At 42.5% G+C, this 144,179-nt stretch overlaps 1 protein-coding gene across 1 annotated transcript; it reads right to left on the bottom strand.

Moving 5' to 3' along the window:
* Window positions 1–46,822: 46,822 nt before the first annotated feature.
* PRTFDC1 (phosphoribosyl transferase domain containing 1) lies at window positions 46,823–143,831 on the bottom strand (the record flags this gene model as incomplete). Its single annotated transcript, XM_079700717.1, has 8 exons — window positions 46,823–46,870; window positions 48,503–48,579; window positions 52,938–52,990; window positions 53,475–53,575; window positions 64,255–64,320; window positions 122,711–122,894; window positions 135,428–135,534; window positions 143,784–143,831. The coding sequence occupies 8 exons, from the start codon at window positions 143,829–143,831 to the stop codon at window positions 46,823–46,825; spliced, it is 684 nt and encodes a 227-aa protein (XP_079556843.1).
* Window positions 143,832–144,179: the final 348 nt, after the last annotated feature.

Here is a 144,179-nt window from a genome sequence, read left to right as displayed (position 1 = left end):
AGGGGCTACAATATGTCTATTGTATGGCTACAAAACTGCTTTGCAAACTGCCTATCCTGTATATATGTTAGATGTTTTGCCTGCTATCACTATGATCATTTTCTGTCTCGTGTGCTAATCTATGGACAACATCTTTCTGTGACCAAGATTCCAACCACATATTTTATCCTGTCGTTCCCAGAAGCAACAGTACAGTATTATACTCAATTTCTCTACCAGAGTCAAGGGTCATGATCCCTTTGGCAGGGAGAGAGTTACTGTCAGGAATATCCTGTTGGATCCAGGACAAACCATTAAAAAGTTGCGTAAGTCTTTGTCAGCTTTGAGTTGTTATCCTGCAGGTGTTTTGCTATGTTGACACAGCTCATGTTTGCCCTGCTTTATTTATTGCTCTTTCTTTTGGAGGAAATCATAGAGAAAACAGGACTCATCCCACGGATGGAAACAGTTTCTCTATTTAGCTGCTGAACTCCTCGGGAAAGAGGGAAGAAATCAGTAAGAGACGCTCGAATGAATAAAAAATATTCACCTTCAAAACACACTAAAAAGAGCAATGAAGGATCCAGATTAGAAGAACCTGTGCCTAGTGGGAAGCAGCTGCATAGCATAGGGAGATCAGCTCCGTGCTTTGTGACCACCTAGAGGGGTGGGATAGGGAAGGTGGGAGGGAGACGCAAGAGGGAGGGAATACGTATACATATAGCTGATTCACTTTGTTGTACAGCAGAAACTAACACAACATTGTAAAGCAATTATACTCCAATAAAGATATTAAAAAAAAAAAAAGGAGAAGCACTTGTTCCAGAGGGACTCTTGAGCACCTGGAAATGCAGAGGAAAAAGTAAAAGCCAATTTGATTAATTTTAATTGAGTAAGTAATGCTTAATCTCCAGTCATGTTCAAGGCTCTGACAGAGATACATAAAGGAAGTAAGATGCAGTTCCTGCCCTCACGTTGTTTATAGCTGAACAGAGACAATGGAGTGAACAAATGATTCTAATATAAAGCAAACCACGAGAAAGTGGCTGTCGCCAACGTGACACCCCCATTCTAGTAGGTCTTTATTAATTATATGAACATATTTCTCAAATTATGTATTTTCTTGAAAATCATGTTAAAATCTTGTTCTCAAATACAGCACTTAATGAGTCCACTGAATAAACTTTCAGAGAATAAGATATGTGTTTGGGAAGAAATAGAGGTTTTAGAAAACCTAAGTAGCTTCTGTCCAGATGTCTGTCCCTGTGCTTCTTGATGGCCACTGGAAAGGCCGAGCATATAGGAAATAGTCTTCTTTCTAATATGAAAGGCATATTTGTGTCCCGTGGAATGAGAGGTATGTGTGGTATGAGAACAGGACCCAAGGTCACTGCAGGGCTCCCAGTTCTAACGCATATTTCCTGACTTAGGTTCCTCTGCATGGATCATGGCTTGTTGGTTATTCACACTCACAACTTCTATTGCATTCGTCCTAGGATGCTTAATTATTCTTGCAACTTTTAATTGTCTCCCCTTTCTTCATAGTTCTCTGTCTCTGTTATGGTGGAGTTTCATTTCAGTCTTGAAACCCTTTCCCTCTCATCTCCGTTTCAGTAGCGTGTTTTACAGACATGGTTCAGCAATTTTTTATTTCTTAAAACTTTTAACTCTTCGATGAAGTAAAGGCTCAGAATTTTTATACAATTCTTATAAACAGATGCATTTTAAGTCTGAAGAGATGTCATATATTTAATGACTTAACGGAGTAGAAATGTAAAGCCTACTTAAAAAATTAAATATTCAGAAACACAAGCTTTATAAACTGTCACTCATCATCTGTTACCCGACAAGATTAATACTTGTCTAATTTTTAAAGCAATGTGTATGTAAGAATAAAATGCACAAATCAAAAGCATACATCTTGACCAAGTTTGATAAATGTATAATAAACCCATGAAACCACCACCCCAGTCAAGACAACAAACATGTCCATCGCTCCAGAAAGTTCTCTCATGTCTCTGCCAGTTAATCCTCAACGCCCGGGGGCAACACTGATCTGAGTCCTATCACCATGGATCCATTTTGCCTGTTCTTTCACTTCCTGTATGAAAAGAGACAGTTTTTACACTTTTGTGACTGTCTTCTTTCCACATTCTGTTTCTTGAGATTGGTCAGTATGGTTGAGTATGAATATACTGCATTATAGGAATATACCACAATCTGTCCATTCAACTGTTGACGGATATTTGGGTTATTTCCAGTTTTCGACTATGACTAATAAACATTTACAACTAATCCAAGTCCACTTTCAAGTAGTTTCCTCACATACCTCCACTGATCGATTCTCTGCTGCATACCTGAGGCGGACCTTCTGCAGATATCCGGATTTCTCTTTTTGTGCAAAACCCTCCCCCTTATTACTCTGTCCTGAATACTCCAGCTCCCACAGTCTCTCTGGACTCTCAGTGCCATCTCCTCAATCCAAGAAGTCACTGGGTTTTGCCTGGTTTTCTCGCTCTGTGCTGACACCTAGAAGCTCCCAAACTCTCTCAAGCTCATAAGCTTAGGCAATCATAGCGCTCCCCTTTCTTACCTTCTGTTTTTCAGGGATCACTGTCCTTCATTGCCTGATATTCAGTGTCTTCAAAGTCATTGTTTCATATATTTTGTGTCGGTTGATTTACTGATTTATTTATCGATTTTTGGTTGTTGCTTGGTTGTTTCAGGTGGGAGAGTAGAACTGAGCTGGAAGCAGAGGTTTGTATTTCATAATTTTATTTTTTTATAAATTTATTTATTTTATTTATTTTTGGCTGTGTTGGGTCTTTGTTGCTGTGCGCGGGTTTTCTCTAGTTGCAGCAAGCTGGGGCTACTCTTTGTTGCGGTGCGCGGGCTTCTCATTGCGGTGGCTTCTCTTGTTGCAGAGCACGGGCTCTAGGCGCATGGGCTTCAGTAGTTGTGGCTCACAGGCTCTAGAGCGCAGGCTCAGTAGTTGTGGTGCACAGGCTTAGTTGCTCTGCGGCATGTGGGATCTTCCCAAACCAGGGCTCGAACCCGTCTCCCTTGCATTGGCAGGTGGATTCTCAACCACTGCACCACCGGGGAAGCCCTTCATAATTTTTGATGCTGTTTCAAATGGATTGTTAAGTATTCTTTTTTTTTTTGCGGTACGTGGGCCTCTCACTGTTGTGGCCTCTCCCGTTGCGGAGCACAGGCTCCGGACGTGCAGGCTCAGCGGCCATGGCTTACGGGCCCAGCCGCTCTGTGGCATGTGGGATCTTCCCGGACCGGGGCACGAACCCGCATCCCCTGCATCAGCAGGCAGACTCTCAACCACTGCACCACCAGGGAAGCCCTGTTAAGTATTCTTTTTCCATTTGCTTGTTTCTAGTACTTAGAAATACAACTGATTTTTTTTTCCATCTTAACCTCCAAACAAGTATGGTTTTAACAAGATCATTGGATCCCTGGACCACTGGATTAGGGAGGAAGAACTCACAGCTGAATGGAGAAATTACTAACAAGGCTACATGGAGGAGGTGGGACTTGAAAGATATGTAGAATATAGCATAGATAAAGGCTTCAGCATGAACCAAGCACAGAAGAAGGCATAACAAGGATTCCAAGTTGTTCAATTTGAATGAAGGATCGACTGTGAGTAGGGGATTTGAGAAAAGGGAAGTCTCTACATGTATGATATATAAACACAAAACTTCTGTGGGAAAGCCTTCTCTGATCCTCCAGATCAGGGGACGTCATTTGAAGTAACCTAATTTCTCATTCATAAAGTGCTGACAATTCGAATTAACTTTTTGTTTGCCCATTCATGCAATGTTTGTCTGCCATACTAGACTGAAAATTCAGTGAGGGCATGAATCAGGCCTGTTTTTCTCATCACTGTATTTCCAGCACTTAACAATGAATATTCATTGAAGGAATGAATAAATGGAACCAGGATAAGAAGTCTGAATTTGATTTCATATGCAATCAGAGCCTTTAAAAGTATGTGCTGTAGGAGAATGATTTGTCCAGTGTTGCGCATTAGGAAGATTTTTCTGGCAGCATGTAGTGAATGAAATAGAGGGAGGCGAGGATGAAGAGAGGCTACGGGAATAGTTTGGACAGGAGGCAAGGGAAGCCTGAGCCATAGAAATTGGAAGGAAACAGATACAAAGGATTCTGTAGAGGGCAAACCAACAAAATATGAAAATTGTGGAGGAGAAGGAAGAGAGAAGTCACATATACCTGACAGTTTGAGAGTGGGGAGTTAGGAGGAAGATGGTGCCATTTATAGAAATAGCAGTCTATTAGGAAGAGCTGGTTTTGGGGAGGGAGCTGTCAATCTTGAGTGTTAATTACCTATGAGCTTTCTAAGTGGCAATTGGAAAGAGTGTGGATCTCGAAACAGAGCTGTGGATTAGGAATGTAGACATGAGAATCGTCCAGCTAAAGGGGATACTTAGCCAGGTGAGATTGGTGAGAGACACAGAGAGAGAGAGGGAGAGGGAAAGGAGAAGGAGAAACCCAAAGACACAATTTCAGGGGTATTAACTTTAGGAGGCAGGAGAAAGTCTACAAAAGACAGGAATGAAGAAACTTTTCTAAAGTAGGGAATAGAACCCATAGAGTGCTACATTATGAAAGGAGAGAGTTTGAGGCTACTTAACTAAATATATAGAAAGCTTGAGTAACACAAAGACAGAAAGGGCCACTGGCTTTGATCATTAGATTACGAACAAACTTCAAGATAATAACACATGTATTCTAAGAATCACTTGGCTCTTACAATAATCCATTAAGGCAAAGGGCAGGGGGCATTATTACCCCCACTGTGTAGATGAAGCAGCAGAATCTCAGAGAGTTCAAGTGGCTTCCTCAAGGCCACACAGACATGAAGCATCAGAACTGGATTTTACCCCAGTGTCATCCTTGATATCGTCCTCTAATACCATACTGCATCCGATTCTTTCTAAGGTTCTTCAGAAAAATGTGTTTGTTCTCAGACCTATACTGTTTTAATTCATCTCATTATTGTCTATTTCCCTAGGAAACTTATAAAAACACTTGGATCCTGCTGATATAAAGATTGATATCAGTAGCTATTGTCAATAACTTAGAAGGAGTAAAGGCTCAGAATCCTTGTTTACCATCAGAGGGTGTCATTTCTTGAAATAACACAGGTAAATAAATATTAGGGGATTTCTTTTTCTGTTACAGCAGCAAACACCAACTAAGGAGAAGGTCAAGTTTTCCTCATCAATTCTATAAGTTTCCTTAGGTTCAAACTTGATTAAGGACTCAGGTATTCACTTACTTCATCTAATTAGTGACTTACAGTTATTATCCGAAAGTCATATAAGAACATCAGTAGCATTTTAAATATCAGTAACACTTTATTATAGTACTATAAGGCCCAGAACAACACGCTTATAGTACCAATGTTATCAAATATTCATCCTGAAAGGCACAGGTGTGTGGTGAGGGGTGGAGAAAAGGCTCAGAGGATTCTGGTTTACTAATGTACTTTTTTTTTAAATACAGATTTGTTATTTATTTATTTATTATTATTGTTATTTGGCTGCGTCAGGTCTTAGTTGTGGCATGCAGGATCTTTATTGTGGTACGCGGGCTTCTCTCTAGTTGTGCTGTGTGTGTTTTCTCTCTCTAGTTGTGGTGCGCGTGTTTTCTCTCTCTAGTTGTGGTGCACATTTTCTCTCTCTAGTTGTGGTGCACAGGCACCAGGACACGTGGGCTCTGTAGCTTGCAGCACGCAGTCTCTCTAGCTGAGGCGCGAGGGCTCAGTAGTTGTAGCTCGCGGGCTTAGTTGCCCCACGGCATGTGGGATCTTACTTCCCTGACTAGGGATCGAACCCACATCCCCTGCATTAGAAGGCGGATTCTTTACCACTGGACCACCAGGGAAGTCCCCTACTTTTTTTCATTTTTTTTTTTTTATCTTAAGAAAGAAGAAAGACATCAGAGAGAGTTAAGCTGATAGGCTTGGTTGCTGTCTTAAATAAGAAGCTAATATGAGATGATAATATGAACAATATGTGCTGTTGTCATCTTCCAAAACTTCTGTAACAAATAAACAAACAAGAAAATAACTGTTGTACCTGTAGAATCTATTGTTAGAATCTGTGAGTAGAATCTTGGGTCTGCTGATTTCTGTGATGGGCATTTATATGCAGGAAGAACTGACCCCATCGCGATCAGTGGTCATTAAAATGCTTCCTATGAGTCCAAAGAGGGTGGTTCATTTAGTTCAGAGAAGAGTTGCAGTTACTGTCCTGAAAGGCTTAACGTCAAGGCCTCACAGAAGGAGGGCAGCCCCTCTGAGCGAGAGAGAGCTCTTTATCATGAGCAAATAAAGGTGTGAGCATGCTCTGAAAGGTATGCGTAGCTGTCTCACTAGTGCCTCAGAACGTAAATCTCACACCGCAGTTTTGGGTAGTTTGATCCTTCTTTGAGAGTCTCCATTTGGTGGGTATGCTGACCCCTCTGACTAGGACTACAATTTCTTTATGAATTGGTATGATTTTTCAGAAGAAAATGAGGGCAATTTTAAGAGCATCTCCATGGATATTCATTTTTCCCTTTTCCAAAAAGTAATGAGACAAGCCTACAGGCTTGGTTCCATTTTGGTCAAATTGCAAATATGTGACATTTTAGGAATCTTGGGCTGTTTTATTCTTCACACCCATTTAACCACAGTTTGGTGACTGGGGTATGATGGAATAAAGCAGTTCTGTAGATTCAGTGCAGTTCTGTTTCTGGGATTCTGTAGCAACTATGGTTTCAGGAGAGAATGGAAAAAATAAACACACTTAGCAACTCAAACTCCAGCTGCTTTAAAACTGGCTTGGACATTCTGGACTCATCACCATGACTTTTTCTTTTTTGTTGCTGTTGTTCTAAATTGTAAACAGACTTGTGTGGATTCTTCTTTTGTATATTTATATTTGGGGAAGGAGCAGACGGGGGCATTCTTCTTTTCTACACTTAAATAAACTTCAGAAATCTAAAAACATAAGGCCCAGATTTCATATTTTTTGAAAACTAAGAGAAAAGACTTGAAAGAAATGTAATTGATGACTATTGGTACCACTTCCTTCCACTTTAAGTGAAACTGGATAACAGCATCCTCCCCCTAAATAATACTCTCTAGCCTAGAGTGTCAAAGAGCTTTAGAAAACATGAATTTAGACTCAGAGACCTCAATTGTACTGACTTGCATTATAAGGAATGCAAGAGAAATGTGATATAGAAGCTTAATTAGTAGAGGTTAACTGAATTACCCAAGTTTATACAGTAGCATACTTGGAGGTTACCCATTCACTGAGTATCCCCTCTGTAGGTCTGGGCAAAGCTCTTGAAATTGAATTCCCATTACTATGGTGCATCCAATAATTTTGTACCTTCTATGATACCCAAAGATATATATCTTTTATATATACACCATGATGGGGCACCCTCACAATATGGTAGAAAGTGTGCTGCCTGGGAATACAGAACCTAATCCCAGCTACACCATTGCCTGAGTTCTGTGACCTCCAGTATGGCATTTTAACAGAACCCTAGACATCACTTTGGAGAAACAGTAAAAATAAAGGGTACAGGGCTTCCCTGGTGGCGCAGTGGTTGGGAGTCCACCTGCCGATGCAGGGGACGTGGGTTCCAGCCCCGGTCCAGGAAAATCCCACATGCCGCAGAGAGGCTGGGCCCGTGAGCCATGGCCCCTGAGCCTGCGTGTCTGGAGCCTGTGCTCCGCAACGGGAGAGGCCACAACGGTGAGAGGCCCGCGTACCACAAAAAAAAAGAAAGAAAGAAAGAAAGAAAAAGGGTACAGTGGATATTTGGGAGGTAACTCACCAAAATTTATTCTTTTCTTCTGCTTAAAGCACTCTGAGGTTTTTGGGGTTTTTTGGGGGGGGGCAGGATCTCTTTGTGAATCTATTGTATATTAGTCATGAAATTATAGTAATTACAGTGGGATTGACCCAGGCATGGGCCTGATTGGCTTAAACCCAGAACGTTCTATCTCTCTCGCCATAGGATTACTGAGAGATAAACATCATTAAATTTGGGTCAGTGAGACATGTCCATACAGAGAGTAAGACTTCTGAGAAGTTACTTCCCTCACGCTTCTAAGTACTCCCCCCACCCAAGTTCTTCTTCCTCTGATGGGAAGGTCTGGAACTCCTAGCTATTGCCACCATGAATGGATCTGACCTTAAGACCAGCTGAGGCACTGGGGGGAGGGGAGGGTAGACATGAGAGATAACAGGAGGAGGAACCCACATGGCTTGAAGAACCCTGAGGAAGTCTTGGATTATCCAACTATGTGAACCAATAAATTCCCCACTCTTTCATTCTTTGGTTAAGTCATTTGGGGCCAGGTTTTCTTCTACCTGCAACCAAAAGCATCCTAATTGCTACAATGGGGTTGAATTAGAATGTAGTCACTAGAACCACACTGGCCAATCGAAATTTCTGTGATGATGAAAATATTCTGTAAAGGCACTGACCAGTATGGTAGCTACATGTGTCTGTTGAGTTGTAGCTGGTGAATGAGAAAAGAAGTTTTTGATCTAATTAGTTAAAATTAAACTTTCAATAGTCACATACAGCTAGTGGCTACTATTTTGGACAGCACATCGCTGGATAGTCTGTAAGAGCTCTGATAGTTCTAACATTGTTTGATTTTATGAGTGTACTCAGTGCACGTAACACCCACGAATAGATCCAAGTGTGACCGAAACAAAAATCTTTTGCCAACACACACAAGACATCTGATTTCCAGTAAGAAGGGAGACATGAGATTTATGTTTTCATTTAAAGCTGCTATGGCAGCTAATTTATGAGCAGATGATAAAAAGATCAATATCCACTACTTCTTTCCACATTAGGCATTTTATAGCTGGGAGGACTTGGACAAAATACATGATATCTCTAACGATATTTTGAGGATTAACTGAGATAATGCATGTAAAGGATTCAGCACAGAATCTTGCCCAGAATAAATTTCAGTCAATGGCGGTTGTGCCTGCTGCCACTACTGTTACTCAAGACAGACACTGATGACCAAATGTCACCACCCCTTAGTATCTAGAAACGCCTCTATCTGACTGAGTAGACCAGTGATAGGTCACTGACATACTGAAGTTGGAAAAGGCTTAGAGAGCAAGTAATCCAATGAGATACAGTTGCAGAGGGTTAAACTAAGTCTCAGTCATCCAAGTGACCAGGAAGGTAGTACAGGAGAGAAATTAAAACCAAGACCTCCTGGTTCAAAATTCAGGGACCTGTGTATTTTCTTTTACTGTACTTTATTTTGCTTCACATTTCCCCAGATTTTTCAAACTTCCTGGCATTTTCTATTCAACTTAGCAAACAAGTTAATACTGGTGACTTATAGAAAATTCCATTTGCATTCTAGGCAGTTTTATAATAAGATAATCTTCTCAAGATCACTTAACCTCATGGTTAACTCTAGCTTCACACTTTTTTTTTTTGTGGTACGCGGGCCTCTCATCGTTGTGGCCTCTCCCGTTGTGGAGCACAGGCTCCGGACGCGCAGGCTCAGCGGCCATGGCTCACGGGCCCAGCCACTCCGCGGCACGTGGGATCTTCCCGGACCGGGGCACGAACCCGTGTACCCTGAATTGGCAGGCGGACTCTCACCTACTGTGCCACCAGGGAAGCCCCTCTAGCTTCACTCTTCAAGAAGTGATGGGAAGGGCTTCCCTGGTGGCACAGTGGTTGAGAATCTGCCTGCTAATGCAGGGGACATGGGTTCAAGCCCTGGTCTGGGAAGATCCCACATGCCGCGGAGCAACTAGGCCCGTGAGCCACAACTGCTGAACCTGCGCGTCTGGAGCCTGCGCTCCACAACAAGAGAGGCTGCGATAGTGAGAGGCCCGCGCACCGCGATGAAGAGTGGCCCCCGCTTGCCACAACTAGAGAAAGCCCTCGCACAGAAATGAAGGCTCAACACAGCCAAAAATGAATAAATAAACAAATGTGGGGTTAAAAAAAAAAACCACTTCTCTAATAAAAACTACAGATGAACAGAAAACCCACAAAACCCTGATTTATAGCACTTGTCCATTCTGTGGTAGCATTTGCATAAAGATGTGTACCATTAAAAAAAAAAAAAAAGAAGTGATGGGACGACTTTGGTTGTCAATGTTATTCAATGTCTGGGGCATAGCTGTTTAAAATATTTCAAAAATTCAACACTGTTTGGATCTCTGTCTCTATTTCCTTTTTTTTTTCTTAGCAGAGAAAAAAAATCTTTTTCTTGAGTTTCTAGTATTGTATTATTATGGTCAAAGGTGGAATCGTGGTATAAATTCCTTACTGGATCACAGATTCTCCTCTTTACTTCCTTCTCTTATTCATGGGCTGCCATTTTATCGCTTGCAAAATGGAGCAAACAAGGCTTAAAAACAAAATCCCTGCTGATTCAACACTGAGTTAGCTCATCTATGGGTCAAGGTGACAGGACAGAGCTCACTGGCAATTTATCACTAAATAAGCGGATACCGTTTGTTCCACACCTCCAAATCAGGAGTTTCAAAGTCATCTCAATTCTCCCCATGGCACGAGAGGGATGAACTGGTTAGAGTTTGAATTTTGCAGCTGCACTACCTCATTAAAAAGTTATTATTAGGGCTTCCCTGGTGGCGCAGTGGTTGGGAGTCCGCCTGCCGATGCAGGGGACGCGGGTTCGTGCCCCGGTCCAGGAAGATCCCACGTGCCGCGGAGTGGCTGGGCCCGTAAGCCATGGCCGCTGAGCCTGCACGTCCGGAGCCTGTACTCCGCAACGGGAGAGGCCACAACGATGAGAGGCCCACGTACCACACACACACAAAAAAAGTTATTATTAGATTGATATTCTTATTAGTGATCAACACATTATGGCGGAAAGTCAGAATGAGAAGGTGAGACCCCATATGAGTTAATTTTGCATTATATTCTTCTACATGGATCTATATCTTTTAAGCTACTGTATGAAATTAACTACAAGTATTTTGAAAGAAATATCTGATTTACAGAGACTTTTTTGTCTTACCATCCATCTCAGGCCATACCAGATGTTCTAAGAGGATCACGTCAACTACCTGAAGAGGGAGAAAGAGTCCTATACTTCCATACTCTTAAAAAATAAATTTTATATATATATATATATATCAGTAGACCATTCTTTCCATGGCTGTAAGAAAGAGAAAAAAGGTGTTCCTAGGGCTGCGACATTTTTTTCCTTTCTCATAAGAACGTTTAGGGGAACAAACATTTTCTCCAAATAAATGTGTGCCTTTTTTGATGCCAAAGAATTGGTTTTCCCAAACATTGTTACATATTAGACTTCTAAGATGACACACACAGACTATATATCTATATATCTATATATAGATATATAGATATATAGATATATCAACTACTTTAGGGTTTAAATTGGCTTTGCGTGGCTAGGGTGGAAACTAATGATGGATTTCAGAATTATTTTTGGGAAATATCACCCAAGCTCCAAAAAGGAGACTACAAATTTTCAGAACAAAATCCACTGGGGAAGCTGGGAACTTGCTATATTTCAATCAGGTTTAAAGTCTGAATAATATTAGCTCTAACATTTTTTTAACAATGTAATTAAATTTATGAGCAACAGCACAAAATAAAATAATAGGTTCTAAAAATATAATAACGAAGGTTATATGAAAAACTTTAAAATGTAAAGCATTAATGCACACGAAAGGCTACCAGGCCTCTTCAGGAAGGCATTTGAACACTGGTAACCAAAAAAATGTCCTACTGGAAAAATAAATGTTATGGTTGATATATACATACAAAAGATGCAATAGGTCAATGTTAATCATATCATCCATTGCATTTTCTTCACTTTGAAAGCACTGAGAGATCCAGTAGTGAGTCATAACTGTTATTTCCAAACTAGATCAATTCTGAAGGAAACCTATTCCTGAGACTAACTGATAAATGTCATTTGTAATGGGAAACATTTGCTTTCTGGCTAGTTAAGTGCATTTAGGTAGACAGTAATGAGTTGCAGCTGAAGGGTGGAGCTCCTCTAAAAGGAAGTATACTTTTTCTTTGCCAAATATAATGAAAAAAGTATGACTTCCAACTGCCCCACTATTGATATTCATTCAAGAAAGATTCTTGCAATATGACTCTTTCACAGGAAAAAAAAAACACTGGAAAATCAGAAGAGTGGATTCTTACAGTTCAATAAACAGTGAGGAGATGTAAGAAGAATAATCCCGATTTATCACCATAGAAACGAAGACACAGATGAAAACAAAAAATAGACACGGCTTCAAGTACAGGAAAATAAGTGTATGATAAATCACATATTAGAATGGGCTAATTTTTGTTTTAGCTGCAAACACATCCAAAGTCTCAGGTGCTCAAGACAATAACGGTTTGGTTTTCACTCTGCTCCACGTCTGGCATGGGTTTGCAAGGGGGGTTTGCTCATCCTTAAAAACACTGACTTGGGGGAACTTTCTAGTTGGTATGCCGCAGGGATCTAGTCTGTTAAACATTTCTCCTGGTGATTTGATTTAGGACACTGACTGAACTCCAATTATGTTTGCAGACAAACGATAGCAGACTGGAAGATGTAGCTAATATGGCCTTAATAGGCTGTAACAATGGGTCCAAGAAAACAAGCTGAGGTTCCAAAGAGTTAAAAGTATAACCCTACACTTGAGTCTAAACGATCTAAACCATATATCCCAAAGAGAGGACATATTAAAAAAATTTTTTTTTCTCGTAGAAGGAGGTATGGTTTAAAAATAGAACGTATGGGAAAGATTTCAGGATTTCAATTTACTATAAGCACGATCCGAGTCACCAGGGTTAAGTGATTGTGAAAATAACCAGGTGAAACTGAATTGAAAAGCAATCACACGAAGAGTCCCTGAAAGCCTTTCTTGAGGCCAGAGTTTACCTGGGGATTTGCATTTACTTCTCAGGACCATATTTTAATCAGGGGGCAATGACAAATGAGAACAGGGTCAATCAGGATGGCGGGGAAGAATCACATCACATGAAGGATAGTTGAAGGATCTAAGGGTGTGGAACCTGAAAATATAAGACTAAAGAAAAGGTGGTCTTCAAGTATCAGAAAGTCTGGTATGAAATCTCATGAAAGAAAGATGACACCTGCTCCCTCTTCTCCCAGAGGGCAGAATCATTCATTCATTCATTCATTCATCATTCAACAAACATGTATTGAGCACCTATTACTTTTTACTAAGCAAGATTTTAGAGGTACAGGGATAAAAGCAACCCAAAAAACACACAGTCTAGTGCAGACGAAGGACAAGTTCCAGCTTTCTGAAACTTGCATTTATGTCTCTCATGGCAGCACTGTTCCTTGGGCTGGCATAGCCCCCTGGCAATGGCAATGTGCTGTCTTCTGTGTGGGACTGGTTTATTGTTCAGACTCATGGTCTGTATGGTGTACCTGACCATGTCACCATCCAGCAAAAATCTTTCAAAAGCTCCCAGTTACCTTTACAATAAAATCTAAAATCCCAAGGGCACCCAAGGCTTGTTTTCAAAATCTCTATTTTCATCAATATCTCCTGCCGCCCCTAACTCCAGCTATTTTACTTTTTTTTTTTTTTTTTTTTTTTGCGGTACGCGGAGCCTCTCACTGTTGTGGCCTCTCCCGTTGCAGAGCACAGGCTCCGGATGCGCAGGCCCAGTGGCCATGGCTCACGGGCCCAACCGCTCCGCAGCATGTGGGATCTTCCCGGACCGGGACACAAACCCGTGTCCCCTGCATTGGCAGGCAGACTCTCAACCACTGCGCCACCAGGGAAGCCCTCCTGCTATTTTAAATTAATTTCAGTTCCCTAAATGTGCCGTGCTTTCTCGCTGCCTTCACAACGCTGTGTGCCCTTCCTCATCGCCAGCCCCCCAGCTGACTTCTATTTTTCCAACATGACAACTCAGTCACTGCCTGCATCGGGAAGCCTCCATGACTCCCACTGGCAGTGTTCCATGACCCTTCCTCTGGGCTCCGTGGCACACAGTACCCCTTTGTTACTTATCCTAGTGAACTGTCCGTTACCTAGAAACTCCCTGAAGACAGGAGTGTCTTCTCTTGGTACCTCAGCACCAGCTGCAGTGGGTGGCACAGAGCTGGTCCTCAGAAATGCCTGTGAAACGTATCAACGAATGAAGCGTTCCGACTGAGTCAACAGATAACTATTCCCTGTAACAACGTTCAATGGACTATAATCTATAAAAATATTGAATCACTATGTTGTACACCTGAATCTAATACTGTACATCAACTATCTTCCCGTTAAAAATAAACAGATCAGTATTCCCAAAGATTGAGCTGTTCATTGACTTTCAACTTTTGAAAATGAATCTAAATAAAGGAAATGTGAGAGAGATCTTTAGAAACTCACTTCTAAGGTGAAGACCACCGTTGACTTCTAGGCAACAGGCATCCTGAATCGGTCAGGTAACAGGAAGCAGTCCCCGAAACTTGCTTCACAGGGACGCAAGGAGAGGATGAGGATGGATTATGGACAGTCATCATCAAAAGGTGATATCCACTTGCTGCTCTGTAAGTGGTGCTGGCGTCGCAGGGGGCATCCAGCATTTCTCTCCCGCGTGAAGGCTGGCACCAGGCAGTCCATGCGTCGGGGCAGTAAAACAATCTCGCATGCAGGGCAGCACGTTGTCCGTGGGCAGTGCCAGCCCAAGGAAACAGGGCTGCCTTTGAGAGACACAAAGAGCCACTGTCCTTGCCTCTTTTTTTTTTCTTCGAAAACTGTAAGAGTCCAAAACTGGCCTTGGAGATAACAAAGGCTCCTCGCAGGCTGAGCAGGAGGCTGTAGTCATTTCACCTGTAGAGTCCCAGCCAAAACGAGCCCACGGGCCACAGCCCACAAGATTAAGGTAGTCAAGCATCCTTTTCACCTGGACTGTAATCTGAAAGAAAAATAAGCTTTGCAGAAAAAAAAAGAATGTCCCTTTTTTTCTCTGCCTCTATCGGTTCTGGACTGCCCTGTTCTCACCAACAGAGAGAACTGGCTCCCACAAGCCAGGATGTCTTCTTGGTAATGTTTACCGCACACGCTGGTATCTTCCACGATGCTTCCATTATATTCACTTACTATAAAAAGACTTAGGAGTTATTTCAGCAGAGACTGAGGGACCATAGAGCAGGTCCTGCACTAAATGGGAGGTTGGACTGACTGACCACTGAGATCCCTTCCTGGTTCTGTAATTAGAAGGCTTGGAGAGGGAACTTGTAATTCATTCAAACCTGTGGTCACCCGGTAGTCACATTAATAGCCAAATGGCTCAACTGTGGCGAGTGCCGCCAAGGATTCAAGTGTAGAGGGCAAGAGAGGTTAGGAGAGAACAGAGGGAAGGGGAAGGCTAAGAGACAGGGCTGAAGCTAAGAGGAAAACTGACTTCAGTCTACACTGGGCACTCGCTATGTTTCAGGCAGGAGCTCGCAACACAGAGATGAAATTCAGATTGCTTTGAGGCAAGCAGTGAACAGAGACCTGTACCCAGGCCACTCCAACGCACTGGAATGGGTGCCACGGTACTTCTGTGCCGTGCAGGTAGCACAGAGTGTCTGCAGGAAGCATAAAACAAGACTTCTTCAATGAGGTGACGAGTGAGCTTAAGCTTAAGAATGAAAAACAGCTGATTTAACTTGGAAGGAGAGGGTGGGAAGATAGCCTACATAGAAAGGATTGCAAAGGCAAAGCAGTAAAGCATGAGAGAACGTGGCAGGCATGATGAGCTGCAGGTGGTTCCTTGGCATGGTTGGTGTAGAGGACACCTGTGAAAAGATGGCAGCAGTATTGGGGAATAGGTGGCCACCAGACTGTGAAGCTCTTTCTTGCTACGTGTAGCAGTGGGGAACTTACTGTCAGTGTTGAGAAGATGTGGGTCCCAGATCCACGGGGAAGAAGAATTGCTTCCTGGCAGTGACCTGGGGAGCAAGCGGGCAAGACTTCAGACGGGGAAAGAGACTACAGGCACTGGACTTCTCAGCCTGAGACAGGAGGGAAGGGGGCAGGGCACGAGCTTTAGAGAATGACAAAGCCGTTAGGGATACAGCAGAAACTGGTCAGAACCGACGAGGTCTAAGATGGTAGAAGATTCAACTTCTAGTGGACCTGGAGCCTCATTATTCACTCACTGTAATACATTAGCATATGCTAAATGACATACCCACAGGCACCGCTACAGTTCCAAGCCCCACCATAAAAGGCCAAAAAGTGGGCAGTGGCCCAATTCCTAGAAATCCTCACCCATTTTCCAAAATAGTTGGAATAATCCTCCCACTCGTGAGCCTATGAAATTACCCAGGGACTTTCCTGGTGGCGCAGTGGTTAAGAATCCACCTGCCAACGCAGGGGACATGGTTCGAGCCCTGGTCCGGGAAGATGCCACATGCTGTAGAGCAACTGGGCCCATGTGCCACAACTACTGAGCCGGTGCTCTAGAGACCATGCTCTGCAACAAGAGAAGCCATTGCAGTGAGAAGCCCGTGCACCGCAACGAAGAGTAGCCCCCGCTCACTGCAACTAGAGAAAGCCTGTGCACAGCAATGAAGACCCAACACAGCCAAAAATAAATAAATAAATAAAACTTATGAAAAAGAAAGAAAGAAAGAAAAGAGCAATTACCCAGCCAGTAAGAACTAACCACTCCGTATTTCGGGGCCTCTTGCCTTCCGAGATGGCCCACACTGTGGAGTGTGCTTCTCCCAGGGCCGTTCTTGCCTTTTGAGAGGAACCGCATGCTCTCTATGGATGTGTATCTCTCTAAATAAATCCACTTCTTACCTATCCCTTTGTCTCTCACTGAATTCGCTCTGTGCTGAGACATAAAGAACCTGAGCTTCATTTAGGCCCTGAGACCAGGTGTGTGATTTCAATTAAAAGATAGCGGGTTCGGGCTTCCCTCGTGGCGCAGTGGTTGAGAGTCCGCCTGCCGATGCAGGGGACACGGGTTCGTGCCCTGGTCCCGGAGGATCCCACATGCCACGGAGCAGCTGGGCCCATGAGCCATGGTCACTGAGCCTGCGCATCCGGAGCCTGTGCTCTGCAACGGGAGAGGTCACAACAGTGAGAGGCCCGTGTACCGCAAAAAAAAAAAAAAAAAAAAAGACAGTGGGTTCAAGTCCCAGTCTGGGTTTTTGGCTGGGTCCGAGCCCAGGCCCGTGGGTTCAGAATAGTCCCAGTCTGAGGTGTGCGACTGCATACTCACAGGTGGAAGAAGAATGTCATCTTGCCATATCAGCAAACAAAGGCCACTGCAGCCTCTCCAACTGTGCACCCTGAGGGGATTCAGGATGGAGAAACACAGGTGGCTGGCCCTAGACGGCTAAGGTGCCTATCAAAGGAATGATTTCAGTGAGCCCAGATTCTTGCATCTTCCCATAGCACAAAATTCATTAACTTGAGGTGTCAGGGTTTTCCTTAATTAACAGTAATCCTGTGATGTTTCCACTACCTGGTTTTTTGTTGCAAAAACTCCTATATCTCCCGGCGCCCCCATTTTCTCTTTGGAACAGTCCCTCAGAGCGATCTGAGAGGCTGTCTCCCGGGCTTTCGTCCTTAGTCATTCTGCCAAATAAAACATAATTCTCAACTTTTAAGTTGTGCATTTTTTTTTTCAGCCCATAGGAGCATGGCAGGAGAGTGAGTGAAAGGCCCATGTGGGCTAAGGGCGATAGACTTCTCAAAGACAGACGAGAATCCCTCACCCACAACTATATCCTGGGGCTGTGTAAGGCCCTGGAACTCTGTCTGGGGATGTGGGGAGAAAGATCCAAGAAGATCTGAAGTTAAATTTCTAGTAACCCAGAGGCTTAGGGCTCGGAGAGCATGTGAGTTTTAGAAAGTTATATATGTAGTTCTTTCATATCAGAATTTGTGGATTGAGGTTTACACTTCCTACCTGTGTCTTCTCGTTTAAGCCCCACAGTAACTTATATGTGAGGCATTATTCTCCCAAGTTTATAGTAATTAAACCTGGAGGCTACATAAAGAATGAGAACATAAAAAGAACATATTCTCATTCAAGCACCTCACTTTCCAACTGAGGTTTTGGAAAAGCTAAATGGGTCTTCAAGTTCAAAGACCAAACCCGGAGGAAATGCCGGTTATACCAATGTGCATTTTTTAAAACTTGAACCCTGCCATTGTTGCTTCTCCATTTGTAAGGCAGGCATGTTTGAAAGACAAATTTCCTGGAGATGTTCTACTTTTGAAACATTAATTGCAGCCTAGGATAATAGGAGCATGCTGTAAGGCGGCGCTGGGTCACACTGGGTTAACCTCTTCCCCAAATTCCTCCCATCCCAAATTTCCATGAGAGAGGCAGCAAGTATAGTGAAGGAGAGAGAGGGAAACTTCTGGAAGGGCTCCTGCTGCTGGAGCAGGTAGGGAGCCCATGGGTGTCCAGCCTATAGAGCAAAACCGGCAAGGTCAGTTGGCCCCCAGGGTCAGTGGAGCTTGCTCAGGGGTCCAGGGCATCCTGCTTGGAGGCAGAAGTTCCCTTTCTGCAGTCAATATGCTGTTGGCTTAAGGAAGAAACTGCTATTTCTAAGAGTCCACTGTGTGCCAGGAACTCTTCCCTGTGTTACCTGACTTTATAATTGTCGTGAGATTACTGTCAGAAAGGAATTATTTCCATTTAGAAGGAGAGGAAACTGAAGATCAAAGAGTTGAGGAATCTTGCCAAAATCAGAGCGCTAGAAATCAGAATGGTGAGATTCAAAACCAGACCTTTCCCATCCCCCAAACCATTTGCTTCTGTTTTTGTCCCGCTACCCCAACCTCTCATTATTTTCTATATCACCCTCCCTTACTGTTTTTTTTTTCCCCATTTGTAAAAAGAACCTAGGAAAGGGCTAGTAAAATATCCCTCACCTTCATTAAAATTGAGTGAACAAATGAGAAAGTATTTGTAATGAATAATATGCAAAATATATTTAAAGGATACTTGCAGTAAAAAGAAACGTGGCTTCCATTACCAGGGAGCCTCAGCTTAAGTCCTGACACTTAGCATCAACATACAAAGTCATTTTGAGTCCATTAATGGTACAGGAGGGGCAGGGAGTGGGGGAAACACACTGTATTTCCACGTGACTGTTTTTGGGGAAAAAAAAAAAAGCTTTGGTGAGCTAATCTTGAACTTGAGGCACTGTTCCTTTGTTGTCCAGCTGCTGCCTTCGAGTCCTGTGTTTGTGTTACCGACAATTGCCACGGAAGTGTTTCATTTCATTTATTTATTATTCATATCCCTCCAACCTCCAAAGATAAATGCAAAGCAGGGAAGGGAAGCTTTTTCATTCTCGTACACCAGGTTCACATCTCAGCTGCCTTGTTTTGCTGATATGTCAGCGTAAAAATTACGGCGCTCCTACAACCACCAGTCCAGAGGGCTAGGCGACAGTGGTTACTCTAAAATTCAAATATTTGGATTCGATGCAGAGGTCCAATGCCAAGGACACGCTGATCTGCGATTGAAGAGCTAAAACATGAAAGTCCCAAATCTTACTCTCCCCTGACTGTGTCGGAGGGATGCACTTTGGATTTAATCTCTTTAATCTGCCTTGCTGCTTCCAAAGCCACAATTATTCTGAAATCAGGCAAGGGCCAGCAGTGGTGCCGGCCCGCCCCTGAATGCAGGGCGAGGCTGGGACCACAGATCCCCACGGACTCTTTGTTCCATAGCAGAGGATTCTCTCGGTGACCAGCTGAAGGCCTTTTCTTTGTGTCGTGATTGACAGACATGAATTAAATATCACCCCACTGGGCTTTCTGATTGGTGAATGGCCATGGATTACAAGAATGTCTTGGGAAAACGGCGTTTCACGATAGGGAGACAAGACCAGAAAGGCAGGGCTTTTCCAGCTAATCCTGACCTTGACAACAGCAGAGACCTTGATTCTGGGCTCTGCTGTTTTTTTTCTTTCTTTTTTTTTTTTTTAGCTTGATATGCCTTGTTCAGGTCTGGGAATGATCGAGCCTAGAATGGTCAAAGAGAACAGGATGAAGCCAAAGGAAGTAAAAAATTGGGGGAAGAGAAAAAAGACTGTTTTCTTTAAAAGACCGAAGTTTCTGGAGATGTGCTTTAAGGAATCTATCCTTCAATGGGTCTGGCATTGTCCCTGAGGCATTTCTTATTTCTCAGTTTATCAGCATGGCAATTAGTGTTCCTTAGGGCAACGCTCTGTGGCTGCAGCATCCACGCTATTCCCAGCATACAGTGCACAGCCTTGGGCATAAACAGATCTGCACACACAAGCCTCTGGTTTTGAATAAGCAGAAATGGTGCAATCAGAAAGCACTAAAGTGCGGGGAAATGGAGAAGCAGAGAAAAGCATCCCAGAATTCTAGGTGGCACAGCACGTACGTGGCCAACTGGAAGAGGAAGGAGGAAATGGGAACAAAAAGGACAAAATGACAGAAGCAAACCTATCATCTAGTCTAGGAGCTGGTGAGGGGTTTAGCCGAGTGTTGATTTCAAAGAAAGGAGGTTACTCTGTTTCGATTGATGACCCTCAGAAACAGAAAGGGGTGATTCCCAACAGAGGTTGGGGGCAGCCTTCTTTTTTTTTTTTTTTTTTAATATTACTCAGCCATAAAAAGGAACGAAACTGGGTCATTTGCAGAGACGTGGATGGACCTAGAGACTGTAAGGCAGAGCGAAGTAAGTCAGATGGAGAAAAACAAATATCATATATTAACGCATGTATGTGGAATCTGAAAAAATTGGTATAGACAATCTTATTTGCAAATCAGAAATAGAGACACAGACGTAGAGAACAAACGTATGGATACCAAGGAGGAAAAGGGGGAGGGTGGGATGAATTGGGAGATTGGGATTGATATGTATACACTGCTGATACTATGTATAAAACAGATAACTAATGAGAACCTACTGTGTTGCCCAGGGAACTGTACTCAATGCTCTGGGGTGACCTAAATAGGAAGGAAATCCAAAAAACAGGGCATATATGTATACGTGTAGCTGATTCACTTTGCTGTACAGTAGTAGAAACTAACACAACATTGTAAAGCAACTCTTCTTCAATAAAAATTAAAAAAAAGAAGAGGCGTTCTGGACACAGACACACACAGAGGGAAGACCACACAGGACACAGGGACAAGATGGCCGTCCACAAGCCAGGGAGAGAGGCCTGCAGATCCTGCCCTCCTGGCCCTCAGAAGGGCCCTGCCGACATCTTGATCTCACCCTGATCTAGTCTTCAGAATTGTGAGAAAATAAACTTCAATACTTCAGTCAAAAAGAAAAAAAAGGGAGCAGCATTCTTAGTCTTAGTTTATATTTTGTGAATGATGCTTTCTGATGCCTCTAACATACATTCCAATGTGAGAGTACGCTGGATTCTTAGGTCTGCTATCAGTAATACTGTGGGAAGACAGCATTAGGGAAGAATCTTTTGCCCGGCTTTCAATAAATATCAAAGTTGTTTTGCCATTGAGTTGAGCACAAAGATTCCTTCTACAGGGACTTCCCTGGTGGTCCAGTGGTTAAGAATCTGCCTTCCGGGACTTCCCTGGTGGCACAGTGGTTAAGAATCCACCTGCCAGTGCAGGGGACACAGGTTCGAGCCCTGGTCCAGGAAGATCCCACATGCCGCGGAGCAACTAAGCCCGTGCGCCACAACTATTGAAGCCTGCTGCCTAGAGCCTGTGCTCTGCAACAAGAGAAGCCACCAAAATGAGAAGCCCGCGCACCGCAACGAGGAGTAGCCCCCACTCACCGCAACTAGAGAGAGCCCGCGCACAGCAACGAAGACCCAACACAGACAAAAAACAAAACAAAACGAGAATCCACCTTCCAATGCAGGGGACGCGGGTTTGATGCCTGGTCGGGGAACTAAGATCCCCCATGCCGCAGGGCAGCTAATCCTGCACGCTGCAACTACTGAGCACACGGGTCACAACTAGAGAGAAGCCCATGCACCACAACGGGGAGCCCACATGCCGCAGCGGAGAATCCAGCGTGCCGCAACAAAGATTCCACATGCCGAAACTGAGACCCGATGCAGCCAAAAAAAAAAGATTCCTTATACAAGATGAGAAGGGAGAAGTATTTAAATGTTGGCCAGATTTGGGGCAGTTAAATAGCTCTAAAACAAGGGGGGGGCAAAGAGTTTGTTTGGCCTGGGGAGTTCTTACTAGGTCTAGAAAGGTAGTCAGTATTAACCAGGGCACCAGTGACAGGCTTGTAACCCTCAAATAGGAAAACTCATGGGCACTGTCCAGGTGAGCAGATGAGAATTGGAAGCTAATATCCAAGTGTCAGGAGAGCAGCCATGGGCATACCCGGAGCGGAGGGGCGGTTATAGATGCACACAGGGCATAGGGCTCAAGAAATTAGGGAAAAGCTGAGAAAACAGTTCCAAATCCTGGCAAACTTGGGCGATAGGTAGAGTCCATAGCACCAGAATCATGCTTGAGCCAAAGAATCATGCTCTAGGCATCTCAGCCTGGAGGCTGTAATGTTCCCCAAAGAAGCAAAAGTGAATCCTGGCACGGCCAGGCCGAGTGGGTGGTGTGGCCATATGGCTCCTCCTGTGGGGTGTGTTGTTGGATGGGGTTGTGAACGAGAAGAAATACAAGGCAGACGTTTTAGGAGTGCAAAACCCAGGAGCTACCCACCTACATTCTCTGGCTGCTGGAAATGGCATCCTTCTTTGGGGATGAAAGTTTAGGAATTTTCATGTTCATGTAAATCCTAATTAAAGTGAGGTCCTTATTTAGAGGACACTGTCCTTATTTAGATTGTTCACTGCACAATCTCAGTGAATTGCTTGCAACAGGGGCGAACAGATGCCTGGCTGTTCAGCTTTTAGTGCAGCAATGCCAGCTCCGGGAAGCCTTCCTAAGCTGGAAAAGTCCTACTCTGGGAGGAAATGTGAGTAATAACAAATATGCTTTTTCAGTAGATCCACAGCTTGCTGAGCTGTAACATGGTACCTCCCCAGCCCCTTCCACCATGTTTTTTTCTTCCTCAGGCACACTGTGTTGCTAAGGAAGATTTATGAGCTGTGTGTTCCTTTGGCTCCTTCATGAATCCAAGCAGCTCCATCCTAATGTCTTGGATATGATGTCACTGAAGGCAGTGGGATTATTAAGGCATCAGAGAAGTGGACTGGGCAATGATGGAGTGTGTTACTGCTAGGGCTGCCATAACAACATACACAGACTGGGTGGCTTAAGCAACAGAAATTTAATTCTTCATAATTCTGGAGGCTAGAAGTCTAAGTGAGGACAGGGTTGGTTTCTCTGGAGGCCTCTCTCCTTAGACGGCCGTCTTCTCCCTGTATCCTTACATGGTCTTTCCTGTGTCTGCATCCTAATCTCATAAGGACACTAGCCATATTGGATTAAGCCCATCTTTTTTTTTTTTTTTTTTTTTTTTTGCGGTACGCGGGCCTCTCACTGTTGTGGCCTCTCCCGTTGCGGAGCACAGGCTCCGGACGCGCAGGCTCAGCGGCCATGGCTCACGGGCCCAGCCGCTCCGCGGCATGTGGGATCTTCCCGGACCGGGGCACGAACCCGCGTCCCCTGCATCGGCAGGTGGACTCTCAACCACTGTGCCACCAGGGAAGCCCTGGATTAAGCCCATCTTAATGACCACACTTGAAGTTAATTATCTCCTTAAAGACCTTATCTCTAAATATATTCTGAGGTGCTGGGGGTGAGGATTCCAACATATGAATTTGAGGGGAGGGGACACAATGCAGCCCATAAGATGCCACTAATTGCCCCCTGAATACCTCGGAGATACAATTGCTTCGGGGTCTATAAGACTGTGGTGAAATAGTCTTCGTATAAAAGCGGAATGTTTATGGACCTATAACCAGTGGATTTTCACTTAATCAGACTCATTTATTATCATAACCCTTTTATTACCACACACCATGTAACTATCCTACCAATCTCAATAAATATTTATTGAATGAATGAATAATAATTCTTTCTTGAAAAGACTCACCCTTCCTAGTAAGAAGGATTTGACAGTTGAGAGGTACGCCAAGGTCTCAGGTTATTCTGCCGAGGGCCTCCTATTGCATGAATTGTGGGCAGTCTCTAGCGAACTGTAAACCATCATAAATAATTCAAATTAAACCCTTGTTAAAATGCATTAATAGCCTGCTCTTTATGACACCGTCACTTCAGTTTCTGCAAGTCTGTTGGCTGGTTTACCGACTTGAAAACTCTGAGGGTGAGGTCCTCTCCTGGGAGCAGAGGATGGAATGCTGGGCAAATAGCCTCTTTCAAAATGAGTTTCTCTGAAAAATGTCAGATTGGCAGGAATGGGGACAGGGGCCGTTCACTTCAGGCTCAGTCCAGACTACAGCCAAACATGCTATTGGCTAACTGATGGGCCTGTGCCCTGCACGTTTATGGGCAAATGAGACCATGAGTGGCATGTGAGTCTCGCCCTAGAAGATTCTAGCATTAGTTAGTTGGCTGTGGTCCCTGAAGACAAGTCTCTGCTCTGGGAACACACTGGTTAATGTTTGTCACTGGTCATGGCAGCCCCGAGACAGCCCTGTGTCAGGAGTATCTCTAAGTCAAAACAGGCCTTAAAAGGAATGGCAAAATTGTGGATCAGAGCCAGGAAAAGGGGTGAAGAATTGAATGCTGTACTATCTAAGGGCCGAGGATAAGCTGATGCTTTTTTTTTATTGTAGTACAATACACATAACATAAAACTTACCATTTTAAACATTTTTTTTAAAATAAATAATTTATTTAGTTAGTTTTGGCTGCACTGGGTCTTCGTTGCTGTGCATGGGCTTTCTCTAGTTGCGGTGAGCAGGGGCTACTCTTCGTTGTGGTGCACGGGCTTCTCATTGCGGTGGCTTCTCTTGCTGCGGAGCACAGACTCTAGGCAGCAGCCTTCACTAGTTGTGGCATGTGGGCTCAGTAGCTGTGGCTCGTGGGCTCAGTAGTTGTGGCTCACAGGCTCTAGAGCGCAGGCGCAGTAGTTGTGGCGCACAGGCTTAGTTCCTCCGCAGCATGTGGGATCTTCCCGGACCAGGGCTCAAACCCGTGTCCCCTGCATTGGCAGGCGGATTCTTAACCAATGCGCCACCAGAGAAGCCCAATTTTAATCAGTTTTTAAATGCCCAGTTCAATAGCGTCAAATATACTCTGATTGTTGTACAACCAACACCACCACCCATCTCCAGAACTTTTTTCATCTTGCAATATGAAAACTCAGTGCCCATTAAATACCAACTCCCCATTGCCCTCTTGCTCCATCCCCTGGCAACCACCATTCTGCTTTATGTTTCAATGAACTGACTACTATACGTACCTTATTTAGGTGGAATCATACAGTATTTGTTCTTTTGTAACTGGTTCATTTCACTTAGCATAATGTATTCAAGGTTCACCCATGTTGTAGCATATGTCAGAATTACTTTCCTTTCTAAGGCTGAAAAACATTCCATTGTACGTATAGATCACATTTTGTTTATCCATTTATTCACTGATGGACACTTGGGTTGCCTGTACCTTTTGACCATTATGAATAATGCTGCAATGAACATGGTTGTACAAATATCTATTCGAGTTCCTGCTTTAAATATTTTTGGACATTTACCCAGAAGTGAGCTCGCTGGAAGGGCTGATTCTTAAAGCCAGGCGTCTCAGGCTATTTTCAAGCTCAGGAGGGAATGATAAGGAAAAACAGGGACCCATACTGAGCACTGGAACTGAGTTGGTACCTGGAAGAGACTGCTGGGCAAAGTCTGGTCAAGGAACCTGGACAGTAAGAACTCTGCCCTCAGCCTCTTAAGATAGTGTTTATTGGAAGGATTTCTGTTTTTAGATTATGTATCTCCTTTGGATCCCCTAGCTCCATATCTGTCCTGTTCCATCATCTCTTACACTTTCTACGTTGGAGGTTATTTATACATGTATCTTAAGTTTCCTACTAAACTGTAAGCTCCTGAGGGCAGCAACTATGTGGCATTCATCCTCGAAGCCCCAGTAGCATCCAGTATGGTCTCTGGAGCACAACTTGTGGTTATTAAATATTTACTAGAGAGATGAACCTAATAGTAAACATTAGAGAAACAGACCTACTTACTCATTTCCTGGAATTCTTCAAGGAAAGCACCATACTCATGTCAGCTTAGATGTTATTAATAGCAGTTGAGTAACCAGAGGAAGTAATAATATTGCTGTGGGAAAATTAGGCCACATCTGAAATCTCATGTGCAATTTCAGGCTTGATTTACGTAGCCTCTATCCTAGGTATTAAGAATAATCAAGAAAGAGCAGAAGAATAAAGAGTCTGGAAGCTGTCAGATAAAAACAATTGAGTGAATTGATTGTTTAGCTTGGAGACAAGGAGACTGAAGAGAGAGACATAATAAGTGCTTGCAAATATTTGAAAGGTTTTCTTGTAGAAGAGGAAGCCAACTTAGTTTTGCTTCAGCGCGAGACCCAGGACCAATGGGTTTGAGAGCAAAGAGACAAGATTCAATTTAAGAGAGAACTGTTCAACTTTTAAATTCGTGCTCGCCTACAATGGAATAGAGTGCTTGACAAGATAGTTCCCTGTCCGTGCAGAGATGGTCAGGAAAGCAGTAGAAAGGGAAATACAGACTCGATCCTGCAGATTCTTGTTTTGACCATCATAGTTTTTATGTCCAAGCTTCTAGTAATTTTCTTTAAAAAAAAAAAAAAAGGGCCGTCAGTTTCAGGGATGCTATATCCCCTGTAATCTCTCACAAGATCACCCTAGGTCCTCGGAAGAAATACCTCTACTTATTGAGTTTGGTACCACTATTCAGGATATTGTATTTTTTTTTTTTCCCCAAATGACTGACGATTCTGAGCTGGGAGCTCATCACTGTAGCTGGAATCTCCTTGGAACCTACCTATGAATGCTTTCTCTGCTTCCTAGTATTCTCAAGCAGGAATGGGACTTACTGTCAGGAGGGGTGTGCCAGTAGTTAGTGTTCTGGGTATAGGGATTCCCCATTCTTTCTGGATCTTTCCGAAGCATTTTTCCAAAGCTCTCATTCATTTCCCCTGCCTGAAGGCAGAAATCTCTCTTTGGCAAGGAGGGGTCAGAGCTTGTCCCATCTGACTGCTCCTACTGTATTTCTGTAACAGTCACGCCTACGTTAGCCTCTGGGCTCCCCTCTTGCTTCTCATAACTGCCATCTCCAAGCTTGGGGTTAGAGGCTTGGAGCATTCCAGAACAACTTGTTCCTTCTATAACAGCCTTTTGCTTTTTGAAAAACATCTTCCTCTATTATCCCAATCCTGCTTGCCTTCTCTCATTCAGGAATTCCTTCTTATTTCTAGTCCACCAAGAATATCTCTGCTAGCTTTTCCAGTTATATTGTGGGTTTGTTATTTTATTTTATTTTTTAATTTTTAAAATATTTATTTATTTATTTGGTTGCTCCAGGTCTTAGTTGAGGCAGGTGGGCTCCTTAGTTGCAGCTTGCGGGCTCCTTAGTTGCAGCACGTGGCCTCCTTTGAGGCAGGCGGGCTCTTTAGTTGTGGCACATGAACTCTTAGTTGTGGCATGCATGTGGGATCTAGTTCCCTGACCAGGGATTGAACCTGAGTCCCCTGCATTAGGAGTGCGGAGTCTTATCCACTGCGCCATCAGGGAAGTCCCCATGGGCTTGTAATTTTAAACACATCATCTCTTTTCTGTCATTTTTAGGTATCTGTGCTCAGTTCACCATCTTAATTTAATCTCCTGTCCCTTCCAATTCTAAAAAGTTATAATTTTATAAAAGCAAAAGGGAGAGTAAACAGAAAACACAGTTTTTATAAAAAGAACTCATTTTAAAACTGTGTTTTTTCTAACTATAACAATAATAGCACATAGATGAAATTCAAGATCATTCACAATACCAGTATCAACACCATAATACCCATCACTGCTAACATTTTGGAATATATGTAGAATATACATATATACACACATATATATAACTTACTATAAATATATATGCATATATATATACATATATAATATGTTATTTTTATATACATAGATATATTTATATGGAATGAGAATAAACTCTCCAAATTACCTTAACTATCTCTTGAAATCCCTTGTAAACTGTTATGTGATTATTTCAGTAATTAAGCCAAGTATAAACTGCTGGTTACCTTTTCTCTTCTTCCAACTTTTTGTTTTTTCTCATTTTTGTGCGTTTTGTCTTATAATTGTTACTCTTTCACTTTGTTCATTTCACTCAGTGTAGCAAACTCTGCAAGGCTTAACAAACACAAAAACATGGCATCTGCCATCTTAGATGCCTGGAATGGCACATCCACACTGCCTTTTTTTTTTGGCCGTGGTAGGTAATCTTTCTGGCTATACAGAGAAAATGAGAGCAGCCGCACTGTGTACACAGTCTTTCATCCACATTTTCAGTTCCATGCCTCACCAATCTTCCATGTTACTTGACTTCAAGACCAGGCTTTCTAGGGCTCCAGGGAGCAAACTGATGCTCTGTTCTTTGTTGTTTACTCTTGCAGGGGTTTAGGTGGCTGAGTCTCCATTCTGCATCATATCTTACCCATTCTTTTTTTTTTTTTTTTAATCTAAAGAGATGTTATATCATTCATTTGGTCTTTTGGACTATTGACTTATTTATTCCTGACATTCTAGTACTGACATTTTATTAGATGTATTAGGCTTGTGTTAAACCCATCATATCTCGCCAGAAATCTAAAGAGCTTCTAGAGTGAGTCTTTGAAGCAAAAATGGCCATAGTTTGCTGTGAAAGCAGTTATTGGCGAAATGTTTCTGAACAGAACAAAGAATTAGGAATATCCTGTTTCTCCTGCAGCAAGTGATATAAATGACAACAATCAATTCCAGCCTTTCCCTCTTACCTGAAGTCTTATCTATTGCTGTCTTCACCAATCCCTCCTTGGTTGCTGACAATGAAAGGATCTACTGTTTTACACACTTGGACTGATCAAGGACCAGGAGTCACTCTGAGCGCCAGTCTACAAATCTGACCTAAATACAGAGATTATTAGAGTAGTTAACCTTAGGGACCAGATGTTACTTCATCTTAAGGGCACTAGACTCTGAATTCCTTCCTTCCTTTTTTTTTTTTTTAAACAATTTCAGCAAAGGCGAGAAGAAAGATGCTGACACAATGATGCCACCACAGCTGTGTTGTATTTCTGATGATGCATTTGATATTCTTTCTATAATATCCTTCTAACTCAGAGAACTATTGACCCTCCCAGGTTCTGTATCTGTGGATTCAACCAAACGCAGATCAAAAATATTCAGAAAAAAATTCAAAAAAGCAAATGTTTGCCACACACTGGCAACTATTTACATAGCATTTGCATTGTATTTACAACTATTTACATTGTATTAAGTATTGCAAGGATGTGTGTAGGTTATATGCAAATACTAAGCCATTTTATATAAGGGACTTGAGCATCCATAAATTTTGCTATCTGGAGGCGGGGAGGGGAGGGGAGTGGGGGGATGGGTGTGTCCTGGAACCAATCCCCGTGCATACTGAGGGACGACTGTAGTAAATCTCTCCTAGACCTGTTAGGTGCCCACACTGGGGTCAAATTGCCTAGGTTTGAATCCTGGCTCTACCACTTATTTGTCCTGTGACTTTGGGCAAGATACTCATGCCTCAGTTTCCTCATCTATGAAATGGGGATACAATAGTAGCCAGCTCATGGGGTAACTGTGAGAATAAAATCAAAACAATGCCTCATGCATTATAAGGACTATATAATTGTCAGCTATGATTCTGGCTGTTGTTATTTCAAATGGCAGGATGTCGGGATTGTTACTTTGGTTTTAAAGAAACTCACTGGAGGAAAAACAAAACTGAATGGTCTGGAGTCGCAGCTGTTGATCAAATACAAGATTTGGAGCTGATTCCTTAGCAACCACGCCTCAAATGACATATGAGAGACTCCTTTTTGAAGACCCACCTTGTTCCTTTTCTATATTAATTGTTTTCAACATTCCCAAGGTGAAAGTTCAAGTTTGCCTGATGAAGCCAGTATTGCACATGTGAACAGAGTGAGTCCAGGGGACATCCCTAGATTTCCTTTTTCCTTCTCTTCAGGAAATCCCCTTCCTTATCAGATTCTTTTTCTATAAATAGATGCAATATGTTTGGAAGGCCATGACTAGCTCCAGATTTGGATGCGAAGCTTTTGTGAGAAATGAGAGTCTTTGCCGGGGCTTTTCTGCTGCGCTGAACCCTTGCCCAAGGCTGAGGGAAGGTGAGGGGCTGGCAGGTAGGGGGACCTGTATGCAGGAGCCAGAGGCCAGGGCACGGAGCAGGACTGAAGATGCCCTCCCCTTGACTCCTCTCCCTAAGGAGGATTGTGCTGCACCGGAGAGAGCCCAGGATCCAGCGTCTGTCAGATCCAAGTTCCAATTTTACTCCGATTCAATTCCTCACGGCTTTATAAACTTTGGTTTCTTCCTCTGTAAAATCAACACTGCTCAGTGTTGTAATGCAGAGCAGATGAGTGAGTTAGCATCAACAAAATTATTTTGCAGATCACAGAACCTCCCATTCTTCTCTCCTTTTTCTGCTACACACAATTATCAGTCCAAAAGCACATCTCCCAGATTCCCCATGCAAGGCAGGCTCTGTCCAGGCAACATCAGGATGCACGAGGCCCTGGTGATTATCCTGTAGAACATTCACTTAAAGGATGTGCAGAGGTCAGGTTTTCAGGGCTAACCTTAACGACCTCCAGCAGTGGAATCACGTGTATCTAATCAATTTAACCATTCACTAAGACCTGTCCTGTGCCCTGGGTGCTACAGAGGACATAATGAAGAAAAGAGCTTATAACTTAGCAGAAGAAACCCAACAACTGGACAAGTAATCTAGGACTAACCCAAGTAACGGGCTGTGGACAAAAGTCTGCAGGACTTGTTGAAGTTCAAAGTGGGAGAGATTTAGCTTTGATGCATATTTGCTGCTCCCGTGCCAGAGTCAAGCATCACCTCATCCCGGCTAAGTGGGGTTTAGGGAGTTACATGCCAGTGCGGGTCAGGGTCTGGGGCTTCTCGGCACGTGTACACGTGCTGACTTGTCTTCAGGGGCCAGAATGTTTTCCCAGCCCAGAGCTGTTCCAGTCCAAGGTTTTCTCAGCTTCTTGGGAAAAAACCAAAGGGAGCCTGCGAGTGGATACAGCAAGTTCTTTTCAGAACATGTTCTTGGCCAGGCTCAGCTGCCTACTGATTTTGAATTTTTGGTGATTTGCTAGAAGCAGGGCCTCAGTCTTAGAGCGTGAAGTCTTTCCCAGAGCACAGATCCTCTTCCTGCCCACCTCCCCTCCCTCTATTTGGTACAGAGAAGATGGAGACTTGTCCTGTGCATCAGTAAAATACTCGGCACACCTATATGACTTCTCATTCAGAGAACATCAGACTCTCTGAAAATACAGCCAAGCTCAGCTCAGTGTCCTTCAGTTAAGGTCATGGCTATTTTCTAGGCAGGAACTCTCTAGTTCTAGTTGCTTAGCAGCAAATGCCCCTTTATTTCTCCTCTTGTGTAAGAACTGGAAGGGAGGCCTCGACAGGCTAACTTCTGCTTTTCTTTACTACTTTGTACTGATCTGACCTACACTAATATCATTTCTCCTTAATTAAGCTGGGTCGTCTCCCACATTGGAAAATTCCCAGTTTGTGTCTTACAGAATAAGTAAAGGCAAACAAACCCTCAGAGCTTGGAGGGCACTTTGGGTTGAACTCAGGTGCCATCCTGACACCCTAAGGCTCAGACTCTTCTATTTCCTGGCTGCTGCCTATCTCACAATGATGGACTGGCCTGTTGGAAGTTTTGGAAAGACTCTGTCGGACCTCAAGCTTGCCCAGGCCACAAACATTTGAGGCCACAAACATCAGGGCTGCGTTGAGTGAAAAGCAGTACTTCTTGGTTCTGGCTTCCCTCTGCTATTGCATACCTCTGGGACTCTTGAAAAGTTCATACCAATGTTTTCGAGGGGGGGCCCAGCTGGTGTTTCACATGGGTTTGCAAATAAGTCTTCCCCGTGTTGGCCATTGGGCTCCTTCAGGGGGATGCTGCCCTGGAAGTTGCAGCAAAGCCCCTCAGCCGAGCAGAAGACCTGATACTTGATTGCTCTCATTAGCTGCCACTGAAGCCATGGCCACCACCCAAGGCACTGCTGCTCTGGGGGCGCTGTGCCTGATGGTGGGGTGTGTCTGCCCAGCCAGGGCCATCATCGTGGGCCTGCCCGTGGGGCTGCTGCCCACAGCAGCTGTTGCCCTAGTGTTGGTTCGGGGCTGGGTTCTGCCACACCCCGTGGGGCAGCCACCACCAGAATCAGGCTATGGAGGCTGATGTGCACGCTGCTTCCCAGGGCTACAGTCTTACTGTGTCCATGACGTCCAGAAATGGCCTCACTGAAGTAGGGACAGACCTTTCCTCCCACTTTCAGGCCACACTCTCACACTTCAGGCCAAAGTAGGGCTGCTTTATGCTCCCAAAGTCTTACAGAGAGTTTCACACGATAACGGCACTTTCAGTTCTTACTGGCCTCCTCCTCTCACCCCCTGAGACCTCACAGCTTATTCACTGGGGATGAACCAGAGGAAACATCCAGGTCCTGGCACCATGTTATTTGCTCCTCCCTTGAGCATGACCTCGAACCAAGCTGGTGAGCGCTTTCCTAGGGGTGCTTCACTCCCTTGGACCATAAATCTATCTCCAACCCTCCTTCCAAACTCCAGCCAGAAGCACAGTTTGTAAACCTATTTTGTTGCAGAGAAGCCTAACAGCATGATTAATTAATTATTTTTGTTATAAAAATAATGGACATAGCATTTCCAGATATTAAATAAGTTTTCATGTATTTTTTTTTTTTAGGGGATGAAAATGAGTATCAAATTGTCTAGATGTTTAGATTCCAGCAGACACATTTCAAAGTGATGCGTACTTTTCGTTTGAAACGACATTTACAATATGCTGGGAGTTACACCCTTGGCAACCATTGAAACTTACATTGAAAAGTTCTGGAAGTTATCTTTAAAACAGGAGAGAAGGGCAGAGTCTTTCAAAATTCTTTCTTTGGAGGGCAGGTGGGCTGTGAGCAGAACTGTCTGAAGGCCCCCACGTTAGAGCGTTTTGCAAAGATGCTCTCGACAAGTGACTGACGCCTATGAATTTTATTTCACAGAGGGTTTCTTCATGGAAGTATTTTATGTTGTGTTTGTTTAAATTTGTTTTTCACTGGAAACCCTAAAGAACAGCCATTGTGTTAGAGAATTAATGTTCGTTTGGGGCATTCTCCATCCTTAAGGGGCTGCTCCATCTACTGCTATGAGATACTGGCCTGAAGCAAGGAAACCTCAGGTTGCCAATCACTAGATGAAGGAACACACCTTGCAGGGAACCACGATAACACTTCTATTTTAAAGCCTCATCTGTTTCCATTCTCTGCTGCTTTCTCCTTCTTCTGCTTTTTTTTTTTTTCTTTTTTTTGCGGTACGCGGGCCTCTCACTGTTGTGGCCTCTCCCGTTGTGGAGCACAGGCTCCGGACGCGCAGGCTCAGTGGCCATGGCTCACGGGCCCAGCCGCTCCGCAGCATGTGGGATCTTCCCGGACCGGGGCACGAACACGTGACCCCTGCATCGGCAGGCGGACTCTCAGCCACTGCGCCACCAGGGAAGCCCCTTCTTCTGCTTTTTAATGTGTAAAAAAAAAAAAAAAAAAAAGCTGGCGAAACTCGAGATTGGCAAGAAGGGTGAGTGGGAAGGACACGTAATTAGTGAGGAATCCTCCGTCTTCTCTGAGAAGTTATTTTTATTGCTCTTCCAACCTTCAAATAACAGTGGGGAGGGAAGAGTTGAGAAGAAATACGTAACTTGATTATCAAGAGAACCTCTTCCTGATTGGAAAAATAAGTGTCCCAGGAAAACTGGCTCCCAGGGATGCACTTTCCTTGAACACCTTTACACGCTTTTCTGTTGGTTACAGGAGACGCAGCGTTCAGAGGCTGGAAGTGGGAAAGTTCGCTTCCTCCTTGGTCCTGGGAATGAACAGCAGGGTCACATGGAACAGTGAAAACTGGAAATGTAGCCAGAGAGGAACTGAACTGACATCTATGTATTTGTATTTATTTAACTCACGTTCTAAATTACATCCACTCTGAAATTTGTTGGCCACCATTGAGAAATGGTGTTTGTTAGAGATTTAAACTGATAAGTCTATACACTCTGTTTTACATCCATATCTACACACTTACATTTTATGGGAATGTTTACCTTCTGGTTCCTTCTGTTAGATGTTCTGATGATCAGCACTGCAGTCCCAAGAACAGCCCAGATGGTTGTTTCACATTATACAACCAAGCCTTCAAGCACCATCGTTTATCAACCAAAATCGCAGGCGCTGTGCCTCAGAGGAAATGATCAAGGTCTCCAGGGCTGCCCTTGTTGACCCCAGGCTCAAGGTGAGCGCAAGTGCGCTGTCACTCTCAACACACAGAGGGGGTGCCTGCAATGGCTGAGCCTTGAATAAATGTCTGTCTGTGAGCTCACTGCCCCAGTCTTCCCAGACGCCCATGTCTAGCCTGGGAGCCAGTATTTCTTGTTCCGATGACCCAAACGTGTGTCCTCTGGTAGGTGGGCCAAAGAAAACCTGAAATAACCACGGAGTTTTCATCGAGTCACACGGCAGGCTCATCTCACAGCTATAGTGGTGCAAATGAGCAGGTTGACACCCCTCCACCGCTGACGTGGAGCTTCGTAGTGATTAGACCGTCACCTTGGGGGAAAGGAACATCCGGCAACCGGGCATCACTGTTCCTGCCCTGGGTCAGAAAGTTGTGAATGGAGATTCCACATGGAGACTGGAACTTACTACCCAAAAGCCCCACCTCTGAAGAGCCCAGAGGTACGTACATCAAAGCAGGCCTCTATCTGCTTGTTGTTCTTGGCCAAGTGGGAGGAGGAACGTGGGAGAGCCTAGGACGTTCCCACAGAGAAGCAGGGCCCTGACTCGGTGCGTTGTTCGCAATTGCTTTCTGAGCTCATTCCGCGGCAGCTCTGCTGGCGTGGGCACAAGCGTTCACAGCTGCATGAAGAGTGTTGCAGGGGACATAATGGCTGCTGTGTGTGCTGCAGTACAAACTGTCCCACACAGGCCTGGGCCGGAGAAACAATGCGGCAACAAACAGCCTTCAAAACAATGCATTCATTTCCTGTCTTAACACTGGGCTGAATGAGGCCCAGTAGGCTGGTTCCACCTCACCAAGAGACCTCCACTGACGCCATCATTTTAGAAGCCCGCTGGTTCATCAGGAATGAAAGACACACATACAGAGAAGAGAGACGGCAAGCATTTGGGTTTTCTTCCCTTCAGAGCAAGATGTAATTAAAACTTTTTTTTTTAATGTCCTTATCTGGGCATAAAAAATACAGTGTGGTAAAAATACTGGAGAGGTGTTAGAAGCTATTTCAGTTTTAAGTCTTTCTGATGTCAGATGCTTGTGATTCACTATCTCTGCTAAAAATACTGGCATGAGGCTCCCTGGGCTTCTCTGCTTCTCAGCAAGCCAGCTGGCTCTGCCGTGAGCTCACCTGTCCACCCCACCTGAGCTTCCACCCTCCTGCAGGGAAAGTCCTGCTGGGAGTTGGTTTCAGATAGCTCTCTACTAACGATCATGGTAATAATAATAACAACCAACAGCTACTAAGCACCTACTAAGTAGCAGACCCAGTTCTAATTCCCTGAATCCTCACTAGAACCCTATGAGGCAGGTTCCATCATTAGTCCCATTTTACAGATGATGAAACTGAGGCATGGAGAGGTTGAGCAACTTGCCCAAGCTCCTAACTTGTAAGTCTTTCCAAATACATACCCAGAGTCTCCCGTGAACCCACCTGTGCAGGTAATTGCCTCACTCCATGTTTGTGATGGAATGCATCCATAGCTCTTGCATGAGACAGGCACATCTTGAGGGGGCATTGGGAGGGCTTCTAGGGTAGGAAGTGTTCTGAGGAGATACAAGAGAGGAATGGGAACAAAGCCTTGTTAGTCTGACAAGGGAATGCATTTGGAGCGGCAACCACGACAACGATGCTTACTTCCACGGCTGCCAATTATTCGAACACGAGGAGACCCTCCGCGGATCTGTTCAGAAAGCCATGACCCGCGCACAGGGCGCTCCTGACTGTTGAGGCTGGCTGGGCTGAACTTGTGCATCAAGCATGCCTCAAGACTGTTCGTGATGTTGGGAGGGTCTCAGAGGGGTCAAACAGTGGCAGCGGGAAAGGACAGGGCAGGCTGGGGAACATCATTAAGACGGAAACATACACATGGGACTTAGGAACTGAAAGAGCCTTTAGAGATGGTCCAGCCACCTCCTCATTTTATAATCGAGGGGCTGAGGGGCAGGAGGGTGAAGCCCCAGTGGATACCACTCAGGTGGTTCAAGGCAGAGCCAGGAGTAAAACCAAGGTCTGCTCTCTCTACCTGCAGAAAAGAACGAACCCGTTAGGGAAACGTTGACCGAAACCACCTGCCTTGGCCAGGTACAATAATAACACCTTGCATGAGTTGTCTCACAACAGGAGGTCCCACTAAGGAACATGGTGCGGCCGCTGAAAACTAACCGGGAGAATTCGGGAGGGGCCGCAAGGAGGGAGGAGACCCCAGCCTGTAATAGCGATGTTATGGAAAAAACCCGAAGGAACTTTTTGGCCAGCCCAATATAGCCTACCAACCTCCCAGAATCCTTTGCGCTGGAATCTGTCTTGGCTGAGCGATGCGTGTACCACCAGGAAGGGCCCTGAGTCAGACTACGGCTTAAGCAAGATGATTGGCCAGAGACAACTGGGAAAGTAACCCCATCACCATAAAACCCGAGACCGCGAGCCACGTGGCAGAGCCGTCCTCCTGGGTTCCCTCACCCTCTGCTCTCCGCCCGGGCGCCCCTTCCCAATAAGGTCTCTTGCTTTGTCAGCACGTGTGTCTCCTCGGACAATTCATTTCCAAGCATTAGACGAGAGCCCACTCTCGGGCCCTGGAAGGGGTCCCCCTTCCTGCAACAAATCCAGTTAGAACCATTTGTTATTTACTGAAGACCAAAGGCTGTGCTAGTTAATGTCTTGGCAGAGATGTAATAGGAAATAGATAGAAGATGTGATTCCTCCTCTCCTGAGGCTTACAACGTCTCTGGGGATACACATGATACATAAAAGCGAGCACTGGTGGGCTGACCTCGCCTCTTCCCTCATGAATCCAGCCGCAGGTAAGAACAGAGGAGGCACAAGTTCACGGGAGAATCAGGTTAGGGCAGTAGAACCTGGGAAGGGGTCCTAGAAGCGCACCCTGTTCCATACTGAGGTAGACGAAAGGGGTGTCAATTGGTAGAGAGAAAGCAAAAAACATGCAACGTGGAAATAAATACCTCTTGTGCCAAAGGACAAAGGAGCAATGAGTGAGAACCATCCACACGGGCTGCAAACAGGCTCGTCTGATGGGCATGGAGAGTGTGTGTCCACAAGTGGTGAGAAATGATGCCGTGAAGTGAAACGGGCATTAAAAATGTTCCTGTCACACCGTGAGCAGCTGGCCCTCTAAGGAATCTGCCCTGGTTTGATGGCTAAGGAACAAACCAGTTGTAGGCAACACCACGAGATGAGTACATGCGATGTTTCCCAGCACATCGTCACCTTGACAACCAGGAAGCCACCTCATGGTGTCAAGAATGGTGATGGGGTTTCTCACTGTCATCTAGGTGTGACGCTGGGCTCAGGTGATAAGTTGAGCAAGAGAGACTCAGCCCTGGTTGGGCTTGTCACAGGTGCGTTGGGTCACAAGCGTTCCAGCAGAAAGTTAGCACTTTTTCGTCATTCAAAAGTAAGGAGGCCTAGCAATTCTCAGGAGCAGTAAACACTCAATATATTCCGTGGATGTTTACGTGACTGAATAAAATCCTGGGCTTACTCTGCCCTGACACCGACTCAAGTGGAGAAACAGGCCTCCATGCATCCCTCTTCCTGCTCTGCTGGCTGGGAGCCACGGCAGCATGTGGCTGCTTTCCTAGGTGGTACCCCCCATTTCTAGGTGTGCTGCCTCCCTGTAGAGACTGTGGAAGAAAAATGTCTCCTGCCATATGGCACTGGTATACAGGAGGTGTATTAGTTTCTGGTCGCTGCTGTAACAAATTGTTACACATTCAGTGATGTAAAACAATACAAACATATTATTTTGCAGTTCTGGAAGCCAGAAGTCCAAAACAACTTTCACCAGGCTAAATCAAGGTGTCCCTTTTAGAAGCTCTGGGGGAGAATCCATTTCCTTGCCTGTGCGAGTTTCTAGAGACCTCCTGCGTACCTTGGCTCATGGCCTCTTCCGCCATCTTCAGAGCCAGCAGTGGAGCGTCTCCACATTTCTGTCTCTGACCCCTTCTTCTGCCATCACATCCTTCTCTGAGTCTGACTCTCCTGGTCCTGTCTTATGAAGACCCTTATGATGACAATGACCCCACCTGGACAATCCAGGATAAGTTCCCCGTCTTATCATCCTTCATTTAATCAGCTGCAAAGTCCCTTTTGCCATGTACGGCAACGTATTCACACGCTGTGGGCATGAAGGCGTGGATATCTTTGGGGAACCGTCGTTCGGTTGACTGCAGTAGGAGTGAATGAACAGCACACTGCATGCACATCAGCACTTCCTTCTAGAGCCTCTGCTCACCATGTGACCTTGCCCAGTCTGTCTCATGCTGAACAACTTGGCCCTGGACCTTCTATACATTCAAGGACATTTGACTTCACAAGAGGACTTTCTAGACGCAAGCTGTTTAGCAGCCTGGCCTCAGAGAGAAGCGCAGTGTCTGATGGAGGTAAACAGCACAGGGTATCTCTTTTTCCCAGGCTAATTGTAAGCATCTTAACGTTTGCTATTGCCAATAGGTTTACTTGTCTTTTATTAACGAATTTTTCCTCATAGCTATACAATGAGGAGGCCTGTCTGTCTCTCCTGGGCTTATAGATGAGTAAAAGCAAGGCCTGGAGAGGACCAGCTGGGGCCTGGAACTAGAGCTCAGTGCTGCAGAAGTCACAGGTATTGGGGTTCTGAGTTTTGGCTTCCGCATTTCACGTCTTTGTCTCTAACTGGAAGAGGGGAACCTCTTGGGTCTTACTTGTTTAAGTTACAGCTTAGAGTTATGATGAGATGAAAATTCTCTTTCTTCCTCTCTCTGTTGGCACACTTTCTTTTTTTCAGTGCCTGACTTGAAGGTTGCTATAAGAACCTTGATGAACTTGTGACACTAAACTAGCAGGGACACAGCACCTCTCGGGTGATTTCTCCCCAGCGTGGAAATGATTTACCAAGTCCTTCTGGCTTCCTGATTCAAAACTGGAACTTATTTTCAAAGTTTTAATGACAGCCAGTTCAAAGTTGGTTGCCAAAATAATTTGTACTTAAAAAACAAAAACAAGCCATCTGTTCAAGTTAGAGCAGCACCACAATTATTTTAACCATTGTTTTGATCAGGATAAGTTCAAAAACTAAGATTTTGTACCCTTGGAACAAAATCAAGGTTCAGACAACTATTACTTGGCCATAGAAATGTTGAGTAATTATTTAAAATATGTTGTAAAGTACAAGGACTGAGATGAAGTGGAAGGGACTGCATGGAGATGAAGGACAAGAAAAATGCCAGCATTAAGTATCTATAGATGATCATATGTTTGTATATTGCATATGATTCTTGATTAATGCTAAGTGCAAAGAACTGTACATATGTTATCTTATTTAAGCCTTACAACAATACTAGGAGATAAGCATCATTTCCAGCCAACACTCATGGAATCTGGAGGATGGATACAGCCTGGAAAAAAGGCTCCACTAAAAGATTAACAAAACTAAAGTGGTTTCTTTGGTGGAGAAAAAAAAAAAAGGTATTAGAAGCAAATAAAATATGGAACAAAAAGAAGAAATGACTACATACACAGTGAAATTTTTTAAAGTAGTACAAATGTCAACATATGGAGAATCTCTATCTTATACAAGTTGTTCCAGAAAACAGAAAAAAAGTAAAGGCTGATGTCTTTTTTTTTTTTTTTTTGGCCATGCTGTGAGGCATGCAGGATCTTAGTTCCCCAATCAGGGGTCGAACCTATGCCCCCTATAGTGGAAGCATGGAGTCCTAACCACTGCACTGTCAGGGAATTCCCTGATGTCATTTTTTAAAAAATAAATTAATTTATTTATTTATGGCTGCAATGGGTCTTTGTTGCTGCACCCGGGCTTTCTCTAGTTGCGGAGAGTGGGGGTCACTCTTCGTTGCGGTGCCCATGCTCTAGGCACACGGGCTTCAGTAGCTGTGGCTCAGGCTCTAGAGCACAGGCTCAGTAGTTGCAGCGCATGGGCTTAGTTGCTCCACCGTATGTGGGATCTTCCTGGACTAGGGATTGAACCCGTGTCCCCTGCATTGGTAGGCGGATTCTTTTTTTTTAAAATTAATTAATTAATTAATTTATTTATTTTTGGCTGTGTTGGGTCTTCGTTTCTGTGTGAGGGCTTTCTCTAGTTGTGGCAAGCGGGGACCACTCTTCATCGCGGTGTGCGGGCCTCTCACTGTTGCGGCCTCTCTTGTTGCAGAGCACAGGCTCCAGACGCGCAGGCTCAGTAGTTGTGGCTCACGGGCCCAGGTGCTCCGCAGCATGTGGGATCTTCCCAGACCAGGGCTCGAACCCGTGTCCCCTGCATTAGCAGGTAGATTCTCAACCACTGCACCACCAGGGAAATCGTACCTGATGTCATTTTTGAGGCTAGAATAATCCTTATTCCAAAACCAAATAAGGATAACAGAAGAAGAGAAAATTATAGGACCATTTCTTCTTTGAATGTACTGTAGATGCACAAAAATAGTAGCTAATGAAATGCAGTTGTATGATTACCCAGAGGTCAGTGAGCAGGGCTGAAAATTCCTACCCTCTGATCACTGTTCTTTGAGGCCATCTAGGGTTCCCACTCCAAGTCACCTCATTAACATAAAGCCAGCTGTGATCAAGAGGCTTGTTAGGAATAACAAAAGACACTCCTATCACTTTGGAAATTCCAAGGGTTTTAGGAGCTCTGAGCCAGGAACCAGTGGGAAAAAACAAATAGATTTCCTATACCACCCCATCCTTTCTTATACTCATCTAATGGTAATCCATAAGTCTGCAGACACACTTTCTAGTGTCCACGAACTTAGTCCTGTGCATTGAGTACTGACTCAGGAGTCCAATAGCACTGCTGCAATTTTTGGCTTTGAACAAAGCTGTGTGACCCTGGGTAAGCGATTTATTCTCTCTGATACTCACTTCCTTATCTCTAAAATGGAAATGCCAATTCCTACCTCTGAGTTTTGTGCTAAATATTACATCGAGTTTTTGCATAGTGCATGATCCACAGTAGTTTCAGCCAAATCTTTCATGAAATGTCAACACACCCAATGCCTGGGCTTGAATCTTGCACAAGATGCTTTGTTACGCTCATGACATGTCTCTTTTGAATACAACTATACGGATTTGTGCAATTACCCAGTAGCTGTGTAGTATAAGTCATTTTCTCAGGCTATTGATGAATATTCTTCACATGGCAGAACCAAAACCCTTACTAAAGAGAAGACAAGTTACGTTGATTTCTTTTCCCAGTCAACCAATTCTGTCATTCAGTATTAGGAGATTAGATAAATCAGAGCAGTTTTCATTGTAAAATCCTGTAGGTTAGTACTGAGTAATCTGTTGTTTTTAAAATTGACTTGATGAGTACTGTCTCTAGGATAATGTATGTAACATATATATGTAATTGTTCACCTAGTTACATTCATTGTGTTTTAAGGGCCCTTATCCTGAATCACTTTCTTGGCCAAATTATTATGCAACTTTTTTCATATAAAAATGGAACTACCAAAATTTCAGTATGAACTTACATCTATAGGGCATTTGCCAAGCAAAAACTATTCTACTGTTTTTTATATTTCAAACTTAAGCACCTTAATAGAAATAATGCTGCTCTTTCAAAGTCTTCTAATTTATTCCAAATACTCTCAGTGGGAAGACGTGTATTTCTATCTTTGTAATCAAGATGTGCTACTGCCTGGTGTTCTTTTCATCATCTCATATTTTCCCACGTGGCTAGGTAGTATTTTGTAACCTTTAAAAATCTGTGCAAGCAGGCTTGTTTTCAATTATGCATTATGACCAGTGGATAATCAACTCCTTCACTAACCTTATTAGTAGGGAAATGTGCAGGGCACATCGCTTTTCTGTGGCAGATTTCATCTGCAGGTTTCTGAAGATGGCCACAGCAATATATATGCCATACCGCTTGACCATCTTACAATATGATGATTATGCTAATCTACCACTGAGTGGTGGCAGTCTATGTTCCTTCCCCTTGAACTCAGACAAATCCCTGTATCTGCTTTGACTCACAGAACATGGTGGAAGTGAGTCTGTCAGATAAGAGGCAATATGGCTTCCACCTACTTCTGTCTCTGTCTACACTTGCCTTGGGAACCCAGCCACCATGTTGTGAGGAAGCCCAAACCACGTGGAGAAACCACACAGAAGAATTTCAGCCTCAGCTAGGGTTCAGGCTAACAGCAAACATCATCCACTAGACAGGCCTTCAGATCAGAGCTACCCATAGAACGTTCTGCAATTATGGAAAATTTCCGTTTCTGTTTGTGCTAATATGGTAACTTACTACCACATGAGGCTATTGAGCAATTGTAATGTAGCTAGTGTGAATGAAAAAGTGAATTTTAAATTTCATTTAACTTTATTTCATTTAAATTTAAATAACTGCATGTGGCTAATGGCTGCCACACTAGACAGTTTAGCCCTCAGCCTTTGAATCTTCCTGCAGAAGCAACAAACATCAGGGAGCTGAAACAAGCCATCCCCACTGTGCTCTCTCCATATTCCTAACTCTTGGAAGCATGTGAGATAATAAAATTATTGTTGGTTTAAGCCACTCAGTATTGGGGTCATTTGTTATACAGTGGTCAACAATGAATACATTCTACTATTCTGTTTGATTTTTTTTGTGCTCTACGGCGAATGAAGATGCACAAGCCTCTTCCATCTTTTAAAAGGCCTCCAGCTATGGTTTTGTGTCTCTGCTTCTCTTCATGGCCAGGTTTCTTGAACAAATCATCTAAATTTTACCATCCTCACACACAGCTTATTCACTAGTCAACACCCACTAGGATCTGGATACGGATGAGGTCACAGTAACATTAGTTCAGGCTTATTCCTATCACTTGGAAATTGCAGGACTTCAGAACCCACACCCTGTCTCCGTGTTCTCCCCTACCTATTTCCGAGCAAAGCTCACCCTGGCAGAAAGAGCCACCCTTTTGTGGATGAGAAATTGCAAAAACATAACCTTTTCTGGTGGCCTAGAAAAAGAAACCCCTTTAAGAAAAGGACATGCCTACCTGAAGGCTGATGCAGTCCACGGCTTGACAAGTGGCACGTGGGCTGGAGTTTAGCTCCTCCTTGCTCCCCTCAGCCAGGCATCCTTGCCTAGGGTGCCAGCAGCACGGACGGTACGACCCATGCAGTAGTTGTGTGTCCAGGATGCTCAGAGCTTTCTCACATGTGGCCATCAACATTCCTCCCATGGGCTGCTCTGGTCCCCTGTGGAAGCCTGTGGCCTGTGAAGTCTCTGGAGAGGGCATCTTGTGAAGTGCCCTGGATGGGGACACCCTTCCCAGCCCAAGAACTCCCCTAACTGCAGAATCCTTGGGATCCTCAAACGGAGCTGCTTTCCCAGGACTTCTCCCCACTCTAAAGCTGCACCAAGATCCCCAGTGAGATGTGGAGACCAGCCTGGCGGCTTCACTGTGTGGCATGAAGGCTACCAGGAAAACAGCTCTTTCTGCTGACGTCTTTGCCTTCTTCTCTCCACAGGGCTCAGAACCACTCACGGGGTACGGCTGGGGCCATGGAGCCTCACGGCCTCTCCACGTGCATCCTCTTTCCTTACCCCGCACACCTCCCACATCAAATCCCAGATGTCCCTCCGTGACCCTCTTCCCCCTTCGTGAAACTCGCCGGCCCGGTGGTCCTCAGATGTCATCGGGGCATCCAAAGGAAATTTACGATGGTAAACTAAGTAAAACTCCCAAATGCTATTTTTTGCCCAAATGAGCCAGACATCTGGGTCGAGAGTGTGGTTTTAGGGTTTCAATTTCCTAGAACACAGTAACTCTGTTACAGAAGTGGGTAAATATTTCCACGACAGCAGGTCTTTAGAAGGGGGATGGGTTACCTTCTGTCTCCATTGGGAAAATCCAAGTTCACCGCACAGGAGGCTGAGGAAGTGGCTGCTTGTGCTCTGCAAGGCTGTTTTCAGTCTCCGGAGGCCTGAGACATGGCAAAACAAGTGATATCCAAAGACATCCAAAGGTTAAACAAGGCACATCAGGATCTGACCTTCACGCAGCTCACCTTGGGGGTAGTACATGGTTCAATATGCGATATATTTCAGTCCAATAAGAAAGGGCCAGTTTGTAATGAGGGATTCTGATTTGTTTGAAAGATGCCAAAGTATTACTGAGTATGTTGATTATAACTGAATCCAAATTTTTTCAGGGACACATGCCACACTTTTTTTTCCTCCCCTATTAATCAGCTTTGGAACACTAAATTAATAAATGCACTGGTTGTTAACCAGATGATAAGCTTTTACATTTTTGGTCTAGGTTGAATAAACTCAGTGATACTAAAAAGATTAGAGTGTTCAAGAGAAAAGGAAATACTATTCTTCCCAAGATGATATTCTTGGATATCACTGTCAAAATATGGTCTGACAGGAAAACATTTCAGGAATGATTAAACTTCTTGTGTGTTTAATGAATTTTTCTTTTTCAGCATTAACTCTCACAAATCCTTCTCAAAATCTTGTGTAGATCAATTTCCTTTCTAATCTGAATAAACCTACAGTCCTCAAAAATGATACTGATGCTTACTAAAATTCAACATTTTAAAGAAAACCTTTCAATAATACATACTTTATGGCTAACTTTATATTTAAAATCAAATGTCCTTGGATTTTTCTAGGTCCTCTGATATAAATGTGGCATAGTGGAAAATTACATTTAGAAGATTAATTTTGATAGAAATTGGCCAGTTAGACCAAATTATCAACCTATAACTTGGATACAGATTTGTCTGTGGAACAAAGCCAGAAGGAATTCCCTTTGCTGGTTTGCCCCTTGGGATAGCTGGGTGTGGTTTATTTTCTTCTCTGACTGGAACAAAGATATGCAGGAAAATCTTCTTTTACAACTAAAATTCCTCATTTTTACAAACAAGCTTAAGGAGAAAAAAAAAAAAGCAGCGGATCAAGCCTGGCTTAATCGTTTGCTTATACTGGTGCATATACTGGATTTTTTCCAGGTTAACAAAACTAAAGCCACAGGGAAGATGTATGCAGTCGTATATTTAAGCTACTGGCTCACACACAGTTTAATGGCTGAAAGTATATAAAAAATATGAAGGCGGAAGAACAACAGTAAGCAGTTATGAGACATAACAAGTTTTCTTATTCTTTATTAGTTTAAAGGAAGCTGGAACCTGATAACAATATACCACATACGGTTCAGAACCAAACAAAGGCTGCTTAGTTATTTATTTTGCATTTGCTCCTTTTAGGAAGTGAGAAAAAACAGCTCTATTGGCACTCAAGTTTATTTTCTATTAAAATCCCCATAAATTAGAAAACCTCTCATAAAACAGTGGAAATGGAAAAAACTGTTATTCAGAAAAAACTTTAAGTATCCTAGTTTTCTACAGCACGTTGGGTCGTGTGATCAGTCTCATAAGGCCACTTAAAAAAATAATTCAACCTCTGTATTCTTCTTTAGGATAATACATAATAGTGTCTTGCCCTCTGATGGAAATACATGAAAAATTTATACTTGCTCAGTTTTGAGCACTGAAAACACTTCTCCCTCCACCCCCGATTTGCTGTTTCTCATGTCCTGCATGAATAAAAGGATGCCGCTTAGAAACCAGGGCCTTGCTGCCATTGTATTTTTTCTAATTAAAATTCAGAGTATTAAACACAGTTGAGTACATCCAAGCATACATGACATACCGTTATCACATACCGGAAGCTCCAATCAAGAGCACTGGGCAAAGGCCCATTTCATAACATCATTAAGATTCATTGTACGCTGCTATTCAGAAAGACTTTGTCAAAGCAGATAATAATGGCCTGTCAGAAGTGCGCAAACAGAAATTTATATTAAATTGTCCTTTCCCTCCTTTATTAGGATGGGAATCTACTTGCAGTTCCAGTACATGGGCTCAGAGGTTCAATAAAAAGGCTTCCAGGTTGTAAGATTGCAAAATATTACCAAAGTAAAGTATTAAAAAAAAAAGTTAAGTGAAAAATATTTGAGTAACTAGGTGGCGGTATAGTAATCAAGCATAACGACTTTATCAGAACAAAAGAAGGTGTATCTCAGGGGTGTGAAGGCAGTTTGAGTCGCAAGGCAGAGTGTTTAATTTGGAACAAATCAAATAAAAGAATTGCTTTCTTTTCCTTAAGAACCTTTGGGACTCTTCATGTTATGGTATAATCTCAGAAAAGAAAGCTCGCTCATTAAATTTTTTTTTCCTTTTACATCCTGCTGAGTGAACATGCCTGGGAGACAAACGTTACATGCTGGCTTCCTGAGTGTAGTCGTAAGTAGGATGTTATCTGTAGATTCGATGATGAAAATTACTTCTTTAGACTCGATACTTTTCTTTGCCGTGTTCATTGATCACACATATGTGCTGAAACAATAAAGGATTTAAATGCATCAGCCTCTTAACAAAATATAATAAGTCCCCTACATATGAACGAGTTCCATTCCGAGGGCGTTCGTAAGTCCAATCTGTTCGTAAGTCCAACAAAGTTAGCCTAGGTACCCAACTAACACAATCGGCTATATTGTACTGTATTGTGATAGGTTTATAATATGTTTGCATCTTTGGGCTTCCCTGGTGGCGCAGTGGTTGAGAGTCCGCCTGCCGATGCAGGGGACATGGGTTCGTGCCCCGGTCCGGGAAGATCCCACATGCCGCAGAGCGGCTAGGCCCATGAGCCATGGCCGCTGAGCCTGCACGTCCAGAGCCTGTGCTCCACAACGGGAGAGGCCACAACAGTGAGAGGCCCCCGTACCGCCAAAAAAAAAAAAAAAAAAAAAAAAATATGTTTGCATCTTCGAAAGTTCGCAACTTGAAGGTTCATATTTAGGGGACTTACTGTATAAAATGCAGAAAATGGGATTCAGTAAGAACAGAATGTCATCTCCTACCTGCTTATTGCTCATTTAAATACATACCTATGTATTTATATGTTTATGTACATACATATATGTATAAGCACACACACGCACACATATATGTATACGTGCACATATACATAAAATCTAAAGAGACCCACTAAAATGCTTGACAAAAGTTTCTTCATTGTTTTAGTTTTGAGCTCTTTTCTGAATCTGGCTCTGTAGGTCTGTAACAACCAGAAATGCTGAGGGTGGTGGAGTACAGTTAGCAGTGGTGGAGATAGATGTGTCCGGCTGGTGAAGTTACACCTTCTAGGGTGAATAGAGAAAGAGCTGTGCTAAACACAGTACTGACTCTCCTCTGACCCTTTTTGGGTAGCAAGAAATGTGTCAGAAATATTTTGATGGCACGCAACACAAATGGTGTTGGGTGAATGTAAGCAAAAGGGGGGGTGTTATTGGTAGGGTACTGGGGTAGCTCGCAGAGGTAGAGGAAAAGCAGAGCAATGAAGCAACTGGAAGGCAGGAACCGGGGTAGCTCCAGACCTCAGCCCACAGCTTAAGTCCAAAATCCCTTGGTCTCTGTGGCGTTGGTTTAGGTTTCTAAATCCTAGGAGAGAGACACAGACTGGTCCACTTTGGGTAAGATGTTTACCTCCAGATCATTCAGCAATGATAGGGTCATACACTTGGGGGTCCATGTCTACATGTTAAAATGATTTCTCCCAAAGGGGGAATAGTTACGAGCTACATGCTGCTGTAATTGGAACCTTCTAGATTTCAAGCACTGACACTAAACAGTTTATTGAACATTGACTGTTAGTATGGTTGAGAGGAGACACAGTCGATGACGATGGAGAAGAATCAGTAACAAGCTATCTTTCTGCTTTTAACTTCCTTATTTCCTTCATACAAAATAGAGACAATCATAATTGCTTCCATCAACCTAATACCTACCTTGCTGGGCCATGGTGGAAATTCACTGGGATTACGAATGCCAAGTGCCCAGGATATTCCTGACACAGAAGACACTCGATAAATGGCAGCCATCATTACGGCTATCGCAAAACTTTGTTAAATTGATGTCATTGTTAAGTTCTTGTGAAAAGGGGGCTAGGGATTTGCATGCAAGACTTACGTTCAGATCTCTGAAGTATTCATTGTAATCTAAGGCATAACCCACCACAAATAAGTTTGGGATCTCAAATCCAGCATCTGAGCAGAGAGAGGGAGGAAAAAATCAAAGGAACACAATTTAAAGAACATAAGTATAAAGCCACCATATGCTACTGTTGGCACTTAACCTATGACGACTTTCCATTAGGCAGAAGTAAGTGAGAAAAGTGACAGACAATGCATAGGATGAGCCCAGTAGGACCTGGACCGGAGTGACTCTACTCAGGGAGACAGAACGACCAGCAAACAGACGGTGAAAAATGACTGCAGTCCCGGTAGACAGAGCTGAGCAAGGGCTCAGGCAGCCCCGTGGATATCAAGAAGTGTGCATGCGTCAGGCATGCAGCCCTGCTGTTCCAAAGCAAGCAGTATCCAATGATATCATATGCCAAAGGAAACACTGCAAAGCATGAAGTGCAGTTCAAACAGAAGGTATTCCAATGCTGTAATACATGAATAGGGGCACAGGCTGTTGCAATAGGAAGCCATCCTCCCACGGCACTCAGAGTCCTCGGCCGGATAAAGCGCTGGAAAGCAAAACCCAGGAGACAAGATGAGAGGAAAAGGGACTGTCCAGCCTGAGGAAGACAATGCTAAGGGTTACTCTAATGCTAGTCTTTGAGTCCATAATGCAGATGATAGTAATTAGCTCTCTGTCTCCACTGAGGGCAGGATGGGAGTAAATGGATTGAAACGCAGTAGGAGACACTTAGTTTAAGCAGAGGATGAATATATTGAAAGAAAGATGATTTTTATTGAAAAGAATTCTTAAGGAACATATAATAGCTCTTCTTCTTTAGGTCTTGAAACTATAGCCCAATGAGTTTTCAAATTCTTTCCGGTATTGGGGAAATCTTATGTTTATTACGGTATTGCAAACGAGAGATGTACTTGCTTACTTTTATGAAACAGTACTTTGGCATAGCCAGTGGACTTACAGCCCAGAGAAATGTATCTCCATCATTGACCATTCACCACCATTTTGGTCCTTCTGACCAAGGATGCTTCCACATGGAAGATGCTTCCACTGGTTCTTGCTCGCAGAAAGTGCTAGAGGTGAGGGACTTATTTTTCTAAGGATTCCATTATGGGTCACTGTTAGGAAGCCTATTTGACCCCTCCAAACTGTAGGTTTCTTGAGAAAAAATAATCAAGGAGAAGAAGCAGAGCAGAAGAAAAGATGTCAGAGGATATAAAAGGTGTCGTTGAACATAAAGGAAAAAGTGAATTACGAGAAAGGACCAAAAAGTACAAAGCCTCAGAAATCCGGGAAGAAAGAGAGAACAGAGATTCTGAGCTAGCTAAAAGAATATTAGCACATCCCAGGAACCCCAGGTTGTAAGGATAACGATGACTTTACAGCGAGCAATGCAATCCTTAAAACAGGCGTGGCAGCTCAGACTGGGAAAAGTCAATTCACAAGGCCAAACCTTCTGAGTAAAAGAACGTTGGGGCTTCCCTGGTGGCTCAGTGGTTAAGAATCTGCCTGCCAATGCAGGGGACACGGGTTCAAGCCCTGGTCCAGGAAGATCCCACATGCCACGGAGCAACTAAGCCCGTGTGCCACAACCACTGAGCCTGCGCTCTAGAGCTCATGAGCCACAACTACTGAGCCTGCATGCTGAAACTACTAAAGCCCACGTGCCTAGAGCCTGTGCTCCACAACAAGAGAAGCCACCGTGATGAGAAGCCTGCACACAGCAACGAAGAGTAGCCCCCGCTCACCACAACTAGAGAAAGCCAGCGCAGCAACGAAGACCCAACGCAGCCATAAAAAAAAAAAAAAAAAAAAAAAAAAAAACATTGGATCAGGGACTTCCCTGGTTGCGCAGTGGTTAAGAATCCACCTGCCAATGCAGGGGACACAGGTTCGAGCCCTGGTTGGGGAAGATCCCACATGCCACAGAACAACTAAGCCCGTGCGCCACAACTACTGAGCCTGTGCTCTAGAGCCCGTGAGCCACAACTACTGAGCCCGCAAGCCACAACTACTGAAGCCCGTGCACCTAGAGCCCATGCTCCACAACAAGAGGAGCCACCACAATGAGAAGCCTGCACACCGCAACGAAGAGTAGCCCCCGCTCGCTGCAACTAGAGAAACCCCGCATGCAGCAATGAAGACCCAACGCAGCCAAAAATAAATAAATAAAAATTAATTAAAAAAAAAAAAAAAAAAGAAGAACACTGGATCAGTAGGACAGAACAGCCAGGAATCAGAGTGACCTATCTCTAGCTGGTAAATGGCTGCAGTTCCTACCCTTATATTTGCAATGGCAGATGCTACTTACAGATGCAGGGCAAGAGTAAAAGCCACGATTGCAACCAGACTGCCTGGGTTCAATACTGACTCTACACTTACAGCTTTGTGACCTTGGCAAACTCTTTAACCTGGTTGTGTTCAATTTCCTCATCTGTAAAATGGGCACAGCAATAGCACTTACTTTAGAGGAATGTTGCAAGGATTAAATGTGTTAATCTCTGTGTAGCCCTTAGAACAGAGTCAGGCACATCATAATCTCTTACTATGTGAGAATCTTTCTGTTTTGTAAATAAATTCATTTGCATCTTTTTTTTTTTAGATTCCACATATAAGCGATGTCATATTTGTTTTTGTCTGGCTTACTTCACTCAGTATGATGATCTCTAGGTCCATCATGTTGCTGCAAATGGCATTATTTCATTCTTTTTTATGGCTGAGTAATATTCCATTGTATACATGTACCACATCTTCTTTATCCATTCATCTGTCGATGGACATTTAGGTTGCTTCCATGTCTTGGCTATTGTAAATAGTGCTGCAATGAACATTGGGCATGTATATTTTCAAATTATAGTTTTCTCTGGATATATGCCCAAGAGCAGGATTGCAGGATCATATGGTAACTCAAACTCACAGACATAGAAAACAAACTTATGGTTACCAAAACGGAAAGGGGGGGAGAGATGAATTAGGAGGTTGGGATTAACAGATTCACACGACTATGTATAAAAGAGAGACCCAACAAGGACCTACTGTATAGCACAGGGAACTATACTCAATACTTCATAATAACCCCTATAAGGAAGAAGAAGCTAAAAAAGAATATATATATACACACATACACATATATATGTATAACTGAATCACTGTGCTGTACACCTGAAACTAAGACATTGTAAATTAACTATACTTCAATTTTTAAAAAATTTTAAAAATTAAAAAAATAAATCTCTTACTACTGTTAGCTGCTGTTATTTTATTAATGCTGCTGCTGTGACACAAGACATTTGTAACTAGTTGGATATGTCTGAAGTGCATGTCTTTCAACTTCAGTTGAAATCTTCTCTATACAGTATCTTACATTATTTCCTTAGAAGATTTCTGTTTATTAACCTTGTTGGACCTTAACTATATCCAGATTACATTCCCCAAGCCAATAACTGGATAGGGACATGCTATTGGGTCTATCTGGCCAGAACTGACATTGTCTAGATTTAATACACCCCGCCTAGGAATGAAACTTGTTTTTAGAATAAAGAATCACTGGTTCAATGTCACTGGCACATTACCCATCCATAGTGTGCTTCTTGTGCTTATGTTTGTTCAGCTTGCTGATGAGAACTGCAGCCAAATTATCCCAGAGGCTTGAGTGCAAATGTAAGTCATAAAAATCAAGCTGAAGTCTGCCTATGCAAGTGAAAAAAAAAAATCGCCTCTAGTGTTAGAATAATAAATAATCAAGCAGCTTGTTTATCCTCTCTGGCATTAGAACTATTCGTATCCTGGGGAGGAGGGAGGAAAGTGCCTTAGATGAAGAAAGTCCTTCAGAACATGTGTCTGAACTCAAGTGTGAAGATGGTATCTAGAGATATTTGCTCTGTTAATTCTCTGTGTTATTATACTTGTGTTTGAAGGTGGTGGAGAGGTGTCTCCTATTTCCCCTTCTGCGCTAAAATTCAGGCTTGCTGAAGGTCAGCACTGTGCACTGTCCGCTCACAGTTCCTGGAGACAGTAGAACACCTCTCAACCTTCCCAGTGCCTCTCGGTGTCCAACTGGTGGGAACAGAGGCCAAGGCAGGAATCCTGTGCATCCAAGTCAGCCCAGGAGGGGGTCACGTCTCCCTCTACCCCCTGAAACCAATTTAGCTGAGTTCTTAGGAGTGAAGGTACTACGGAAAACCTAAAAATAAAAACATTCCGTGTACACAACACAGTTCCTGGGAAAGATGCAAAATCAGAAAATGAAAACCTCTGGTTGTAGAGGGTTCTATTGCTGGGGAGACCACAGACCATTTATGGGACCATCAAGTCTTTATAGTTTCCGTTTCACAAGAATGCCAACAACGAGGAAACCAAAGATTCTGAAATACAAAACACTACCACCAGCCAACAAACAACCAACAAAAACCCAAAAAACACTTATAGTCAGGTCTAAAGCCATCACTTCTAGGTGTTCTCTTCACCAACAAACTACCATTAAAAGAAAAGAAAAAAAAAAGCTTTAGTGATCCAGATGAAACGTCTGTGAATTGCAAATAGAATTGAACATCATTAAAATATATATTTGAAACGTGCATTTTTTTTCCCTCGGGCACATGGGGCACGAGCACAGCCCTCAAATTCCCTCCTGCGGCACCTCCTCAGTGAGATTCTGGATAAAAGGGAGAGAGGTGCGGGCATTGGGGCTCTGCCAGCTGCTCCTGGAAACAACTAGCAGAGGCATCGGAAAGAGGGGCTCAGACACACAGCAAAGCATGTCCTCTTCCCTTTCCTCTCTGTCAGGCTAGCGGTCAAATGGGCTGTTTGTTCAGTATGGTCGAACCACAACACTCCAGGGCAAAGGGTCAGTGGTTTGGAATTGACTGCACTCATTGGAAACAGCTTCCTGTGTCAGCATCCCTCTCGTGCTGGTCTGGAAAGACAGAAACAGCGAAGATGTGAACGTGGCACTCACCTGGCTACCTTAATCCTCTTGGGCTTGTATCTCTCTATGCTACCAAGCAACGCTTTCATGGTTCTCCCGGTTCCGACAACATCCTTTGCAAAGAGGACAGACAAATTCAACCAAATGCCTTCGGGCTGCAGTAAAAGGCATCTCATCCAGACAGATGATTCTAGTCCTTATTAACAATGCATCATAATTAGAACTGCCACCAAATTAGAGTAAAAGTAGGAGGCAGAGCCGGTTATAGTTTTTAGACAGGTGCTTCTTTCTGGAAGCTGGGTTTGGGGGGAATATATTGGTGACTATTTCCTCCTAGAATCCTTGAGCTGTGTTGAAAGGCTAAGTTCAGCCTCTGGAAAGCACGCGGGGCTCTTTATCGAGTGCATTTGGATTCGTGCACACGCATTCAAGGACTAAATTTGGCCCTGAGGTTATGTAACACAAGACAGGACGCATGAATTTTCATGGACTTGGGGTGTACATCTGAATACGCTGAATGGATAAACGCCTCCCCCCTTGCTCTCCTCACTTAATAGGAGATTCTATGGCTGGGAAGTGAGATGTGTCTGGACAGCAGCTGGTGACAGCCTGTGAGTTCTGAGGGTGCAAGGCTGCTGTGAGCTGGGGCTCATCCCCGCTGATGAGCTGCTGCATAATTAGAGTAGAATGGGCAGCCGAAATTGACTGTCCGTGGGACAGAAATCAGCTGTCAGGAGCTGATTATCAAAACAACGGGTCTGAATTTAGCCAGGGTTGGGCAATGCATTTGGCTAGAGGGTCTACTTCATGGGTTACGTCTGAGGCAGAAGCTGCAGATACATGTGGCACACTTAGGCAATTGTAACCAAAGCTTGAAAACAACTTCCCTGAATTTTTGCCAGCTGATAAGACAGGCCTGCTGGGCTATAGGACCCGTTCTTTCTTTCTTTTCTTTCTTTTTATTTTTTAAACAGAAAAACAAATTAAATTAAATTATAGATTTCCCCTGGATAGCAAATTTTTAGATTAATTCTATTTATGATTTGGATGCCGAGGGGAGAATTATTCCAAGTCATTAGAGGACATTAGCAAGAACACTGAATTAAGGGTGAAGAGAATTCTAACCTTGGTTTTACTATTAAAAAAATTTGGTTCTGTGGGCTAGTTTTCTCTTCTGTGAAAATGTCTGATTCACAAACAGGTATAAAAACCAATTTAGACATGGGTGGCATTAGATATAAAACCGGATAAAGTACCATGCAACTATTATTGCAAAGCTTCCATTCTCAGTTATTTCAAGCCAGTGATTCTAGTTGACTCCTATTCTGTAAAATTTGAAGAGCCCTAAACACAGTGGGAATTCAATAAATCCTTGGCCAGTTTGATAACAGGTTCTATATTTCGAAACTCACCATTAGATTCTTTCAGCTTCCAAGTATGGATAAAGAAAAGTCAGCTTACCTCCACAATGAGGACATTCTGAAATAAAAAAGCAAGACAAAACAAAAAACACAACTATTTAGAATATGAGGCAAATCTGGCTCATAAGATAAACACACAGTTTGCTGAGAGTTAGAATTTCACAATCAGCTTAGCTGGTCCTGCGCCGTCCATCTAACCCAAATGTTTGGAGGTAACCTAGGCTTCCAGATTCATTTTAACAGTCTTTCTGGAATTACTGAGTGCTGCAATATTGGTGTCTGTACAGGTACAGTCTTTGTATTCATTAAATCCATTAAAGAATCTTAATTTTATCATTAAAACATAAGATTATTTTGTCCGTTTTTAAAATAGGTCATGCCCATGGTATCCCCCGTGGATCACACTGACAGAGAAGTCCCCTTGGTATCCTGAACGCATTTGCTATATTCTTAACCATCAACCCATCACAGCTAGTCAGGGTGTGCATTTTTAGTTTGACTGAGGCTTATCAACCATGCCTATTAGCCAACCAGAATACTGGGAGAATACTTGGTTAATTTAATGTCCTAGTTCACAGTCTCTTTTTGTTTCAATCTTATAATGAAAACGCTTTTTAAACTGTTAGTTTGCATTCTTGCCTAATTAAATAAAGTGCACTGAACATAATTAAATCTGTTTTTTTGAAAGCTCAGAGCCTTGCAAAACAAGAGTCATCCTTGAAGTGATTAGTTTCAACTAACTACAAGATATAGTGGTGGCTAGGAAGTGGGATTTGTATAGGCACAAATCCAGAGATACAGTGTCAAAATTAATTAAATACATTTAAAAAATCAAGGTAATGCATACACATGATGAAAATCAGATAGAAAAGTCTAAAGATTTTCTAGATGTTGATGTGTTTCTAACTGTTAAAAGTATTTAAAAATGCTTATGTATTTTATATTAAAGTTATCATGACATTGCACATTACGCATAGCCAAAGTATTAGCGCCTCTAACAAAAATGGCAATAATTTATTTCTTTTTCATTTTTTCCATTTGATCAAGATATAATTGACATACTCGACTATGTTAGTTTAAGGTGTACAGCACAATGGTTTGACTTAGGTATATTGTGAAATGATTACTGCAATAAATTTAGTCGGCAGCCATCCTCTCACGTAGATACGATACAAAGAAAAAGCAAAAGAAGCAAAACCATCTTTTCTTTGTGATGAGAAGTCTTAGGGTTTACTCTTTTAATAACTTTTACATATATCGCTCAGTAGTGTTAACTCTAGAGTTACCATGCTGTACGCTACATCTCTAGACTTATCTGACTTACAGCTGGAAGTCCGTGCTTTTTGACCAGGTTCCTCCAACTCCCTGGGCCCACACCCTGCCTCTGGTAACCACAGATCTGACCTTTCTTCCTGTGAGTTTGGCTTTTGTTTTGTTTTATTTTGTTTTAGATTCCACATATAGGTAAGATGACACAGTATTTGTTTTTCTCTGTCCAACCTATTTCACTTAGCATAGTGTCTTCAAGGTCCATCCGCGTTGTTGAAAATGGCAGGATTTCCTTCGTTTTTTTTTAATGGCTTAATAACATTCCACTGCATATGTATACCACACTTCTTTATTCGACAATAATTTCTTTTTTTAAAATCAATTATTTACTATTATTATTTTTAAATTATTTATTTTTGGCTGCATTGGGTCTTCGTTGCTGCGTGCAGGCTTTCTCTAGTTGCGGCGAGCAGGGGTTACTCTTCATTGCGGTGCGTGGGCCTCTCATTGCGGTGGCTTCTCTTGTTGTGGAGCACGGGCTCTAGGTGCATGGGCTTCAGTAGTTGTGGCACGTGGACTCAGCAGTTGTGGCTCGTGGGCTCTAGAGCGCAGGCTCAGTAGTTGTGGCGCATGGGCTTAGTTGCTCCGCGGCATGTGGGATCTTCCCGGACTAGGGCTCAAACCCATGTCCCCTGCATAGGCAGGCAGATTCTTAAGCTCTGCATCACCAGGGAAGCCCCTCGACAATAATTTCTTAATATCATATAAGCCTAGAACATATTTAAATTTTCCCAGTTGTCCTTCAGATGGCTTTTGTTGTAGTTGGTTTGTCTAATCTAAGACCGTGCACTGGATCTTTAATCTCTTTTAATTTAGAATAGTCTGTAACAATACAAAGGACTTTCTGAGTTCTGCAGAGTACTAAAAAAGTAAAATTATTTAGCAGGCTCCTAAATGATGGGCATGGGAATACGAGTATAGAAAAACCACCTGCTCTTGAAAGGGAACTTTGCAGAAAACTGGAGTTCTTTAGTGAGTTCTACAGAGCAGTCATTACATATATATTTATTTTCCTTTATAGAACATCAACAGTGTTTTCAAACTCTTTCATTAGTGGTATATGGATTGACTCCTGGATTTTTAGTGGCCTGCCTGTTCTGTGAAAAGCTCACCTCCAAAAACAGCAATGCTTTTAGTACCTTTGGAAGGTTGGCTCTGCCTTGCCAAACCCTCCTTGAGTAGAGAGAAAGTGACTACCCCAACTTTGGAAGCATTTTCAGTATTGTCCAAGAGAACTAATCTCTTTATACTTTAATGGACCAAGATTAGCTCCACAAGCTAAGAGACAAAGACTAACTCATCTTTATATGGTCAGCATGTAACATGGAGACTGGTATGTAGCCGGGGCTCAGAAAACTGCCCGTGGAACAAATCAACAATTCTGACCTTCTTTCTTTCTCTAGTTCATTATACTTTTGACACATCCCCTCCAATTTTCTCCTTAAAGATGTATAATCCCTCCTTAACTGAGCTATTATTAATGTTTATTGCTTTTAATTTTGCTTTAAGAAATCTTCTAAAATTCCCATTTTCTTGACTGGGCAACCTTGGGAATTTTTCAGAACATGCTGTGCTTCCCTTAAACACTTCCAATGTGCTAACTCCAGTCACTGAATCTGAGATGTTCACCAGCCCCCATCTTAGTCATCTCATCAGACCGAGCTCACTTCCTCCCAGAAAGCCAGTAAAATCTGTAGCTTGGGAACCGCAGGCAAAAATCCTATGGGGACTCTCCAGAGTGCGTCCTTTCTTTGCTATTGCATGATCTTGATCAAAGCTAATCCCATCGGGTTTCCTAAAGAAAAAGAAAGGAAGGAAGAAAGAGAAGAAGAAAAGAAAGAAGGAAAGAGTTATGCAAATCTAAATGGTTTTCTTAAATAGGTTATTCCGTTCAGTCTTTCAAAATGCAAAATGAACAGCACACCACAGTCTAATCTGCAGTAATGTATTTTTGCGGCTGTGGTCACACCCAGCAGAGGGATGATGGCAGGAAGGATGGTGAGCTGAGCGTGGAGGCTGAGTGTGCACAGGAGTGTGAATATAAACCCCATGGAGAAAGGCATGCAGTCCAGCATTTCACTTTATGTGATAATTCACAAAATTGCCAGAATCATCAGTCGGTGGGCATTTCCGTTATTGTTCTCAGCCTAGTCAGATGCAATTTAAAAGGAATGATTTAAACAGTTAAGGCAGCCAAGGAGGAAATGTTGGCAGGTTCCGATGCTTCACTCTGGCATTTGATTAGAAACTTATTTGGGGTGGGGTGGCACGTCTCCTGAAATCTTGCACTTAACCTACACATCTGTGTTTCTCCATTGCTGGATTTGGGCCTGTTTCCATGAGTTTGGTTTTATTCCACCCTTTCAGAGATTTCTCTTGAACATGAATAAAATCGTCTTGCTTTGATGGATACACACATTTTATGAAGTGCCAGGATTAAATCAACTTTGAAAAAAATCAGCCAGAGAGCGCATTGTGCAGACAGCTTAAACACACCAAGTGAAATGCTTTTAATGCTGTGAGCTGAAGGGGCCACTGAACTGAATCATTGAGGGCTCCCTGTATTCAACTGCCGTGACCTACTTAGAACCATGACGCAGCCAGCCTTTCTTGGGAGTTTTCTTCCTTTTGCTTTAAAAAGAAGAAAGGAGGAAGGAAGGAAGGGAGGGAGGGAGGGAGGAAGGAAGGAGAGAGAAGGGAAGGAAGGAAGGAAGGGAGGGAGGGAGGGAAGGAGGGAGGGAGGGAGGGAGTGAGGGAGGAAAGAAGGAAGGAAGGAAGGAGAGAGAAGGGAAGGAAGGAAGGAAGGGAGGGAGGAAGGAAGAGAGAGAGGGAGGAAGGAAGGAAGAAGAGGTAATAAAAGAAGCCAAGAAACAGAAGGGAGCACAGGGGCTGTCTAGAATCTCCCTTTCCTGAACACTTTTTTTTTTTTTTTTTTTGCGGTACGTGGGCCTCTCACGGTTGTGGCCTCTCCCGTTGGGGAGCACAGGCTCCGGACGTGCAGGCTCAGCGGCCATGGCTCACGGGCCCAGCCGTTCCACGGCATGTGGGATCTTCCCGGACCGGGGCACGAACCCACGTCCCCTGCATCAGCAGGCGGACTCTCAACCACTGCGCCACCAGGGAAGCCCTCCCCTTCCTAAACATTTTAACTTCCACATCTATAGAGGACTTAAGAAGTTACATAGTACAGTTACGGGGTTTACAATGCATGGAAAATTATACAGGTGATTTTCCCATGTTTTTAAAAGTCCTTCTATAAACAAATTTGATTTTAAAAAATCCTTTCTAACCCTCCCTCTTTCAGGAATCATTGAGCTCCTTCCTGCCCCTTTGGAGAGGGCTATTCCTTCTCTTTCACCCCCTACTTCGTTCCTGTAGTTCAAGTGCTCCAATCAGCCAATCAATCAAGTGGACAATCAAGTGGTCTCTTAACTGGTTTCTCTACCTGGAATCTCTCCTTTCTCTCAGTTAATTCTACCCTCCCGTCAGGTGCATTTTCCCCAAAACACAGCTTCATGATGTCACCACGGCTCAGCAACTTTTGCGGCTCTTTGCTTTTCCGAGCAAGTTACACTAGTTATTCAACATATTCTATAAACCAAATTCAGTCGACATTTTCAGTTTTTCAAATTATCGTTTTCCTATTTTTGACTAATTTCCTTCAGTCACACTGGGCCACTCCTGTCCTCTGGCTCTGCTATTCCCTCCCTTTCCTCCCCCTTTCCACATGCTAATCTCTCTCCCTCTTCGGTGCTATTCCCAGACGTTCTGGTCCCAAGTAAAACCTCACCCTCTTCTCTTTAAGACGATTACAGTCCCAAGGAATCATTCCTTCTTTGGATTTCTTTAAGCTCAAGGAAACAGTCTTGTGTGGAAAGAATCCCTAAAGTTCTTCTCTGGGTACCGAGCATTAAAAAAAAGAAGGCCTGAATAAGTTCATGGCAGAGTAATAATATAATGATAAGTATAACTTCAAGGTAAATTTGTTGATTGAGAAATTGTGATTACTCTGTGAGAAGGGATAAGTTAGTTGATGGCTTGTAACAACCCTTCCAACGCAGATATTCACCCAAAGCATCTTCCATCCCAGGCAGATACTTACTGCAGTTTCAGACTTTCTTCTACCACCATTAATAAAAGGATCCACTTATTGTTGGGTGCCTTGTCCTTTTAAGGTTTTTTCCCAGCTGGTGTACATTCTGCATGATGGAAAAACTCTGAAGGGCCTCTGAATTTTTTTTTCTTTTTCTTTTTTCAGCCACTCTGCGTGGCCGGCGGGATCTTAGTTCCCCAACCAGGGATCCAACCCACGCCCCCCTGCATGGGAAGCATGGAGTCTTAACCACTGGACCACCAGGAAAATCCCTGAAATTTATTTTTAAAGTTCTCTCAAACTCTTAATGGATAGCCTTTTCTGAAAGGCTGAAGAAGGGATGAGCAGAGCAGGCCATATGAATGCCTTTATCCTTTGAAGGAAAAGGAAATTCCAAAGGTTAAGTGAAATTTCTTTCATCCTCCACCCTCAGGTGTGTAGCACTCACCAGCTCCGTCTAGCCTGGACTCTCTTGGGACACTGAAGCCTTTCTGCTTCTACAGAGAGAATGTCCCCTCACTCGACATCACTCATCCAATTCCCAACCAAACCAGCTGGTTGATCGTCCTTCCGTGTGACCAGGTGGGCTTCTATTTACCCTTTCCTTCTGCCGTGTCCGCCCGTTCCCAAACTTAATTGAAGAGGTCTTTCTGATTTCTATCTAAGAGAAAGAGGAGCCTGCACTCACTCGATCACCAAATACTTATTCTGACCTGTTGCAGACTAGGTACCATGCACAATGCTGGGACAGAATGGTCCCTGCCGCCATCACACTGACATCCTGGTGGGGGAAATAGGCAAAAAAAAAAAAAAAAAAAAGCCCCAAATAAACACCGGAAATTATGGAAAGCGCTTCAGTGGAAACAGGGTGGGTATAGAGACTTAATGAAGAATGTGGGGCGGGGGGACGGCTAGAGGGGAAGAGCTTGTGGTCATTTCAGATCGAGAGTCGGGGAAGGCCTCCCTTACACGGGAGCCTTTAGGCTGAGATCTGATGGATAGGAGGAAGGTGGATTCCAGGTGGAGGCCACGGCTTGTCCGAGGTCTTGGCAGGAAGGAGTTTAGCCAGCGTGCTTACGGCACTGCGAGGTGGAGGTGAACACTGTACCGCGATGTTGGGAGGGAGACAGGGCCAGATCACGCGGGTCTTTGAGGCTGTGATAAGGAGGTCGGACTGTCATCTCAGAGCACTGGGTTGCCAGGTAAAATACAGAACATCCAGATACATCTGAATTTCAGATAAAGAACAACTTTTTAATTTACGTGTGTTCCAAATATTGCATGGGACATACTTATGCTGAAAATTTATTCATTGTTTATTTGAAATTCAAATTTAACTTGGCATCCTGTTTTTTGCTTTGTTGTTTTTTTTTTACTAAGGCTGACAACCGTAATTGACAGGCTGCTGAAAGGTTTTCAGTAGGCAAGTGATGTGATCCAATTTGTATTTTAAGGAGATCCCTCTGACTGCTTCTTGGAGAATGGTTTGCAGGGTGGCGGAGTTAAGTGAAGGTAAGTTCAGGGAGACTGGGTAGGCTTCCACAGCAGCGCAGAAGAGGGACGGAGGTAGTCTCGCCCTAGAGACTAGTCTTCTCAAACTTCAATGTGGATAGAAACCATGTCCGGGATCTTGTTAAAATGAAGATTTAATTCAGTAGATCTGGGGTGGGATCTGAGATACTACATTTCTAATAAGCCTCCAGGTGGTGCTGACCTTGCTGGTTTCTAGACCAAGGGTCAGCAAACTATGGCCCATTGGCCAAATCTGGCCTGCCGCCTGTTTTTGTAAATAAAGTTTTATTGAAACACAGCCATGTCCATTGGTTTCCATTTCATCTATGGCAGCTTTCTGCTTTCATGCTTGACGGCAGAGTGAAGTCGTTGAACAGGAGACTGTATGCGCCACAAAACCGAAAAATATTTACTATTTGGCCCTTACCTGGAAAGTTTATCTGATGCCTGCCCTAGACCACACTTTGAGTAGCAAGGTCTAGATTTGGATGGTTACCATGGAGATGGAGAGACATAGGCATATTCAAGATATATTTGAAGCACAGAGTGTGGTCTACACTGGTTCATTAAACATTCCCTTCTGACATGAGCCTAGGGACCTCGAGCTGCATGTCGAGACAGCTGAGAACCTGGTTATCAATGGTGATTCATCTTGAAAACATTTACCCAAGAAGCCCAAGGGGTTCTACTCGGCACACCTTTGAATGTATATAGAAATGCGTCTATGCACACACGGAGAGTGGAAAGACACCACATAACAGCACGTGGTAACCTGGATGAATCATTTGTCATGCTAGCAAAATACTGAAGCCCACTCCTGCTCGGACTTACTGCTGGCTGGTTTCCATTTTTCCTGCCTCAACTTCCATGATCTCTACTTTCTCATGATGGGGGTGGTCTTTGCAGTAATTGTAGGTGGGGAAACTGAGGCACAGCCTTGTTACCTCCTCTGCTCACTCCACCCCCAGTAAGAAACTACCCTTTCCTCAATCTCCTCTCTCTCTCTCTTTTAAAAAAATTATAACCTTTATCCTATGTCTTAAAGGAAGGGAATATCCAGTGCTCACTTAAGAGGGAAAATCACTTTAAAACAAAACAGAAGATGATTTTAAAAGGCAGGAGAGAAAGACTACACTTTTTCTGTGCACATTTTTTCTTGGCATTCCTTTGGGATTCTTAGAGTTGCCACGTTGACATCTTCCATGGTAAATGCACAAGGTACAATAATTGTCTTGTGTAATAAACTTACAAGGCAGCGTCATACATCAAAGTACTAAAATGACTTATCATTTAAAGACCACTCCAGGGTTGTTAGAAGTTATGAATTTCTGAAAATTGCTTTGAGTATTTTATCTTTCTAGGATAAAATACTCAAATATCAAATAATATTTTATGCACTGATGTAGTAACATTAAATGGTGGCCATGTGACACCAACAAGTTAATTCCAATTTCTGTGGGGTCCAATTTCCTACTGGATAGCAATTTAACGCTCAGATGCTATGCTATCTTCCGAGGAGAGGGAAGTAAGCGGTTCTGTAGTTTGTCCTTGTGGCTCTGCAGTGTTCCTAGTGTTATTATACCTTTTTTTAAAATTAAACGTGGCTGCTCTTTCTTTCTCCATGTGGGCATTGCAAAACAACAGCAACCGCAAACGTGAGAGATTAAGCTTGTATAATAGACTGATCCGTTTTACTTAGAAAGCTGAAGTTGCTCAGGGATAATGAATACAAGATACGTCAGCAGAGGTGAACAAAAACAAATTCTGTGTCGCTTTCATTCACGGCAAAACTTGCATTTCTGATCACATTTGCACAAAGACCATCTGCTTGATGAAACAACTCCTCCTTCCCAAATGCGAGGATTTATGTCAGAATCCAAACAGTTTTTCACTTTATGATTAAGCACGGGCAGGTCTGGAACTCCAAGTTAACATCGGAGGCGTCTGCCTCATAATCTCCTGGGCTACATTCTTTTTAATGGGGGGAAAAAAGGCAAAGTGCTGAAAAATGAAAAAATCTCCAGATATCCCTTTTTTATTCCCTGCCTAAATTTTAAAATCTCAACAAACCTGTTCTGATGTCTTACTGAAGTGCTTAGGTGCTGAGGCACAGATGAGAGGAGAAAAGCAGACAAGTAAAGGAGAAGTGAGTAGGAAAAGAAAGGGAAAGAGAAGAGGAACGCGAAGGGCTTTTGTAATGTGAGGTTGTCTGAAACAAAATGGAAGGAAGCTTGGAGACGAAAGATTCGGTTCGCCTCAGGTCTTGGAAGCATGATAGAAGGAGTGTTTTATGAAAGAAGAAATCATTAAAAGGATTCACACATCCATTTGCATGAATTAGCAAACCTGGGAGAGTGCCTAAAATGGACTCCAGTGCTGACCTGAAATGAAGGTCACTGATTTCCCCGCAACCTCAATGCCTCAGTGTACACAGAGCATAGTTACATGAACGAACCTTTCCAGCCAGTGTTGAGAGATCATCACCTCCAATTATCTGCATCTCGCCCGTGGACTGGTCGTTCTAAAAGAAAAAGGGGAGACAACATTTTACTGCACAAGAAAACCTTTAAAGCACGTTTCCCTGTCTACCCGGCCAGTGGCGAGACTGCGCCTTACAAATATAGCACAAAGAGCTGGTACAGATTCATGGTTGCCTATGGTTACCAAGAGCCACTCTCCTGCCACTGTGCTTGAGACAAAGCACTCTAATGGCTGGCGGGCGAGTCTGTGCAGAGAGGAGTGGAAGGAGTAGAGAGAGGACAAGCAAAGACACCACGGAAGGTGCCTGAACCTATTCTGAGACAGATGGAACTGGAGGAGACAGTCATGCTCCTGGACTTCCCTGGGGTGAGGGGCTGGCTACGGGAGCCCCAGGAGGGGCCTAGCATTTGTCAGCTGTGCCAACGGGCCTCAGTTACAGCCCTGCAGTGGGGAACAGTCAGACGGGTTCCCAGAGGGTTAGAGACCCCCTGTACTCCCTACCGGCGCTGGTCCAATCCCTCATCTGGTGTTGAGGGCAGTTCTCACAGGCCAAGGCTCAAGAACTATTACAGTCAGACCTTCAGACATGGATGATGAAGCCTTAGGAACTTCCTGCAGTTCCAGGAATATGAGACCCAGAACCCCATTCAGAAGACGTTATCACAGTACCTTGTAATAACATGTAATGGAAAAGAATCTGAAAGAGAATATATATACATCTGAATCACTGCTGTACACCAGAAACTAACACAACATTGTAAATCAACTATACTACAATTAAAAAAAAACAACTTTTCACTCAAATCCTATTAGGGGTTAGGAGCATTCTTTTTTACAATATTTATATACAGGACATTGTCCTGTCCCAATTAAACCTCATACACACACACACACACACACACACACACACACACACACACAATGAACAAACTATGGATTGTTCCTTAGTATAAATATCACAATAGAATAACATGGGGGCAGAATGGGAAACAGAGAGCAGGCAGCTTGTTTTCTGGCCTCCTTGCAAAGAGGCATTACAGGAACCGAAGCAGATATCCTACAGGCAACTGGTTTCATGACCAAGCAAGACTGCTGCGATGTTGCAGTCCCTTCAACCAAACAATAACCTAAGTGAGAAGACACCAATAGAGGGACCAGACGTACACTGTGCTGAACCAGGAAACATCTTCGGTTACTGCTGCAGACAGCTGTGGCTTTGGCTAGTTCACTGCTTTTCTCCCTTATCCTGGCAAGAAGGTCCTGCTTCTTTCCCGGGAGAGTTCATTCCATTTGGATCAGGTGGAGCCAGGCCTTACCTGTATACATCAGCTATGCCCGAAGCTATAACCAACCCTGAACTTTCCAGCTACTTAAGCCAATTCATTCCCTTAAAGAAATTTTCCCTTGGGTTGATTTGAATTGGATTCTGTCACTTGCAACTGAGAGTCTAGACCTAGAGTTACTTTGTCATAGCACTGGTCATCCGGAAAGGGAAAAAAAAAGCCAACCAACCAATATAACAGTTTTACCAAGGAAGCAGCCTTTTATTTTTTCACCTTCCTGCTCAAGAGAAAAAAAAAAAGAACCTTAAAACATTCTTACTTCCACTTTGAAAGCATTCATTCCTTACTGCAAAGGAGTGGAGGCAATGTTTGAAGTGGCCCATAAGTTAGATAAAACCAATAATTTTCTTCTTATGGGAAGTGATCTTAAAAGGAGAAAATCAAAGACTATCCAGAATTCGCTGATCTTTTGCTGTTTTTGCACAGGCATCTATAATCATATATTCACAAGCAGTCATGTCAGCAGGTTGAGAACTTGTCAAAAATGTCAAAGGAGAAAATTTTCTTGTCACTTCTGGAGGCGCTGAGATAAGAGGAGTTGATATAGGGAGAATTTCTGTGTATTAGACTCACACATGGTAATAGCAGCAAGAAAAGTAAAATTTCAGTGTCTCCAGAGGACTGAGGTATGCAGAATTGGATGGAACAACTAAACCACAAAGTTTGATGTAAAAAATGAGATTTATACTCTGCTAGATCAGAGTAAATTTCATAATAATTCTACTATTATCATCTCTATTCAGAAACAAAAACACAATACATCAGAAAGCTGAATACAATGCTCTAAGTCACACATTTAGTGTGTTTTCAAGCAAGTCTTATTTCAGAAGGCCTCACTTAGTCCAAGCTTATAACACATTTTTAATATTAGATTTGCCCTTAATTCATCTGGAATTTATATCTTCCAAGTGTGTATACAGTCAATTGTCCTACCATTTACTGAATTGTTTATTTTTTTCCCTACTGGTTTGAAATGTCATTTTTATCATATCCTTCATTCTAATATGCAAGGATCAATTTCTATATACTTCTGTTTCATTAACCGAAAATGTCTATTTCAGCATCAAAACCATACTGTTAAATTATTATAGCTTTTTAGTATGTTTTAGTGTCTGGTAGAGCAAGTCCTCATTTTTTGTTCTTCTAAAAAACTGTCTTGGCTACTTTTGCACATTTATTCTCCTATCTGGTGGGTTGTTAAGAAGATCAAATGAATTAATACACACAGAACATTTAGAACAGAGCCTGGCATACGGTAAGCACTCAGTAGATGCTAGCTGTGACTGATTTCTTCCCTTTCCTCCCTCCCTCCCTCCCTTTCTTTCTTCCTTCCCTCCCTCCCTGGAAACAATCACCCCTCAATCCTCCCTAGTACACTGGAGTCTGGAGCTCCCTGGTTTAATGACTCCGGAAAATATGTCTGGGATGGAGAAGGGCAATTAGAGGTCCAACTTCTCCATTCATATGCTTCCCATTGCCTTGCTGAGTCCAGACCATTCATCACTCTACCTTCTAAGAACCTGGTGACAAACTAGTAAGCCTTTCAGGAATCCTGTGGCCTGATGACTCCTCTCTACTCTTTGAAATCAGCCTCCATAGACATTCAGATTTTCACTTTCTCTATTTTGCTGAGTCAATGCCCTTCCTTAATCAGTTTTATCACCTAAAAAACAACACTGACATCTCTTGCCCACTGAGGTCTTCTCCCTTTCCTCTCATCCTTGTGGGTATATATATATCTTGTTTATTTCTTTACTGTCATTTCGCTGGGGTTTCAGGAAAAAAAGGAGTTAACTGAATGCATTCAATTCACTGTGTTTAACCATAACATTTTTCTAGTGGTTCAAAAACATCCTTATATTCCTAGGATTGATTTTTTTTTTTTTTTTTTTTTTTTTACACCACTGGTTTTGATTTGAAACTATTTTCTTTGGGATTGTTCATCTGATCTTCGTAAGTAAGAATGACCTACAATTTTCCTCTCTTTTGCTACCTTTGTGGATTTTTAAAGCCAGTTATATAAGCCACATATGGGTTGGGTGACTCTTTGTCTTTTTTCTATATGCTAGAAAGGTCTGTATATGGGTGAATTTATCTATTTTGCTAAGGTTCAGTAGAGCTCAGAATAGGTATTATTTAATCCCCAATTTACAAACAAGGAACTGGACGCAGCAAGAGTCTGAGTAACTTGCCCAAAGAGGTACTACTAGTAAGTGAAGGAATCCAGTTCAATTCTAGAATTGCCTGAACTGACATTATTCTTGTGTTAATCACCCCCGTCCTCCACAATATTCCTAGAAGGTAGAAGTAATAGTACATCTCTGAGAGTAACATGGAGAAGAAATTGGGTCCTGGTTGTACTAATGTAGTAAAATATATAAGCTGAAATGGCTAGGAGAAATCTACGTCTTGAAAGAAATATTGGTAGCTGTTGTGTGGGTTTATTTAAATAGCAAAGGAAGTCTCTGATGTATAGTTCAGGCATCCTCAGAAAGAAATATATTGGAAATTTCTAGTTTAGGTGACCTGATCTCCAGGTGCAAAAAAGAGCTCAGCAGGTATGGTGGCTACTCAAGCAAGAGAATGTGGACTGTTTAGATAATGTTTAGGAAAAAACATAACCGAGGAAGAATAAATATCCTGAATTCCTTTTGAGGAACCGGAAGGGGAAAAGTAAAGAAAACAAATAAACAAAAGAACCACTCTCTCAGCCATTCATTTCCAAAGTCAGAGCAACTTGCTTCATTCAGAATCTATACACGCAAAGGCTTTCTCAACATGCTCCGCCTCCACAGATGCCCTAACTTTGCTTTTTCCCTCTTCTTTTCAGCCTCATCCTCCCTCTCAGCTCTTCTCCTGTGTTCAGTAAGGTCATCAGTACTATATCAAATGGATAGAGAGGCAAACCCCAAACCAAAACAGTTCATTATAAGAAGCTTTTAATGATCAAACTGGAGAGCTTCTAATGAAAATATTGCAAACTGTTGAAAAAATTTTCAAAAACTCTAACATTGATACCAAGTCAGATAACAAGGACAGGTGAATCAGTTCCAGTGTTTTCTTTTTAACCAGCTGTTGATGTAGGGTGTGGGTCCCTGAGTACTTTAAGCAGCCTGGGGTCAAAGTAGAGGTCACAGGGCAGTCAGAGCTGGTGGCTTGTGTGCCTGTCCCTTGCTTCACCCAGAGCAGCTCCTCTTATCTCTGTTATATTAACTGGGTTCAAGGTAAGATGGTGGTGGCCAAAAAGTTTGAAAACTCTCATGTCAATACTTTCTTCCTTTGAAATGGACTTGCCTTCTTTTCAGTTCTTGTTCATTTAAATATCCATTTGTTTCTGGGATCATTTTTGTTTAGAAACTCATTCTTACAACCTACGTGGGTAAATTGTGAGAAAGGAACATGGTGACTGGTGAACAGGCAGCCAGTGTCCCCAGGTCCCCTGGGGACCAGACTTCCTGGGTTCCAGTCCCAGCCCCACCTTCTCTTAGTTGTATGACTTTGAGGAAGCTACTTAACCCCTCAGTGCTCCACTGTCCCTGTCTATAAAAAGAGTATGTCAATAGTTCCCACCTCCTAGGATTATTGGGAGGAGTAAATGAACTAATATGAATTCAGCACTTAGGAAAGTGCCTGGCGTGTAATAAGCAGTTCCTAAAGTAAGCCTTGTCTTCTCATCATCTACTTTTAGTCTAAGAAACTTGCACATCTACCTGAATTTCCTAACATTGACTTTGTGACGATTCTTCGTTCAGTTCAATGAGCACACGACCGCTATGTGAATGCCTCGTGCTCTGAGGTTAGGGTTTCTGAGGCTGACAGCCACCCATGAGGCATGTGGTTAAGAAGGACTCATGGCCTTCTGTTGCCACTTTGCATCATGGCTACAGTCTTGATTCAAAACAAGCTCAGTTGTATGGTCCTTTGGGGTTTCTCAGTGACCTCTCCCCAGTTCCCAAGCTGTGATGTCTGAATCTTTAAAGTAGACCATTTCATGGGTATAATAAGCATCATTCCACTCTGCTGTTTTCATCTTTCTTCTCAATAGACAGAAGCCACCTGGAGATGATGCTCAGACCCACTTTTGTCCTTATCAGCTCTCGTCTGTTGGAGCCATTTATAGTCAGTAAAAAGTTACCCTTGAAATTGCTTTACAAGATGGCACCAGAAGATCTGTAGTAGAACATGAGAATGGGGCTTCCCTGGTGGCGCAGTGGCTGAGAGTCCGCCTGCCGATGCAGGGGACACGGGTTCGTGCCCCGGTCCAGGAAGATCCCACATGCCGCGGAGCGGCTGGGCCCGTGAGCCATAGCCGCTGAGCCTGCGCGTCCGGAGCCTGTGCTCCGCAATGAGAGAGGCCACAACCATGAGAGGCCCGCGTACCGCAAAAAAAAAAAAAAAAAAAAGAGAATGGATGGCTGGTTTTCTGATAATTTTCCCAGGCCTGGCTCCATTTTTGCCTTGGGGATCATGAGATACCCCAATTCTTTCCTTTAATCCACCACCTCAGCTTAAGGTAATTTAAAATAGATTTACACTACTTGTCAATAACAGAACCTTGACTAAGGTTTCACACCAACTTACAGGAGAAGTCAATATTTGCAAATTATGATAAATATTATTAGTGACAGCTTATTGGTGACACATCATCACTCATCACTGAGGGACACTCATCACTGTGCTGCATGAGACCCTAGAGCTCCCGGCACACAACGTACTGCTTCCTCCTCCATGTCTTAGCTCGTGGCTGCTCCTGTCACACCTCCCCATCTTTCTTCACAGGACTAATTCCTACTCTTTCTTCAAGACTCAGTTCAGGTGTCATCTCTTCTAGGAAGCTTTCCAGGAGTCCCCTGGATGTGATGTGTCCCCGTAACACTCTATGCATATCTGCATGTCAATAGACCACGTCCAACAGGAATTTTCTGTGAATGCAGCAATTGCCAATGGCATGAGAACTTCAGCACAAACAGCTTTATTTTCATCCTAACTGCACCCCCAGTGGCTGGCACACTGTGGCATCCAGTGTTTGTTGAGCTATACTGAAGCATCTGCATACATGTGTTTGCTATATTTTTAATACTTCTTCCTCTACCCATGGGAGACACTAAGTGTTCTCAGGCAGCACTTGGTTTCTCTTGCTTTAAGTTCTTTCTCCAGCTGTCCAGGAGATGGAAGGAGCTTACTGCCCATTAGAGATGGAGAAAAAATAAAAACTATAAACAAACACATATGAGAAAATATCTGTAACGCTCAATTGAAAGGGGCACAAATGAAACTGACTTGAGTAACTTGCAAGATGGGAAGACTGACAGAATACAGAACCTCCTCTGTGATGTCTGAATGATTCCCACCCAAACTATGTTTCTTTCTTCTTATTACTAGTATTTTATTATCTCAGTTATCAAGGAGCCTTCTCAGTACTTTGAAAAATCTAAATGTGAAAATCCATGTGAATTCTGAACATGAAACATATGAAAATATGAATTAGTAAGGTAGGTTAATATCAGTCTTTCATTTCATGATTAGTAAAGGATACATTTTAAAGCCAAACTAGCATTTTAGCCCAGAAAAAAATATGTATATATTAGCATGTACAATTTAGCTCATTTGAAAGAACACATACGTTTTGCATTTCCTGAATTTGGTGTGTAACTTTGCAAGCAGGATTCAAGGACAAAATGGCCTTCTGTGTGATGACAATGATTTATTGCTCTATTGTGATTGGTATTCCACACCACCCAGTCTCTAAGAGGGGTACTGGTTAGCTCAGAGTAATCCCCACCCAACAGAGAAAAGCTCTTTTTTTAATGAGAAATAAAGCAATCTTGGGTCAGAAGAAGCGACCACAATGATGAGAAGCTACAGGCTGGTAGGAATAATAAAGGGTCACCAAGAAAAAGGAAAAAGGGAGGAGAAAGAAGAAAATGGACCTTTACTTCAATTTATTTATAAAAGACCCCAGGAAAGAGGAAACTCAGTTTAAAAACAGATTCGGTGACTTTGCTTTACATGGACCCTGAAACCTTGAAGCAGGATATCGTTCTGTTTTAAACCTCGGTATGGATTTGTTGTTTTGGTTTAAATTATGTTTTTAAATTATGAGTCAGAAAGAAAAACAAGTTGAACCCTTGACACAACTCAATGACCCCAAAGGACTTCAGTAAAATCTATGTTTTCAAATGTGGATGACCATATCTCAGTGGTGACTATTTCTTGAAAGGTCATTTTCTCCACACAATTTTTTTTCCCTAGATAACCCAGGGAAGATTCATAATTATAACTTTTAAAAAAAGAACCAAATGGAAATTGTTTTTCAACAGTAAAGAAATCTTAAGCCAGCTCTCACAGACCTGTTTTAAGATTGCCAGGGGATGGGACGGTGAACAGGAAGGGCCAAGGGAGAGGACGGGTAGCACATCCCGTGCCAGGGAGACCTCCAAAACACACATTGCTTTCTGGCATTAGACTGGATCTGCCTTTGCTCCCACCCAATTGTACTCTGGGTCCAAAGGGTCCTGCTTCCTTGTGTGACCTCTCAGCTCAAAATATTTCTGCAGTTGCCCATGCCTGCAGAATGAAGTCTCACTGTGTCATCGCGATGGGCAGGGCCATCCTTAGAGCCAGGCAACAGAGGTCTTGCACATCACAAATACCAAAACACAAAGACATTTGCTTTTTTCTTTTTGGTCTTAAAAGGAAGTTTTGGGGGAAAATTCTGGAATAGTTTGAGCTAATGAGAATTATGCAATAGGGACATGTGTGCTGAACTGGGCTTTTCCTCCCACCCCTGACCCTCACAGGGCCAAATTTGTGGTGGGGCAGGTGGTGGTGGCCTCCCTTGGGAAGCCAGACAAAGAGGCACTGGTCTATTTTCCAGTTGGCTGCCCTAAATCACCCAAAGCAGATGCCTCAGAGACTGGACTCCCCAGATAACTGGGCTCCCTCCCGCCTCTCTGCTCAGGAAGTAGGGTCTCAGAGGCATCTGAGTTGGAAAAGAGAGGCATGAAGAATCTAGCTGCCCCAACTCCCTGGAAAGCTTAACCCGGCCAGTCCCATGAGGGGTTCAGGCAGACTCGGTCACCATCCAGGAGCTGGTCCTGGGCCCAGCTGGTGCCCCACCCTGCCTAGCAGGTACACGGCTCTGCTCGGGCTTGTAGGCTGCAGGGATGAGCGCCGCTCCTGCAGCCTCCAGCTCAGGTGATCTGGCTAGAAACATGAGCCTGGCCATGGACAAAGCTGTAAAAATTTTCAAAACCTTAACTATTTAGGTATATGCTATGTGAATCTCCATTTGTTCTCTTGCCTTGGGCCTCATACACAGTAGGGGCAAAACGAACTTTGAGAACCATTTACCAAGTGCCAGGCACTACGCTAAGGCCATTGCTTACATGAATCCTAACAAAGTCCCATGAGGTGTGATCCAGCCATTGTGCTATTTGGTATTTACCTGCGGAATCGAACACTTAGGTGCATACAAAAACTTGCACCCTAGCCCCTGTGGAAAACAGTATGGAGGTTCCTCAGAAAACTAAAAATAGAATCACCATATGATAAGGCAATCCCACTCCTGGGCATATATCCAGAGAAAAGTATAATTCAAAAAGATGCATGCACCCCTATGTTCATAGCAGCAATATTCACAATAGCCAAGACATGGAAACAACCTAAATGTCCATTGACAGAGGAAGGATAAAGAAGATCTACATACACACAAACACACACACACACACACACACACACGCATAAGGGAATATTACTCAGCCATAAAAAAGAGTGAAATAATGCCATTTGCAGCAACATGGATGCAACTAGAGATTATGATATTAAGTGAAGTAAGTTAGAGAAGAACAAATATTATATGATATCACTTACATGCAGAATCTAAAATACAACACAAATGAACCTATCTATGAAACAGAAACAGAATCACGGACAGAGAATAGACTGGTGGTTGCCAAGGGGTTGTGGGAGGGATGGAGTGGGAGAATGCGGTCCGCAGATGTAAGCCTTTATATATGGAATGGATAAACAACAAGGACCTACTGTACAGCACAGAGAACTACAGTCAATATCCTATGATAAACCATAATGGAAGAGAATATTTTAAAAAGAATGTATATATATGTATAACTGAATCACTTTGCTGTACAGCAGAAATTAACGTAACACTGTAAATCAACTATACTTCAATAAAAAATATTAAAACTGAAAAAAAAATTAAGGAAAAACTCGCACCTGGATGTTTAGAGCAGTTTTATTCACAATTGCCAAACATGGAAGCAACCAAGATATCCTTCAGTGGGTGAAGAGATAAATAGACTGTGATACATCCAGACAATGGAATATTATTCAGCACTAAAAAGAAATGAGCTATCAAGCCATGAAAAGAAGCTTAAATGCATATTACTAAGTGAAAGAAGTCAATCTGACAAGGGTATATATTGTATGATTCCAACTAAACGACTTTCTTAAAAAGGCGAAACTACGGAGACAGTAAAAAGATTGGTAGTTGCCAGGGATTCGGGGGGAGGAAGAGATGAAAAGGCAGAGCACATTTTTTAGGCGATTTTTAGGGTCGTGAAAATACTCTATGATACCACAGTGATGGATACATATTATTACATATTTATCTAAACCCATTAGAATGTACAACACCAGGAGTGGACCCGGTGAGAGCTGCCATTTCTTCTCCTCCAGGTCTGTTTTTGACTGACATCCTTTAACAAGTGTGGTCCTTGTCATCAAGGTGGTCAAGACCAGTGCCCATCACTGATCCGGTAGTAGTTTCAACAGGTGAAGAAATCAGCCTGGCTGGCATCATACGTGGTCTTCACCATGGGCTTCATCATGTGCCAAGCTTGCGGAATCTTGGTTCCCAGGCCAGAGGTTGGGCCCGAGCTCCTGCGATGGGAGCTCCGAGTCCAAACTGCTGGACTAACAGAGAACCTCACACCCCAGGGAATATCAATAGGAGTGAGGCCTCCTGGAGGTCCTCATCTCAGCACCAGGACCCAGCTCTATTCAACTGCCCGCAAACTCCAGTGCTGGACGTCTCAGGCCAAACAACCAGTAAGACAGGACTACAGCACCACCCATTTAAAAAAAAAAAAAAGAAATGACAAAAAAATATGTTACAGATGAAGGAGCAAGGTAGAAACCTACAAGACCAAATAAATGAAGAAAAAAATAGGTAACCTACTTGAAAAAGAATTCACAGTAATGATAGTAAAGATGATCCAAAATCTGGGAAAGAGAATGAAGAAAATACAAGAAACATTTAACACGGATCCAGAAGAACTAAAGAGCAAACAAACAGTGATGATCAACACAATTAGTGAAATTAAAAATACTCTAGAAGGAATCAATAACAGAATAACTGAGGCAGAAGAATGGATAAGTGAGCTGGAAGATAAAATGATGGAAATAACTGCCAGGGAGCAGAATAAAGAAAGAAGAATTAAAACAATTGAGGACAGTCTCAGACACTTCTGAACAACATTAAATGCACCAACACTGGAAATATAGGGGTCCCAGAAGAAGAAAAAAAGAAAGGGTCTGAGAAAATATCTGAAGACATTATAGTCGAAAACTTCCCTAACATGGGAAAGGAAGTAGTCAAACAAGTCCAGGAAGCACAGAGAGTACCATACAGGATAAACCCAAAGAGAAACATGCCGAGACACGTATTAATAAAACTATCAAAAATTAAACACAAAGAAAAAATATTAAAAGCAGCAAAGGAAAAGCAACAAATAACATACAAGGGAATCCCCACAAGGTTAACACCTGATTTTTCAGCAGAAACTCTGCAAGCCAGAAGGGAGTGGCAGGACATATTTAAAATGATGAAAGGGAAAAACCTACAACCAAGATTATTCTACCCAGCAAGGATCTCATTCAGATTCGATGGAGAAATTAAAACCTTTACAGATAAGCAAAAGTTAAGAGAATTTGGCACCACCAAACCAGCTCTACAACAAATGCTAAAAGAACTTCTCTAGGCAGGATACACAAGAGAGGGAAAAGACCTAAAAAACAAACACAAAACAATTAAGAAAATGGTAATAGGAACATACACAGAGATAATTACCTTAAATGTAAATGGACTAAATGCTCCCACCAAAAGACATAGACTGGCTGAATGAATACAAAAACAAGACCCATACATATGCTGCTTACAAGACACCCACTTCAGACCTAGGGACACATACAGACTGAAAGTGAGGGGATGGAAAAAGATATTCCATGCAAATGGAAATCAAAAAAAAGCTGGAGTAGCAATTCTCATATCAGACAAAATAGACTTTAAAATAAAGACTATTACAAGAGACAAAGAAGGACACTACATAATGATCAAGGGATCAATCCAAGAAGACATAACAATTGTAAATATTTATACACCCAACATAGGAGCACCTCAATACATAAGGCAAATGCTAACAGCCATAAAAGGGGAAATCGACAGTAACACAATGATAGTAGGGGACTTTAACACCCCACTTTCACCAATGGACTGATCATCCACAATGAAAATAAATAAGGAAAAAGAAGCTTTAAATGACACATTAAGCAAGACGGACTTAATTGATATTTATAGGACATTACATCCTAAAACAACAGAATACATTTTCTTCTCAAGTGCTCATGGAACATTCTCCAGGACAGACCATATCTTGGGTCACAGATCAAGCCTTGGTAAATTTACGAAAATTGAAATTGTATCAAGAATCTTTTCAGATCACAACCTTATGAGACTAGATATCAATTCCAGGAAAAAAACTGTAAAAAATACAAACACTTGGAGGCTAAACAATATACAACTAAATAACCAAGAGATCACTGAAGAAATCAAAGAGGAAATCAAAGAATACCTAGAAACAAATGACAATGAAAACATGATGACCCAAAACCTATGGGATGCAGCAAAAGCAGTTCTATGAGGGAAGTTTATAGCAATACAATCCTACCTCAAGAAACAAGAAACATTGCAAATAAACAACGTAAACTTACACCTAAAGCAATTAGAGAAAGAAGAACAAAAAACCCCCAAAGTCAGCAGAAGGAAAGAAATCATAAAAATCAGATCAGAAATAAATGAAAAAGAAATGAAGGAAATGATAGCAAAGATCAATAAAATTAAAAGCTGGTTCTTTGAGAAGATAAACAAAATTGATACACCATTAGCCAGACTCATGAAGAAAAAAACAGAGAAGACTCAAATCAACAGAATTAGAAATGGAAAAGGAGAAGTAACAACTGACACTGCAGAAATACAAAGGATCATGAGAGATTACTACAAGCAACTCTATGCCAATAAAATGGACAACCTGGAAGAAGTGGCAAAATTCTTAGAAAAGCACAACCTTCCGAGACTGAACCAGGGGGAAATAGAAAATATAAACTGACCAATCACAAGCACTGAAATTGATACTGTGATTAAAAATCTTCCAATAACAAAAGCCCAGGACCAGATGGCTTCACAGGTGAATTCTTTCAAACATTTAGAGAAGAGCTAACACCTATCCTTCTCAAACTCTTCCAAAATATAGCAGAGGAAGGAACACTCCCAAACTCATTCTACGAGGCCACTATCACCCTGATACCAAAACCAAAGTTGTCACAAAGAAAGAAAACTACAGGCCAATATCTCTGATGAACATAGATGCAAAAATCCTCAACAAAATACTAGCAAACAAAATCCAACAGCATGTTAAAAGGATCATACACCATGATCGAGTGGGGTTTATCTCAGGAATGCAAGGATTCTTCAATATACACAAATCAATCAATATGATACACCATATTAACAAACTGAAGGATAAAAACCATGTGATAATCTCAATAGATATAGAAAAAAGCTTTCGACAAAATTCAACACCCATTTATGATAAAAACTCTCCAGAAAGTAGGCATAGAGGGAACTTACCTCAACATAACAAAGGCCATATATGACAAACTCACAGCCAACATCGTTCTCAATGGTGAAAAACTGAAACCATTTCCTCTAAGATCAGGAACAAGAAAAGGTTGCCCACTCTCGCCACTATTGCTCAGCATAGTTTCAGAAGTTTTAGCCACAGCAATCAGAGAAGAAAAGGAAATAAAAGGAATCCAAATCGGAAAAGAAGTTAAACTGTCACTTTTTGCAGATGACATGATACTATACATAGAGAATCCTAAAAATGCTACCAGAAAACTGCTAGAGCTAATCAATGAATGTGGTAGAGTAGCAGGATACAAAATTAATGCACAGAAATCCCTTGAATTCCTATACACTAATGATGAAAAATCTGAAAGAGAAATTAAGCAAACACTCCCATTTATCATTGCAACAAAAAGAATAAAATACCTAGGAATAAACCTACCTAAGGAGACAAATGACCTGTATGCAGAAAACTATAAGACACTGATGAGACAAATTACAGATGATACAAACAGATGGAGAGATCTACTATGTTCTTGGATTGGAAGAATCAACATTGTGAAAATGACTGTACTACCCAAAGCAATGTACAGATTCAATGCAATCCCTATCAAACTACCACTGGCATTTTTCACAGAACTAGAACAAAAAATTTCACAATTTGTATGGAAACACAAAAGACCCCGAATAGCCAAAGCAATCTTGAGAAAGAAAAACGGAGCTGGAGGAATCAGGCTCCCTCACTTCTTACTATACTACAAAGCTACAGTAATCAACACAGCATGGTACTGGCACAAAGACAGAAATATAGATCAATGGAACAGGATAGAAAGCCCAGAGATTAAACCCATGCACATATGGTCACCTTATCTTTGATAAAGGAGGCAAGAATATACAATGGAGAAAAGACAGCCTCTTCAATAAGTGGTGCTGGGAAAATTGGACAGCTACATGTAAAAGAATGAAATTAGCACACTCCCTAACACCATACACAAAAATAAACTCAAAATGGATAAAAGACCTAGATGTAAGGCCAGACACTATAAAACTCTTCGAGGAAAACATAGGCAGAACACACTATGACATAAATCACAATAAGATCCTTTTTGACCCACCTCCTAGAGAAATGGAAATAAAAACAAAAATAAACAAATGGGACCTAATGAAACTTAAAAACTTTTGCACAGCAAAGGAAACTGTAAACAAGATGAAAAGACAACCCTCAGAATGGGAGAAATATTTGCAAATAAAGCAACTGACAAAGGAGTAATCTCCAAAATTTACAAGCAGCTCATGCAGCTCAATATCAAAAAAAAACAAACAACCCAATCCAAAAATGGGTAGAAGACCTAAATAGATATTTCTCCAAAGAAGATATACAGATTGCTAACAAACACATGAAAGGATGCTCAACGTCACTAATCATTAGAGAAATGCAAATCAAAACTACAATGAGGTATCACCTCACACCAGTCAGAATAGCCACCACCAAAAAATCTGCAAAGAATAAATGCTGAAGTGGGTGTGGAGAAAAGGGAACCCTCTTGCACTGTTGGTGGGAATGTAAAATTGATACAGCCACTATGGAGAACAGTATGGAGGTTCCTCAAAAAACTAAAAATAGAACTAGCATACGACACAGCAATCCCACTACTGAACATATATCCTGAGAAAATCATAATTCAAAAAGAGTCATGTACCACAATGTTCATTGCAGCACTATTTACAATAGCCAGGACATGGAAGTAACCTAAGTGTCCACCGACAGATGAATGGATAAAGAAGATGTGGTACACATATACAGTGGAATACTACTCAGCCATAAAAAGTAAGGAAATTGAGTTATTTGTTGTCAGGTGGATGGACCTAGAGTCTGTCATACAGAGTGAAGTAAGTCAGAAAGAGAAAAACAAATACCGTATGCTAACACATATATATGGAATCTAAAAAGAAAATGGTTCTGATGAACCTAGGGGCAGGACAGGAATAAAGATACAGACTTAGAGAATGGACTTGAGGACATGGGGAGGGGAAGGGTAAGCTGGGACGAAGTGAGAGAGTAGCATTGATACGTATACACTACCAAATGTAAAACAGATAGCTAGTGGGAAGCAGCTGCACGACATAGGGAGATCAGTTCGGTGCTTTTTGACCACCTAGAGGGGTGGGATAAGGAGGGTGGGAGGGAGATGCAAGAGGGAGGGGATATGGGGATATATGTATGCATATAGCTGATTTACTTTGTTATACAGCAGAAACTAACACAACACTGTAAAGCAGTTATACTCCAATAAAGATGTTAAAAAAAAATTGAAAGGCAAATCATTATGATACGGAGTGAAGAAAGCATTTCTTAAATAAAACACCATAAAGAAAAAAAAAGAGTGAACACTACTGTAAACTATGGACTTTGGGTGATGATGATGAATCAATGTAGGTTCATCAGCTGTAACCCAGGTGCCACTCTGGTCAGGGATGTTGAAAACGGGAGAGGCTAAGTGTGTGTAGAGGTGGTGGGTATACAGGAACTCTCTCTCCTTTCCCTGGATTTTGCTGTGAACCTGAAACTGCTCTAAAATATTAAAAAATCTTTTTTTTTTTTTTTTTTTTTTTTTGGCGGTACGCGGGCCTCTCACTGCCGTGGCCTCTCCCGTTGCTGAGCACAGGCTCCGGACACGCAGGCTCAGCGGCCATGGCTCTCAGCCCAGCTGCTCCGCGGCATGTGGGATCCTCCCGGACCGGGGCACGAACCCACGTCCCCTGCATCGGCAGGTGGACTCTCAACCACTGAGCCACCAGGGAAGCCCTAAAAAAAATCTTAAAAAAAAAAAAAAATCTTATGAGGCAACAGGTAACTTAAATAAAGTGTAAGTAATTTTTCCAAAGGTCCCACAGCTGGAAAGTGATGGAGCTGAAGACAGAGCAGAGACTGACCCTGTGTCTTGCTCCAAGGCCTCCATCTAACCAATACGTCCTAGAGAAGCGACCCCTGTGTGTGACTTGCTCCTTTACTCCTTCTGCACATGAATCACCTGGGCAGGTTGTGATCCCGTCTGGGGTAGGGCCTGACAGCTTGCATTTCTAACGAGCTCCCTGGCAACAGGGATGGGGCAGGTCCAGAGGGGACACTGATTTGCCAGGGTCTGTGTTCCACCCACACCAACCTGCTGCCTGAGTCCAGTGCACACCCTGCGTTTTATCATCACCAGTGTCTTACTGATGCTCCCTCCACCAAGAATGTCTTTCTGCCACATCTCTGCTTGTCAAAGATCATGATCTCCTTTAGATATACAAATTAAAGTCTACTCTCATGACGAATCATCACCTGACCCCCACCCACCCCCGCCAACAGCCAGAGTCAATTTCTCCCTCTGATGTGCTTCCCTTGCCTTCAGCACCATTTCATGCAGCGCTTGCTTCTTCCTTGTTAACTGGCGTCTCCCTGCTCATTGGCTGTGCATCTGTTCACTTCTGCTGTTTTGAAAGCATCTGGAGGAGAGGGACTCTCTTTCATCTTCATAGGTTCCTTAACACTGAGCAGGGCTTTGTATGCAGAAAGGAACATGACCCTCCCTTGCCCCCTTCCTTGTCTTCCTGATATTCGACCTCTCTTCTATCAAATAGGACAATAACACCCACACATTTGGATTGTTGTGAGGTTTAAATTAAATGTCATACGTAAAATGCCTCACCCACAGTAAGCTCCTGATAAGTATTTATTGAACTGGATTTTCCTCTTTTATTATCTGAATAAGGAAAGGACGTGGGCGTGGAGGTGAGTTAATGACAGAGCCAGGCCTGATACCAGGTATCTTAACCTTTATTCTAGTCTAGTCATTTTTCCACTGTATCAAGCTCTATTTTGGTTATGTGAGTAACTCCCAGTCATTCGTGTGACTAAAATTTATCGCTATTTACAGAAGAAACCTAGAATATTGTTTCCTGGTTCACATTTTCTGTACGATTTCACTGGCTAGAGTTCAGACAGAGCTTACAAATAAAAGGCATTGATGTATCCTCACATCCTGGTAAACGATAAAGTAACATAATATATTTAATATCCATCTATAATGTAATGGTATGTCTATGTAACTCAAAACAACCAAATTTAGCAATAGGAAATGGTTCCAGATTAAACATGATCATACAAGAGAAAATGAATGATTATGATCAACCAGAGTGATTACCTTCACCAATTACTCACTGGGACACCTTGGCAAACTCACTTGATTTCTCAGTTACTTCATCTGGAAAACGCACACACTACCAACCGCCTTACTCGCTTCTCAGGGTTCATGTGATGAGCAAAAAATTGCCAATTTATGCAAATGCTATGAAAAATATAGCAAACTTTCTATGTGCAAAAAATCATTTACAGTATCTTTGGGCATAATCCTGAGCTGAGGGGAAAGGCAACATATAGAGAGTGGAAGGCTTGGGGAGGACCAAGTATTAGGTATTTCATCTACTATTAGTACTTTTTAGATCGATGGTCTTTGCTCCAAGTATCTAAATGAGACATGAGTCATATGTGAGGAGGCTGGAGAGCAGAATGCTTCCAGAGCCACCTTCCCCTTTTCAGAATAAGAAAAGATGGTTTATTTGATGTAGGCATGTTGATTGGCAGTGCAGGCTTGCAAATTCCTTCGGTATTAAGTCATGTCTTCAAAACTGGGTGGGGCGCTGAGTTATGAAGTTTTTTTCTTTTCCTCTGGAAGCCAGGGCTTGGAAGTAGCTGAAGAGGTCATGTGAACTAAATTGGGTGGTCTCGGGAAAATTCCGTATAAACAGCATTGCTCATCTAAAAGTAGCCCAAAATGCTGCACATCTGCCTGTCCATATAAAACAAACAGAATCTGGACTCCATTAATGTGCCTGAGGAATAAATTATTCTCTAATAAATGTTCTTATAATCACAGTGGAGAGGAAGGTCGAGGACACCAAAGGAAATGAGACTCCGCTGCACCGATCTGTTGGCGGAAGCCTGGAGGAGGAGTGAGAGGAGGAAGAAGTCCACAGCTGTGTCTGATGCAAGAGAGGCCGTGCCTTCTCTAGAGATGGGGAGTGTAGAGGCTCCGGGAGGGTACCTTATTCTAGACTGCCAAGGAGAATGCCAAATCACCCCGGGAGGGGGCTTTTGCTCTTAGCTTTTGCCGGATGATCCAAGAACAACTCAATGAGACATTCAACTGAGCTCCAGACCCAATGACCTCTGTGCCCTGAAGGTCACAATGTCCCCATGACATGGGCTACTGAGCTCCAGCAACGATGGAACAGGGCACTTGGGCTGTCGGGTTTTTGCATCCAGATATTGCTAATGCACGAAACACCTACTTTTCTCTACCTTTGCCCTGTCGAATATTTGCTGTCATTGGCTGATGAGCACAAGGGCCCTTGTTTTGTAAGGGGAGACAGAGAAGTCTGATTGACTCAGAGGTGGTGGGGAAGAGAGAAGAGGAGGCTGGAGGGTGATGTGGCCTCTGTTCCCTGTCTGGCTTCCTGGACTGCATTTGAGCCCTGCTGCTGAAGGACTGAACTGCTTTCATTATAGACTGTAAGATTCTTGCAGGGGTGAGAGGTCTGAGGCACGGTAGGCTCAGAATTGTCTGGGGCGCCCTGCCTCTGTGAGAAACTTGGCCCGGCCCTGGGACCCAGAGGGCTGGCACTCTCACAATAGGGCCCATTAGCGAAGGCTTCACTAATGATGCTAGAAGAGGCTTCTCAGGCACAGACTGAGTAGGGGCTGACCGAGGAGGTGGCAGATGCGTTGTGGTAAGTGCAGCTGACAGACTGATTTGTGTACCCATGTGAGGACCCATTTGGGGACTCTCAGAAATCACTGAAGATTACATTCTTGATTGGGCAGATGGGAAACGTTCAACCCCAATTCAATGAACTTTGGGCGTACTCATAAGTGGATCCAATTTTGTATTTACCAACTGGTAATGCCCAAGGTCAAAGCTACATAGAAAATGACATTTGGGTTTTGGAAATTTCAGGTATTTATTTGGCATTTATATAATCTTCCTCTGGCTATGCCACACTCATTTGTTGTAAAAGTCACGATGTCTTTAACATAATGGAGTTCGTGAAACTATTTCCTAATACATCTTGCTTTCCTAATTTTAAAAAACGTTAAGGCAATGATTTTTATTACTGTTGTAGCTTCAAAATTTCATTATACTTTGGATAAGGCTCTGTGACTTCTGTTTCTTGTCAAGACAGAATAAAAAAGACCAGATTTACTCTCTTGCAAGTCACACAAAGTTTATGGTTTCCGAGTGCATATAAAAGCTATGTTTACACTATATTGTACTCTATTAAGTGTGCAATAGCATTACGTCTAAAAAAAAAAAAACTATGTACATACCTCAATTTAAAAATACTTTGTTCCTAAAAAATGTTAACCATCATCTGAACCTTCAGTGAGTTGTAATATTTTTGCTGGTGGAGGGTCTTATTTCAACATTAATGGTGGCTGACCTATCAGGGTGACGGTGGCTGAAGGCTGGAGAGGCCGTGGCAACTTCTTAAAACGAGACCACAGTGACGTCTGCCGCATCGATTGACTCTTCCTTTCAAGCACAATTTCTCTGGAGCGTGCAATGCTGATTGATAGCATCTTACCCACAGTAGAACTTCTTTCTAAACTGGTGACAATCCTCTCAAACCTTGCTGCTGCTTTATCAAGTAACTTTATGTAATATTCTAAATCCTATGCTATCATTTCAACAATTAAGTTTGCCATCTTATATGGGTTCAGTTCACGGTGCTTCAAAATAATTCAATAGTAACATCAAAGACCACTGATCACAGATCACCATAACAAGTATAATGATATGAAAAAGTTTGAAAAATTATGAGACTTAGCAAAATGTGACACAGAGACACAAAGGGAGCAAATGCTGTTGGAAAAATGGTGCTAGCAGGCTTACTTGACACAGGGTTGCCACAAACTTCAATTTTCAAAAAGTGTACGATCTGCAAAACTAAATAAAGTGAAACAATAAAACGAGCTTATGCCTGTATGTTGTTTTAAGCTGTTAAATCTGTAGTAATTTGTCATGCAGCAATAGAGAAGCCATACAGCTGAATAGGATTAATGGCAGTTGGGACATTGCAGAAGAAATGATTAGTGAACTTGATGACAACAACAGAGTATCCAAAATGGAACAGAAAAAAAAGAATTAAAAAAACAAAACAAATAGATCATCAAAGAGATGTGGAACAATTTTAGGATATGGCTTAACAGACATGTAATTAGAGTCCCTGAAAAACGAGGATTGGGGAAAAAACCATTAGAAGAAATAATGGCTAAATAACTTCCATGTTTGATGAAAAGTATAAGTCCACAGATCTAAGAAGCTCAATGCAATCCAAGTACAAGCAACATGAAGAAAACTACACCAAAGCATAAAAATACTAATGACAATATATTTCTGATTAGAAACAAATCAAGTGAGGAAATAATGGAAAAACACATTTAAAGTACTGAAAAAAGACTGTCAACCTAGCACTCTATACCCCCCAAAATTATCATTCAAAAACTGAGGGTGGAATAAAGATGGTTTCAGACAAACAAAAGCTGAAATAATTCATCACCAGCAGAGATGTACTACGAAAACTGTTAAAGGAAGAACTTCGGACAGGAGGAAAATGATTATGAGAAGGGAATGTGGATCTGCACAAAGAAATGAAAAGCACTGGAAATGGTAACTACATGAGTAAATATAAAAGATTTTTTTCTCTTAGTATTTAAGTCTTTTTAAAAACATAAACTTTTAATTTTGGAATAATTTCAGACTTACAGAAAAGTTGCAAAGTTAGTAGAAGATATTTGGATATATGCTGCCTTCAGAACCAGCTTCACATATTAAGAAACAAAGTGGTTAAAAGCAAAAGGAAAGAGAAACATATAACATCAGTATTCATTAAAGAAATACAAAGTAAAATACAACGAGATACCTTTATTCCTTTGAATGGCTAAAATGAAAAACCATACCAAATGTTGGTGAGAATGTAGAGCAACTGGAACTCTCACACACTGCTGAAGGGGACATAAAATGGTGCAGCCACTTTGAAAAACAGTTGAGCAGTTTTTAAGAAAGTTAAATATGCATCTGCTATAAAGTCCAGGCATTCACCACTAGGTATTTACCCAGGAGAAAAGAAAGGTCATGTCCACACAAGGGCTGTTACAGACGTTCATAGCAGCTGTATCTGTAACAGCCCCACCAAAGTGAAAACTGCCGCCATGTCCATCAACAGGTGCCAAGGAGGCAGGCTCAAAGGGGGTGCTGTGCACTAGGAAACGGAAATGCCTCACACTGGCAAGTGGATGAGTGGATGTGCAAACAGGATCCTGTGCTAATTGTGCTGTGCCCATGTGTGCCTGTTACAGTGCTTGCTGACTGGCCATTTTCAAAGAGGACTTCACATCTGGTTGAAGTATTAGAAAATGTTAAAAAACCAAAACCAAAACAAAAAACCAAAATGAGAAACTCAGTTTAAAAAAATCAATCAGGGACTTCCCTGGTGGCACAGTGGTTAAGAATCCGCCTGCCAATGCAGGGGACACAGGTTCGAGCCCTGGGCCGGGAAGATCCCACATGCCGCGGAGCAACTAAGCCCGTGCGCCACAACTACTGAACCTGTGCTCTAGAGCCCGCAAGCCACAGCTACTGAGCCCACATGCCACAACTACTGAAGCCCGTGCACCTAGAGCCCGTGCTCCACAACAAGAGAAGCCACTGCAATGAGAAGCCCATGCACCGCAACAAAGAGTAGCCCCCGCTCACCGCAACTAGAGAAAGCCTGCGCACAGCAATGAAGACCCAACACAGCCAAAAATAAATAAATAAATAAATTTTAAAAAATAAAATTCAAAATCAATCAACAGTTTTGATTAATGTTACATAATTTACACCCTACTGTGGCCAAAAGTTCTAGGAAGCTGCTCCAAGTGCTCTAACTCCGCTTCCACCATAGAGACCAACAAGGCCAACTTCTTTCAGATGTGCTTTTAAATCCCATTCAAGTCGCCAGGGTTCTGATTAAGTCACACGTTTTATGTAAAACTTTTGGCCTCCTTCTCTTGACTCACCACCATCTGTTTCTTCTGCATGTTCACCCCTGATTCTCATCTGCTCAGATTGGCTGTGCACCATGGTTTTTACCCCTACAGTCAAAATAAATTCTCTTCTCCTCCCATTTATCTAATGATTAATGCCGCCGGGGCCAATTAGGTAGTGTAGCTGTGGTTCTGTGCTCACAGGCCCTTCCAGCACACCTAACTCAACAGCTGAAATTTAATAACAAATTGTGGGTGTTATAAATACACTGGTCCACACTGGAAAGGGACTGAGGTATTTCAGGAGGCAAGAGGCAATGAAAGCAATATTCTTCTTCACTAGAAAACTGACATTTCAGATTCTATTAAAGCACTAGTTATTTCTGGAGCATTAAAGACCTAAAAGCAGATTTTGCTACCACTGGCAGACATGGCTAGATATTAAGGATGCATTAATGATTCCCAAACCTGCCACATAGGATGTTCAATTTTTATAACTCTGGTTTTTATTTGGCTAAGAAGAACGGGAAGAAGGAGTTTCCAAAGTCTCTTAAAACCCTGGGATTTCGCTTATCAATAGATAATAAAATCCACCCAAACTCTGATCATATAACATCCCTCTTCATAATGGCGCTTCTGACTGAAGTGCCACGAAATAGAAGTAGCACATCCTATATTACATAATGAGAGAAAACTCACTTAAAATTCAAATGCAACTTTCAAATATACAATACTATTACTAGTATTATTATTAACTATAGTCAACAGGCTGTACGTTACGTCATGCTAAGAGAGTACATCTTAGAAGTTCTCATAAGAAGAAAACAAATTTGTAACTGTGTGGCAATGGATATTAACTGGACTTATTGTGGAGATCACTAAAAAAAATGCAAATGCAATTCAGAAGGAAAGTATCCAAACTAAAAAAAAAAAAAAAAAAAGTTTTCATGGGTCCATCTCTTAATAATTAAATAACCATATATATTAATAGAGTTTTTGGATTCTTATTTTCTTATAACTAGAAACATGTTTTGTTAACTTATAATATTATTAATAGCTACCCTTTATTGTGATAGATGCTGTGCTGTGTTTTACTTGCTTTATGTCATTTTCTAGATGAGAAAATGGCATCTTAGTTAAATAGCTGGTCCAAGCTCACTTACTTATTGGCAGGGCCAGAATGGGAACCCAGGCCTGCGCATGGCAGAGTTCTCACACTTGACCATTATGGTGAACTTCATGAAAATGATACAAATTTGGGAATTCCCTGGTGGTCCAGTGTTTAGGGCTCAGCACTTCCACTCCGGGGCCCAGGTTTGATCCCTGGTTGGGGAACTAAGATCCTGCAAGACATGCGGCGTGGCCAAAAGTAAAAATTTAAAAAGATACAAATTAACACTAATGAAGCTGACAATGCTAGTGGCAGCAGTGCTCCAAAATGAAGGCCTGAGGGCTCCTTCCTTATCATGTCCATTGCAAATGTGAGAGGGTCAAGGCAGAGGAAGCGCAGACGCTGCTTGTCTCCTGATAACATTTCTGCGGCCCTCAAAGGAAGCATCAAAATACGGCAGCTCTGATGGCCTTTGGCTCTTGGCACTGCTGCTTAAGCTGTGAGTCATGCTCTTGGGCCTCTGCCTCTGTGGACCCTGACTGCTTGTTCTTCACCCAGAGTCTCTGGGGAGGAGGGAAGGTGAGTTTTGCTCCATCACGGTCGCGTGTAGTCACGGGAATACGGTGGTTTCTTTTCCCACCTCCTGCAGCTCAGGGCTCTATGAAAGCACCGTGGTGCCAACCTAGGCTTGTAGATGAGACAAAGCTGCTGAGACCTGGGTTCCCACTTACCCAGAGCAGCTCCACTGTTGAGGTTTTAGGGAAGATATCACTTAAAAAGTTTCAGTGCTGAAAAAAAAGTTTGAGAACCACCAGGCTGCTGGGAGACGGCACAGTTCAGTGGTTGAGGTCATGGCTTTGTAGCTTGATAACATGGGTTCAAGTCCAGGTTCAACTACTCTTGGACTACGTGCCCCCCCGGAGCAAGTTCATCCACTCTCTGAACCTCAAACCTCTTCTGGCTCCGGAACTGGAATCAGTGGTTGTTATTAACTCTACCGTCTGGCCCTATTAGTAGGTGAAGAACTAGAGGCAAGTGGGTTAAAACTCAGGAGAAGGGGAAATAGTTCCTGGTTTGTGAAAGAGTTGGGGCCTGGCTCCCCAGACAGGTCTGAAGCTAAAAGTTTACCTGTGTTGTGTCTTCTAATGATAAAACTCTCCTGTTATAATTATAAAATCTGAGGTCTAGAGAAGTTGTGACTTATACCAAGATTAAATTAGAAACGTATATTCTATAAACTATTCTGTTTCTATGTCCATGAACCTTTTTTCCTTTCTTCTGGAAATCTCTAAACTTTCTTCTTCAAATAAATAAAGTAGTTTTCTACATATGAGGGGACCTGATGTAAGCTTAGGGGAAAGCTGTAGTTCTGGAATACAAGTGAAAGAAAGCCTGAAAATCTACGAGGGATAGAGTTGAAGCTGGCCAAAATATATATATACACATATATATTTAAATATAGAAATACGTATTTAATATTTAATATATAGATATATATTAGTTATAATAGACTGGTTAAAAATGAAAATGAACATGGCTTAATGCAATCTTTTTAACCCATTACATTAATAATAATGATATAATAGTACAGACTTTATTAAAAAATTTTTCATACAGTAATTCTCAGACCAATGGACGCTAGGACAACACACACTTAAGTAAAATGAAAATAGTGCCTCCCCTTTCTTTCTTATTCTGTGCTGTCACGGTGAAAAAGCTCAAGCATCAGCTCTCTTTGGCCACATCACACTCACACTGCAATATGCAGAGAAGGGGCTTTGGCTGGACAAAAAGGCACAGAAGCCAATGGCACGTGCCCTGAAGGATGCTTCCTGAAGCCTTTAATTACGAGACCTGGCCTTTCTTCGCTCGAGCCCCTTCATGAGAATCCCGGAGTTCACTAAGCTCAACTTCTGACACTGTAATGCTAGATTTAGTCTGTTCCTAATGCAAGGGAGGGAAAAACTTGAGAGCAAACGCACCCTATTTGGAACCGTGACAGAGGAAGAAGGACAGACGTGAGTCATTCCACCTGCATGGAGGGGCCCTGTGCCTCTGTGAAATCCAAGGTCATTCCAACTCCATACGAGAAGGAGAAACTACTGTGAATGCGTTAAAAAATCGGGAGCACTCTGGGGCAAAAGAAAGTCTCCTTAGGGTCGGTTTCCCTGCCTGAGAAAGGGCGTTCCCATCTGCCCCTCAGTCACCACGTCTAAACTTAACAAATCCAGACAAATGAAAGCAGAAATGCTCCTGCTACCTTCTGTGTTTGCTTGATGCCTTTTCTCTTCCCCTCCTCTCAGAACCAAGAGGGTTGTTGGCATTTTGGATCAAAATTAGGCAAGTGATGTTCTGACAGAACCCTCTGACAGCAGGAAACTCTGTTAGCATTTTGATAGCGTGAGTCAGTCAGCCACGGAGGCCCAGTGGAGTGATAACAGTGCCACCAGCATGAGGCTCTACAACGTGAGGGAAATCCAGGACTTCTTTGTAAGAATGACCTGTTTTTCCCAAGAAGTACAAACTGAAAAAACAATGAGTTGGCACTTTTTGCCCATGAAATTGAGTAACATATTAAATAGAATGACAATATCCCGAGGTGGTGACACTGTGAAAACAACAGACACTTTCGTGAACCGCCGTTGGGAATACACATTAAATGCAACTGTTTGACAGGGAAATCGGGCGATAAGGTATCAAAAGCTTTCAAAGGGCACACGGTTTCAGTAGCTAGCCGACTGAAAGGATCAGAGATGCGCCCAACATTTTGTGAATAAGGATGTGTATCACAGCCTTATCCTGCTCCATGCAGGAGCACTTTAAGCCAGGGGTCCCCAACCCCCGGGCCGCGGACCAGTACCGCTCCGCTGCCTATTAGGAAACGGGCCGCACAGCTGGGGGCAAGCAGCAGGCAGGTGAGCGAAGGTGCTGCTCCGCATCGCTCGCGTCACCACCTGAATGAACCATCCTCCGCCCGCACCGCCCTCCGCGGAAACACTGTCTTCCCCAGAACCGGTCCCCGCTGCCAAAAATGTTGGGGAGCGCTGCTTTAAGGGATCTAAGTGTCTAATAATAGTGGGCTACCTGAAAAATCTGTAAATATACGCATATGATGGGATGCTTACCAGCCACTGAAGGTGGTATCATAAATTACTCTTCTAAAAAAATATTATTTTTATTTTTTCTTCCATTCTTATTGAGATATAATTGACATACAGCACTGGCGCACTGCATACACGCCGCACCGCATACAAGGTGTACCGCGTAATGGTCTGACTCCCACATAACATCATGAAGGGATGATCACAGTAAGTTTAGCGAACATCCAACATCTCATAGAGACACAACATTAAAGACATAGGAAAAACGTATTTTTCTTGTGACGAGAACTCTTAGGATTTCCTCTCCTAACAGCTTTCCCATATAACAGGAAGCAGCGTCAATTATTTTCATCATGTTGTTCATTACTAGTGCTTTTTTTATCTTGTAACGGGAAGTTTGTACCTTTTCACCACCTTCATCCAGTTCCCCCTCCCCCTCCCCCCACCCGCCCAACCCCTGCCTCTGGAAACCACAAATCTGACCTCTCTTTCTGTGAGTTTGCAATTATTCTTTTCTTTTTAAATGTTTATTTATTTATTTATTTTATTGTTGGGTCTTCATTGCTGCGCGTGGGCTTTTTTTTTACTGTTGGGTCTTCGTTGCTGCGTGTGGGCTTTCTCTAGTTGCAGTGAGCGGGGGCTACTCTTCCTTGCGGTGCATGGGCTTCTCATTGCGGTGACTTCTCTTGTTGCGGAGCATGGGCTCTAGGCACGTGGGCTTCAGTAGTTGTGGCACGCGGGCACAGTAGTTGTGGCTTGTGGGCTCTAGAGCACAGGCTCAGTAGTTGTGGCGCATGGGCTTAGTTGCTCCGCGGCATGTGGGATCTTCCCGGCCCAGGGCTCGAACCCGTGTCCCCTGCATTGGCAGACGGATTCTTAACCAGTGCACCACCAGGGAAGTCCGAAATTTTTCTCTTTGATACGTGTGCAACTCAGGCTTTTCTCAAGTGCAGGTGATAGAAACTTCATTTGAATTAATTTAAACAGAAAGGCGATCGATTAAAGGAAGACTAAGCTTATAGGAAGGCAGGATGGATACAGGGCATCTTGAACCAGGGACTCAGGTAGCCTCAGGGCCTCTCCTTCTCACGTGTCTGCTTCCACTCCATCTCTGGGCTCAACCTAACAACCTCATCACCCAAGAGAAAACAATGTCCCCCTGTAATAAACTCCAAGGAAGACTTGATTGGTTTGGTTTGGATCACATGTCTATTCCAATCATTGTATAGGTGACCTGGAAGGACTAGCCTGCCTTGTCTCAGATAACCGCTCTGAAATCGACCGCTGTGATCGAGGGGCGATTTGGAGCCCCTGGGAGAGGCGTGGAGAGGATGAGACAGTGCCCTCAGGGCCACCTGGCCAGCTGCTAGGACCTGGGGAGCCACTCCCATGTGTGTCTGCCACGAGTTCAGTTGGTGATTATTATTTGTCAGTGCTTCCTCTCCACAGTAGCTGGGCCTGGGCGTTTTACGAGGTTAGAGAGGAACTTTGTCTTCCTTTATTTCATGTAAAGGGATTCCTCTGGTGGTTGGGAAGTGCTCTGGGATAAAGGGCACTGGATAGGGGTTACCCTGTGCATGACTCCCCCGGCCACATTGTTTGAATGGGACCAGACAGATGAACTGATGAAAGGCTTCATATCTTCCACAAAACACAGTGGGTAAGAGCTGGTTATGGGAACCAGCAACTTACCTACTACATTGAAATCTAGCATTTCTAAAACATACTGATTTCTAACTAACCAGCAAGTGGACTCTATCGTGCTATCAAAAGAGATGCCGTGTTTGAACCACATACTTTAGAGAGAAAAAGAGAGAGAAATCTGACATGAGTCTTTAAAAAACCAAGATTTCAAGGCAGTAGAGACAAATCACATGACAAATGATGGTCATTTAAACATGTTACCACAACAGTGAAATGCTCTAATTCCATTAGAGAACAGCCAACAATGTTGCAGGAAGTATTCCAAATTAAACAATATTGCTGCTTTTACAGATTTTCTTTATTGTTCAGACGTGGATATCTGTGGACACTTACCTACTAAAATTGGGGGATTTAGGAAGTAGGTTGAAGATGAATTGGAAATGAATGCACAGATTTTATTTATGAAGAGAACAGATCTGTAGAGATTGCTAGCTGGTGAAGGTTTGAAAATCAATTAAAAAAAAACAATTTTAGTCATTGCTTACTGCTCATCAGTAGGCAGAATTCCACAGCTCACCTAATTACCTGATGCAACCTAATTCTCTCTTTTGAAAAACACGCCATTTATTTTATTTCTTATGTTGCTAAGTTGAGAGAACTTAAATATTTGCCTCTTCAGAGTTTCTTTCCAAATACGAATTCTTGTGACAACCTAAACCAATATCAAGGGGACATGAGAAGAAGACCATGGCAGTAGTGTTGGACCAAATGGAAACCAAAAAAATCAGAAACTCTGAAATTGCTTCTCTGCAGCTGACTTTTTATATAACCTTAGGTAACAGTATTTTTGCATCTGAATTTTTCCCATTAACTTCTGCAGCTCCTGAGAAGTTGCCCTCTTACTCTGGCTAATTAACAGACAGGCAATTCCTCAGACCCTTCTAGAATCTTGAGTGGATGTAAAGAAAGAAGAATGTGCTAATCTGGTGACCAAAAAAAATGGTCTTTGGGGTACATAGCTCTTTATTTTAAATTGTCTCCTCAAATTCATTCATTGAATTTTTTTTTAAAAAATCAGTCATTTCTCCTACAAACCAAATCAACAGATCTATATAACATTGCTTGCAAGCCCAGTGAGTTTGGATTTTAGTTGCTAAATTTTGTACATGTTTATTTTCAGAATTATAAAAAAACAAAATACCTGGGCTGAGTGCTATTTACAAAGACTTGGGATGCACATTTTATATAAATAAAATCTATGCATAAAGGCTGCATTTAAAAAGGAAGAACTTTGCTTCCTGTGCATGTCCTTAAGAAAGGAAATTACCTCATGGCCACCTGTCATGAATTGGTGTTTGAAATGAGAATTTGAAATTTCTAGTCTGAAAGTTGAACCTCAAACTATCATAGTACAAAGTAATTAAAACCTGGAAATCATAATTTATCATCGGAAATGTGTCTAGTCTTCTAAAATTCTTCAGAATCATATGCCTCAGACATCATCACACAAGTTAATAGGAAATTGTATCTTGGTTCCTTTACATATGTGTAGTGGATTGCAAAGCCACAGTTAAAATCTCTCAATTGTCAGGCTCCTGTTTCTTGAATGGCCGAGCAGGGTAACATCAAGTCACTATGAAAAAAGGAACCTGCAACTGTGTGAGAAAGAAACCATCTTTTCTGGCAGAATGTCAGCAATTAGAAGAGGAAGGAAACTGGCAAGGGTGAGAGCGTGTGCATGGTGTCACACTAAGACAAAAACAGAAGTTACCGATGGAAGAGAGATGACTACCACCGCCTAACCTCACTAATACACACTAAAGTGTGTTTGAAAAAAGGCTGAAACAGAACATTTCTAATCTTCCCCATGTCGTGGTGTCATGGTTCTAGTCACACCCAGAATGTCTTACTGTATTAGATCAATGCACTTGCAGTGAATTTCTCTTCTTGAGCATCTATGAATATCCAATTCCCCCAAATGAGATGGTCTAAGGGCATGACGACTTGTCACAGGAGGTATCCATCCACAAGGTCCAAAGCCCCAGAGTCCCCACCATGGACATCACTGCATTTCCTGCACCATTAATCTGAGGGGAGCCTACACAGTCGGAGGTGCTTTTGGCAGTGAAAATTCGGCACCAGCAAATCCGGATGGAAGAAGAAGGCTGATGGCTTGGAGCCATGGATGGATTACTCATCAAAGCTGCCCATTTAGCTGGATGGTAGAGGGATGTGACTGCCCAGGATTTTTTTTTTTTTTTCACCCTTAATCTTCAAATTGCTCTTTTGCAAAGCAACAACTCACATTCTAGTCAGGCATGAATCTCTGCCTGGTTAGTAGGATTGGCCAACTCACAGAGCCGTGGACCCGTGCCAACGGCTTTCTACAGTGGGGCCCAGGTCATTTTTATCTGCTCTATGGCCACAGGCTGCACCCTGAGCTACAGCCAGTCATTGCGAAAGAGTGGGTGTTGGAACCTTAGAGCAGGAGTAATTTCTAGCAATTGTCTACTTCTGTCCTTTCACAGATGAGAGACCCAGTCAACTTCTGTCTGAGACCTTGTGATTCACAAGGTCACATCAGAACCAGGACTAGAATCTAGTCCTCGTAAACCCAATCCAGTGCAAACAGCCTCTCTGGCTCTTTCTAGAAGCCCTAGAGGAAGTTGCCTTTCACATTTTTCTTCCTACTTGGAACCAAAGAGAGTGACAATAAAGCTTAGAGAGCTTTCTCCTCTCACCACCCAGTGATATGGTCTTAGGACGAGGAGCTAGGAGAGAAAGTAAGCAAATGTCGTCTAACAAGATTATAGTTAGATTGTTTCCTCCCTCATTTTCTTGCTGCGCCACCATAATTGTTGGCTTGGGTAGTCATGCATTTAGTCTTTCAACAAATATCTACTGATTCCCCTAAGACCATAAAAGACTGAGTAGATTATGTGGCACGAGCTTCCCACTATGAATGGAATAACACGGTATAGAGACTTCTGTGAGAAATGACTGGATCATCTTCACAGACTAGGTAAACTGTTATTTATTGAGCATCTCTTAAAAGTTGAAAACTAAAACAACAAGGGCCTACTGTATAGCACAGGGAACTATATCCAATATCCTGTAATAATCTGTAATGGAAAAGAATCTGAAAAAGAATATCTAGCTATATCTATCTATCTAGAAATGAACTATACTCTAATAAAAAAGTTGAAAACTAACAAAGAACCCATTGGTAATGTTCTGTTTGTAGTTAACTGGTAATGATTACACAAGTGTATTTATATTCACTTGGTGAAAAATTCAGTGAGCTGTACACTCACAATTTGAGCACTTTTCTGAATGTAATTACACTTCGATAAAAGATTTTCATTAAATTCAAACTTTTTTTCCATTTTTAAGTTGTGGTATAGTTGATTTATAATATTACATAAATTTCAGATGTACAACAGAGTGATGCAAACCTTTTAAAGGTTATACTCCATTCATAGTTATTACAAAATCTTGGCTATATTCCTTGTGCTGTACACTATACCCTTGTAGCTTATGTATTTTATATATAGTAGTCTGTATAGTTTGTACCTCTTAATCCCCTACCCTTATCTTGCCCTCCCCCTCCCTCTCCCCACTGGTAACCACTAGTTTGCTCTCTGTATCTGTGAGTTTGTTTCTTTTTGTTACATTCACTAGCTTTTGTTTTTTAGACTCCACATACAAGTGATATCACACAGTGTTTGTCTTTCTCTGCCCAACTTAGTTCACGACACATAACACTCATCCTCTAGGCCCAGAGCAACAGGGCTAACTCCTCAGAGGCTGACCAGGCCCATCTTTGCAGGCCTGTTTCCTAGCACGCCCCATGTGCCTGGTCCTCCATCCATCCATCCCAGATCAGGCTTCCTCCTGCCCCTGTGCAGTGGTAGATGCTGCTTTCTCAGCCTAACTGCTGTCTCCTCTTGTCTGCAAAGAGAACCCTACTCTGCCTTCATAACTCAGCGGAGAAAGCCTCCCCAACCTTCTCTCTGCTCCCCATGCTTTGTGTATATGCCTGATGACAGCGTGGCTGCCAGGTCCTCTCCAAAGTCAAGGGAGGCCTGGGTCGCCTATCACATGAGGATCCTTATATGTTGGATATGAAGAAATACTAAGAATTACAAAAACGTGGTATAATTTGGATGCCAACAGAACACTAGCATGCATGCGTGCGCGTGTGTGCGCGCACACACGCACACACACACTAACAAACTCCTAGACGCAGATGGGCCTCGCTGATACCTGGAACTAATGACTCGGATGAGTGAATGAATGAGTTTGTTTTACCATGTGAAACAAACAGAATAATATCTCCCTTGGTAAATGGCCAGAATATAGACCACACAGAAGGAACACAAAAGGCTCTCTTTAATTCTTCGATATCCTTGGCATTTCTGCTAAGAGGCCAGTGAACTGGAACAGTTTTATTTATCAAGGAAATAAAAGTGAGATTGCTACAAGACTTCATTTCATGGGAGCCACACATATAAGAGCTTTGCCGCAGCTGCTCCTCAGAGCTGTCCTGAGGGCCCCTGGCTGCATGCTCCCATTTAAGAATCACAGGCCCTGGTTCTGAAAGGCATGAGGTCAGAGGAATAGAGAAATGGACAAGATGTCAGGCGATCTTGGCACTTTTCCTGGTTTTGCTGCTAGTGTATCTTTCCTTAAATGGATTTCTTTGGAATATGAGCATATAGTTATGTCATAGTTATATCCACTCAGCATATAAAGCAGCTTATGTCTTACTTTCTTGAATATAAAAGTCACATGAACACATTAGGGAAAAATGGGATAGTGTAGATAAGTATAAAAATGGAAAATGACCCAAGAAATGGAGAGAGAGAGATAGTGAGTTTATGAGTTAGAATTCCCACAGGATAAAAGTATCTGACTTGAATCACTTCAAGGCAAATTCTTCAGAAAAAAAATCATTTCTATGAAAATAGAAACATAATCATTTTTGGAGCTATTACACTTTCACTTGAGCTCTGAAAATCCATAAAAGCTTCAACAACACCACTGAAGAAGTTATAGTCTTTCAAATGTAATGTTTTTTGTTTTTTTTTTTTTTGGCTGAAGAGCATTGACATTGTGAAGTGGGCTTAATCTCTCTTTATTATCAAATGTAATGTTTAACAGTAAAAAAAAATATTTGGTAAAAAAAATATTTGGAATGATTGTTTTCTTTCTTTCTCTTTCTGTCCTTTTTTGTTTTAAAACTGCATCCAAATACATTTCAAAGTGAAGTATTCTAACCCAGTATAAGTAGAGAATACAGAATAAAAGACTATTTCATTCTGGAGCCAGGCAACAAAATGTCATGACCTTTGCCCTCAGAGTTTGATTTTCAGTAAAATTTCTTTACAGAGTTTTCTAGCCACCAAGTGTTTTGAGCATTAAATGTGGGAAAATTTTACTTGAGGGTAACACTGCTTTCTAGGATATGGTCCAAGACATTTAACATGAATGTTGAACAGGGCCTTTTAGAATAAAGTTTCACTGACTGTGGCTCCATCTATAACAAAGTCCCCCAAGGCCCAAGGCTACATCACATGCTTGTATGCCCACCCCTGTGGTACAGAAGACCCTCAATACATTTTTTTTTTTTTTTTTTTTTTTTTTTTTTTTTTTTTTTTTTTTTGCTGTACGCGGGCCTCTCACTGCTGTGGCCTCTCCCGTTGCAGAGCACAGGCTCCGGACACACAGGCTCCGCGGCCATGGCTCGCGGGCCCAGCCGCTCCGCGGCATGTGGGATCTTCCGGGATCGGGGCACGAACCCGTGTCCCCTGCATCGGCAGGCAGACTCTCAACCACTGCGCCACCAGGGAAGCCCCCCTCAATACATTTTTGATGAACTGCATTTAATTGAACATGCCTTCTATCCTTCATCAAATAAAGGACTGGAAGACTCCATGCTGTATTTCAAGGCAATATTTTTAATGCCTAAACAGTGTTTCTTTATGTATTTTGATATTTTTCACAGTCTCAGGCAGGAAGAAATATACCAAGTGACAAAGTGTCCAGTTTATCCCCTAAGGAATGACGGCACAGCCAGGGCTGGAAGGGGCTGGGAAGGGTTGAGTGCTAGAACTTTCCACGTGCAACCGTGCCCTTCACTGGATCTGAGACCTATTTCCACTCGGGAGGCAACAGATGAACGTCAGGAGTTACCCCCTTTCCAAACAGCCCTTCAAATCCAGCTACGCCCGAGGAAAACAGACCTCTGGCTGGAGTGAGGATGCAGGAGAGAGGGCATCCGTTTGAAACACCAACTCCCACCCCGGGGCGATCGACCTTAAACAGGGTGTCTAAACTTCCTGAGCCTCGGTCACCTCGTAAGTTAAGTAGCGATAAGCACATCTACCTCAAAGATTAGAGAGAGACTGCAGGACTTTTAGTAAGTAGCTGGGATCATATATTCATTACCTGTGATCTCACTGCTCAGCATTCACTGTTGGCACTGTCTCCATTACTAGGCTGTGGGTCCCTTTAAGGACAGGGATTGTGTAGGGCTTGTGTTTTCGCAGGATCTAGCAGAATCACTGATGCACGACTTTCAGCAAATGCCAGTCGAATGGATGAATTTTTAAATATTGTGTATATTTCTTCTTAATTTTTACCGCTTTGTGAAGCGGGGGGGTGGTACGTCCCTTTCTGCCAATAGTGAAAGTCTAGTATGCTCTTCCTGGTACTAAATTTAGGTTTCAAAGGTTCTTATTCCACATTTACCCTCTATATGGAAAAATGACACTTTGTTTCATCTTGCCTCCTACTGAAAGTCCATGAAACACTTACACTTTAATGAAATTAGGCAGGGGGCTAATTTAGCTGTGCAAGGACCTTTCTCAATGCTATGGCCAGATTCTATCAACATTGCTGGGTTCCCACACAGATTCAGTCCAACAAAATGAAAAAAAAAATCTGTCTAATGAGCTGAACCATGGCAGAAGATGGGGTCTCAGCAAATTAAGAACCATTATTAGCGTGACAACTTACATATATTTTAATGACTAGGGGAAGAATACACCTTTGGTCGAGGAAAGGGCATAAAGCCCAAAAAACTAAGATTTAATTCTGGTTTTACCAATCACAAGCTGGGTGACCACGAGCAAGTCATCTAACAACTCATATATTTTTATCTCGTTATGTATATGATGGGGACGATGATAGCCGTCTCATAGGCTGTGGAAGATTAAGATAATGTATGTGAAAATGCAGTGTATGATCACAGTCAATCTTGTAATCTATGTTAGCCCTGTGAGAGTCAACTAAAAACCTAGAATTTCTGGTTGTTTGTATGAGAGCAAAAGCCTTTTTCTCCCCTCAGGAATATCTGATTATAGATCTATTCAGCCTCAATAAAATAGAGTATTCAAAAATGCAAGTCTACAAAATAATTCAAGCCCACTTATTTCACTGCAAAAGGATACCAACCCTATGAATCACTACTGGATTCCATTAAATAAAAACTGAACTTGAGACAATTAAAATTCAAAACCATTTACAAAAATAGTTATTATACACGACTTTTCACATTAAAAAACCCCCACTAAATCAGGAACAATGGTCTTCATTTTACAGGTAAGGAGACAGATGGCCAGAGAGTTTAGTAGCTTTTTTTTTTTTTTTTTTTTTTTTGAAATGGAATCATGTAACTTTTCTAGTCTGGCTCTTTTACTTAGCATAATGCATTTGAGATTCATCCAGGTTGCTGTGTGTATTATTCTTTGAACGTAGTTCATTCTTTTTAATTGCTGAGTAGTATTCTATTCATGGAAGTACCACAGTTTATCCCTTCTCTGGTTCATGGACACTTGGATTATTTCTAGTTTTAGTTATTATAAATAAAGTTGCTATGATTATTTGCATACAAGTCTCTGTGTAAAGCATGTTTTTATTTCACTTGAATAAGTGCTTAGGAGCAGAACTGTTGTGTCATATGGCAAGTGTATATAAGAAACTACCAGAGTTTTTAGAAGCGGTTATACCATTTTACATTCCTACCAGCAGTGTATGAGGGTTCCAATTTCTCGACATCATCTTCTGACTCTGATTATAGGTATCCTAGTGGGTGTGAAGTGGTATCTTGTGGGTTTGTTTTTTTTTTTTTGCGGTATGCAGGCCTCTCACTGTTATGGCCTCTCCCGTTGCGGAGCACAGGCTCCGGACGTGCAGGCTCAGCGGCCATGGCTCATGGGCCCAGCTGCTCCGCGGCATGTGGGATCTTCCCGGACCGGGGCACGAACCCGCGTCCCCTACATCGGCAGGCGGATTCTCATCACTGCGCCACCAGGGAAGCCCGTATCTCGTGGTTTTGATGTGCATTTCTCTGATGGCTAATGATGCTGGGAATCTTCCTGTGTTCTCATTTGCCACTCGTTTATCTTTTTTGGTGGACGGCCTATTCAATCCTTTTGCCTATTTTTAAAAATTGGGTTATGTGTCCTCTTATTAATGAGTTATAAGAATTCTTCATGTTTGCATACGAGACCTTTATCAGATAGGCTTTGCAAATATTTTCCTCCAACTGGTGCCTAAGTCCCAAACCTTAGAGTCAGCCTTGACACCTCTCATACTCTTTCCTTTCACAATGCAATCCTCCTGGCTCTATCTTAAAATGTATCTAGGATCTGACACTTCTCACCACCTCCACTGCTCCCACTCTGCTCCACCATCTCTCACTGGGATTACTGCAGTAACCTCTTAACTGGTCTCCCTTGCCCCTTCATTCTATTCTAAGCATAGCATCCTGAGTGATCCTTTTTTTTTTAATTTTAATAATTTTATTTTTGGCTGCGTTGGGTCTTCATTGCTGCATGTGGGTTTTTCTCTAGTTGCGGCGAGCGGGGGCTACTCTTCGTTGCGGTGTGCGGGCTTCTCATTGAAGTGGCTTCTCTTGTTGAAGAGCACGGGCTCTAGGCGTGCGGGCTTCAGTGGTTGTGGCACACAAGCTCAGTAGTTGTGGCTCGCAGGCTCTAGAGCGCAGGCTCAGTAGTTGTGGCACACGGGCTTAGTTACTCCGCGGCACGTGGGATCTTCCCAGACCAGGGCTCGAACCCGTGTCCGCTGCATTGGCAGGCAGATTCTTAACCACTGCGCCACCAGGGAAGCCCCTAAGTGACCCTTTTAAACCAAAAGTCAGATCCTGTCACTTTCCACTCAAAACCCTCCAAAGTCTTCCCTTTACTAAGTCAAAAACTACAGTTGTAAAAACAGAGAAAATGTTTACATTTTCATTTCAGAAAATATCACCCATTTACTTTTTTTAAAATTAGGCTTGACAATACAGTATGATAAAATCTTTTCACTAAATCAAATAGGAAAGATTTCAAGTATGGCCTCTTGAATGGTTCTAATACGATTTGCCATTGAAATTTCAGCTACTTTATGGAGAAAACACTATCTTTTCTAGGGCTGCCCAATTTCCAAGGCAGAGTCACCCAGTAGAGGAACGCTATGCTGAAAAAGAGATAACCTTGTAATTGTCTTCCTCTTGTTAGTTCCAAATTAGGTTAGCAAAGAGAGAGGAGTGTAAAGCTGTCAGGGAATAACATCAAGCAATCTTAAAGTTCCTTTAAGCTTGACCCATTAAATAACTTCGTGTGTATGTTAGGTTTGTGAGATGCTTAATGCAATTTTTAATTATAATAAACTTGTGTCATTTCAGCCAGAAATGACCCTTTTGAGTTAACTTAAATGATTTCCAATGCCCCTATTAGAATGTATTTTCATTCAGATTATAGTCAGATGCTACTAAGGGTAAAGGTCACTCGGGCAGTGATTTTAAAGAGATTTTTAGAATCTATTTGCCTCTCATATAGGGACTAGAATGCATGTAAGTGAAGGTCAGGAAACATACAAAGCAGCTGTGCATTCAAGATGCACAAACACATCTTTCTTTGAGTCACATGTGAAGAAATAGGATTTCCATGGTTATTATTAAAGAGAGTTAGGAGATTTTAAACTTTAGGAATTAATGGTATTTTATTTTCCCTCTGGGGAAATTACTTGACTTCTGGGAATATCCGTTTGTTTGAATTTTTTTATGTTGATAAATGAAATGACCATGAACTGTAATACAAAAACAAAATCCAAAACCAACACAGCCTTACGAACCTGTTGGCTCAAGTGTTTCAATGCCATAAAGTTTCAGAGTCAAGTCAGTTAGAAAAAACAAATCGTAGAGCCAGGACTCAAAATTACATATTTAAGTAAGAAAATGAAGTCAATAATAGCTACAAGTAAACATTGTTTTAGGACATAGAACCCATCTGCTAAATTTCTAAATATTTTACTCAAGTGTGAGGAATGTGACACTTTCTACTATAAAGATTCCAGCTTGGTCTGAGTTACTGTGAAAATAAAAAGAAAGCCATAATGTACTTCCACAGAATTATTTCTTAGGCATTTGCTATCTGCCTTCTATTTTGTGAACCAGTGAGAATAGAACCAACACCCATGTATACACGGTGTTCTAAAGTAAAAATGCATAAGGGTGAGAGGAAAACATAGAATGGAGGTTTACAGCCATCGAGTGCTTCACGAAGATGTACTTCTTGGCCTGGCAACATCCTTAGGCAGCAAGGTGTTCTCTCCTGCTCAAGGTTTCTGCCCTCAGCATCCCAGGGGTGTGGTATTATCTTAACCTCAACACATGCTATGATCCGGTTTAAAGAGGAGAGTTTAAGAGAAGTCAGGGAAATTTGTTGTGGAATATATCGAGAAAATACGGCCTTCAGCCCCGCTCTGCTTCTTACAAGGTCTGGGCCATAAGAAATGCCTTTCAAAGAATTTTATTGAAACTGCAGGCACAGCCAACTCCTTCTCCAACTAGGTTCCTGTCAACAAATGCTTCATCTTTTCCACGTCAGAGCAAGTGGCCTCTACCTCAGACCCTAACTAGGATATAATAATAATAATAATAATAATAATGATGATGATAATAATAAATCATAGTTGTTATTTATTGATCATCAATTTGCATGAATCTGTACTAGGGGTCTTCTACAAGGCTATCTAATTTATTGCTCATAAAGTCCTCTCATGAGATGGGCATGAACAGCCTGAGATGAGAATACTCAGATTCAGAAAGGTTTAGTAAGCTTGGTACCAAAAATTAGTAAGTGATACTGGAATTTGCATCAGATGCATCCTTATTCTAAAGTTTATGCTTATGGTTTCCACATTCTTCTTTATTACGCTTGCCTTTTTCAAAGACCTCTGACATCTGGACAGGGAAATGGGTCTTCTAGCTTCCTTAGCCATGCTTCCAAATAAATAAGAGCTTCAGAGAGAATTACTACTCAACTTAAAGGTAAAACCATTACTATTTACCATTATTTTCCTCTTAATGACCCTGTCCTACATTTGGCTTCTATTTCCCCGAAGGCAATGTTAGAATTGCACACACCTCCTAGGCAAGGAGTCATTTCCAATGTTGTACCCCACTTCTGATGACTGGCGGTCTAGGTTAGCTGCTATTGCTGACAGCATCATTTGCTGAACCTGTCCTTCTCTCTTTGTTCCTTAAGACACTTGGGCTCTTGTCAAGGCCAATAACAAGTTCCATCTTGCTAAATCTGGAGGTGAATTTTCAATCTTTTTACTCATCGATCAGCTGCATTTTTTTTTTTGCAGTACGCGGGCCTCTCACTGTTGTGGCCTCTCCCGTTGCGGAGCACAGGCTCCAGACGCGCAGGCTCAGCGGCCACGGCTCACGGGCCCAGCCGCCCCGCAGCACGTGGGATCTTCCCGGACCGGGGCACGAACCCATGTCCCCTGCATTGGCAGGCGGACTCTCAACCACTGCGCCACCAGGGAAGCCCGATCAGCTGCATTTTTGATCAGCCCCACCTTCACTCGGCTTCCAGGACATGACTCCCTGGCTGCTTCTCCTCCGACTCCTGTGCTAGTTTTTTCTTGCCCTCCTAGTTTCTAAATATTAGGATGTCCCGGGGCTCAGTCCTTGGATCTCTTCTCCACCTACTCCCTGGGTGACCTCATCCTTTATCATGGCTTTAAATTCCTTCTATACATTGACCTCTTCATCCTCAACCTTTCCCTGAACTCCAGACTGGCATATCCAGCTGCTGCTCGTCTCAAATGTGCAAGAGGAAAAACAGCTTGAAACCAAACTCCTGGTTTCCTTTGCAAACCTCCTCTTTTCACACTCTTCCTCATTTTAGGCAAATGGCAGCCCAGTTCTTACTGTTGCTCAGGCCCCAAACCTGGGAGTCGCTCTTGAAACGCAACATCAAATCCATCACAGCAGCAAATCTGGCTGATGGTTTTGGCTTTACTCTAAGACGTACACAGAATCCAAACACTTCTCCCCACATTTTCTGAAACCAGTCTGATTCAAGCTATTATTATCTTTCAAATTACTGTAATGGCTTTCCAGATGTCTCCCTGCTTCAACCTTTACCCCATTCTTTCTATTCTCAACACAACAGACAGACTTAACCTTTAAAATATAAGTAAGATCGTGTCTGCTCAAAACCCAACAAAGTCTTCTCACTTGCTCAAAGCAAGAGGCAAAGTCCATACAATGGCCTGCCAGACTCTAGTTTTGTTACTTCTTTGACTTCATCTGTCAATCTCCCCTCACTTACACTTCTCTGGCCCCCTTTGCTTTTCTCCAAAGGTGCCAAGCACATTCTCACCTAAGAGTTATTATACTTGCTGTTCCTTTGCTGGGGGCTTACCTCCCTTATCCATATGGTTTGCTCTCTGTTTTTTTCCAGGCTCTGCTTCAAATGACCCTCAATTAAAGTCCACCTTCCCTGACTACTCCCATGACCCTCTTTAGCTCACCCTATCTTTCTGATTCAGCTTTATTTTTCCCTAAAGTATTTTTCACTACTTGACACATTTCACATTTTCTTGTTTTTGTCTTATTTTAAATTTCCTGTCTGTTTTACCTAGAATGTTAGCTGCAGAATGGCAAGAAATTTGTTTTGTTCACACCTGTCTCCCTAGTACCTAGAACAGGGCTTGACCCATAGTATAATCATTTGTTGAATGACTAGCCTATGGCAATCTTGTGCTCAAAGAACCCCCAAAAGCATCATCTCCCACTTCCTGACAAGGCCGTCTCCTCCACCTAAACTTCAGACCTTCCCTCTTATGGCCCAATTGCCGCATCGTCCTGTCTCGCTGTTGCCCTAGAGATCAGGGTTAGCTCCTTGGCTCAGTGGCGCCATGGAGGATGCAGGCCCTATCCCTCTTTCCTTCCCGCCATCCTCAGTGATTAGATGAGTCCTTACACTTCTTGTGGTCCCGAGAAGACTGCTGCAGTTCCACGAGTCACTCTGTGACAAAATCCCACCTTGCTAAAGAGAGAGAGTTTCCTCCCATGGTTTGTCTTTCATTAGGGAAACAAACTATTCCCCCTGAGAAGACTCACAATGGGCTTCCTTTTACTGTGTCAAATGCCCACTTCTTAAGTGCAAAGAAGGCTAAGAAAGAGAGATGCCGGCACCAGCAGCCTCTGCAGTGGGAGGTGGAGAAGTTATGGTCGAGGTAGGAATGGTTTCTGGACAGGCAAACAAGAGTATCTGCTACCGTGCAAATAGTTTTGACTTCCAAGAATTTTTCTTCCCCTTTTATTTGTCTTCTCTTTTTCTGTTACAGAGTCTTGTTCTTGCTTTGGAGATACAGTATCTCATTTTTGACCTATGTTCAATATTATTAAACATAATATTTTGAAATTTTCTTCTATTCCCTGCTTTACTTCTATTTTCTTGGAGTTCCCTTTATATGTTTTTTTGCTTTTATTTTGTTTCGTGTTGTGTAGTCTTTCTCTTTAATGTTAGAGACTGTTTTGCTTGTTTGTTTTTAAAAGTGCATTTAAAAGTGAGACACACGAAAAGTCCACTGTAAGGAGTTATGTGTCCATTGGGGGCAGAGAGTGACGACAGGTGGATTTACTAGATGGGGGTGGGAGCAGTAATACGCCTGACTGCCAAGGAAGGGAGTGATGGTCCCCAAATCTTATATAGAAATTTTAGCTGAATTCCCCCAGGCCTCTGCTTTACTTGATGTCCACACTTTTGACACCTTTTGGTTCATTTTTTTCTGAAAATTTAATCCTCAATTTTCTGCAACAGTGGAAGAGGCAGATGAGGGTGGGTTAGAAGGGGAAGAGAGCAGTCACATGACTTCAAACTATGGAGGTGGGGTCGTGCAACCAGGAAGTCCAAATGGTCTGTTCAGATATGAGCCCACTGTCTGCTGCACTGACACCTTTGGAGCCCTAAGTCTCTCAAGGCTCTCCGTGTCATTCCTGTGGGCATTTGGGGCCTGTTCACCCCGTGCCATTAGGTCCATTATCCCTGGCACTACTATCTTGTCTCCTGTTCAGTGTGCCATGTGAGGTTTTATATGTAGTGTATATAAAATACATTACTGTCATTTCAGGGGAGAATGTAAATCAAATACGTGTGGTCAATCTGTCATTTTAATGCAGACATCCCAGGATTTTAAAGATTCTATAAATTCAAATCTGTCAGGAACCCTACCGATCTTGAAAGCTGACCTTGTCATTTTACAAAAGAAGACAGGAAAGCTCAGAGAAATGAGGTCCTTGCCACAGTGATCTGTAGTGACGGGGTCCTCCTGGGAGCAGCAAGAGACGTGGTCCAGCCTCCATGCTGTTGAGCAGGCTGCCTAGTTTTGCATCTCAGCCCCATTCTCTACCAGCTCCATGATCTGGGACAGTTTCTTGAACTCTCTGTGGCACGTGTTCTTCAAATGTAAAATGGGGATAATTATACCTAACTCAGCAGGCTGTGGTTGGCATTAATGCATTAATATTTGTAAAGCACTTAAAATAGTACTTTTACACTGTAGTCAATTATTCAATATTACTATTATTAGTTTGGATAAATCTAACTCAACTTTCAAAAAGACCCAGGCATAGTGCTATTACAATACTATTATAGTAGAAAGAGATCTTAATTTAAGAATTTGTACAACTAATATTAGGGCTAATTTATTCTAGTATATGTGTTCTGTATGGAGAGATTAGCTTAACAATACTGCTGACAGAAAAACCATTATCCCTGAAAAAGTCTGCATTAACCCATCCTTTCGAAATATGTTTAAATTTATCCAATAAAAGAAACAAGCTGAATTACATAATGGTTTTCAAATTAAAACATACTCAGTAATCATCTAAAATGACTAACAATTCTAATTCTTACATGAACACTACCTTTAAAACATCAGAAAAAATTATCCTTTTTTGCTGATCCAAACTGATCTGCATTAAAAGTGAGTGGATTTTGCTTCAAATAAAGAAATAAAGCCAGGCTATGTTTCTTTCATAGTTAATTATTTCCCTGCCTACAATTCAACAACAGTTAGAAGTGATTTAAAGAATTGAACAATAGAGGCATAATTAATATCTTCCTGAGTGACTTGGGCTCAGAAAGCAGTGGAATAAGGGGAAAATCCTATTTTCATCTTTAAGAAGTTATCTTCAGGGAGAGGGGCAATATAGGGGTAGGAGATGTAGAGGTACAAACTACTAGGTATAAAATAAGCTACAAGGATAGGACTTCCCTGGTGGCGCAGTGGGTAAGAATCTGCCTGCCAATGTAGGTGATGCGGGTTCGATCTCTGGTCCGGGAAGATCCCACACGCCACAGAGCAACTAAGCCCGTGCGCCACAACTACTGAGCCTGCGCTCTAAAGTCGGCGAGCCACAACTACTGAGCCTGTGTAACACAACTACTGAAGCCCACGCGCCTAGAGCCCGTTCTCTGCAACAAGAGAAGCCACCGCGATGAGAAGCCTGCGTACCACAACAAAGAGTAGCCCCCGATCACCGCAACTAGAGAAAAGCCCGTGCGCAGCAAGGAAGACCCAATGCAGCCAAAAATAAATAAATTTTTTTAAAAAGCTACAAGAATATATTGTACGATACAGGAAATACAGCTAATATTTTACAGTAACTATGAATGGAGTATAACCTTTAAAAAATGTGAATCACTATATTGTATACCTGTAACATATAATATTGCATACCTGTAACGTATAATATTGCACAGCAACTATACTTCAATTAAGATAATTTTTTAAAATAAATTATCTTCATAGGAAGAGGGCTAACACTGTACATTTTCACTTCTCAGATTTCTTAAACACAGGCCAAGATGAACTTCAGACGTTCACCCTTACCAGAATTCTAATTGGGGCAGCTTCTGGAAGCCATCTCTTCCAGCTGCCTTTCCTAATTAGAAGAGGCTCTACAACCAAAACAACCCACAGAGGTTAGTAGGGCACTAAGCCCACGCCGGCACTTCTGCAGGGGCTCATGAGAAAGGAAGGAGTAATTCCTGGCTTCCAAGCGTCACATGCCTACCCATACTTCCCACTACTGTATTAGATTAGCATTTGTAGCAAAAGCATTGCTGATTCATCACGACTACTGCTCTAGAGTGACTGCTGAGTCTCTTCCGGAGGCGTTTCTGACCAGTCATTTCTGTCTCTGGCGTGAGTTTCAGGGCCCTTGACGTACTGCTGTGCCCTTTCCCTCCCTGAGAGTCATCCTGTTTTCATGGAAGACTCTCATTTGTCAATGTCTGTTTGAATTCCATTTCTATTCTCCAGGAGAAAATAATGTTAGGCAAACAAAAAAAGAAGTATTTTCAAAACTATCCTCTAAATGAATGCCAAATTAACAAAAAGAAAGTGAAATCATTCTTGTCCTTGAAAGCTATGAATCTCAAGCATTTTAATATGTGTTGAAACTACCTAAGTTGTTAATCATCTTGTGTTTAATAATGGCAAACTCATGCCATAAAGTAACCTATATTATAATCTAAAATGGAATCAAAACATTAAATTCAAACTGTGTTATAGCACAATGACCATCATAAAGGATTTAAAAAAAAATAAATTTATTTATTTTACTTATTTTATTTTTGGCTGCATTGGGTCTTCGTTGCTGCACGAGGTCTTTCTCTAGTTGCAGCGAGTGGGGGCTGCTCTTCGTTGTGGTGTGCGGGCTTCTCATTGAGGTGGCTTCTCTCGTTGTGGAGCACGGGCTCTAGGCGTGTGGGCTTCAGCAGTTGTGGCACATGGGCTCAGGAGTTGTGGCGCATGGGCTTAGTTGCTCTGCGGCATGTGGGATTTTCCTGGACCAGGGCTCGAACCCGTGTCCCCTGCATTGGCAGGTGGATTCTTAACCACTGTGCCACCAGGGAGGCCCCAAGGCTTTATGGTCTTGATGCTAGGTTTCATATTCTATATCAGTAACAAAATGTTGATTAAGATAACGTAACTGAAAAATAAGGGCAAGGATTTTTGCTGCCAGCAGTTATTTTTGAGCCAAAAATTAGAAACTGTCTGGACATAATTAATAAAACACCACGTTGTATCTTTTTGGGGAAAGGTCAGGTACAAATGGATTTAAATGGTTTTCAGCATTTTTACTGTATACAGGCAGGACACCCGAGTTTCACGGGTCCAGCATGCCTGTGTATGATATATGGGGCAAGGCAGGGACATGAAATATAACTGGAACCCTGGGGCATGTGATGCCATCAATACTCCTAGTACATACGCCTTCTGTGGGCCAGGCCCTGCCCCGTTGGCAGGTGCTGCAGCCTTCTCTTCTAATAGCTAAGTCACTTGACTCCCGCCCACACCTCACCTACTGGCTCAACCTCATCAAATCTCTAGGAACAAACCCAACCTCAGATGGGGACTGGAACTCTTTGGAACTGTTGAGCAGGCATCTGGAACCTAATGCCCCATGACTCAGTAGTACGTTTCCTGCTGGCTTTGGCATTCTGCCTTGTTCTCAAGATTCAACACCCACTGTACTCTGGATCTGTGGCTTGTCCTGTTTGAAACTTGCCCAGCACTCTTAAGGAATTGGGGGTGCTCCCTTCTCCTACCTGTCTACCTCCTAGGCCCTGGGGTCCTTTGCTTCCTCCACAGCTCCAAAGGCAGCCGTGGTGCCCTAGTTCAGGAGTCTGACAGACCTCCACTTCCTGGCCATGTGTCCTTGGGGTTCCAACTAACCTCTCTGGCCTCAGTGTCCTTACTTGTGAAAAAGGGGTATTAGGAGCACCCACTTCATAGGGGTCTTGTGAGGGTTTAAAGAGTTCATACATATAAAGCACTTAGAACAATAGTTTGCCGTAATATATAAGTACTCAGCGAATATCCAGCTTTATTAATAGTAGAACCAACAGTAGGGTATGAGCTGGCGGATACTACCAGCCTCATGCTTGGAGCTCTAAAGGCTGTGGTCCTTCAGCCCATCCTTCTACTACCTGTTACACCTGCGACACTGGACTTCACCTTGCACTGGCAGCAAAGTCCGCTCCCCAGCACGCCCCCCTCCAGGCTGGGTCTGATTTCTTGTCCCGGACCCAACCCCAGCCTGAGGCAGATACAGAGTTAAGCCCAGCTTTGTCCCCAGTGTTCTCTGAAAACTTGGTTGCCTCTACAATTTAATCATTGCTTCTGCATTACTCTCCTGTTTGCCCTCTCAGTTTTTGCTCTTCCTAAGGAAAGACAAATCCTAATAAGCATCTCTATAGAAAATTAAATTTGAATACAAAGAATGTACACTAAGAAAATGCATAGATATTTACAAAATAAAGACTAGGAATGATAACTAAAGATGTTGCTATAATCCCTACCATTTTATTACACAGTTTGGTTTCACTTTTTTTTTTTTAATATATTTTACTTGATAGAATTAGAAATCTCCAAGTAAACTTCCCTAGAGCAACAGTAGATGATCTCTTTTAAGATCAAACTAGATATTTGCTTCATGCCAAGTTTCTTCATCCATGCATCCTGAAAGCCAGCAGTAAATATATCTTAAGAACCAAAGGTCAAAGACAAAACAAGTAATGTCAACGCTCTTTGTTTCAGTAAACATATAAACAAGGCAGATGTTTCAGCATCTCTATCCCGAGGTCACAGAGAAATTATGTTCTGGTTTTCATACGTGCTTTTGATGACGCGTAAGGATTTATGTGGATTGAATCAAACCACCCAGGCCTTCCCTGGTCTAATTCTTTACTAAATAACTCTCCCTTTGAAGTCTGCCTAAATGTTTTGAGGATATTAAAAATATTTTAGATACTAAGGTGGAAGAAATCTGTAGTCTCAAAGAAATATCCTACCATTTGCAAAAGAATATTGGAATAATATTACAGGACCTGAGGTTTAAGAATAACCAAAGGGTAAGGACAATGTTTTCTGCCACATGTCAGCTATTGAAACACTTGGTGCTGCCCAGAAGGGGGGAACTACCAATTCATCAATTCCAAGTTGTACATTTTCCTTAAATTTTAATATACCCAAAATCAAGATGCATCTTACAATCATGTCACGTCATGGCTTAATTTATAGCATTTTTTTTCTTTCTTAGTAGTACGTAAAGTAACGGTGTTCTTTACCATCAATGATGTCTCAGATTTAACAAAATGTAACTTTTGGAGTTTCTTTTCTCTTACCTTCCCTCTTTCTTTCCTTTATTTTCTTCTACTTTTCTATTCCTTTAGTTTTCCTCCCTTTCTAGCTTAAAAAGGCATGTGTACATATATGTACATAATATATACACATATATATGTAAAATGTATATACATATATACAAATTACATATACATACATACTATAGATACACACACACGTACACACACATATACTCTCCTCTCTGTCTTGGACCCATCCAGCACCCCCAAGAACTGAGGACCTCTTTTCTCCACCTGTCCCTCTCTACAGAATCGAACTGGGGTCCTTTTCTTCACCTAAAGCCTGATATGGGACACTGCTAAAGGTGGACTGTCTGTCTCCAAAAGAAAAGGGGAATTCACCAGTGAAGCTGTCCAATCTTGGACTTTTGGTTTTTGGGAGGATTTTGATTACTGATTCAATCTTCTTAATAGTAACTGGTCTGTTCATATTTTCTATTTCAAATAACAAGTGTTGGTGAGGGTGTGGAGAAGAGGTAACCCTTGTGCACTGTTGGTGGGAATGTAAATTGATGAAGCCACTACGGAAAACAGTATGGAGGTTCCCCAACAAATTAAAAATAGAACTACCCTATGATTCAGCAATTCTACTTCTGGGCATTTATCTGAAGAAAATGAAAACACCAATTTGAAAAGATTTCTGCACCCTCATGTTTACTGCAGCATTATTCACAATAGTCAATATGGAAACAACCTAAGTGTGCATTTATAAATAAATGGATAAAGAAGATATAGTATACACACACAGTGGAATATTATTCAGCCATAAAAAAGAATGAAATCTTGCCATTTGCGACAACGTGGATGGACCATGAGGGCTTTATGCTAAGTGAAATAAGTCAGACAGAGAAAGAGAAATATTATATGATCACTTACATGTGGAATCTAAAAAAAAAAACCTCATTGATACAAAGAACAGACTGGTGGTTATTAGAGGCAGTGGGGCTAGGGTGGTGAGAGGTAGAAGAAATGGGTGAACAGTTCTTGTTTTTGTTTTTGTTTAAATAAACTGAAAAAAAACCAAAAGAAAGGGGCATTCAACATGAGGCCCCCTTACTATGTGGAAAACTTTCAGTGAAAGGCTGTTGCAGGGTGAAGTGAAAAGTACTCACTAACACTCAGGATGCTGGATCTGGTTTATCTAACGGGTCCCCATTCCTCACTAGCATGGATGATAAAGGACTGACTTAAAGCCTTTGTTCTGAACTCTGGGAATGAGAGAGAAGAAACGTACTTTAGCTTTCCCCTTCCTTCATGGGAATAGGTCTGTGGCCAACCCTTTGCTCTAATGAGACTCTTTAATAAAGGTTCCAGCTTCCCCAGGGGCCCACATGCCCTGCATGGCAAATGTTTCAGTCCCACTGCAGCCACACTCTGGATTCCATTTTATCTCTAGAAAGCTTTCCCTTGGCGCTGCCAACACACAGGAATTATTAATGAATACAAGCAGGGCATGTGCAAGCAGCATGGGGGAGGGATCCAGGACAACAACAACTTGCCTAAAATTAAAGTCTCAGTTTGTAAAGACTTGAAGTTTGATGAAGATTTCACTTTGCTCACAGGTTAGTTAACCAAATTGGTGGAAAACAAAGAAATCAGAGTATAGCTCCCTGAAATACACTTTATCTTAACATGGGCTTGTACACAAATTAACGAAGCTTTAAATCAAGGCAACATTTTCAGAGGGAATAAAGGAAAAACATTTGGCAAACAATACATCCATGTACAAAAAAGCTGGCTGAGAAGTAACTTGCTGGCACCTACTAATACTCCATCCCACTTCTCTCAAATCCTCTCGTTTCTCTATTCCCAAGCCCCTTAGAACAGATATTCCAAAAGTCTTCCCACCCCTACCCTTACAGAGCTTTCTCAGAACACACTAAACTGGGGAGCTCAACTGGTAGCTGAATGATGCCTGTTTCTTTTTGCTTCAAGTCTCTATACCCACCAGAGTTGGTAGGGAGCTTGGTGCTCAAGGTTCCTTTGAAATTCTGCTAGATCTGGCTTCCCAAGAGCAACAGCTCTAAGTGAATCCAGAGAGAGAGCAGGTGTAGGGAATGTTTTTATCTTTTGGAAAAGCTCCATAGTGTAGGGGGCAAAGAGGAAAAGAAAATCATAGCTTCCCATCATTTACAAGAAAACCAGCTGTGAATACTTATTATTTATTTTTTTGGAGGGTATGTCTTCATAGTTTATTAATATCAAATATAAGACATTTCAGAAAAATAAGCAGTTAATTGTCTATGGATACTGTCATTCTTCTAGCAATTACAGGAGCTGGCTTAACCTAGTAAGGTAAATATTAAAATAAACCTCAGGAAAAAATTATGCTGATATGTTTGGTGAAATTTCCTTCCTTTTAGCCTAATATATCTCAATACATCAACACATCTCTAGATTGACAGTATGTTTTAGTGGTCACAATCTTGGGCTCTGGAGTTGAACTTGGGTTTGAATATTAGTCCTCCACTTACAAGCTGTTTGACCTTGGACACATTACTTAACAGCTCAGGTCTCAGTTTCCTCATTTGTAAAATGGGTATAACAGTGTTACCTAATTGTTTCTCATTTTCTGTCTACTATTGAATCAATCAAGTTTGGAGTTTTCTTTATTCTTTCTCGTCCTTTCTATTTGCTGGAAAGTTATACATAATATACATAATATTCTTATTCTTTCAGTGTTACACTTAAACTTTTAACAGGCATACCTAACTGAAATTTTGTAAATCATCAACCTCTCGATGCTTCTCCTAAACCATACACAACCTTAGAATGCTATTATTCTGGTCTTTTTAAATTCCACTTTGTTTTACCACCAAAATGAGTTATAGTGTTATTGTTTCATCAATTATTTGAACCAATCAAAACTTTGTTGATTTACCTACATGCTTGTCAATCTCTTTGCATCACATTTATTCATTTGGGTTTAATTTCCTTTTTACTAAAATATACCCTAAATATACTAAAATAAATTAGGAGATGTTTTCAGTCAGCATCTGTTATCAGGAAACTCTTCTAGAATATGACTACTGAAGTCTTTATCTGGCACTCACGCTTGAGTTCAAGATCAGCTGGGAATGAAAATCTAAGTTAACAGTTATTTTCTCTCAAAATAATGATACTACTCCACATCTTTTGATTTCTGCTGTTGCCTTTGAGAAGTCTGTTGACAGGATAGTGGTAATTCCTTTAAAGGCAATTTTCCTTTTCTCCCCAGTTACTTTTACAATCCATTCTTTGACTCTGGGGTTTTGCCTTTCAGTTTCACCAGGATGTGTCTATGTGTGGTGTCACTGTGCTTCCTGAATCTGAATATTCGCATCTCCTATCAGCTCTAGAATATGATTAGGCGTTATCTTATCAAAAATTGCCTCTCCTCAATTCTCTCTAGTCTTTCCATATGGAATTCCTAGGTGACACATTTTTGATCTTCTCACTCAATTTTTCATGTCTCCCATCCTCTCTTTCTTATATTCCACCTCTATCCATGCTACCTTCTAGTTTTTTCAGATCTATCTTCCAGTTCAAAATTCATACCCATAACAACATTCAATCTGTTTATCATTCAAGTTACTTTCTTATTCATTCAATTAGTATCTTTTTCCTTGCTAGACATTCTATAATTTCCCTTCCAAAAGTTCTCATTTATTTTTTCTTCTCATGTTGTCTTATCTTTCCTTTAAATCTTTTAATTTATGTCTTTAGTCATGTTAAGTATAATTATGTTATATTCTCTTTCACACAGCTTGTTTACCTATTTTTGTTATTTACTTTGCCAGCCGGTCTGGCCTATGGTAGATTGTTTCTACGCATCTGTTGTGCTTTGGGTGTGTGAGCTCAGGTTAAGTGAGGCTTATCCGTGGAATCTTGCCGAGGTTGAGATATTCCCTCCAGAGAGGTTTTCCACTTGCTTCTACCAGGGAATTTGGGAGTATTGTGGTCTGAGACCAATTTTAATATTAAATTCTCTGGTTGGAATTTCCCAGATGATGCAGGTAAAGTAAACGAAAGCCTCAAACTCACATGTGGTACAGACTCCTGTTTAAAAGTTCTCACAGGATATTTCACTTTCCCACCCCAGCCCAGGCCAAGAAGGACAAGCTAGTTTGTTAGGGTCTCCCATTACTAAAGGATGGATTTTTTTTCAGCAAGGGCATATACCTTTGAAGGCACTGGCTTTGCCTGAGGGTCTCATCTAACTTCCCATTTTATATGGGTCCAAGGCTTTACCATCTGCCTCTCCATGGGGGTTAAAGTCAGATTACTGAGACAACTCCCAACCCTGCCTCCTGGGAGCCCCCAGTTCACACTTCTATGCTGATTTTCAGATCTTCATTTCTGCCTCTTGGATATTCCCTACCTTCTTGTGAGCTCCAAAAAGCATTTAAAAGGCTTTTTAAAAGTTATTACATTCACCTAGCATTTTTAGATGTCTGTAGCAAGAGGATTTTCAGGTTGTTTATTCCATAAAACTACCACAATCAAATTCTTTGTTTGGGTTGTTAACCTACTTGAATGTATTACTTTGAGAAAAAGAAAATATTTTTTAAATGTGTAACATAATGGTGTAACACAAATAAGTGCTCATGTAGTAGTGTTATCTTTGGATTATTAGATCAGCTGAAAAACTAGGCCCCATAGACAAAAAAATTTTTATGAGAAATAATTGATATTTGATTCTTTGTTAAATAAAATAAACACTGAATACTTTCACTAGTTTTGTTGATCTTATAAGACAAGCTACAAAGTATAGCCATTTGTGGGCATATGGGGTGTAATACATGTAATAAGTTCTTTCTTCATGCAACTTCCAGATTTTCTCAAGTAAGGTCACCGTTTCTTAAAGGCAAATTATTGCGTAATGATAATAATTGTATATATGAACTTAATATTTGTCTTACATATATTTTAGGAAAAAAACCAACTCCTTTATAAATGTTAGCAAACATATTAATATCTCGTGAAACAGTAAAATTTTGTGGAAAACCTTAGAAAAAACTGTGGGAAATGTGTTATATTGCAAAGGGCACAGGCTTGAGAGACAGATGGGTCTGGGCTCTGGTGCCATCTCTACTATTTATTGGCTGTGTGACCTTAGGTGAGTTAATTAACCTCTCTAAGCCTCTTTTTCTTCATCAATAAAAGAAGAGATGAGAGATACCTGGCAGAGTTACACTCAGGATTAACTGAGATAATGAATTCATCTAGCAAATGCTAAATGAACGCTAGTGAAAAGACAGAAAGAAGGACGGAAGGAAAAAAGAACGGAGGGAAGGAGGAAGGAAAACTTGAAATGTTCAGGAATTCAGGCAGCCAGTGCCTCTCATTTCATTTAAAGAACGGGAGTATGTGAGGCCATGCTCTCCAATGAATTAGCCTAATGCTAATTTCTAAGTAATCTTCATCTAGATGGTTATCACTCATGCAAATTCACTTCATGTCTTATGGGAAGTTTAATACAAAACAAAGGCAAGTCAAATTGCCGAGAGCCTTGAGATATCTGGACCATCCATCCCTCAGGAAGGCCCCTTAGTAAACAGTGGAGGGCTCAAACAACTGGGACCCCTCCTGGGAAAAGAGCCCCTAAAGTGAACTATGAATGCTGATGGCTGTGACCAGGAGACACACTGCCTCTCAGTAAACTGAACTTTCAACTTTTTTCCTCAAAAAAAAAAAAAATTAATTAAAAACAATCACAGAGCAGAAGGATAGGAGGGAGTAAAACTACATGATGCTTCTGACCAGCACTCACAACAGCCCAGAGTCCTGACTGCCCTCCAGGAATTTCTAAAGGAATGAAGAGAACACCTTAGTGGCCACTGTTTCTGCTAAGATGTTTTCAAGATGTCTGCTCACGATGAGTCGGTTTGGAGGTATGGAGGAGCACCAGACACCCTCAGAGGAAAATGAGCTGTAGCCCTGTTCCCCTTGTTTGGTGGTGTCTTAATAGGTCTCTGTCCTCGGGAATGTTGATAGAGCTCAAGTGTGTAAAGGGATGGTCAGCTCAAGACTAACCTGAGGGCAATGAATTCACCTCTGGATGAGGACAGCTTATGCTCTATGAGCAGAGAGCTGGGCTGTTCACCTCATAGCCTGGTCTATCAATATGGTTTTCCACCCATTTCTGAGAAATTTAATCAGGGGAAAAGCTGGCTCTGAGTGAGCAGATAGGCTTTTATGTGAGGTCATCTCTCAGGAGATGATCTGTGTCACCTTGGTACTGGACAAGAGGAAGGACATTTTGTAAGAAGGGAAGAGAAGAGACACCACAGTTATCCTTGGCTCCTACAGGATTTAAGGGTGGGACAAAAACTAAAATGTGCTGTGTGTGAGAACGGACGCTGGTGGTAAAGATTGAAAGTCTAGGGCTTCCCTGGTGGCGCAGTGGTTAAGAATCTGCCTGCCAATGCAGGGGACACGGATTCGAGCCCTGGTCTGGGAAGAGCCCACATGCCGCAGAGCAACCAAGCCCGTGCACCACAACTACTGAGCCTGCGCTCTAGAGCCCGTGAACCACAACTACTGAGCCTGCACTCTAGAGCCCGTGTTCCGCAACAAGAGAAGCCACTGCAATGAGAAGCACGCGCACCACAACGAAGAGTAGCTCCCGCTCCCCGCAACTAGAGAAAGACCGCGCACAGCAAGGAAGACCCAACGCGGCCAAAAATAAATAATAAATAAAGTCTACTATTGCCTTCCTCCTTCATCAGAATCCTGGGCAGGCGCCCCCATAGCCCTATCCCCAGGGAATAAAATATGTTGACTTGAAAATATCTGTCGAGATGCAGCAAAAATGATCACAATAGTCTTGGAGCTATACAAATGCAAATGCTTGTTCAGAACTAGTATTACATAAACATGAGATAATAAGTGTTAGAATGTGTGCCTCTAGGTTAAAACATTGATGAAACAGAGGATGTTTAGAGAAATGGACAGTGAGAGTTAGCAACATTGTTTAATCTCACATGGATCCTAATGCTTTTAGTTTCGGCAAGATAGACGAATTCTGGACCATAAAACAAGACTCAAAGACTTTAAAAGAATTGAAATCATACAAAGTATCCTTTCTGCAACAGAATTAAACTAGAAATCATATAGAACTATCTCTGGAAAAATCCCCAAATATTTGGAAATTAAACAACAAGAAATAATCCATGAGTGAAAGAGGAAGTCACAAAGGAAATTTGAAAATAGTCTGAGTTGAATGAAAATGAAAACAATACATCAAAAATTTGAGGATGCAACAGTTAGTATCATACTGACTGAGAGCAAGGCAAGAATGTTTTCCTTCACTATTTCTATTCAGAATTATACAAGAAGTTCAAGCCAGTGCAATAAAGCAATAAAAAGAAATAAATACACAAATTAGAAAGAAAGAAGGAAAACCATCTCTATTCACAGAAGAAATGATTGTGTTCATAGAAAAATCCAAAAGCATCTACAAAAAAGCTATTCAAACTAATAAGAGAGTTTTGAAAAGTCATAGTATTTGATGCACAAAATCAGTAGTACTTCTATATACTGGCAATAGGCAACTGGAAATTGAAATTCAAAGAAAAACTTACCATATATAATAGTGAAACCAAGGGCAGTCATCAGTTAGATCCCTTAAACTATAACTTGCTTAATAAATAACATCCTGTAACTTGCCTTCACTGACGAAGCTTGCTTTCTTTTCAAAAACTGCATACACTCCAAGCTTCACGTAGCTTAGACAATGTATCACAAGACGCCTTTCATCACCCCCTATAGATAACACCGATGACATATGGATTGCTATAGTACAGTTGTTTTTTCAGGAACACGGAGTTAGTCTTGCCCAGGTCAAAGCAGTCAAGACCCCCAACCATTAAACTGGTCCTGTGCAAATATCTGATGGATGACCATTTGACGTCATAGGACCAAAAATTCCACCCTCAGATCATCCTAACGTTGTCATTTTCTGAACATGTGTCCCAGGAAGAAGCATGTAACTCAGATACACCTGTGCAGTACACAGGTTATGCTGCAGAAATCAACAACATGATTTTTAAACTTATATGGAAACACAAATAACTAGAATAGCTAAAACAGTTATGAAGAAGAACAAAGTTGGAGGACACACACTACTTGATTTCCAGACTTCTGTACAGATAGAGTAATCAAAACAGTGTGGTATTAACCAAAGAATAAGCGCGTAGATGAACAGAACTGAACAGAGTGCTCAGAAATAGACCCATGCATATACAGTCAATTGATTTTCAGTCAAAGATCAAAGGCAATTCAATGGAAAAGAACAGTCTTTTCGTCAAATGATCTTGGAACAAGTGGACATTCACTTGCCAAAAAAAAAAAGAAACCTTGATCCATACCATATTAATAAGTTAACACAACATGGATCATACACCTAGATCTAAATTTAAAACTAGGAAACTTTGTGAAGAAAATAGAGAATAAAATCTTCATGACCTTGAATTAAGCAAAGATTACTCAATGAAAGGATGCTCAACATCATTATTCACTGGGGAAATGCAAATTAAAACCACAGTGAGATACTATCAGCTGGCTGAATGGGTAAAAAACAGAGAAAATAAAGAAATCCTGACAATACCTAGTGTTGCCAAAAATGTGAAGCAACTGGAACTCTCATACACACTGGTGGGGATGCAAAATTATTCAATCACTTTGGAAAACAGTTTGGCAATTTCTTATGTATACTCCCCGTATGACCTAGGAATCTCAAGACAAATTTACTCAAGAGAAACAAAGACATAAGTACATACAAAAACATGCAGGTGAATATTTATAGCAGCCTTATTCATAATCACCCCAGAAAGGGAACAAACCAAATATCCTTCAGCTGATGAATGATTTTAAAACTGGCATATCCATACAATGAAATCCTACTTGACAATAAGAAATGAACCACTGGGACACGTAACAATATGGATGAAATCAAATGAATGATGCTAAACTTTACAGATTTACTAAGGCCACATGATATTTGATTACATTATATGACATTCTGCAAAGAGCAAAACTCTAGGGACAGAAAATATATCAGTGGTTGCCAGAACCTGGGGCCTGGGGAAAGGATTAACTACCAAGGGATACAAGGGCATTTTTTGTGGTAAGGGCTGTTCTATGTCTTGATTGTGGTGACTTACATGACCGTATGCATTTGTCAAAACTCACAGAACTGCAAACTAAAAGAGGTAAATTCTATTGCACATAAATTATGCTTCAATAAACCTCTCTTTAATTTTTTTAAGATTTTTTTTAAAAAGCTGTTTGCTGGGGAAAAATACAGTAAGAATCAGAGTCAAATAAAAAAGAAAAAAAAGTCTTCTAAGAAGGAAGCACAGCTACTTAAATCAGGATGAAAGACACCTCAAGAGAGAAAAGATTTTTAAGAGAAGATGAAACCAATAAATTAGGCTTAAGATGTCTGCAAAAACAAACAAACAAACAAAAAACAAAAAGAAAAAAACCCCAGCTTCATCCTGCCCTGAGAGGTCATCAGGAAAATACAGTATCTTAAGAAATAAGAACTAATTTGCCAGATACTCAAAAGCTGAGGCAACTGAGTCAAAGGAAGAGAATGGTAGGCAGAATTCTAAGATGCCCTCCCATCCCTATCCCCCATGTACACACCTTTTGTGTATAATCTCCTCCACTTAAGTGTGGGTGTGACTTGTAGATATAACAGGAATTCACTCCCATGTTTAGGCGATTAGTCAATCGACTCTGAGTTCATAAAAAAGAACTTATCTGGGTCCCCTGGTGGCGCAGTGGTTAAGAATCCGCCTGCCAATGCAGGGGACACGGGTTCGAGCCCTGGTCTGGGAAGATTCCACGTGCCGCGGAGCAACTTAGCCCGTGCGCCACAACTACTGAGCCTGCGCTCTAGAGCCCATGAGCCACAACTACTGACACGGCGTGCCTTAGAGCCTGTGCTCCGCAACGATAAGCCACTGCAATGAGAAGCCCGCACACTTCAATGAAGAGTAGCCGCCACTCGCCACAACTAGAGAAAGCCCGTGCACAGCAACAAAGACCCAGTGCAGCCATAAATAAATAAATAAATAAATAGTTTATTTATTTATTTATTATTTATTTTCTTTAAAGCATCACAAAAGGCAACAGCATAGAGAAAAGAGGGGAAGGCTAAGGGCAGATGTCTTTGGAGAATAATCTCTCTCAATTCCATCCAGTGGTGGCTAAGGAAACCCAGCACAGACTGGGGGAGGTTCCCTGGTCCTGTCTCATTGCTCTTGATGACTCACTGTCCCTACAGGTTTTACTTCTCTACCTCCGGGTCCTGACTGCAGTCACCCAAGTACTAATACTCCTCTCTGGGCGGGGGGACACCTTCCCACGGGTCTCCAGGGCCAACAGTGGACATCCAGAGCAGAAACACGTCTGTATTCACTGGACTTCCTTAACACTCATTCTCAACATGGTCATCGGTGAGACTAGGCACCAGGAAATAACCACTCAACTTTATAACCATAAAAGAAGCATGAATCATTCCTGAACCATCTTTCCCTGTATGGGAAATATAATAGGAGGGTTCCCCCTGCCCCAAGAATATGATCTGAATTACAGGTTGTAGTATCTTGCAAATTAAAATAAAATACATGCTTCATCTTCATAATATTATTAGTTTGTTGATTTATAGCACTGCTCATTCTGAGCATCATAGAATGAAAATGGAGTAAATCATAACTTACCCTGTAACTCTTTAGTCTGATGAAATCAACCTTCATAGAGACAAATCTATCGGAATTTCGACTGATGTTCTTAAGGTGTTCTACCAGATCTGCACAGAACTTGTAGCCTCCTTTAAGTACACATAAGACCATAATGTCACAGTATCCTATGTCTTTCATAATATCCTTAGCCAGCCGTTCAATTCTGAAAGAAGGGATTAAAAGATATATTAAAGCATGACTACTTCTGAGCATTTTTGTTCCTTTCCCAAAAAATGCATGATGTACTCTACATATTAGATGACACAGGAGAATGTGGAGAAGGGCTTGGGAGACAGAAGCTTACAGATAAGAAGCTTTGTTAAAGTTGGACAAAGTGCTCAAAACATACTTCTGATATAACCACATCGTCAATCATACATTGTTGCTCCTCCGCATCACAAAAAATGATTAAGGTGTAAAATATGATGTCAAAGATCACGAAGGCTATTATTGGATCACTACAGAGCCTGGTTGTCAGCTTTAACGAGGCTATGATGGTATGTGGTGATATTACGTTCCCTTTAAAGCAGAGAAGAAGGAAATGGAGAATGACTCACCCACCTGACCACGTTAGACGAGACTGGAGGAAAAGTCAAGACCATAATAACTATCAAAAGAATAATATTTGACTTATATTAGATGAAGATAACACGTTACCTCTATGAGAGGTGCTCCAGACAATCTCAGTGGACACCATCTCCACAGATCAGTTTGAATGGTGTCTCCTGAAGTTCTACCATGATGCAGCCTTCGGCTGGCATCCCACACCTAATGTGGAACTGTCACTGTATTTTTTCTCATTGTTTCTTATGTATAAGTCCATTGCCCATACACCCATACAACAGTAAAACCTTGAATGGAGGTAGGATCTAAGGTGCACACTTTTTAAAATATTCCCACTGGCACCTCAAACTGAATTAGATTTAAAACAGATGAAGTGAATGATGTGAAAAAAAATATTATATCACATATGTTCTAAATGTATAATATATATACTTTATGTATTTTTATAGGTTTTTTATTTGTGTGTGTATATGTGCATACATATACATATAAAATGACAACCACGGTTTCAGGTAATGTGTCTCAAAATATGATCAACAAAACATGTACATCAGCATGCCAAATATTCCTTTTTTAAAGATTTTTTTTGATGTGGACCATTTTTAAAGTCTTTATTGAATTTGTTACAATACTGCTTCTGTTTTATGTTTTGGGTTTTTTGGCCATGAGGCATGTGGAACATTAGCTCCCCAACCAGGGATCGAACCTGAACCCCCTGCATTGGAAGGCGAAGTCTTAACCACTGGACCGCCAGGAAGTCCCCAGCATGCCAGATATTCTATAAAAAGGGACACTTGTTTCCAGCATGATGCAGTGAGGAGGTCAACACATCCTCTTCACAAAAAGAAGGTAGAAAGTTGGACAAAACTGTCAAAAGCAACGATTTCAGCACTCTGGAAATCAACCAAAGGCATGCACCAAACTGAGAATCATTTATTCATGAAAACACTGAACACTGGGTAGAAACAGCACAGATCTGTGGTATTCTTGTCTGAGAATGGTCCCCTCTCCCTGGCCCCCAATCTGCTCTACTGTTCAACCAGGTAGTCAAGCAGGGTGGGGCACTGCTCACCCGATGGGGAGCACCGTCAGTTAACACGGCCATCTTGGTAGCATGAGAACAGGGAGGGCCAGGGGCCCCGTTATCCTAAAGTTGCAGTCCTGTTTGAGCAACTACCTGGCAGACTAGTCACAGATTTAATAGAGAGTTCTGGGAGGTTACAGTCCCGGGAGAGGGGCACATAATAAACTCTCCACATATCCCAAGTTGACCAGAAGCTGTGCATATGCACTGCAGACACTAGTGTGGGCTCAGGCCACCACACATCCCTGGATGGTGGAGCCTGTAAACCCGTGCGGCAGAGACACAGGAAAGCTCAGTGTAAAGTAAAAGCCAGGGAAGGCTTGACAAAGGCTGGAAATCTGAATATGCTTGCCAGGCTCCCACACACATTCATCAGCAAAGAGTGGAGGTCTCCCTGGCTCAAGGTGTTTGAGTACAATCTCTACCCAATCTTAGGCTGAAGATTAAGCTGTTCAGACACAAGCATGAACTCTGGTGAGAAAAACTTAAAAGGAAAAACAAGAAAAATAAACTGCACATCATCAGAGGCTACACACTGTGGGGGAGACAGTTTTCACAGACTGGCAGACAAAAAAAGAAACAAAGAACAAGGACAGGGGCTTCCCTGGTGGCGCAGCAGTTAAGAATCCGCCTGCCAATGCCGGGGACACGGGTTCGAACCCTGGTCCGGGAAGATCCCACATGCCATGGAGCAACTAAGCCCATGCGCCACAACTATTGAGCCCACTTGCCACAACTACTGAAGCCCACATGCCTAGAGCCCGTGCTCTGCAACGAGAAGCCACCACAATGAGAAGCCCGCGCACCGCAACGAAGAGGAGCCCCCGCTCGCCTCCACTAGAGAAAGCCCGCGCACAGCAACGAAGACCCAACACAGCCATAAATAAATAAATATATAAATAAACTTATTTTTAAAAATAAGAAGAAGGGCAATGAATAGGAAATAGTTACAAATATGGTAGAGATTAAACCAAGTATATCAATCATCATCACTTTAAACGTGAATTGTCAAAATACACCAATTAAAGGCAGAGACTGTCAGAGTGGATCAAAAAAACACCCTAGGGCTTCCCTGGTGGCACAGTGGTTGAGAGACCGCCTGCCGATGCAGGGGACATGGGTTCGTGCCCCGGTCTGGGAAGATCCCACATGCCGCGGAGCGGCTGGGCCCGTGAGCCATGGCCGCTGAGCCTGTGCGTCTGGAGCCTGTGCTCCACAACGGGAGAGGCCACAACAGTGAGAGGCCCGCATACTGCAAAAAAAAAAAAAAAAACCACCCTAATATATGTTGTCCACAAGAAATCCATTTTAAATATAAAGACACAGATAGATTAAAGGGGTTGAGAAAGATGTACCATGCTAACATAATCAAAAGAAAGCTGGAGTAGCTGTATCAATTACAGACAAAACAGGCCTCAGAGCAAAGAAATTGTCAGGAATAAAGACTGACGTTAGTGTATTAAAAAGAGGTCAATTCTCCAGGAAGACGTAACAGTCCTTCATGCGTCTGCACCCAACAACAGAGTATCAGAAAACTTATAGAACTGTAAGAAGTAGATGAATCCACTATTGCAGTTAGAGACTTCAACACCCCTCTCTCAGTACTTGACAGATCCAACAAGGCAGAAAACCAGTAAGGATACAGTTGAAAGGAACAGTACCATATACCAACTGGACCTGGCTGACATTTGTAGAATACTTCACCCAACATTCTCCTTAAAGGATATCAATAATAAAATGAAAAGACAAGCCACATACTAGTGGGAAATATTTGCAAATCATATGTCTGATAAAGGACTTGTGTCCAGAATATATAAAGAACTCTTACAACTCAATAAGGAGAGAAACAACCCAACTGCAAAATTAGCAAAAGACTTAAATAGGCATCTGTCCAAAGAAGATGTATGAATACCTAACAAGCACACTAATCATTAGGAAAATGCAAATTTAAACCACAATGAAATACCTTTATATATCCACTAGAATGGCTATAATTAAAAGGACAAACAATACTCAATGTTGGCAAGTATGTGGAGACCCTGGAACCCTCAAACACTGCTGGTGGGAAATGTAAGATGGCGGAGCCACTTTGGAAAACAATTGGCAGTTTCTTAAACTAACCATGAAACTCCGAATTCCTCTCCAAGAGAAATGAAAAGATATGCCTACACAAAGACTTATACGTGAATGTTCAGGGAAGCATTATTCACAATAGCCAAAAACTAGAAATCTAAACGTCCATCAACTGATGAATCAATAATCAGATATTGTATGATTTAATTTATATGAAGTGCTCAGAAAAGACAAATTTATAGAGAAAGAAATCAGATTAGTGATTGCCTGATGGTGGGGGTAGGAGCAGAGACTGACAACAAACTTTTGGTGATGATAGAAATATTGTAAAACGATGGTGGTGATGGTTGCCTAACCATAAAAATGCACCAAAAATCATTGAGTCATTTACCTACAATGGGTGAGTTTTGTAGTATGTAAATTATATCTTAATAAATTCATTTTAAAGGTGGGAAAGGGCATACTTGGAATGCCACTCCAGACCACTGAATCAGAATTTCTAGACATAAAGCTTAAGATTATGCATTTTTACAAGTTCACTGGGTAAGTCTCCTGTAGAGGGAACTGGTACCCTTACCAGGATTCAATCGTGTACTAAATCAGGATGCAATTAACTTAAGTCATAAATTAATTTTCAGATGAGAAAAGCAGGAATTTGTTTAAACCAGGGGTTCCCAAACTCCTGTGAAGAGAAAATGCTTCTGAGAGTTATTAAGAAGTGAATTGAGGTGGGTCCGGTGAGCGGCGGACGTCGCAGGCGGCGTTCCTTGTGGCCCGGTGCCTCGGCCGCTGCCCACAGCGGGTTTCACCGGGGAGCCTGACAATCCTGGAGGCTCTAGGTGGAGTCCCGGGAGCTGAGAGAGACCGGCGGCCACCGCCGAAGCATGAAGAAGGGGTAAGGCTAGAGCCCCTCAAAATTCCTCGGCAGAGTAGTACTTCCGGGTAAGATGGCGGAAGAGTAAGACGCGGAGATCACCTTCCTCCCCACGGATACACCAGAAATACAGCTACACGTGGAACAACTCCTACAGAACACCTACTGAACGCTGGCAGAAGACCCCAGACCTCCCAAAAGGCAAGAAACTCCCCACGTACCTGGGTAGGGCAAAGCGGAGAGATTCCCGCACAGTGGATCGGTGCCGACCGGCACTCACCAGCCCGAGAGGCTTGTCTGCTCGCCCGCCGGGGCGGGCTGCGCTGGAAGCTGAGGCTCGGGCTTCGGTCAGAGCGCAGGGAGAGGACTGGGGCTGGCGGCGAGAACTCAGCCTGAAGGGGGCTAATGTGCCACAGCTAGCCGGGAGGGAGTCCGGGAAAACTCTGGAGCTGCCGAAGAGGCAAGAGACTTTTTCTTCCCTCTTGGTTTCCTGGTGCGCGAGGAGAGGGGATTAAGAGCGCTGCTTAAAGGGGCTCCACAGACGGGCGCGAGTCGCGACTGAAAGCGCGGAGCCCAGAGACGGGCGTGGGACGCTGGGGCTGCTGCTGCCGCCGCCAAGAAGCCTGTGTGCGAGCGCAGGTCACTGTCCACACCGCCCTTCCGGGAGCCTGTGCAGCCCGCCACTGCCGGGGCCCCGGGATCCAGGGGCGGCTTCCCTGGGAGAACGCACGGCGCGCCTCGGGCTGGTGCAACGTCACGCCGACCTCTGCCGCTGCAGGCTCGCCCCGCACTCCGTGCCCTCCCTCCCGCCCGGCCTGAGAGAGCCAGAGTTCCCGAAGAGGCTGCTCCTTTAACCCTGTCCTGTCTGAGCGAAGAACAGACGCCCTCCGGCGACCTACACGCAGAGGCGGGGCCAAATCCAAAGCTGTGACCCGGGAGCTGTGAGAACAAAGAAGAGAAAGGGAAACCTCTCCCAGTAGCCTCAGAAGCAGCGGATTAAAGCTCCACAATCAACTTGATGTACCCTGCATCTGTGGAATACATGAATAGACAACAAATCATCCCAAATTGAGGAGCCAGGAGTCAGTGCTGTGCCTCTGAGGTGGGAGAGCCAACTTCAGGACACTGGTCCACAAGACACCTCCCAGCTCCACATAATATCAAACGGCGAAAATCTTCCAGAGATCTCCATCTCAACACCAGCACCCAGCTTCACTCAACGACCAGCAAGCTACAGTGCTGGACACCCTATGCCAAACAACTAGCAAGACAGGAACACAACGCCACCCATTAGCAGAGAGGTGGCCAAAAATCATAAAAAGTCCACAGACACCCCAAAACACACCACCAGACGTGGACCGGCCCACCAGAAAGACAAGATCCAGCCTCATCCACCAGAACACAGGCACTAGTCCCCTCCACCAGGAAGCCTACACAACCCACTAAACCAACCTTAGCCACTGGGGACAGACACCAAAAACACCGGGAACTACGAACCTGCAGCCTGCAAAAAGGAGACCCCAAACACAGTAACATAAGCAAAATGAGAAGACAGAAAAACACACAGCAGGAGAAGGAGCAAGATAAAAACCCACCAGACCTAACAAATGAAGAGGTAATAGGCAGTCTACCTGAAAAAGAATTCAGAATAATGATGGTAAAGATGATCCAAGATTCTATTTCCCAGATCCAAAATCTTGGAAACACAATAGACAAAATGCAAGAAACAGTTAACAAGGACCTAGAAGAACTAAAGATGAATCAAGCATCGATTAAAAACACAATAAGTGAAATGAAAAATACTCTAGATGGGATCAATAGCAGAATAACTGAGGCAGAAGAACGGATAAGTGAGGTGGAAGATAAAATAGTGGAAATAACTGCTGCAGAGCAAAATAAAGAAAAAAGAATGAAAAGAACACAGGACAGTCTCAGAGACCTCTGGGACAACATTAAACGCATCAACATTCGAATTATAGGGGTTCCAGAAGAAGAAGAGAAAAAGAAAGGGACTGAGAAAATATTTGAAGAGATTATAGTTGAAAACTTCCCTAATATGGGAAAAGAAATAGTTAATCAAGTCCAGGAGGCACAGAGAGTCCCATACAGAATAAATCCAAGGAGAAATACGCCAAGACACATATTAATCAAACTGTCAAAAATTAAACACAAAGAAACCATATTAAAAGCAGCAAGGCAAAAACAACAAATGACACACAAGGGAATCCCCATCAGGATAACAGCTGATCTCTCAACAGAAACTCTACAAGCCAGAAGGGAGTGGCAGGACATAATTAAAGTGATGAAGGAGAAAAACCTGCAACCAAGATTACTCTACCCAGCAAGGACCTCATTCAGATTTGATGGAGAAATTAAAACCTTTACAGACAAGCAAAAGCTGAGAGAGTTCAGCACCACCAAACCAGCTTTACAACAAATGCTAAAGGAACTTCTCTAGGCAAGAAACACAACAGAAGGAAAAGACCTACAATAACGAACCCAAAACAATTAAGAAAATGGGAATAGGAACATACATATCGATAATTACCTTAAATGTAAATGGACTAAATGCTCCCACCAAAAGACACAGATTGGCTGAATGGATACAAAAACAAGACCCATATATATGCTGTCTACAAGAGACCCACTTCAGACCTAGAGACACATACAGACTGAAAGTAAGGGGATGGAAAAAGATATTCCATGCAAATGGAAACCAAAAGAAAGCTGGAGTAGCAATTCTCATATCAGACAAAATAGACTTTAAAATAAAGACTACTAGAAGAGACAAAGAAGGACACTACATAATGATCAAGGGATCGATCCAAGAAGAAGATATAACAATTGTAAATATTTATGCACCCAACATAGGAGCACCTCAATACATAAGGCAAACACTAACAGCCATAAAAGGAGAAATCGACAGTAACACAATCATAGTAGGTGGCTTTAACACCCCACTTTCACCAATGGACAGATCATCCAAAATGAAAATAAATAAGGAAACACAAGCTTTAAATGATACATTAAACAAGATGGACTTAATTGATATTTATAGGACATTCCATCCAAAAACAACAGAATACACATTTTTCTCAAGTGCTCATGGAACATTCTCCAGGATAGATCATATCTTGGGTCATAAATCAAGCCTTGGTAAATTTAAGAAAATTGAAATTGTATCAAGTATCTTTTCCGACCACAATGCTATGAGACTAGATATCAATTACAGGAAAAGAGCTATAAAAAATACAAACACATGGAGGCTAAACAATACATTACTTAATAACGAAGTGATCACTGAAGAAATCAAAGAGGAAATTAAAAAATACCTAGAAACAAATGACAATGGAGACACGGTGACCCAAAACCTATGGGATGCAGCAAAAGCAGTTCTAAGAGGGAAGTTTATAGCAATACAATCCCACCTTAAGAAACAGGAAACATCTCGACTAAACAACCTAACCTTGCACCTAAAGCAATTAGAGAAAGAAGAACAAAAACATCCCGAAGTTAGCAGAAGGAAAGAAATCATAAAAATCAGATCAGAAATAAATGAAAAAGAAATGAAGGAAACAATAGCAAAGATCAATAAAACTAAAAGCTGGTTCTTTGAGAAGATAAACAAAATTGATAAACCATTAGCCAGACTCATCAAGAAAAAAAGGGAGAAGACTCAAATCAATAGAATTAGAAATGAAAAAGGAGAAGTAACAACTGACACTGCAGAAATACAAAAGATCATGAGAGATTACTACAAGCAACTCTATGCCAATAAAATGGACAACCTGGAAGAAATGGACAAATTCTTAGAAATGCACAACCTGCCAAGACTGAATCAGGAAGAAATAGAACATATGAACAGACCAATCACAAGCACTGAAATTGAAACTGTGATAAAAAATCTTCCAACAAACAAAAGCCCAGGACCAGATGGCTTCACAGGCGAATTCTATCAAGCATTTAGAGAAGAGCTAACACCTATCCTTCTCAAACTCTTCCAAAATATAGCAGAGGGAGGAACACTCCCAAACTCATTCTACGAGGCCACCATCACCTTGATACCAAAACCAGACAAGGACGTCACAAAGAAAGAAAACTACAGGCCAATATCACTGATGAACATAGATGCAAAAATCCTCAACAAAATACTAGCAAACAGAATCCAACAGCACATTAAAAGGATCATACACCATGATCAAGTGGGGTTTATTCCAGGAATGCAAGGATTCTTCAATATACGCAAATCAATCAACGTGATACACCATATTAACAAATTGAAGGAGAAAAACCATATGATCATCTCAATAGATGCAGAGAAAGCTTTCGACAAAATTCAACACCCATTTATGATAAAAACCCTGCAGAAAGTAGGCATAGAGGGAACTTTCCTCAACATAATAAAGGCCATATATGACAAACCCACAGCCAGCATCGTCCTCAATGGTGAAAAACTGAAACCATTTCCACTAAGATCAGGAACAAGACAAGGTTGCCCACTCTCACCACTCTTATTCAACATAGTTTTGGAAGTTTTAGCCACAGCAATCAGAGAAGAAAAGGAAATAAAAGGAATCCAAATCGGAAAAGAAGAAGTAAAGCTGTCACTGTTTGCAGATGACATGATACTATACATAGAGAATCCTAAAGATGCTACCAGAAAACTACTAGAGCTAATCAATGAATTTGGTAAAGTTGCAGGATACAAAATTAATGCACAGAAATCTCTGGCATTCCTATATACTAATGGTGAAAAATCTGAAAGTGAAATCAAGGAAACACTCCCATTTACCATTGCAACAAAAAGAATAAAATATCTAGGAATAAACCTACCTAAGGAGACAAAAGACCTGTATGCAGAAAATTATAAGACACTGATGAAAGAAATTAAAGATGATACAAATAGATGGAGAGATGTACCATGTTCTTGGATTGGAAGAATCAACATTGTGAAAATGACTCTACTACCCAAAGCAATCTACAGATTCAATGCAATCCCTATCAAACTACCACTGGCATTTTTCACAGAACTAGAACAAAAAATTTCACAATTTGTATGGAAACACAAAAGACCCCGAATAGCCAAAGCAATCTTGAGAACGAAAAATGGAGCTGGAGGTATCAGGCTCCCTGACTTCAGACTATACTACAAAGCTACAGTAATCAAGACAGTATGGTACTGGCACAAAAACAGAAAGATAGATCAATGGAACAGGATAGGAAGCCCAGAGATAAACCCACGGACATATGGTCACCTTATCTTTGATAAAGGAGGCAGGAATGTACAGTGGAGAAAGGACAGTCTCTTCAATAAGTGGTGTTGGGAAAACTGGACAGGGACATGTAAAAGTATGAGATTAGATCACTCCCTAACACCATACACAAAAATAAGCTCAAAATGGATTAAAGACCTAAATGTAAGGCCAGACACTATCAAACTCTTAGAGGAAAACATAGGCAGAACACTCTATGACATAAATCACAGCAAGATCCTTTTTGACCCACCTCCTAGAGAAATGGAAATAAAGACAAAAATAAACACATGGGACCTAATGAAACTTAAAAGCTTTTGCACAGCAAAGGAAACCATAAACAAGACCAAAAGACAACCCTCAGAATGGGATAAAATGTTTGCAAATGAAGCAACTGACAAAGGATTAATCTCCAAAATTTATAAGCAGCTCATGCAGCTCAATAACAAAAAAACAAACAGCCCAATCCAAAAATGGGCAGAAGACCTAAATAGACATTTCTCCACAGAAGATATACAGACTGCCAACAAACACATGAAAGGATGCTCAACATCTTTACTCATTAGAGAAATGCAAATCAAAACTACAATGAGATATCATCTCACACCAGTCAGAATGGCCATCATCAAGAAATCTAGAAACAATAAATGCTGGAGAGGGTGTGGAAAAAAGGGAACACTCTTGCACTGCTGGTGGGAATGTGAATTGGTACAGCCACTATGGAGAACGGTATGGAGGTTCCTTAAAAAACTACAAATAGAACTACCATATGACCCAGCAATCCCACTACTGGGCATATACCCTGAGAAAACCATAATTCAAAAAGAGACATGTACCAAAATGTTCATAGCAGCCCTATTTACAATAGCCCAGAGATGGAAACAACCTAAGTGTCCATCATCGGATGAATGGGTAAAGAAGATGTGGCACATATATACAATGGAATATTACTCAGCCATAAAAAGAAATGAAATTGAACTATTTGTAATGAGGTGGATGGACCTAGAGTCTGTCATACAGAGTGAAGTAAGTCAGAAAGAGAAAGACAAATACTGTATGCTGACACATATATATGGAATTTAAGAAAAAAAAATGTCATGAAGAACATAGGGGTAAGACAGGAATAAAGACACAGACCTACTAGAGAATGGACTTGAGGATATGGGGAGGGGGAAGGGTAAGCTGTGACAAAGTGATAGAGTGGCATGGACATATATACACTACCAAACGTAAGGTAGATAGCTAGTGGGAAGCAGCCGCATAGCACAGGGAGATCAGCTCGGTGCTTTGTGACCGCCTGGAGGGGTGGGAAGGAGACGCAAAAGGGAGGGGATATGGGAACATATGTATATGTATAACTGATTAAATTTGTTATAAAGCAAAAAATTAAAAATTTTAAAAAAAATTAGAAAAAAAAAAAAAGAAGTGAATTGAGTACAAAGACACCCACTACACAAAAAAGGTGCTTTAACTGCTAAAGTCAAGCAGATTTCTTCCCTACCCCTCCCTTTTTCTTTGCAGGAATCTGTATCTTTAATATGAATTGCCAACACGGAGGTTTATCAAGTTGGGAGGTGCCAAATTTCTTACATTTATTTCATCACAGAACCTTTTTTCCCTTCAAGGATCAAAACTTGTATACCATGGAAGGCCACCTGAGGCTGTGAGAAACCACAAACTAGACCTTATTTTAATAATATACTATAGTTTGAAAGAATACACAATGTGCAGATCTTATCCAATGGAAAATCTTAGAATGTGAGTGAGAGAATGACATTTCCTTTTGCTTACAGACAGGCACTGATGGAAAGATAATATCCTGGGAATAGTGACCATCCAGTGCTTTTCAAACTTTCCTTTGGCTGAGGATCTATTTTACAAGTTAAATTTTAACTCAGAAGAATATAACAGCTTAAAAAAATAGAGGCAGGAATACAATGGCTAAAGGAAAAGGGTAGAGCGGGGAGCCCGAAGTCTCAGTTTCTCCTGCTTCTCAGAGCCTCTCCCGCCCCAATTTCTGAGTCTGAAATCCAGGAAGCTTGCTTTTCATATAAATGTGAAGGCTTAAGTACTTGATCTCTGTACAAGAAATTAGAGGTCCATGGAAAGGCAAGCATCAGGGCATTAAGGAAGCTTTGTTAAAGGGATAGGACCTATCTGTCCTAAAGCCTGTGGTGGGCTGAACTGGAGGGGGCTCTCTGAAAACCAAAAAACAAGTGAGGGTGACTTAGGGGCTTAGAACAGGAGAGAAAATGTTGGCTTTCGAAAAGCCAGTCGGCTAGGAAGGAGCCAGAGGATATCTATGTCGACGGGTCCAAAAGAACTAGAAACACTACTTGAGAAACAGTTCTGTGCTGCTATTTTTAAGCTGCAAATATTCCTATTTCTAAAACATCACCACTGAAAACGTAATTGTGCACAGACTGGCCGACCTGTGAGAAAAGACTTATTTGAGATAAATACAAGTCGCAGGAAAAGCCTTCAGGGGTGTGGCCTGTGAAAGCAAAGGTCACCTCTTAACTGTCCCTGGTTAAGAGTCTGTGAAAAACGTGAGACAAACACTTTCCCAACCCTCATTTTCATCAGTTTGTACAGGACATTGTTATTTTGAGGCTGTTACGTGTGATGTAACACCTTCCGTATGCATAGCCTTCTCACCATTTCCCTTGCACAAATATCCCAGGAAATAGTTCATGTAAAGCACAGATTTATTTTATTCCACATTCTCTGTAGTATAAAAGTTCTGTGTACCATTATATAGAAGAGACTCCGGAGTAGGGTCCCCAAGTGTACCGTCTGATTCACACAAGAGAGGGCTAGACAAAACTTACACGGCAAAGACCACTCACCTGTCCACAACAATGCCGTGAGGGATGAGGACAGAGTCCAAATCTCCGTAATAGTGCTGTGGGTACGTGAACAAATTCAAGTCGTAGCCTGGCCAGTCGTCCATAATCTGTAAATCAAATTATCTTGGTTACAATATTTTTCATTGGAAATTTATTTTAAGAAACATAAATAAACAAGAGCATCCTTTGAAAAAAAGAATAATATTGAAAACAGACTAGGTCTGATAATCCATATGGCATTAAATTATATTTCATAGGACTTCCCTGGTGGTCCAGCAGTTAAGACTCCACGCTCCCAACACAGGGGACCTGGGTTCGATCCCTGGTCAGGGAACTAGTTCCCGCAAGCTGCAACTAAGACCTGGTACAGTCAAATGAATTTTTTAAAAAATTATATTCCATCAACCTATGAGAAGCCAGGTGGGACAAGGTAATTTGTTTCACGTAACCTGACGAAGGACCTACTGAAGTGAACAGGGAACTCCATTTCTGACTTTTGGCATCACAAGATAAAATACCAATTTAATGCCATACAGCTAACCTGATAGCATTGTTTTTAAGAGTGCACATATGTAAATATACAATTTATATCTAAATTACAAATACTATCATGAATATATTATAAGTAAAATTATGTTTGTAATTACAGGCACACCTTTTATTGCGCTTTGCAGATAGTATGCTTTTTACAAATTGAAGGTTTATGGCAACCTTGTGTTGTCAGATGATGCTCAGCATTTTTTAGGAATAAAGTATTTTTAAATTAAGGTATGTACATTGTTTTTTTAGACAATGCTATAGCACACTTAATAGACCACGGTACAGTGTAAACATAACTTTTATATGCACTGAGAAACCAAAATAATTTGTGACTTATTATTGCGATATTCGCTTTATTTTGGTGGCCTGGAACCGAACCCACCATATCTCCGAGGTCTGGCTGTCTACTGATAGAGACAGGATCATCCCACCTTATTATAATATATTATTATATATACTATTACATGTCTGTGCACTGTAATCACCTCATCTGCCTGGGAAAGATTACCTACTAAAAGTACATGTGTCCTGGGATTATTGTGGACCCAAACTTCTGAGTGGTCGGGTCATTACAGTAAAGACTTCAAAAGGCTGTGCTATGGTGGGAACGTAAGTCAGTCCTGTTGGGAGCCGACTGCTCCAGAAAACTGGTATATTCAGAGAGCGGAGAGACTGCTAGCAAGTCTTCCTCTTGCTTAGGACTGGATGTGCAAGTCTGATGGTTAGACAGCAAAGAGGCGGGAGAGGAAATGACGGTGAAGACCAAGTTACGTTTACTCTCAGGTCCTCCAGAAAGGCTGTGACACGGAGGTGTTAGGCACTCAAGACAAGCCATAGCTGAATGGGCTCTGGATTTCTGGTTACTCCCGTACACTTCCACCAGACTCCTCCACGCAGCTGTAAGCTTCCGGGGCCTTTCATAATGCAGACCTATCCTAATTTCCCAGCCCAGTTGCCTATAGCAGCCCCTCCTGCCCTCAGATTGGTCTCCAGTCAAATCAGGATCCTTCCCAGCTCTGTGTTCTGCTCGTTTGTCTTGCACCTATGCCCTCTCCCTCTCTGTCCCCCCTACCTCTGCATCCCAAACTCAGCGTCTTCCACAGAAGCTCAGGTCAGGCCCCAGTTCTTTCTGGAGGCCTTGCTGACTGTTCCTGCTCTGATCACGGCTCCCACACTCCTGGTGCCCCTCAGAGCTCAGTGTGTTCCCACTGCTTGTGACATATGTACGTCTGCATGTGTGTTTTGTCTTGTCTCCTCCCACTGGAATGTTAGCTCCTTTTGGTAGAGACTTTGTCTATCTCATTCATTGTTGAAACGCCAGTGCTCAGAACCCTGACCTGGAATATGGTAGGAGCTCAAAAATGTTAAGTGAGTGAATAAATGACACAGTCTACATCCACACGTTACCAAACCCTCAGTTTATCTCCTTGTGATAAAGAGCACCACCGTTCATGGCTCTAGAAATTCCTATCTGCAGTTGGCCGACTGACAGTCAAATGATGTGTCATCTGCGTATTTGAAGAGCATCACATCTGCTCTGCCTTGACCAGCAAATCAGCTGGTGGCAACTGTTGAATCCGCAGAGTAACTCTGGCTTCTACCCTGAGAACTCCTGGGGTCTGCTGTCACCATCAACACCACAACGGCTGGTCAGAACCTGAACCGCCAGCTGAACGTGAGGAGATTCCAGAAGAGGCACTGGCAGACCACGACAAAGACCAGACGAGAAGCCTGACCAGCACCAGGCCCCAGGGAGATCACCCAAGGGCTCAGCACTTTCTGGCTCCCCTGCCACACTACCCACCCTACCTCTCGCAGCCCTCCCAGAGGTAGCGGCATGAACTAGTGGCCACTCCTCCCACCACGGAAATCCTGTAGTACCCCCTGCCTGGCTGAATCTCAGAGACCACTCTCTAGTCCATGTTCTAGGGCTCAGCTCTGACACTTACTATGATGTTAGGAAAATTACACCTGAGACTCATTTCCCCCTCCTTTAAATAAGACACAATAAAACCCACAGACAGGGTTGTTTTGAGGATAAAAAGAGCAGATAACGTACTTAGAGTTCCTAGCACATCTCCAGGTATATAATAAATGCTTAATAAATGATGCCCCCAAAAAGAAAAGAATGATAAAATGACAAACAAACCTACATATAAAAACTGTACTGGTTATCTGTAGCTCAGAGGCAGCACGGAGTAATGATTAAGAGCATGGATTAGAAGTCTAACACACCCAGGGGTGAATTTACTAGCTGTTGGACCTTGGGCATTTTAACCTCTCTGGGTCACAGTGTTTTCATCTATAAAATGGAGCCGATGACTACCTCATATGGCTATTTCAAGGATTAAATAAGATAGATAATGGATATAAAACTCTTACATCAGTATCTGGTCTACAGAACGCTGCAGTAAATGTTAACCAGTTAGATGTACTGAAACATCAATAGTTTACTTACAAATTACATGTGTTAATTAATTTAAAGAAGTGCTTTAAACCTATCTGCCAAAGTCGTATTACCCTAGTTAAAGCTGTAAATTTCAAAGTAGAAGAAACGTGTTTCTCTAAAACTATCCTATAAGCCAAACCAGCCTATTTCCCAATGAGTCTGAAATAGTGAGTTTTCACTGTAGAGATAAAAGACAATTAGAAATGAGGGAACCACTGGTTTATCCTTAATAGTGCATACAAATTGCACTGTAAATGTGTCCTAGACCTGAAGAAATGGAGGCTGCTAGGAACTGCAGATAATTATGTTATTCATCTGCTTTTTGAAAAATCAAAACAAGAAGTCTTTAAATAGTTTCAGTATCACGATAATATGCTCTAAGTTTATTCAGAACAATGCCTTCTCTGTTCAAAGACGCAAAATATGGCCAAGCTGGGGAAGTGACAAACACACTGAGCCATTTTATACCACATCCAAACCCCGGAACTCCTTTGGACTCTCTTTTCCCCATTGGAAGATATACTGAAGACCTTCTTTCTAAGTCATCAGAAATAAATTTTTTTGCTTAGAATATTTCTTGCCTTATTTTTCAAGTTTTATCCCCTAGGGAGAAAAATAGTTCGGAAACACATACAAAAAGCTAATTTTGGGGGACTTCCCTGGTGGCGCAGCGGTTAAGAATCCGCCTGCCAATGCAGGGAACATGGGTTCGAGCCCTGGTCCGGGGAGATCCCACGTGCCGCGGAGCAACTAAGCCTGTGCGCCCCAACTAGTGAGCCTGTGCTCTAGAGCCCGCGAGCCACAACTACTGAGCCCACGTGCCACAACTACTGAAGCCTGCATGCCTAGATCCCGTGCTCCTCAACGAGAGAAGCCACCGCAATGAGAAGCCCGCGCACCCCAACAAAGGGTAGCCCCCGCTCGCCACAACTAGAGAAAGCCCACGTGCAGCAACAAAGACCCAAAGCAACCAAAAAATATTTTTTAATTTTTTAAAAAGTATTTGCATCAACATCTTTAAAAAAAAAAAAAAAAAAAAAGCTAACCTCAGCTCCTCTCTGCTGCTAAGCCCCAAAGCCTGGGCCCTGCTCTCTTCTTCAGGCAGTGACCACGGCGGCCGCCAATTTCAGGTTCACATCCACCCCTCCATTGTTAGAGAGGAAGGGAGTCTCGTCCCACAGCTCTGCTTCTGGGAATCCCAGACAAGAACGTCAACTGGCCCAGCTGGGGTCACTGGTCCAGCCCCAGAGCCAGGGAAGGGGGTGCACTGTGAGGGATGCCTCAGAGCCACACGTTGAGAAACTGAGTCGAAGCTGTGTCCTCAAAGAAGGGTCCCAGGTTCTGCTTCATTCCCAGGGGAATGAAGAGGGGGGCTCCACAGACCAAATAACACCCTGTATCCTGCAGGCCTTCCTCTTCTGTGGGGGACTCTGTACCCAGAAGGGGAAACTCATCACATCTAGTAAAGTCGTTTCCATGGGGGGAGGGGGAGGGAGATGCCATAACAGAAGCACAATCATTTCAGATTTTCTCTTCTCCTTACTCCTACCAAACTCACATGTGCAGGCACTAACTATGCTTCTTTGATAATGGTTCTGTAAAAGTGAACCATATCTAATAACCTGATCCCCAAAGACCAGAGAGGTAGAGAAATCTTTTCTCTCCCTGAGAAGCAACGAAGATATACCAACTGAGGTGTGTGTGTGCGGCTGGTAGGGGGACACTGGCAGCCAGTCCATCCTGAGCAAAGTTTCCGAACTCAGGGTCTACATCTCCAATTTGGTAATTAGCACTTGCTCCCATTTACTTTTAATAATCTACTAATGTCCTACCTCCCCGAGTAAACTGAAAGCCATTTGTAGGCAAGAGCCATCTTCAGTCTCTTCATTTTCCCTTCTCTAGCACAAACTGTATTTCTCGTTTTAGGCTCAAGTCATCTGGCTCTATGTCCCTTGCCATCTTTATCACCAAGTTTCTACCAACTCAGACTTCTCTTCTCCACCTCATTTCTGGACACTCCAATACACGCCTTGATGATCCTTCTAGCTACTCCATCTTGTAGTAACTTCACCTACCTTAGCTCAAATGACTTTGCCTCTAGTCCACCTTAGCCATATCCTGTCCGTCACAGCAGCCTCCCCAACTTTGACATTCTTCTCCAGAAGCACAGCTTCCCATGTAGCACAGTGCTGGAAAGCTGGCTTCAACTCCTGCTTCTGCCATTTGCTAATCATGTGACCTGGGTGATTGCTTATCATTGCCTCAGTTTCCTCCTCTGTAAAATGGGGATTATAATATCCCTACCTCAAAGATTTGTGAGGATTAAATGAATCATACAGGAAAACCACATAGTAAGTGCTCAATAAATGCTTGCCATTACTACCTGCCCCCTTATCCACTGGTACTAAAATTTCCCTTTGATTTTTTCCAACCCATCCTTGAGCACTCTCTGCTTTCCCAGCATATCTACCCTCCTGAGCTTTCCTTTTCCTCTCGACCCTTCCATCAGCACTTTGAATTCATTCTGCATTTCCCTTGCCTGCCCATATCCAACTTGATATTAATGTAATTAATTCTACTGGAGAGAATGACATAAATGCAGGGATGATCTCCATTATACCTTGGTTATTCCCAACCTTGGTGGACCCTCTCACTACCTTCCTGCATCTTTCACCAAATTACCTTGCTTTTGAGAAAGCTTCTTTTAGCAGTGACAGATCGGGCTACTTACTGTTCCATCATTTGCTTTTTAGACTTTAACAATCTACCGTTCCTATTAGTCATATCAACTGACCTCATTCATTTTTAAGACTATCTATTATTAGATACTAGTACTATATTTTAACCGTTCTACTGATGGAATAGTTGTTTAAAAGATTCTCACTTCTAGGCTTCCCTGGTGGTGCAGTGGTTGAAAGTCCGCCTGCCGATGCAGGGGACACGGGTTCGTGCCCCGGTCTGGGAAGATCCCACATGCCGCGGAGCGGCTGGGCCCGTGAGCCATGGCCGCTGAGCCTGCGCGTCCGGAGCCTGTGCTCCACAACGGGAGAGGCCACAGCAGTGAGAGGCCCGCGTACCGTAAAAAAAAAAAAAAGATTCTCACTTACGATGGCTTCGTCTTTTCCATCTTGATGCCACTTGCTCTTCCTGAGGCATCTGCCCCTCCTGCTGACCTCTTATCCTCACCTCCACAAAACTCTGTCCCCTAGGCACCTACCACCCCGTCCGCTCTCTCCTACTTTGCTACTCATTCTTGGTCTCCTTATCTGGCTTCTCCCAGACACTCGGCCTGTTACATTTGGGGCTTTCTACCCTTAACAATAGTTTCACATTTCTTCTCCATGTTCAATTGGGCAACCCTATCCACTGCCAAGCATCAGATATTTTTCTATTTGCTGACAATTTCCAAATCTAACCAATCACCTTCCTGAATTCCAAACAGGAGTTTCAAATTGCCTCCGGTGCATACTGACCCATAGGCTTTACAGGCACTAGAGACTCAACTTGTCCAGAATTGAACTTAGTGATGTCCCCTTTTACATTTTCATCCCCCTCCAACTCACCCCAAATCTAGGCCTGACCATCCTCTCCATGGAAACTGGAATGACCTTTTTTTTTTTTAAAGCATAAACTGGATGTCATGATTCCTTCTCAGAATGTAATGATTTCTTTGCCCTTGGCAGGTGCTGTCTTGAAGACTCTTCTTCAGAGTCTTCACGTGGCTACCTCCTGCTTAGCCTTCAGGTCTTGGCTCTGATGTCACGGAGGGGCTGCTCTGCCTGAGCTAAAGCAGCATCCCCAGGCCTCCGCCAACCACTCTCTATCTCACTGCTCTTGTCTTTTCACTGCACATATCACTCTCTGAAAGTATCTTCTTTGTGTATTTGCTTTCTTACTGCTTGCCTGTGTTCTGCTCTAGAATGTAAGCTCCACCAACACAGGGCTTTTTGTTTCCCCAGAGCCTAGAACACGGTCTGGAACACAGCAAGACAGTCAACATGAGTGGAATGAATAAATAAATGAACTCCTCCTTTAAGAAGGAAAGGCCCAGCTTTGAAATTAATACTGGGCAACACGGTTCAACCTGAACAGATCGGTTAGGCTGTGAGGTGTTTCCTAGCATAACATTCCTACTTCTGTAGTCTCTTCCCGGTCACACACAGATTATCTGGGCATTACAGGCTGATCCCTGAACAAAGACTCTTAATGTAGCAAGTTAGCCCACACCGCACCCGCAGGTCACTTTAAACCTGCCGCGTTAAAACTATCACCCTTCGGGCTTCCCTGGTGGCGCAGCGGTTAAGAATCTGCCTGCCAATGCAGGGGACACGGGTTCGAGCCCTGATCTGGGAGGATCCCACGTGCCGCGGAGCAGCTGGGCCCGTGAGCCACAATTACTGAGCCTGCACGTCTGGAGCCTGTGCTCCTCAACAAGAGAGACCGTGATAGTGAGAGGCCCACGCACCGCGATGAAGAGTGGCTCCCGCTTGCCACAACTAGAGAAAGCTCTCGCACAGAAACGAAGACCCAACACAGCCATAAATAAATAAATAATTTTAAAAACCAAAAAACTACCACCTTTCATAGAGACCATTCTAAACCAAGCCGAAGCCGGCGGCCATTCCAGGACACCGAGCGATGGGTACCCACCGGGTGCTGGCTGACTTCGAGGGATCCCCAGGGATAAAGAGGCTCTGGCCTGGGACCCCATCCTCCCCCACCTTCTCATTCGGACACACTACTAGCTACTCTGTACACACCCTCTAGTTGGCTCAGCGGGCCCAGCGTGCTGTTTCCCTTCTGCCGAAGCGGAGGCTCGCTCGACGGCGCTAGCGTGTCCCGAGCTCGCGCAGGGGCCCCACAGAAAGAGCCTTCGCCCGGGTTTCCAAGCTCAAGCTCCGTCCACTAGAGCTCCTTTACTTCCTGGCTGCCCCGGAGCGACCTCAGTACCCTTTCTGAAAACAGCACGTGAAGCCCGCGCTGGAGGAGTCAGGAGGGAGCGCGAGAGGAAGGAGGCCCACAAGACCGGCCCGCGGGGGTCCTCGCAGGCCCGCCCGGCGCCCGGGGGTGACTCCCGGTGGCCAGCGAGAGTGGGGAGCCGGCGCCACCCAGACTTAACGCGGGAGTAGCGGATTCCTGGTGGGGGAGCGGGGGGGACACTGAGGACACGGGGTGAAGGGATGTTAAGCGCAGGGTCAGACTGGGGGGAGGGGGAGGATGGAAGCGATCCCGTCGGGAGGGAAGAACAAAGCCGTGGCCCGCTCTCTCCCGAATGCATTTCGAGCTTTTAACCTAAAAGGCGGGGGTGCCAACAAGGGAGGGGCGGGGAGCGCGCGACTCGGCCCCGAAACCGGAGTTTGCATTTACCACGACGCCTCGCCCGTAGTCTGGCGCCTCCTCACGGCTCCCGGCCATGTTTCTCCGGGGTAGGCGGCAAGGAAAGAAGCGCGCGGGAAGAAGCCGGGACGGTGACAGGCGGGGAGAGGGTGGGGGGAGGGGGAGGGCGTGGGAGGGGGCCTGCCCCGGGCCGCCGGGCGACCAAGCCGCGGCGCGCCGACGACCCCACGCCTGGCGCGGCTCCAGCGCCTCGGCCCGCGCCCCCAACCCGGGCGGCTCCTCGGGCGCGGGGCGGGGAGCTGGGGCCGGGGGCGGGGGCGCGGGGCGCAGCTGCGGAGCGGCGTCTTCTCCACCTGAGCGCCGTCCCCCGGGCGTCCGCGCGGGTCCCCCTGCGGCCACCGCCCGTCTGCGAGCCCCCAGCCCGAG

The sequence above is a fragment of the Hyperoodon ampullatus genome (assembly GCF_949752795.1).
Source record: "Hyperoodon ampullatus genome assembly, chromosome: 3".
Lineage (NCBI taxonomy): Eukaryota > Metazoa > Chordata > Mammalia > Artiodactyla > Ziphiidae > Hyperoodon > Hyperoodon ampullatus.
This window is presented reverse-complemented; position numbering and strand designations above follow the sequence as displayed.